This window comes from Monomorium pharaonis, chromosome 5 (genome assembly GCF_013373865.1).
Source record: "Monomorium pharaonis isolate MP-MQ-018 chromosome 5, ASM1337386v2, whole genome shotgun sequence".
NCBI classification, from domain to species: domain Eukaryota; kingdom Metazoa; phylum Arthropoda; class Insecta; order Hymenoptera; family Formicidae; genus Monomorium; species Monomorium pharaonis.
The window spans coordinates 20,205,767-20,349,945 of NC_050471.1; the positions used below are offsets into that span (position 1 = coordinate 20,205,767).

The 144,179-nt window shown below is 36.0% G+C and overlaps 3 protein-coding genes across 4 annotated transcripts; 1 reads left to right on the plus strand and 2 right to left on the minus strand.

The window, feature by feature from the left end:
- Nucleotides 1-6,787: 6,787 nt before the first annotated feature.
- LOC105834158 lies at nucleotides 6,788-70,748 on the minus strand. Its single transcript, XM_012676428.3, has 4 exons — nucleotides 70,471-70,748; nucleotides 32,689-32,804; nucleotides 19,296-19,541; nucleotides 6,788-7,040 (listed from the first exon to the last, which is right to left on the minus strand). The coding sequence occupies exons 1-4, from the start codon at nucleotides 70,639-70,641 to the stop codon at nucleotides 6,929-6,931; spliced, it is 645 nt and encodes a 214-aa protein (XP_012531882.1). The 5' UTR covers nucleotides 70,642-70,748; the 3' UTR covers nucleotides 6,788-6,928.
- A 15,749-nt stretch (nucleotides 70,749-86,497) lies between these two features.
- On the plus strand, nucleotides 86,498-91,640 carry LOC118645824. Of its 2 annotated transcripts, XM_036287562.1 has the most exons (5): nucleotides 86,498-89,438; nucleotides 89,810-89,943; nucleotides 90,113-90,356; nucleotides 90,472-90,644; nucleotides 91,492-91,640. In XM_036287562.1, the coding sequence occupies exons 1-4, from the start codon at nucleotides 89,369-89,371 to the stop codon at nucleotides 90,477-90,479; spliced, it is 456 nt and encodes a 151-aa protein (XP_036143455.1). In that variant the 5' UTR covers nucleotides 86,498-89,368; the 3' UTR covers nucleotides 90,480-90,644; nucleotides 91,492-91,640. The 2 variants fall into 2 exon arrangements, with proteins under 2 accessions (XP_036143455.1, XP_036143454.1); XM_036287561.1 differs by lacking the exons at nucleotides 90,472-90,644; nucleotides 91,492-91,640 and having other exon boundaries at nucleotides 90,113-90,409.
- Nucleotides 91,641-126,610: 34,970 nt separating this feature from the next.
- LOC118645795 (piggyBac transposable element-derived protein 3-like) lies at nucleotides 126,611-132,115 on the minus strand. The gene is given in 5 exon segments (XM_036287504.1): nucleotides 126,611-127,973; nucleotides 128,111-128,310; nucleotides 130,970-131,099; nucleotides 131,101-131,518; nucleotides 131,917-132,115. Coding segments are annotated over 5 exon segments (1,386 nt in total). The 3' UTR covers nucleotides 126,611-127,534.
- Between the last annotated feature and the right edge of the window lie 12,064 nt (nucleotides 132,116-144,179).

A 144,179-nucleotide genomic window follows, 5' to 3' on the forward strand; every position in this document is an offset into this window, starting at 1 on the left:
GTTTATGATCCGAGCGCGACGTGAAAAATGAGTCGAGTGAATGTGCATTAACGCAACTTGAAACTGTCGTCAACCGGGGTAATAATTCCATATATATTTAGTGTGCGTAAAGACTACCGAATTACATGCAAGTGCTCAATTGAAGATTGTGCGGTGTTGTTTTAAAAAAGTGCTAAAAAGACATAAAAAATTAAGAATAATTTCAAACATAAAGAACGTAAGCTCTGTCAGAGCAGAGAGGCATTCAGTCGCGCACAGTACAATTGGACAGGTTGCAATTGCCCATCGTGCTATTAGACACGAAGAGTGAGACCTGGTTGCGCACATAAGCGATTGGACACAGTAGTATTTCCCGATTGGACACAGACCTGATTGGACACGGACCCGATTGACACGGACTCAATTGGACACAGACCCGATTGGACACAGACCCGATTGCACACGGACCTGATTGCTCACCGACCCGATTGCACACGGACCCGACTGCGCACCGACCCGTTTGTACACGGAAGCGATTGCGCACCGACCGGATTGCACACGACCCGTTTGCACACGGACCCGATTGCACACGGACCCGATTGCGCACCGACCTGTTTGCACACGGACCCGATTGGACACGGGCTCGATTGGACACAGACCCAATTGGATAAAGATTCGATTGGACACAGACCCGATTGCACACCGACCCGATTGCATACGGACCCGATTGCGCATCGATCCGTTTGCACACGGACCCAATTGCGCACCGACTCGTTTGCACACAGACACGATTGCACACGATACGATTCCGCATCGCAGAATAATGCAAAAACAAACTGGATAGTACAGAAAATTTAGAATAAATTTTTATAAATATTTTACGAATTTATTTTTAAAAAACATTTTTTAAGTTATATAAATTCTTATTAACATCACGGCATAAATATATTCTGAGTTTCTGGGAGAAACACTGTCAAATTTATTAAAAGATGTTTCATTAAATATTCATCAAAATATCATTTTCCAACAAGGCAGTCATCAAACCCATACTTCTGCCCTGGCTCGTGCAGTTCTAAATCGAATTTTTGTATAGGATAATATACGGTATATAACACATTACCTACGAGTCGCAACAATTTAATAGAAAAAATACGGAAAGCATGTCACGATATAACACCCGATATGTTACGTAAAACGCGACAAAATTTTTTCTAAAAAATGGAATTATATTTAGAGAACAATGGTGGTTTTATAGAACATATTTTATGAAATTTTATGCAATAAATAATTATTTACATATAAATTTAAAACAATTTTTTAAATTAAATACTTTTCTACGCGCTCACATTTCTATCAATTTTTTCTTACAAAAGAGAAAGGCGCGCGATTTACTCGAAAAGTCGGTAATGTCAGTATGCTGTAATATCGCCGATCACGTGTGCGCCTGGACAGTCTGCCGCGCAACCCGTCGTACTGCTCTGTATCATCTTGCAACACCCTGTATATGAATTTCACCATGAATACATGTTACCTCTGTATCGTGACAAATAAAGAGTGGTTCACTTGGACACAGTACCATTGGACACAGTGCAAATGGACAAGGTGCAAATGGACACAAAATGATGTACACGTTTCAAATGGACACGGTTTATTTTGACACAAAAATTTTGGACACAGTAATTTTGTACACAGAAAAAATAAATTCTGGACAAATTACAATTTGGACACAATAAAAATGTACACCGTGCAATTGGATACGTAAAATTTGTACACCGCAAAATTGTACACCGCAAAGTTGTACACCGCAAACTTGTACACCGTAAAGTTGTACACCGCAAACTTGTACACCGCAAAGTTGTAGACCGCAAACTTGTACACCGCAAACTTGTTTACCACAAACTTGTACACCGCAAACTTGTACACCGCAAAGTTATACACCGCAAAGTTGTACATCGCATATTTGTACACCCTGTATATTGTATTGGAAATCTGATAATACATATATACTTTACTTTGTTTGCAATGTATGACATGGGTTAGCGACTTCGACGGGGTGGATGCGGGATGGGGCCAAAGGCCCCCCTTGCACGCCCTGCGCGCGCGCGCGCGTGTGTGTGTGTGTGTGTGCAAACCATTCTCTGCATATGCAACACCACATGGGTTTGCGACTTTCCACGCAAAACTTTGTGGTGTACAACTTTGTGGTATACAACTTTGCGGTGTACAACTTTGCGGTGTACAAGTTTGCGGTGTATAAGTTTGCGGTGTACAACTTTGCGGTGTACAAATTTTACGTGTCCAATTGCACGGTGTAGATTTTTATCGTGTCCCCAATTTAATTTGTCCAGAATTTATTTTTCCTGTGTATAAAATTACTGTGTCAAAATGAACCATGTCCATTTGAAACGAGTACATTATTTTGTGTCTATTTGCACCATGTCCATTTGCACTGTGTCCAATTGTACTGTGTCCAAGTGAAGGCCACTCGTCTCGTATGCCTCGTCGAGTGTAAGGATATTTACGAGACGATGAAACGTCATATGGTTAGATTTGACACGAGCGATTATCCGGTCGACAACGCGTATGGTATGCTTCTCGAGAATAAAATAGTTCCGGGCCTGAAAGATAAGAACAATGGCGTGATAATGACCGAGTTCGTTGAACTTACAAGGGCACTATGCGCTGCTCTTCACCAAATTGGATAAAACTTGCAGCAATAATAAAAAATACTATACAATGAATATATTTAAAATCATTTTCCCGAATGAACCTTAGAAGATGAATTATAAGCGGATAAACTTAATTTAGAACCTTAGAAGATGAATTAATAGCGGATAAACTGAAATTTTGAACATTTGACGTCGTTTTTTTCAAAAACCATTATCTTTATGGCAAAAATTAATATAAAATATATATTTTTATGAGATCTACAACTCTTATCTAAAATATTTTTTGAAATTCCCATTATTTATGCTATAAATTTTATGGAATTAAAAGGGCATAAATGAAAAAAAATTTCCATTTATTTCTGTAAATAATGAGAATTTCAAAAAATACATTGAATAAAAGTTATAGATCCTGTGAGGTAGGTAACGTATTGTGTGTGTGTATGTTACTCCCTACTTAAGAGATATTCCACCGTCTGGAGTTCTTTGTTCGCCCTGAAAAAGGCGGTTTGTCAGGCGTCCTTAAAAGGACGGTTGCTCCCTCGTTGACCGGTTGGCGTTCACAGCGAGGCAACGAACTCCTCGTAGAGGTCCTGCGGTTTAACTTGGACCCTGATGCGGTTGCTTTGGGACTTCTGGTCCAGTAGATCTTCCCCAGGTTGAGTCGTGGTGTCCTCGTGTTGGTCCGAGTCCGTGAGCGCTCTGCTGACCGTGGTTGTCTTTCTTCGTCAAGGCAGGATGTTGCCGTCGAACACACTCCGAGGTGGAGGCCCTGGTACAAGTGCACTCCGAGAAGGAGGTCCTGGTGCGAGCACACTCCAAGAAGGAGGCCTTGGTGCAAGCGCACTCCGAGAAGGAGGCCCTGGTGCGAACACACTCCAAGAAGGAGGCCCTGGTGCGAGCACACTCCGAGAAGGAGGCCCTGGTGCGAGCACACTCCGGTAAGAAGTGTAAAACGCCCCTGACAGTACGCCACCACCAATACGTTATTAGAGAAACAGGACCACGCGCTCCTTGACAGTAAGCTTCCACAAAGGCACAGTAAGAAATTCGAGATCTTACTTTCTAAAAACGCGTTACGCGCGTTCACCACTAGAGGCCCTCCTTACTCAGGAGTAAAGTGACAGTTACTAACCTTTATAAGGAGCAGCGGTGAACCGGAAAGTCACTCTTTGCGCTCTGAAGCAGACAGTCATTTTACGAGCGGAAAGCACTACGCTTTACCGCCAGTACAGATACCACGGCGACTACTCAGGAAGAAGCCAAGACGCTGCAGTGGAGACTCCGGGCGCTCACGTTGTCACCAGTCCGGAACACGCGGCCACCTCGTGTATTGCTGGCCGAAGGAGATCTGAGGATCTGGAGGTACACCTCCCCACGGTACCAGCTGCCGGACCTACTGGAGAACCTCGCCAGGGACAGCTGCAGTATCGCCACGCAGACGGATACCACAGACTGCTGCCGGAGAGATCGGGCGACACAGACAGCCCTCGGAGCCACCACCACGAGTGGAACGCAGACCAACCGCAGTAGTCGGGCCGGCAGACCGAAGCGGAAGAAGGCCAAACAACGGAGACCATCGAAGGAAAGATCATCCAGGGCAAAAAGGCATCGTGTCGAGGAGACTGCTTCTACGCCGTCCAAGAACGAGACCGACTGCAACAACAGCGAGGAACCAGCGTACCGGGTTACAATAACCAAACCGCCAATACGGTGGAGGCCTAAGGCCTAAAGCCTTTTTCACAAACGGCCCTTGTCAGGGCCACTTGAATATACGAAAACATAATATTGTATATATGTACATAGTGTATAGCAAAGATAAAATATAAATTCTGTTTCCAACTACGGCCTAGTTCACTGGCGAAAGACCTATCCCAAGCGACAAGAAAACGAACACGCCGGAACGAACGAAATTCCGCCACAACAAGTATTAATAATAAAAATGTATTAAGGATGATGGAAGGATGATAAATCTCGCATAATATAAAATTAATAACGTATTTTATGTTTATATACACAATTGCACACTGATTGCACTATTCCGCATCGCAGAATAATGCAAAAACAACCTAGATGGCACAGAAAATTTAGCACAAATTTTTATAAATATTTTATAAATTTATTTTTAAAAAATATTTTTTAAAAGTTATATAATCATTTTTCATAAACTATTTAAAAATAATACAAAACTTATTATTAACAATATATAAAATATGTTCTTAAAATGTACTGAAAAGTATTTATGGTACATAAACTCGAAATATTTTTTATATTTTCGGATTATAATGGAATAAATATTTATTTTTAATATTTTCATAAACATTTATCATAATTTTTTTATTCCTGGCAAACTCAGACATAAAAATACGTACAAAATATTTATTTAAGTATTTTTCTTTCTTAAACATATTTTATACACGCAAACCCATGTGGCGCAGAAAATGTTTTGTGCACACACACACACACACACACACACACACACACACACACACACACACACGGGGGGGGGGGTGCAAGGAAGGCTTCGCACCCCTCCCGCACCTATCCCGTCCAAGTCGCTAACCTATGTACCATCTGCAATGCGGAATCGTATCATGTGCAATCTGGTCCGTATGCAAACGGGTCGGTGCGTAATTGGATCCGTGTGCAATCGGGTCCGTGTCCAATCGGGTCTGTTGTTAATCAGATCTGTGTCTAATCGGGACTGTGTCTAATCGGAACGGTGTGCAATCGAGACTGTCCAATCGAGTCCGTGTCCAATCGGATCCGTGTGCAAACGAGTCGTGTGCAATCGGGTCGGTGTGCAGTCAGGTCCGTGTGCAAACGGGTCGTATGTTATCGGGTAGGTGCGCAATCGGGTCCCATTAATAACACAGGCATACAAAAAATTTTTACGTATTTTGACCCGGTAAATTTGAACCCATAGTCAGTATTGCAAAGTTAGTTTATATTTCCTAATCTAAAAAAAAAATTTTTTTACATGTTGGTCTGGCGGACCAGACTAGTCTCCTTATCTCCACCACTCCTCCATTCCTTTTCTTATTTCCCTCAACTTCTTAATTAACTCCTGCATCCTCCGTACTTCCATTCTCATTAGTTATTCTCCCCGCTCTCACTTTCACTCTCCTCCAATATACCACACTTTCTTTGGCGCGTTTAGAAACGTAAGCGTTCTCAAACCCGCTACTATCGTTCCTATTCCGTCTTGCCATTCAATTATCCATGTCGCTCAATCTCTTACACTTCTGCGTTCCATTCCGTCAATCTTCTCTATGCACCGTGCCCACCGCCAATCACGGCCTCTCACCTCATAAATCAAAGAATCGATGTATCAATTATCATACCATCTCGTGTCTCCTGCCACGCCATCTGCCGGCCCTTCCGCTCACTTTCTCCATCTCTCACACCGTCTGTCTGCTCAATTTCCGCTTCCGTCCGCTCACGCGCACCGTAACCTCCAGCAACTGCCACCTCATCTACCGATCACCTACTCCGATCTTCTAACATTTCTCCTGTCCCTCCTTTCTCTTCCCTGCATTTCCCTCCAATATCCGATCCTCTATTTCACCTCCTCATCCTCTTTCAATCACTCTCACCCCCTCATTTACACCTTTCTTACTTTAATCATTCAAAATTATCGAGAGCACTCCTTCCGCCCGTTCATCACCGTCCACCATCATCGGAACCTCTTCTAAATTATTAATATAAAGCAAACGTTTAATAAATATTTAATAAACATGTTTGTACAATAAATCCTGTAGTGTAAACTATAAATAATGTAAAAATAATTAAAAAGAAATATTTAAAAAACGTTTAAAAAATATTGCTTGCTAATTGGGTAATAAAAAGGTATTTGTGAAACATTTTTGATATATTACAGAAATATCCTATAAAATTTCTCGTGAAATACTTTGTTTACCTTTTTGGAAATATTTCATGACACATATCTGAAATATTAGTAAATATTTCATAGGAGATTTTATACCGGTATATTAAAAATATTTTTGGCAATTTTTATCTAATATTTCTACAATACTTTTATAAAATATTTCAATGCGATATTTCAAAGCATTTTACAAATGTTTGCGGTATATTCCTGAAATATTTTACTAAAATATTTTAAAAAATGATACACATAAATATTTCATGCTGTATGGGTTATTTATTTAGTAAGTCTTATTAGATTAGAAAGTCCTTCATTAATAAAAAAATCAGTTTTATATAAAAAAATTTTGGGGTGACACTTTCTAATGTCACAAGGTTAATAGCTTTGAAGTGATAAGTTAATCGATAGAGACATCTGCACAGCTTCTAAATGTTTCCTGAGGGCCACAACCCATACCTTTTGTTCCGTCCTCACAAGTGCCCCATGTATTTCCGGTTCGGTAATGCCACCTAAAACAAAAATTAATCTTTGAATTTTTTAATATTATTTACAGGATTGGGTAAGTTAATATATTTTTTTAACTAAATTAAATTAAAGATAATGGATTATAAAATTAGTTCATTCAATAAATTTAGTTAAAAGTTACATAAATAAAAACCTAACTCAGTTAAAATTACGTTAAGATTAATTTAACTCAAATTAAAGTAAAAGTTAATTTTAAGGAGCATAATTATATTAAATTAAGAACCCATATAATTTATTTAAGTCAGATTATCAATCTAATTGCAGTATTAATCATCAAATATATTTAATATTTTATTTTTAATGTAAGTTATAATATTAATTATATGAAATAAAAAAATATTGTTTTTATGGCAAAACGTATTTTTATTTTATAATTTTTTTCTTTCGCCCAGATAAAATTTTTTATTTGGGAAAAAGTTAATAAGTTAAAGTTTATGTGTTTGAAAAATAACTAGTTAAAAATTAAATTATTTAAAAATAATTAAATTAAATTAAAAGTTATTAACTTTTTAACTTTACTATTAACTTTCAACTTTTTAACTATTTACCCAACTGATTATTTAAGTATAAGAGAGAAGGCAGTTATGAAATAAATGTGAGATTATGGAATTTATAATATCTCTTACGATATCTTCCCAAATAATAAAATATCTCCAAAATTCTTACAAAACTGATAAACGATGTTGAAAATATTGGTAAACTATTAATCTATGTGATAAATTGATCTTATTTGCAAAATGAAGCAATTTTAAATCAATCGCAGCCGAATACAGAATTGTCAATTATTTCTTAATTCCACATCAATCAAGTTGTATATTTTTAAATGGGGGGTCCCGTTTGCCTACAATCCCGATTTCTTACGTTTCGTTTGCACACAAATTTTGCAGAGCTGCTCGATTGCCTACATTCCGACTGTCTACAGCTTTATTTGCACACACGAAAATAATTAAGATACAAGAATAGGATTGCACACATGACATTATTGCGCACATACACATTGCACACACGATAATATTGCGTGCAGACGCATTGCACACATGATTGCGCATCTGGGATTCACTTCTTTCCTCTTGCTTACAGAGTATATGAGCGCAATGATATTATGTGTGCAATGTGCGTGTGTGCAATAATATCATGTGTGCAATGTACACGTGTGTAATAATGTCATGTGTGCATTTGTGCAATGTATATGAGCGTATTAATATCATGTGTGCAATATGTATGAGTGTAATAATATCATGTGTGCAATGTGCATGTGCGTAATAATGTCATGTGTGCAATCTAAATGTGTGCAATGTACATATGTCCAGTAATGTCATGTGTGCAATGTGTTAATATTATTTCTTTATTTTATGTATGCAATAACGGCACATATACAATGTGTATGTGCGCAATAATGTCAAGTGTACAATCTTACTCTTGTACCTTAATTATTTTTGTGTGTGCAAATGAAGCTGTAGGCAATCGGGATTGGGAGCGTCCAAAATGGCCACGTTCGGAATGGCCACAGGAAATATTGTACGTGGTTCAATTTGCCCACGTTCGAAATGGGCAAGTCCGAAATGGCCACGTTCGAAACGGCCACGTTCGGAATGGCCACGTTCGAAACGGCCACGTTCGAAATGGCCACGAGAAATATTGCACGGAGTTCAATTTGCCCACATTCGAAATGGCCACGTTCGGAATGGTCATGTTCGAAACGGCCACGTTCGAAACGGCCACGTTCGGAACGCCCGGGTGGCACTCACTTGGACACCGTTCATTTCGACACGGTGCTTTTGGACACCGTTTTTTTGGCACACCGCTTAGTTGCGCACCGTTCAATTGCATACCGTTCAATTGCACATCATTTAAGTCGCAAACCCATGTGGTGCAGTGAATGCTTTACACACACACACACACACACACACACACACACACACACACACACACGGGGGGGGGGGCAAGAAGGGCCTTCGGCCCTTCCTCCCGCACCCGCCCCGTCTAACAATAAGTCGCTAACCCGTGTACATACACATTGCAAATGCAGCCATAATGTATAAATATTTAATTTGCGTTTGATTGAACGGTGTGCAAATGATTGGTGCACATCTTTCAGTGTGCAAATGATCAGTGCGCATCTTTCCGTGTGCAAATAATCAGTGTACATCTTTCCGTGTGCAAATGATCAGTGCAAATCTTTCCACGTGCAAATGATCAGTGTGCATCTTTCCACGTGTAAATAATCAGTGCACATTTCTTAGTGTGCAAATAAGTGGTGGGCAAGTGAACGATGTGCAAGTGAATGGTGCACAAGTGAGCGGTGTGCAAATGAATGGTGTGCAACTTTTACATGTCCAAGTGAACGGTAGGTTTGTGATGCGCAAATATCTGGTGGCTAAATTTTCCAGTGTGCAACGGAACGGTGTGCATGTAACTAGTGTAAATTTTTAATAAAATTTATTTTGTATCCAAATGCACAGTGTGCAAATGCACCGTGTGCAAATACACCGTGTGCAAATGCACCGTGGTCATTTGAACCGTGCGCAAGATATCGTGTCCAAAAGCACCGTGTCCATTTGAACCGTGTGCGAATGCACCGCTTCCGGAACGGCCACGTCTGAAACGGCCACGTCCGAAATGGCCACGTTCAAATCGGTCATTTTCGAAACGGCCACGTTCGGAATGGCCACGTTCGAAACGGCCACGTTCGAAACGGCTACGTTCGAAATGGCCACGTATGTTTTACATAATTTCCAGTACAATAGGTTAGTGACTTGGACGGGGTAGGTGCGAGAAGAGGGCCAAAGGCCCCCTTGCACCCCCCCCCGTGTGTGTGTGTGTGTGTGTGTGTGTGTGTGTGTGTGTGTGTGCAAAGTATTCTCTGCACCACATGGGTTTGCAACTTTCTACGCAAAACAAGAAAAAAATTCTTCCAAACGTGGCCGTTTCGAACGTAGCCATTCCGAACGTGTGTGTGTGTGTGTGTGTGTGTGTGTGTGTGTGTGTGTGTGTGTGTTGTTCTGTTTTACGTGGATAATTATCAAGCATCTTTTGTTAATGACTTTTTAACGGACAATGACCACCGATTAAGTCATAAGAAAAAGTTACTTAGGGTCATGTCCTTGACAACATATGTCAAGGTCAAGATCATCGGCGCCATAAACTAAATAACTTCCCAATATTCATTTTTTCCGTCCTGCCAGATTCTATTTAAAGAATACGGCACAAATTGTAATTTTAAAAAGCATATAAATATAACCGAATAAATATAACCGAAAATATAATCGATTCTGTAATAAATCAATTTGATATGCGTTTCAATGTCTTCGAAACGCTAAGAAATGATTTAATTCTTTTTAAGAATCCTCTCACTGTGCAAATCGAGAAAGAAAGCCTAGAATTTCAGGCATTACTTTGCCGGTTACGGTTAATTTCAGCAATATGAATGGTTGAAATCTTGTAGTTAAGATTACGGCAATGTACGTGCAATGGCCTTAACCGAAAAGCAGGATCAAATTATTACGTCATAATGACGTCATGGAGTGATGGCGAGAAATAGGACCAAAATATTGTCGCTTCCGAATAAAAGGACGTTAATTCTTTCTTTAATGCAATAGTTTGCATTTATTTGAATGCCTCTTCCCAATGACCACATAATTATTTTCAAATGTTTTTTAAATATTTATTTTTAATTATTTTTGCGTTATTAGCGTTTATTGTACAAATAATATTTATTTAATATTTATTAAACATTTGTTTTATATTAATTATTTATTTCAAATAATGAATTAGAAAAAATATTTATAAAACGCTTATTAGTTTATTTAACGTTTATTTAATATATATAAATTATTAGTTTTTCATTAAAAATTTTTATTAAAAATAATAATTCAAGAAAATTATTTAAGTAATATTTATTTAATATTTTTGTAACATTTATTTTACGTTTAAAAAATCTTTTAAAACAATATTTAAAAAAATATTGATTTAATATTGATTTAATATTTATATTACAATTATTAATCATTTAAAATAATGATTTAGGACAAATATTTATATTTAATTAATGTGTTTTATAATATTAATTTAACATTTTAATAAATTGTTTAAAATAATATTTACGTAACATTTATTTAATATTTATGTAATAATTATTTCACATTTAAAAAATTTAAAATATTATTTAAAAAAATATTTGACTCCTGTGTAGGAAGCTTCACTAATTATGCAGCGTAAATCAAATGTAAAGGAACAATAAATTTATATAACGAGAGTGTTAAAATCATATAAATGAAATCTCTAAGAGACCCAAATTGAAATATCGGAACATGAAGAAAGTGGAGATTAAGACAATATATATTGCACTTATCGAAACAATATGGCACATTAACAATACTCAAAAATTATAATGACATCTATGCTTTATTTTTTCACGAACAGAGCAAAAATAGATCTTTTCATAAGTTATTCCACATGGAGCCATTTCGTATATGTAAAAATCAGTAAAAGACTGTACAACTTTATATTTAATTATAAAAATATAAGTTAACTATACATGTTTCATTTTTCTGACATATCTATTGAAATGATCTATAACAAATATATATGCATAAACATGAAGTATTCATGGATTATCATGAAGTGATAGGTTGCGTACGTTCTTCGAAGTCAAGCAACGTCGACGGTGGCTAACAGTTGGATGGATGACCGATGTTTTGGGCGTATAAATTAAAAATGTTCTAACAAGTACGACTGTGGCTTGGGTGAAACATGCTTCTCCCGTAAATTATCGTAGAAATTAAGCGATGCTAGATTAGTGAGTTTGCGTTGAATTTATCAAAATTATTGAATAATGCAACCAATTTTTTGCTCTTAAAACATTAAGCAAATGTTTAGTAAATATTAAAAAAAGAATTTGTTTAAACGTTAAATAAATGTTTATTAAATAATAAAAGAATATTTTTTTATGTAAAATAAATACTTTTTCATAAGAAAAAGGAGATTTATCCCATTAATTAAATGTTTTTTAAAATGTTTTTAAAAATATTTCTCAAACATTTTAAAAAATATCTTCAAACATCGTTAAAGAATGTTTAAAGACAAGTGAATTCTTTTGAATGCAAATGTTAATATTATATTTAAAATAAATTAAATCCTCAAAAAACAGAATTCAAAAGATATTTAATGGAATCTGATCTAATATCTTCTGAATTCTGCTTTTTGCAAAATGTCAATAATTTTTAATTCTTTTCAATTCGACGTTTTATGCACGGAAAATAATTTTGGTGCTTAATTTAAAACATTTTGAAACGAAAAATTAATATGCACATATAGATAGAGCACCAAAATTATTTCGGAAGTGCTGCCAACTTAAAATAAAACGAAAAATTTAAGCGCGCGTATTAACGCCATTTTCAATCGACTTCCAAGTTAACGCCTTTTTCAGTCGGTTTCCGATTTAACGCCCTTTAATTCGAAATGGATGATATTAACGTCAACGATGTCATTGAATAACGGCAGTGTACCGTTATTTAAAATCAATGGTCGCTTTTCGGTCATATGACGTCATTCGTGACCAAAATTTAACGTCAAAATGATTTGTGTTTGCTACCTGGTGTAGAACAATATAAAATAAGTTTTTTTCATTTTCGATATAAAGTGCCATTCACAGACTGATATTAATATGTGTATTTTAATTTAAAAAAAAAAAAAAGTAAAAAAAGTATAATATATCCGAAATCTTGTTATTAATGATGTGCACAAATGGCTCTACATTATCGATTCAATTAAGTTTGAGGAGCATTCTAACACTTCTGTAAGGGGATGCTAAAATGCCCGTCAAACTTGAGCGGTGTCGATAATGTAAAGTCATTAGTGCAAATTATTAACAAGATTTCGTATGCATTTCTTTTATAGATTTGAAAATTCTTTCCAGAATTAAAGTACACGTATTAATATTATTATATCAACTGAACTTTATACTGAGAATAAAAAAAATTGTTATACTGCTCCTTTCCTAATCTATATCCGGATTTGTAATTATAAAAAGTTAAAGAAGCTAATCTTTTTTTAATAGACTTTTAATCTTAGTTTGAATTGCATGATATTGTTCGTATATATTATCCCTAGAGGAATACAGTTTCATTTTGTACATACTACTGTGATAAAAAGATAAGGTTTTTATTTAAAGGAATTTTTCATTTAAACTTCGCGGGTACTATAAAATCATGAAATTATTTTTTTTGTGGGTTGGTAGTACTGTCTTTGACAACTATGCAACAGAGTTTCATGTCAATATATTCAATTGCTGCAGAGCTATACGTGTTTTTGTAAACATACAAAAGTGAGTTTTTCAATTTTTACTATGTCTGATTTTGTTGAGCAAAGAATTTGCATTAAAATTTTGTTTGGGGAATGAATATTCTGCCGCAAAAAACGTTGAGGATGTTGCAGAAGGCCTTTGGTGATAAGGCTATATCGCAAAAAAATGTTTACAAGTGATACAAAGACTTGAAAAAGGCCGAGAACGAGTTCAAGACGAGCAGCGCCTTAGATAATCATCAACATCTACCGATCAAAGCCACATCAAGGAAATCAAAGATTTGGTGCTCGAAAATTGTTAATTGACAATTAGAGATAATTGCTGATGCTGCGGGCATTTCATTTGGATCAACCCAAACCATTTTGAAAGATGTTTTGTGCCTCAAACGCGTCAAATCTCGATTGGTTCCAAAAACACTCAATTTTTTGGAAAAAAAAAACATCGCATTGATACCTGTGCAATAATGATTTCTGATTACCAGGACGTCATAAAACGCATCATTACGGGAGATAAGACTTGAAAATATGCATACGACTCGGAAACAACCGACCAATCGAGCAAATATATTGTGCAAAGGGTGAACCAAGACCAAAAAAACCGGGTCAAAATCGCTCAAAAATCAAGGTCATGTTGACAGTTTTGTTCGATTATTGCGGTGTTGTGCATTATGAATTTCTTCCGCCAGGCCAAATTGTTAACAAGGAATATTATTTGAGTGTTATGCGTTGTTTGCGTGAAGCTATTCGCCTCAAGAGGCTAGAATTATAGGCAGACAATTCTTGGTTTTTGCATCACGATAATGCACCGTCCCGCACTGCATTGGTTCTTCGAAAATATTTCGCCAAAAACTCGACCCATATCGTTCCACAATCACCGTATTTTCCTGATTTAGCACCGTGCGACTTCTGGCTGTTCAACAAACTCGAAAGTCCGCTTTGGAGACACCGTTTCGATTGAGGAGATAAAAGCCGAATCGAAGAAAGTATTGAAGGCCATCCCGGAAAGAGATTTCTCTGACTGTTTCGAGGATTGGAAAAAAGTTGGCATAAGTGCAATGTCGGACGGGAAGTACTTTGAAGGCGATGAAATTGATTTGGAAGAATAAATAAAGATTTTTCATTTTATAAACAGATTTACTTTATTTTTTGATCACAGTAGTATAATATATATCATAGATTCTGTGTACTAAGCAATTATTGTCATTATGTTACAATATGTACTATCGATTGTGACGTGACGTTTTTCGTCAGTCACAAAAGCCGGATAGCCCGGCCGGGAAAAGGTCATTTGGGGCCGCTCATTACCCCGAACGGGGGAGGAGCGGCCTCTCCTTTTCTCAATAAGATTTTGTTAGTTCTTAAGGCACGTAGGTATCCGCCAAGCGGAAGTCGCGATCTGCGGGAGAGGTGGTGCGCCAAGATGACCTTTTGTGATTAACGGAGCAGCCGTCGAGGGAAGATGAATGAGAAGCATAGACGACCGAGCGGCGGGGAGCGGACAGCCGGAGGACAGCGAGCAAGGGCAAGTAATTGCGTACAGTACTGAGGTACGTTGTAAAAGTCAGGGGACAGACACTGCCGTTATACTGTATTGTAGAGAAAGGAGCAGCAGTCCGGTGCAGACGGCCGGAGGCGACGCCGGGGAGGAAGCATGCGCCCCTACATCCGACAACCAGGGTGGAGGAAGTCCCAGCCGGCGCGGTAGCCACGGCCCCGAGGAGTAGGCCGGACGGGGCCTGATCAACCCCGAGTCGGCTCAGCGGCAGCCGAGACAGCAAAGGACATTGTGGCGTGCAATCCGCGGCCTTCAAATTATGCGGCGTCATGACCAGAGGCGCCCTCGGACGCTGAGATCCTGCAGGACGGGCGTAGGACCCCCATCGACTAGCGATCGGTGTGCGCAAATCGAAGCGCGATCGATGCGCGGGCCGCTGACGGCGTCCGCAGCGCCCCCGACCGCTCACGGTTCGTCACTGTTCGGCGAGATAGCAACGAGAGCGGTTCCACGGCCATCGACGACGCTACCCTGCTTGTAAGGCCACCACTTCGACCACGCGGTAAGAGCGAAGACGGCCGGCCCGGCCTTTAGTGAGAATTAATTACCCTACCGAGCGTTCGGTAGGCGGATCTATTATTCTCGGGATACCGAGAGTCGAGTCACCGCGTAGCAGGGCCGTGTCGATCTTCGCCTCGTACAGAGTAGTTATTGCGCCTATTGTCTCCTCCCTCGGGGAATATGTCGAGCCGACAGTCGATCTTTGTATTTGCGTAAGAAGTAAAGTCGCGCGACGGGATAGCGCGTAAAGTAATATCCGCCGGGATTCATCTGCCGCATACCGAGAGTGTGAGCCGGTTGCGCATTACCGAGGCGGGCTTCCGCAGATGAGGATTTCTGTACGGAATGCGCAAGTTACGTAGCGGCCTATCCCGTTCATCGCTTATTAAGTATTGTTAACGTCGTGTGTCGTCATATTGAAGTAGATTGTATTCTGTGTAGAGTAAGCTTTGAGCTATTATGAATGTTGAGTTAAGTACGCTATAGCCGTACCGGTCAGTGCGTTATAACGATTAGATTGTAATCGATGGCAACGCAGTTGCCATTCTAACTTCAATACATGCTTATTATATTTATTCAGTTGATCTAGTTATTCACGCGAGACCTCTCCTCTCCTATTCCGCGTACCGAGAAAGAACCTCGCCCCTCTGCCATTTCGTGTGGAGGCGGGCTAGTCGGCATTCGGCCGTTGTGCGAAGTACCGAGAGTATTGCGAGTTTTGTGCGGCGCGAATTACGCGACTGGCGCCCAACCTTTTGTTGAGAAGCACGGCGAAGTTGCAGACGCGAAGAAAATTAACGTCGCACGATGTACCAAAAATAATTTTTTTTTTGTTTTTGATACTAACTTGATCATATTCTTATATTTGCGTACTTTAATTCTGTAAAAGAGTTTTGAGATTCTATAAAGATTAAATATTAAAAGATCAAAAGATTAGTTTAAAAAATATCGGTAAAACAGACAACTTTAGAATTCTCTTAATCCTTGTGACGTGATGTTTTTCGTCCGTCACAAGGGCCCGAATGGCCCGGCCGGGAAAGGTCAGTTAGGGCCGCACCTCGAGGGGGGCGGCGGCCTCTTCCTTTACCGGCTAATTTAATTTAGAATTTAGTTCTTAACAGCGAGCGGGTGGAGTGGTATGCCAAGATGACCATTTTGTAATTTACGGAGCAACCGTCGAGGGATTGTCGATGGGAAGCCTAGACGACTGAGTGGCGGGGCCCCGGACAGCCGAAGAACCGTAAATCAGGTCAGGTATCCAGGTTAATACCGAGATACGTAAAGAAAGTCGTGGGGCGGGCACTGCCGCTATGTCTTATTGTAGAAAAGGAGAGAAAGGAGCAGCAACCAGATACAGCCAGAGACGACGCCGGAGAAATATAATATGCGCCCTTACGCCCGTCGGCCAGGGCGGAGGAAACCCCTGCAGTAGCGGTCGTCACGGCCTCGAGGAATAAGCCGGACGGGGCTTGATCACCCCGAGCCGGTCCAGCAGCAGCCAAAACGGCGAGAAAGGCCATCGAGGCGTGCAATCCGCAGCCTTCAAATTGCGCGGCGTCAAGACCAGAGGCGCCCTCGGACGCTGAGATCTTGCAGAACGAGCAGGCGTCCCTATCGACTAGTGATCCGTGTGCGCGGATTGAAGCGCGATCACTGAAATATAATATATCTGGAACGACTGCAAGCGCTAGTGTCGCGATCCGACAAAGAGGGTCTAAGAGGCATTCTTGTCCTTTTTTAACTAACGCGTTTATGTGACTGTACAGTCCCATAAAAAGTTTATGAAAAAGTAGTTAAAAAGGGACAAAAATACCTCTTAGAACGCTTTCTCTCAAATCACCTTTAACAAAGGGATTCTACCGCCGCATTCGTTCCGGTTATATTATATTTTAGTGAGCGCGATCGATGCTCAAACCGCTACCAGCATCCGCGGTGTCCGTTTTGCGCGTGAAATAAGGTGTTTTGGATCTCGCATAAATTCCGAACATGATTTAGATTGAGAATTGTTTTGATTTCGACTCAAGGCTTGATTGTTATGTTTGCGTGCAGTGCCTGACGAGCCCATATGATCTTTGCGCCCACAATCTCTGAAAGGGTCTGGGGAAATATGTTAGAGTATTGAGAAGTCAAAAATTGTTTTTTTTTTGCTATTAATTATGAGTAGCGCATTCCTGCTTGGTGGCATCTCCGATTGTCGTTCGAGTGGCGAGTCGTTTGAATAGTGACGCGCGCTCGAGTCGCGGGATACCGAGTGCGTGGGTTCGATTGAGATCCGCTGTTTGAGGCCTCATATCGCGTAATACTGAGAGTAAGCTTTTCTTGGGCTTTGCTTTCTGGTCTCGCTTGGTGATGGCGCAGATATCGCAGGCTTTTAGTTGGATAGACGCACTTAGCACCGAGGGATTGAGGCGGGAATTAGAAAAGCGGGGGAGATCCACGAAGGGAATCCATCCCACGCTTCTGAAGCAATTAATGCAGTATGAGGAGGCCGTGCTCGCCGGTCGGAGCCCCCTGAAGTATCGGCGGGAGAGTCGGGCGGGGAGGAGAATGATTTCGAGAACGCGACGCCAGGAATTTCGCGGCCACAGCCGACTCATGAACAACCGAGACCGGTCCCGCCACTCCCTCGCGTAGAGTTGACAGCTCCGTTCTCTTGCGAATCCCCGCGTACGCACAACCCTGCTACCGATGTCTATAATATAATGAGAAAGTGGAATTTGAATTTCACTGGGGTCCGTGGTGGTGACGCGGAGGCATTCTTGATATGAATAGAGGAGGGACGCGTGCTGATTTCTGTGAAGGACGAGGACATTTTTAAATGTCTACCCTTCTTTTTGAGCGGAATCGCATTGTATTGGTACCGAGCGAATCGTGCACATTGACGCACGTGGGAAGAATTCGAGTGTGCGTGGCGTACCCGGTTCGGAGACCCCGATTTTCAGTTTGCGTTACGCGACGAGATTATGCGGCGAACTCAAGGGCCGGCCGAGCCGGTGGCCGACTACTTCACGTGTATCCAAGCGTTATTCGACCGATTTAGCCCCCCCTCAATGGTCAAATTTGCAAGAATGGCATTTGCAAGAACAGCTTAATTACGCGCACCGAAATATGCTGCCACAGTTACAGGTAGCGGTACCGCGAGATAAAATATAAAATTTTCGATCGTTGGAGAGATTAGCCATCCGAGTAGAAAATAGCTATAATGTTGCGGAAAATTACCGAGCTTCGCCGAATCCCGAGCGCTCCATCTTCCCGGAGCTTGCATATCGAACCCTCCGGAGAAGTGCAAAAACGGCCCCGACCGTAACCGCCGCGGGGTTGGAAGTACCGAAAAAGAAGAAGGGGAAGGGCGAGTCAAAAGGGGATGACGCGGGACGGGGACGAAGCGGAAAGCGAAAGCCGGCCGCGGTGGGAAATACCACTACGGCAAGTGCGAACGCCGTCACCTCCGTCGCGTTGGGTAATCCGAGTACGTCGCGAAAGTCGGAGATCAGATGTTGGAACTGCGGGAAGCAAGGACACCTTTCGAGAGAGTACGAGGAACCGCGTAAAGTTCATTGTTACTGGTGCGGTAAACAAAATTTTACACCCTCTATTGTTCTCGTTCGACCAATGAATATTTTCAAAGTTTTAAAATAAAATTACATAAAATCAAGAAAGTAATTATACAAATATACTATAGAAATTATCAATAAGAAATTAGAAAGTTTTAGAGTTAATTTTTATCTTATTATATATGTTTAAAATATTATTTAAAAAATTAAATGTGAACTGTTTAGCTCATGCAAGAGTAATGGAGGGTTAAAGATGATTATGAACAAGAATTAATAACATTAAAATAAAATAAGATATTGTATGAGATTTTGTTTTCAATTCTAACCTGATTACGCATTGTTTACATGTGACACCCTTTGGTAAAACCAGCTTGATAATGTAATCCTTTGCCTCGTAGGGAACGGGATATTTATACCCGCTACCGTCAGCTAATGGCAGGGGATATTTATTGAAACATTCATCGGTTTCAAATTCCTTTTCTGTCTTTAATGGACAGAGACTGAATTCAAAATGACCTTTATGGGCGGCACTGAGACGAACAGTTACATCGATGATAGAACCTGCTTTATATCTGTGTAAAGGAAAAAAAATTAATAATATGATATATTCGTTATAATTATAATTTAGCTTATACAAATATGTGTTGCGACTTGAACACTCAGAATGTTTGTAGAATAATTAAATAAAGAATATGCAGAAAAAGATTGCTAATACTGGTACAAGCATCTTAAATTAATCTTAATCTTCCGTCTGTACACTTAAGCTAAGGACAGACTTTACATATTAAATACATGCAAAAAATTTGAAAAAATTTCAATTTACTCTTGAGTGACTACATTTTAAATTTTAGTAGTTATTTCGGTCACTAAAGGGAAGCCAAGCTCCGCTTATCACCAGTCTTGTAGCTACACATGAAAGTGTAGCACAAATGAAAAATTTCGCTTGTTTCCTTTTGGGGTCAGTGTACAGACGGAGAGTTAATTTTATGTAATAATTAAAAAAATTAATACGTTACTATTTTTATATTCATTAAACACATTTTTTAAATGTTTTTTTATAGTCATCTGTCTTTTTTCTTCTCTTTCTGTAAGCGTGTTTGTTTTTTATACATTTCAGAATTAGTGCAATAAGTTAAAATAAGAAAAAGTGTATTTGTTTTATTCCAATGAAATATTAAAAAACTTGCTACACAACTTAATAGAAGGCAGTTTCTAATTTTTTCAAAGTTTTAATTTTTATTTTTGTTGAAATACTATCCAAAAACAAAATTGTATGCCAGTATTGGTGACCTTTCTTTATTATTTTATAAATGTTTTTTGTCACATTTATAAGAGAAGTGCACTAACAAGGGAACGGACAGAACTGTCCCTCACCGATTTTAATGAGCTTTGGATATGTTGTAGAACATAAAAAAATATTACACCCATATTTTTTTTTATCTGCGTATCTCGACGTTTAGGGGTTGAAACCACCTCTCGAAAATGACGCATTTTTTCGTTTTTTGCGAATATCTTTGAAAATACAAGGTTTATGAAAAAATGTTCTATACGAAAGTTTTATGGTATTTTATATTCTTTACAATAGTATATTTATATTTTTTAAAATTTTAAAATTTTTTAATTTATTCCACCCCCACCCCTTTTTTTCAACATTTAAAAAATTTTGTAAGGACAAAAATTAAAGAGCATTAAAAGCTGAATCCACCCATATATAATAACATATGGGTTCCATCATTCTCAATTATTAGCAAAACGAGATAGTAATCTCGCGCTATAGATGCCGCGCTAGAAGTAGTGTTGCGTTATTTCTTTAGTCGCGTCACACTCAATAATTGCCTCTTCTGCGTATATTTTTATATTAAAACATAAAAATGGATTAATCTTAATTATATAATACGCAACGTATTACACGATATAAAGCATAAGTGCATATATATAACAAAAGTAGCATATATACGTATGTGCCTACGTACATTTTCATTGTTACAAATGCGAATATAAATTAATATGAAGCAAAATATTTTTTAACGTTTAAAACTGCAAATACAATATAATGAAATATATAATATCAAGAGAAAAATATAAAACATAAACTGCAATAACTATTTGCATAATTATATTATTTACACTATATGCACGTAGCACGCTCTGATAATAAAGATAATATAAGTATATAAGTATATAATTTAATTTAATTTGAAGTTTGAAAATACATTTATACGGATGTATATATACATTTTGCATACGACACGGACAAATAACTTTAATATCAGTGTTGATAAAGGCACCGGTTGTTTTCGCGCAAGCGCATCACGTGAGGCTTCAGTAAAATATCCATTAGTAATAGGAAGGAGATATTTGATCCCCATACAATTTTTTGCAAATTTATAAAAACGTGAACACATTTCACATATTAAACACGCATGTATATTTTCTCGTATTAAATAGAATAATTTATAAATATTGTATTTTATTTGATAAATACTGGTAAGATTTTTTGCAAAATTGTATGGGGACCAAACATTTCCTTCCTATTACTAATAGATACTTTATTGAAGCCTCACGCCTGCGCAAGAATAACCAATCCGTCTATCACTGTTGCTAAATTTATACGCCGGTGTCGTGTGCAAGATGTATGATCAAATATCTCCTTCCTATTACTAATGGATATTTTACTGAAGCCTCACGTGATACGCTTGCGCGAAAACAACCGGTCCCTTTATCAACACTGATATTAAAGTTATTTGTCCGTGTCGTATGCAAAATGTATATATACATCCGTATAAATGTATTTTCAAACTTCAAATTAAATTAAATTATATACTTATATACTTATATTATCTTTATTATCAGAGCGTGCTACGTGCATATAGTGTAAATAATATAATTATGCAAATAGTTATTGCAGTTTATGTTTTATATTTTTCTCTTGATATTATATATTTCGTTATATTGTATTTGCAGTTTTAAATGTTAAAAAATATTTTGCTTTATATTAATTTATATTCGCATTTGTAACAATGAAAATGTACGTAGGCACATACGTATATATGCTACTTTTGTTATATATATGCATTTATGCTTTATATCGTGTAATACGTTGCGTATTATATAATTAAGATTAATTTTTTTGTTCTAATATAAAAATATACGCAGAAGAGGCAGTTATTGAGTGTGACGCGACTAAAGAAATAACGCAACACTACTTCTAGCGCGGCATCTATAGCGCGAGATTACTATCTCGTTTTGCTAATAATTGAGAATGATGGAACCCATATGTTATTATATATGGGTAGATTCAGCTTTTAATGCTCTTTAATTTTTGTCCTTACAAAATTTTTTAAATGTTGAAAAAAAGGGGTGGGGGTGGAATAAAATTAAAAATTTTAAAATTTAAAAAAATATAAATATACTATTGTAAAGAATATAAAATGCCATAAAACTTTCGTATAGAACATTTTTTCATAAACCTTGTATTTTCAAAGATATTCGCAAAAAACGAAAAAATGCGTCATTTTCGAGGGGTGGTTTCAACCCCTAAACGTCGAGATACGCAGATAAAAAAAAATATGGGTCGAATATTTTTTTATGTTCTACAACATATCCAAAGCTCATTAAAATCGGTGAGGGACAGTTCTGTCCGTTCCCTTGTAAGTGTTAATTGCAAATAAATATGTGTTATAATATTGTTTGAAAAGACTTGTCAAATAGAATTCATGAATGCAATATTTCGCTTGAATGGCGCTTTAGAGAGCGCAATGTAAATTACATAAATATTTGGATTTTTATAAAAACTGATTAGAGTTTTTGCTTCAAAAACCAGGAAAAAATTTTTTTATAAAAACATAAATACAAAATATGTCCATATATGTTTAGACTAGTTTCTATTTTTTGTATAATTTCTGTTTATTATAAAATAAATAGTCATACTAAAAAAAAACTAATTAAAAAGATAATTATGCTTCTTTCGTCTGGATGGATAACTATGTAGTTGCATTCCTTGCATCATCTACAACAGGCCAATTCAAAGCAAAAGAAATCGCGCTGTCTGTGCTGTGCTATAACCACGCCGCGCGTGCGTTTTTGGGTCCTCATTGTTTTCCGAGTAAGGCCCGATTGCACACATAAACAATCGAACACAGTAGTATTACAAAATCGGACGCAGTTCTGATTGGACACGGATCCAATTAAACACAATCCCTATTGCGTACCGCCTCGATCGGACACAATCCCTATCGGACACAGACCCTATTGGACACAACAGTGATTGGACACATAGCATTTGAATCGGACACAGAACTAATTGCACACGGACTTGATTGGGCATCGGCCCGTTTGCACACCGATCTGATTGCACACGGACTCGATTGTACAGAGACTCGATTGCGCACCAATCCGTTTGCATACGGATCCGATTGCACACGGACCCGTTTGTGCACAGACCCGTTTGCACACCGACCCGTTTGCACACGGAACCGTTTGCACAAGATACAATTCCGCATCGCAGAATAATGCAAAAACAATGCTGAGCCAATATTGAGATGTTCTGAGTTAAAATTACAATTTTCAGCTTATCCAAACGGGAGCGCCCCGATTGACCACGTTGCAATTGACCACAACCATTTACAGCAATGAATGCTTAGAGTTTTTCTGTTGGACCGCCAATTAGAAAAGTTGGAGTAAGTCCCAGATGCGTACAGTAATAAACGGATACAGCAGGTTGAGTGAAACGGGCACAGTAACAAACGGACACAGACCAAATGCGCACAGACCAAATGCACATAGAACAAATGCGCACAGACCAAACAGACACAGTAACGAACGGGCACAATGCGAAACGGACAGAGACCAAATGCGCACAGTGCGAAACGGATACAGTCGCAAACCCATGTGGTGCAGAGAATGCTTTGCACACACACACACACACACACACACACACACACACACACACACACACACACACACACACACACACACACACACACACACACACACACACACACACACACCACACCACACCACACACACACACACACACACACACACACACACGGCGGGGTGCAGGGGAGCTTCGCCCCTCCTCCCGCACCCACCCGTCGGTAGGGGTGCCCTGAGAAGTCGCAACCCATGTAGTAAGTTCGTGCGCATTTGGTCCGTGCGCATTTGGTCTGTGCGCATTTGGTTTGTGTCCGTTTGTTACTGTGTCCGTTTGTTACTGTGTCCGTTTGTTACTGTGTTCGTTTATTACTGTGTCCGTTTGCTCTGTGCGCATTTGGTCTGTGCGTATTTGGTCTGTGTCCATTTGTTACTGTGTCTGTTTGTTACTGTGTCCGTTTATTACTGTGTCCGTTTGTTACTGTGTCCATTTGGTCTGTGCGCATTTGGTCTGTGTGCATTTGGTCTGTGCGTATTTGGTCTGTGTCCGTTTCGCACTGTGTCCGTTTCTTATTGTGTCCGTTTGGTCTGTGTCCGTTTGTTACTGTGTCCGTTTCACTCAGCCTGCTGTGTCCGTTTATTATTGTGCGCATCTGGGACGCTCCCACGAAGGCGATGCAGCTATTAGCGAGTGTGTAAGGTTAGGAAGTTATATTCTCCTCCCTCCGTTTCACCGGTGCATGCGGCCTGCTTCTCTAGTATAGCTATTTAACCAGCAGTTACAGATTTAGCCGCTATCGATTGATACTGTCAGGAAGGCCGACCTTGAGCGGGCAAATCTTGACACGGGCTTTCCGACAACGCTGGCAAGACATGAATCCCCGAGAGTTTTGCAGTAACGGCTTGTGCGATGTCCCCGAGGGGAACGACACGGCTTGCGAGCCGGCGGCAGACTAACACCTCCGAGCGAATCTGCGTCGCCGACCGGTCTGTGAACCGGCGGCAGATTAACACCTCCAAGCGAATCTGCGTCGCTGACCATCTTACGAAACCGGCCGCAGACAAACATCTTCTGAGTGAAGTCTTCGGCCGTTCGTTCCTTTCAACCTTCCGCGACGCTTTCTGGGCGTTCTCGGGACCGACTACAACGTCGACGACGGTGATGATGAATGCGTGACTCGCAGGGCAATCCAACGCACGCACATGTTAAGATAAGTACTCGGTATAACAAACTACACTGGCGCAAAAAAACGAAACAAAATTTTTGACCGATTTTTAGGCAATCTTCAAAGCGATGCAACTTCGTGAAAAATCATTCAAATTACATGTACTTTTTTTTTTAAAGGGCAAAGACTCTACTTTAAAAATCCCTACGCGAAAGTTTGATTTGTTAAGTGCGAACCTTTTGTATCGCATGAAAACCAAACATGTGTTTTTTAATTGAAAAAAGTAAAAGTTTATCATTTTGCACAAGTTTCTTGTTAAAATTTTGCTAATATTAATTCAGATTCTTAAATTTTATTTTTTTCTAAGCAATTTAAAAAAAAACATGTCGATACGATGTTTTTTGTTGATTGCACGCGAGTTTGAAATTTGCACTGCATTTTAAGGTATTTTAGCGAATAAATACGGTATTTTTTTAATATCATGAATTTTGAGTATCAATATGATATTGCACATTAATTTTATTCGTGTTTAACTCAATCATATCGCCGTCATCAGAGTGACCCGATTTGCACTACGTGGAAAATGACGATCGGATTTTGTACATCATGTGGCTCTGAAAAGGCTGATTTTTTGAAATAAAATTTGAATTTTTATGTTTTATCTATGAGTATGTGTATATGTATGTTTACGTGTATGTGTGGGTTTTTGAGTATAGATGAATGTGATCTTTTGTTGACTTCAGTGAAATTGGTGCGTCAGCTATCGGTTATATTTAGATCAGTAAGTACGAATTTCCACCGATGAATTTCAGAGCCACATGATGTACAAAATCCGATCGTCATTCTCCACGTGGTGCAGATCGGGTCATTTTGATGACAGCGGTATGATTGAGTTCAACAGGAATAAAATCAATGTGCAATATCATATTGATACTCAAAATTCATGATATTAAAAAAATACCGTATTTATTCGCTAAAATACCTTAAAATGCAGTGCAAATTTCAAACTCATATACAATCAACAAAAAACATCGTATCGACATGTTTTTTTTTAAATTGCTTAGAAAAGAATGAAATTTAAGAATCTGAATTAATATTAGCAAGATTTTAACGAGAAACTTGTCCAAAATGATAACAAACTTTTACTTTTTTTAATTAAAAAACACATGTTTGGTTTTCATGCGATACAAAAGGTTCGCACTTAACAAATCAAACTTTCGCGTAGGGATTCTCAAAATAGAGTCTTTGCCCTTTAATTTAAAAAAAAGTACATGTAATTTGGATGATTTTTCGCAAAGTTGCATCACTTTGAAGATTGCCTAAAAATCGGTCAAAAATTTTGTTTCGTTTTTTTGTGCTAGTGTATATTAAAATTTCTATTTTGGTTATAACAGCTATATCATAAGTTGCATAAACCAGTATTATGATTATGACTCATAACCATACTCATAACTTATGAGTACTATAATATAATTTAAAGCAACTGTAATTTTATTGGAAATTTTTAACACCAGTGCAAATCTTGGCATTTATTATTCTTTCCAGCGAATCAACAAAAAATCTTCAGCTAAGGATGATGAGAGTTTTTTGGAAGTTATCGTCAGCAAAGAGGACTTCAGTCTTCTCATCTTTATCTGGGAGGGACTGGCTATTCCTAGTGAAGGAAAAACCAAGAGTTCTATACATCTCAGGTGTTCGCGACAACATCCCAAATCTGTGAAAGACAGCGGAGTCGGCGCAATTTTTTCCGATACTCGAAATAACCTCCTCGTCCTTCGCAGGCGGCATCTACTCGGGAAAGAGGACCTCCTTTATCTTCTCCGCCAAATCATTTTAGACGGATCCCGCTGCATTCAGTCTCACGAAACTGGGCGATACTTCGGCGGATACTCTTTAGTTCTGAATCAGAGGGCTCTCTTTTAGTGCCTTGGATCACTTGCTATTCGGTTGAATATAAACGTCGAGCTCAGCACTTCGATTTCAGTCAAAGGATACCTAGACGCCTTATAAGATCTAGATTAAGAAGCAAAGAGTCTAAACGGTAATCTGTCGGTCACTTACCGGACTCAAAAATAACAAAAAAAGAAAGACAAGGTATGTACCTGCCCGTCAATATTGCTGCCACCTCAACCGGGGGCTTTGGCAAGAAGGCGTCCGTAGACGCATCCTTTGTAAATAGCGTCTCTTTATTCGAGGAAAGATAAGAATATCAAAACAAGTAGTTTTGCCGATCATTGTTCCTTTCTACAATAAATTCCGCTGGAGGAGGCGATAAATAAAAAGGAAATAAAATCTGCTCTCATCCTCCGTTCTTTTTTGGGGGGTTTAAAAAATGCTTCCTTTACTTTTCTAACTCTAAGGAGCAAATCTTTTTTCACGGCACCACCGAATATGTATTAAGAGAGTGTTTGAATCCGTCTCAGATTCTTGAGATTACTTTCTGTTTTTATATCTTCTTGTTAAGAGATTTTTAGGAGATTAAGGTTTTAACACAACTTAAGATGCGATTAACGCTCTCTGTTCTATAATGAACGACTGGAAGACCATTATCCAACCTTTTCGCTGAGAGATTTCCGGCGTGAGCTGACATAGAGAACACTTTATCTATACGCCCATTTTTCAAAAGGACGATATTTTCGGAGTTCTCGTTTTCGAGGAGTTTTGGAGTAACGCTTTTGAACGAGATTTGTCATTTCGTATAAGGAAGCGTGCAAACTTTGTCTGTTGACATGCTTTTTTAGCTTCCTTGTTTCGGCCTACCCAGCCGTTTAATACACAATTCTTTACACAATGAATTTCCTGAGGCATACGTGAGCCTTGAACCAGTTTAACTTTTATGTCTTTTCGGACGCATCGCTTTCTTACTGGGATGCTCTGTGCATCGATACCTAATTTTTCGGTTATCGGACTAAACCTGAAACTACAATATGCATACTTTGCTTCCTGTTCAAAAAGAAGTCGTATCTCCCTAATAAAGGATATCTCCACTACACTATATTACGTTAGCATCAACTAAGTTTCTCTATTTAACAAAGTCAACTGTATAATTTAAAAATCGTCAGTGATGATTTGCAATAAATGAAACTAATTTTTTCTTCAAGTTGACACAACTGGCAAATTTTATTTAGACAATTACAGTTACCAAGTAACTGTAATTGTCTGAATAAAATTTGCCAATTGTGTAAACTTGAAGAAAAAATTAGTCTCATTTATTTCTCTATTTAGTTAAGCAGATTATAGAAAATATTGATCTTAGATCAAGACTTTTTCAGTTGTGCATCGTCTGTTTCTTCCGCCGAAAGCATTGATCCGAATGCTGACTTTTGAACATATCTATGAAAGTCATGTGATATTAGTCTTACTTTTTTTACGCAAGGTGCATTCTTCTTAGTTTCTGATTCCCAGATTTTTTTGTACATGCAACAGACACGTCAACTCTGATTAAAGTTAATTTTATTTTCTGACTCTTAAGCTTTCTATAATTACAGATATAACAAGGGAAGTGATCGTAGCTTTTGGTGATCAATTATATTCTCTGATCTGTTTCATTTCCGACGATGTCTCGATACTTTAGTCCTTGGTGGTTGTTTATAAAGTATTTTGATCAGATCTTACTTTTCTTTAAACGTGCATGTTAATATTTTTTTCCGTCCTTTCGATAGAGTGAATCTTATTGAAGAAGCTTTAAAGTCATTTGGAAGTATCGCGGCCTTGAAGCTTTAGCTTCCATATACTACAATTGAAGCGATACAAAGCAGATTAGTTTGGCTTCTACACAAAAAGAGTGGCACCCATTTAAGGAAATTTTTTTTAATATTTCAAATATAAATTAATTATTTTAATTACGAAAACATATTCTTCAATGTACAAATTATGTGTAGAAATTTTTATTTCCCCATAAAACGCATACTTTTTGGTGCCACAAGCGTTCAAAATTGTTGGCCAAAAATAATCCCATGTGATTAGAATTGAATTTTTTGGAGCTGTGATTACAAAGAGTTAATATATATAATAATATAATATATATAATATATATATAATAACATAAATTTCATTTTCTATTTTATTTTAAAGTATTAAAAATCTGAAAAAGTAAGAAGGCCATTAGTAATAAGATACTTTATTGAATACAACATAAATTTCACTTTTTATTTTATAGTATAGACTCTATACTATAAAGCATCAATAAAGCATTGGTATTGTGGCGACACAAGAATAACTCCACACAAAACGTCAGACACCGGAGCGCACAGAAACCGAGCGCCTGAAGTGTAAGATTTTCGGCAACATAGTTAGAAAAATGGAGATTCGCGGTCCCGCCGCGATAGGACCCTGGCTCTCTCAAGTAAGAATACTATTGCAAATGTATAAAAGGATCACATAGAGACGAGTTCGGCGCGCCATGCGCTACTCGCATTGGTGTCGTTTTTATACGTGATGAACACAGTCTCCTACATCATCTGGGCGCCGTAGATCACACCTGCTGCCGACACGGAATCTGAGGTGCAGGAGTACGTCGCCATAAGAGGAATCCGCACGCAGACTAGTCCGATACTCGCGATAGGAGTATAAACGCAGACTAGTCCAGCCGCTCTCCAGAATGTCGTTTACCCGACAAGGCAACACTCCGGGTACGACATACAAAGAGAATCCGGAAATGGCCGAGGATCTTTGTCCACAGAGGCACATCGAACGAGTTTCAAGCCCGACGATATGAATCATGGACAAGAACGAGAATATCACCTGTGGCGAGTCAGGGCTAACCGCCCTTGACAGTACGCCATCACAATACGTTGTTAGCAAAACAGGACCACGCGCCCCTTGACAGTAGGCTACCACAAAGGCACAGTAAGAAATTCGAGATCCTACTTTCCAAAAACGCGTTACGCGCGTTTATCACTAGAGGCCCTCCTTACTTAGGAGTAAAGTGACAGTTACCAGCCTTTATAAGGAGCAGCGGTGAACCGAAGAGTCACTCTTTGCGCTTTGAAGCAGATAGTCGTTTTTAAGAGCGAAAAGCACTACGTTTTACGGCCAGTTTAGATACCACGGCGACCACTCTGGAGGAAGCCAAGACGCTGCAGTGGAGACTCCGGGCGCTTACATTGTCACCGGTCCGGAACACGCGGTCACCTCGTGTATTGCTGGCCGAAGGAGATTGGAAGATCTGGAGGTACACCTCCCCACGGTACCAGCTGCCGAACCTGCTGGAGAACCTCGCCAGGGACAGCTGCAGTATCGCCACGCAGATGGACACCACAGACTGCTGCCGGAGAGATCGGGCGACACAAATGGCCCTTGGAGCCACCACCACGTACGGAACGCAGACCAACCGCAGTAGTCGGGTCGACAAACCGGAACGGAAGAAGGTCAAACAACGGAGACTCTCCAAAGAGAGACTATCCCGGGCAAAAAGACATCGTGTCGAGATTGGAGAGGAGACTGCAGCTACGCCGTCCAAGAACGATACCGACTGCAACAACAACGAGGAGCCAGCGTACCGGATTACGATAACCAAACCACCAATACGGTGAAGGCCTAAGGCCTAAAGCTTTTTTCACAAACGGCCCTTGTCAGGGCCACCTGAATATACGAAAACGTAATATACTGTATATATGTACATAGTGTATATTAAAAAATAAAATATAAATTTTGTTTCCAACTACGGCTTAGTTCACTGGCGAAAGACTTATACCAGCGACAAGAGAACGAACACACCGGAACGAGTGAAGTCCACATCATCTACCAAGTGACGGAAGCATAAGAGTGCCCTTCACTTGGACACGGTACAATTGGACACAATGCAAATGGACACAAGGTAATGTACACCGTACATTTCTACACTGTAAAGTTGTACACCGCAAAGTTGTACACCGTAAAGTTGTACACCGTACATTTCTACCGTAACCGTGGCCACACACACACACGCACGCACGCACGCACGCACGCACACAGAGGCCTTCGGTCCCCCTCCCGCACCCCCCCCGTCGGTACGGGTGCCCTAAACGGAAGAGTATAGAAATGTACGGTGTACAACTTTGCGGTGTACAACTTTGCAGTATACAACTTTATGGTGTTCAAAATTCCTATGTCCAAATAAACTGTATCCATTTGAAACATGTCCATCTGCACTATGTCCAAATGAGCCACTCCCAAACATAACCACCCTTGCAGTGGAAACCGCGATGGTAGATAATAAACAAACGGTTCTTATCAAGGCTACTAAAAAAATCCAAAATTAATACATTACTTGTACATAGTGTAAATAGCAAAAAAGTGACGATAAAGAGCTTTTACATAACACTCATCTCGTTTAATTCTATCTGCCTTATCAGCGATCCTCTGCGTCAGCGAGCCTGCAAATACACCTTAAGCGGCAAAAGAACACGCGACCAATCACATCTCGATTACAAATATACCTGCCATAGATATGTTTATTGTGGCCGCTACTTGATACTTCGGAATGGGAGAGCCCAGCTTTATAACTTACATTACGCCTAACGCTCTCTAAAGACGCTATTCAAGTGAAATATTGTACACATAAATTTTGTTTGACAAGACCTTTTAAATGATATACAATACATATTCATGATTAAGTATACTTTGTGCACTTCCCTTGTTAGAAATTGAGACAATCTTACAAAATTGAATTAGAATTACACTTGATTCTGAGTAAATATCATTAAAATTATTAAATTACTCAAAGAAAATTTTATGTAAAAACAGTATTTGAATTATGAATCAATTTATTAAAATAACTCAGATAGCACTGTTTATTCTAAAAGATTTCATAAAGTATTCTACCTTTCTGGACTGTAATTCTTTACGAATTCGTAGAAGAATAATTTGAAAATGACGTAGGAAGTTACATGCACTATGATTGGAATTTCTTAAAACTTCCCAAAGTATTCATACAGAATTACTTGTTGGAATTCCTGAGAACTTCTCAAAATATTTATGCAGAATTACTTGCTATATCAACAATGTATACCCACAGAAAAGAGCTTTGGATCTAATGCTATTACTCTTTGATATATCATAAAATAGAATCAATATAGCGCTGATCTCATATTTATTATACAAAAAAAATATTTCGTTCCTAAATGGAAAGTTCTTAAATCTAGAATAAACGATTTTTGATGCTATCTTCTTCATTTTCTTAAAATAATTGAGTAAATTTGTGTCAATCTTATGATATTTATGATTTAAGAATAGACCAATCTGTAGATTTTAGTCTGAAAATCTCGTCTTTTCTGAAATATTTCTGAAAGAGTTTAATTCATTACATCAATACTGGTACTAACGCACTAACACACTAACATATAATCTTTCTCATTTTTCTCGATTCTTTTTACAGACTGACATATTTTAGTTTTTTATGTGTCTTATATCGATGGCGACATCTTACTTCCTTCCGCGCTCTTGGCGAATTCCTTTCATTCATAAGATAGTGCATTTTGTTCCCAAGAAAACCCCATATGAAAACGCTACGTAACGGTGGATAATGAAAATTACAACAAACTTTTAAGAAATACTTCAAGGTGAATTAATTGTGGCTAATTCCTCAAAAATTCATGTATTTATTTTCTATTTCTGCACATTCTTTAAAACGACTTCTCTATGAATTTCTGTTTATTTCTGTGCTATCTAGGAAGTTTATTATAGTTTTATTACTTACTTTTGAACGATAACTCCTGTTCCATAGATGCCGCCATTTTCGTTTGGACGTGGTCGAGATAATGAATAATCATCACCGCATTCTCCACACTTGCCACCATTTTTTTCGTGTTGGATCTGATTAAAAAATATATTATTTTTAATTGTAACTAATTAATTTAACTGATAATGTTTCTTGTAATTTAATAAATTAGAGATCCACACTTTAAAAAAAAAAATAGCACAATTTCAATAACTTACTAATATAAAATAATAAGTTTTATTATAAAATAATGTAATAAAAAAATAAATTCAGTTATTATAAAATATCTTAAAACGAAATATCTTAACCAAAAAGACATATTTCAGCTTTCAATTGCACATCTATCTTTTGATTGCAAAGGACACCGCACAATTTATATGAAAAAAAAAAGCTCGGTTAATTTCCTTGAATTTTTTATATATTGTAGTAGCCCTAATGAAAAATTACAATTTGTGCGTCCTTTCTATGTCTAGTTTCGGAGATAAAAATTTTTGAAAATTGCTATTTTAATGTTACTGCGTATGTATATATACACATATATCTGCATGTATAAATGTCGTGACACTCTGTGTGTGTGTGTGTGCGCGCGCGCGTGTAAATCCTGCTCTTGGCGTTACTTAGATCCCGAAATCTGATCCCGTGTGTGTGTGCGCACGCGTGCGCGTGCGTGCGTGCGTGCGTGCGTGCGTGCGTGCGTGCGTGCCTATGTCAGCAGAGATAAGGACCCTACGGTTCGTCACTCCCGTAGTATTTTATGACTTCAAACTCTCTTTGCTGTGTGTGTATGTAAGAGTGCACGCGCTATTTCTAAAGATGTTATTCCATTAAAATAATAAGTGCAACGATTAATTATTATTATAATAAATGTATTATTGTTATTTATTATGGTTGACTTATAATCATATATTTATATAATCATCATTCTACAATTGCATCTTTCTCTGAATTTTCTTGTTGTTGTTTATTTCCAGCATCGGCAATATTGTTTACTAGAGCAATGCTGGGATATTTAATTATTGGCTGATGTCGTGCATAGCCTAAAAACCAAAGAAGACTTGCTACATGAGCGCATGATCCTAACGTTCTAGCACCATTCGGACAAGTGCAATAATATCCTAAAATTAGATCGTTGTGTTCAATACTGTTATCTTCAAATTGATAGGCAAGATTTGATATTTAGTTGCTGCACGAAAGCGAGAATATGTTCTTATTCATAAAAAGCCTGGTTCGTCTATATGTTCATTAAACTGAAATATTTCAACAATATATAAAAAATTCAAGGAAATTGACCGAGCTTTTTTTTCATATAAATTGTCCTTTGCATTATGCAGTTTTAACAGTTCATAACTTTGCTTGTATTAAAGTTAATTTAATTTTTTTATCGATAGTAAAGAAAGCTTACCATAATACACAATTTTATGAATCAATGAGTAAAAAATTTTATGAATTAAATGTTGTGTAAAAAAAAACACTTTTTAAATGACCGTTTAATTTAATTATTGAAATTAAAAAATTCTAAATTTCAAGAGTTTTTAAGAGAAAAGAATTCTTCAAAGTGTATATCATTTTTAACAAACTTCAAAACAGTCTATTTTCCGTCTTACGTCCAAGTTGGATACTTTTGAGAGGAGGAAAAATAAAAATAATTTGTCAAATTTTTGTTAAAAATTTTGATAACGTTAAATAGAAATCATAGTTTTTGTCTATAAATAATACTCTCACAGCACATTAACGTCCTAAATGTTATGACAATCTTTAATTGTAAGATTAGTAGCTTTCCACGCAGATTAAATAGCCTGTTATTAACCTGCCTGCAACATACAAATGTTCGTCTAAACTTCTCCCATTAACGTTACAGCAATCTTATCAGTAATGTGATATTAATATTAATACAAAATTACGAGGACTTTTTAAGAATGTTTGTTATTCGTACTAAGATTAGTATATTAAGAAGACCTAAAATACGAAGTTTGAAAAAAATTTGCAAGTATTCCTCAGTGCGATCATAGTCACTGGAATTATATTCACATTAATTACAGCATTGCTTAAAATTTCTGCAATCAGAAAAACGGTCATCAGTTCATCTGTCAGCCACCGTCAACGTTGTTTGACTTCGAAGATCGTATACGTGGGCTATTTGAAAAGTTTTCGGCCTTTTTAAGAAAAACACATATTTCGAAGCAAAACAAAATTTATTTCTTGATGTAGTCTCCTTGTAACTCAATACATTTGGTCCAACGTTTCCCCTATCCTTTTAGACCGTCAGAAAAAAATTGATTGTCTAAACCTGAAAAATACTGGTTTACAGCGTCTTCCACCTCAGCATTTGACCCATATTTTTTTCCCCCGAGAAATTTTTTCAAATTAGGAAATAGAAAAAAGTCGCTGGGAGCTAGATCTATCAAATAAGGTGGGTGCGGAAGCAATTCAAACTTCAATTCATTCAATTTTGACACTAGCGCGACATGTCCGCCCGTTCGCGCTTTTGGTCGATCGTCAACAAGCGCGGCACCCAGCGCGAGGATAATTTTCTCATATCCAAATCTTGATGTAAAATCTTGTGCACCCGTTCAGATGATATCCCACAAGCCTCAGTAATATCCTTAACAGTCAGTCGACGATCTTCCATCACAGTTTGATGCATTAAATCGATCATTTCGTCAGTTGTAGCAGTTTTCGGGCGCCCGGAACGTTCCTCGTCTAAAATACTCGTACGATCACGTTTGTACTCGGCCACCCAATGTTTAACCGTTGTAAATGAAGGGGAGGCTTCACCGTATACAGAGTCTAACTCATTTTTTATTTCCTGATTCTTTTTCCCTTTTAAATAAAGGAATTTTATCACTGAGCGATACTCAGTTTTCTCCATTGTTGACAGACAATGTCAGCTGACAACTTTGGAAGAGTGCCATAGACAAAGTAGTAATCAGAATGACTTGAAATTTTTACGGTTTACATATGTCAAGGCTATCTATCGGACGGCGAAAGAAACTTTTTTCTACAATTACTTTATGTCGATGAGGCCGGAAACTTTTCAAATGGCCTACGTAAAAACTAAACTTTGTGATGATTCATGAACACTTCATGTCTATGGATATATGTACATTTTTTATAGATTAACTTAATTAGATATTATAAAAAAAAAGAGAAATATATATAGTAAAATTATATTTTTAATAAATAAATATAAATTGATATTCTTTAATTAATTTTTATGTAACATATGCGAAATAACATGTGGAAATAACTTACGAATAGATTCTGTTTCTACTGTGTTTAGAAAAAAGGGAAAAAATAGACAAATATTTACAAAACATTGGTAAATATCATTTATCTATGTGGCGGCACGCCATAGCGCAACGCGCGCGCGCGCGGCCGCCACTAGGCGAAAGCGCGGCGCCTCAAACTCGAAAGGAGAAACACAACATCTGGTTTACATAAGAAGACCACCCACGACGAGGAATTAAGCCAAGCTTTCGTCAGTACAGCGAGCTCGTAAGGACCTATACTGAGCTAGTTCTTGTTTTTGGAAAAAGTACCTACGGGCCCCGGCGTTCCTGATTTTCGGCACGGGCGAACTCTCTGGTACCATGAGAAACTCCTCCGGGAGACGCAACCGCCAACCTGCCCCGCTGCCGCCAACTCGGCCACCGCGGTCCACGGACCAATCGGTGCGGCCGGATACCAAGAGCCCAGCGAAGCCTCTGGGATTCAAGGAGTCGCCGACGAAGACCAACGTTCCGTGGCGGTTAATACGAATCGCATTCTCCCCGGAGAAGCCGAGGGACCACCGTCTCCAGCCCAGAGGTCCTCCTCGCCATCCTCCGGTCACCAGGACTACGCAAACTGCTGGACGTGGAACGGTCACCCAAGCGGCGCAGATCGCGACGTCTGCTCCCGCGGTTACTATTAGCCGTATTACCATTGGTCATACAACGCATACCAGGACCGGACCGCGAGTGGTATCAGACCTAACTACAAGGGGAACGCAGGCCACTCCCGAGGACATCCCCGCCGCTCCGCCGACGTCGCTTGAGGCTCCCGAGACTCCACGTGCGCTCCCACAGACACCCGGGAAGCACATTCCTCGCGCTCTTCTGGAGAAGAAGCGAGCAGTCTTCCGGGAGCTGTTCGGCAGCGACAGCGACTAAGGGAAGTCCCAACCTTCTTCGGGTGCCGCCTAATCCTTCCATTCACCGGTGCTACCCTTCTTCCGAGGCCGAGGCTGACGAGGAAGTCCTAACCACCTACAAACATCTTCGAGCGGTGCCCAGTCCTTCTACAATCAGAACGAACCAACTTCCGGCTACCTCAAGATCCTATCGCTTACACACTGACGCAATTCCAATTGTACCCAAAGAGATCAAATATATCCGACACGTATAGTTATTGTTAAAGGGGGCTTTCTGATTGACCAAACCTAACCACCACACTCCCCCATAATCTAAATAACAAATATATATTGCGACGAGTTTTACTTCGGGAACCGCTAGGTCCGAAGGGGACTCGCCCAATTAATCGGTATCAACTATCGATCTTAACTGGTAACGCTTTCTCCAAAAATATCGGTAACCCACGAAAACAATACTTACAAAATATTATGTATATAAGTATATGTATATAGGGCGCCAAGCGGATTTCCGCGCCACACAATAATTCGGTAACAAAATGCGTTACGAATGCCGGTAGTTCTCTCGAGGCGGTAGAGGGGCGTGGTTTTTAAACAAGTCGTATGTGGATATCTCGGAGCGGGGCAGGTCGCGGAAACAAATTAATGCACAACCACGGGAAAGATAATCGTGTAAACAATGTATTTGAAATAATCAAAGTATTGATTAACAGACGGAAGCAATCATATTTTTACCGGTATCCGGGAGGCGATGAATTCGTATAAAACTCGGGAAAAAAAGTTTATATCTAATTATGTAGAATTATATCATATTATATATAATTACATATAATAAGATCAATTCATATATTAATTTATATATAATTATATCAAAATATTTATAACTTTATATCAAATTATGCAACATTATATTTTTGAATGGACAATTATACAGGGTGTTCCAAATTAATCGGAGGAACCGGCATGTACGTATTCCTCATGAAAAACTGAGTCGAAAATGTCAGTAGCAAAATCTTGAGGGATCAATAGTTTTCAAATGGTAAGCCTTTGAAACCTTCCAACCACAGGCCATGAAGCTCGCGCTGTCAGGCGCGGCGCAACTAAGCGGCCGGCCGGTCGCTTTGACGAGTATCGCTAAACGGTATGGTATCGAACGAGTACAAATCTGTGAAATCTCTATTAATATTTGTTGCTGTATTCTTAAATCGAGTCCAATTTAATTGACAAAAAGTAATATCAGTTGTAAATTTGATAAAACGTCATTTATATCAATAAAAAATATGTGTTTCTGAAATACGTTTTATGTATAAATAAATTAATAAATAAAATCAATACTAATTAAATTATTTAATCAAATAATATTAAAAACATCAGTCGACAACATTTCCAAAACTTTTTTTCAAAAAGTTCTGTCACGAACACAAAACATTTACATTTGAAATTATCATTTGATGTAAATAAATATTTCATATTTAGGAAATGAAATGAACGAAATTCCGAATTATGATATAAGAGGAAAAGAAAGTAATACTGTGAAGGAATCGATGTGAGTAAATAATAAGTATTATTATTACAAATTACATTTTAAATAATATTTTAGAAACTTTTAGAGTGATCGAATTGAGGCGCTTGCAACCATTACGCCTGAAAGGGTACAATGATCGAGAGAAAATTTGATTAGACGTGCTCAGCTTTGTATTGAAATAGGTGGTGGCCATTTCGAACACCTACTCTAAAAGTTTCTAAAATATTATTCAAAATGTAATTTGTAATAATAATACTTATTATTTACTTACGTCGATTCCTTCACAGTATTACTTCCTTTTCCTCTTATATCATAATTCGGAATTTCGTTCATTTTATTTCCTAAATATGAAATATTTATTTACATCAAATGCGAATTTCAAATGTAAATGTTTTCTGTTTGTGACAGAACTTTTTGAAAAAAAGTTTTGGAAATGTTGTCGACTGATGTTTTTAATATTATTTGATTAAATAATTTAATTAATATTGATTTTATTTATTAATTTATTTATACATAAAACGTATTTCAGAAACACATATTTTTTATTGATATAAATGACGTTTTATTGAATTTACAACTGATATTACTTTTTGTCAATTAAATTGGACTCGATTTAAGAATACAGCAACAAATATTAAGAGATTTCACAGATTTATACTCGTTCGGTACCACACCGTTTAGCGATACTCGTCAAAGCGACCGGCCGGCCGCTTAGTTGCCCCGCGCCTGACAGCGCGAGCTTCACGGCCTGTGGTTGGAAAGTTTCAAAGGCTTACCATTTGAAAACTATTGATCCCTCAAGATTTTGCTACTGACATTTTCGACTCAGTTTTTCATGAGGAATACGTACATGCCGGCTCCTCCGGTTAATCTGGAACACCCTGTATATACAATTATATATAATTGTATAAAAAAAAAAAAAAAATATATATATATATATATATATATATGTATATAACTCCATATTGAATTATACAACATTTTATTAAAATTACTTTTCGAATAAATATATATAATTATATCAAGATATTCATAAACCCATATTGAATTATACAGAATTATATTAGAATTCTTTTTTGATTAAATAATTATATATAATTATATCAAAATATTAATTTATAACTCCATATCATATTGTTCAAAGTTATATTGGAATTTTTTCAATTTAAATTATATACATATTTATATATAATTGTATGAAATTAGATATAATTATATATATACTTTTATGTTTGATTAAAATATATATAATAATGTGTTTGCATTAAATTTGCATAAAAATACCATTTTTATATTATAGAATAAGTAATTTTATTTTCATATATGTATGCGCGCGTACACAGAGTTTATCGTTCACATAATTGAAGCACAGAGATAGCACAGAGATTCAAAAAGAACTCAATAATATCTTTATCATCAATTATGAATTCTTTTTGAGATGCAAAAAGAATTATTTTTATAAAAAAAGATCTCAAAAAGAATTCATAATTAGTGACATAATTGGTGACAATTGAATCCTTTTTGAACTCTGTGTGCTATCTGGGAAGATTAATTTCTATTGCATATTATAAATTTTATAATTTATAATAGTTCATAATTTCACACAAATTCTAATTAAAAATTTTTTTTTATTAATAATATTGATTTATTTTATTGCAAAATTTTACTGCAATATTTTTTTATACATGTATAAAATATTTTATATAAGAATGTTTATGTAAATGAATACAAGTATAAATAAATAATCTTCTATTCATAAAAATATATTTTAATTTACCATATTTACCACAAAAATGTGATCCATTAAATGGGATCCATAAAAAATTTGATCTAATTGTATTTAAAAACATATAATTATATCTAATTATGTGTGCATATACACTAAGAGAAAAGTGTCTAGTATTTTCAATTATATTTGCATAGTAAAATAATTATAGTTGCAAATATCATTTTTATAGTTATTATTGCTATAATTTTAATGTAAATAAGTTATGCCATAGTTGTGCCAAACAGGGTAAAAATTTTACTATAAATTATAACAGAAATAATGTTAAACACTAATATTGTTAAATTACAATAATTTAAAATAATAATATAATAGAATATCAAATAAAAATAGTCAATCGAATTAACCATTTTTATATAATAAATACAATCACAATTATGGTAAATGTAATTAAATTCCTAACATTCTATATTATATAAATTTAAAAAGTATGTAGTTTGCGGATTGCCGCTAGGCGACGTACGCGGCATCTTTCTCCTAATGCAATTTACACTCCAAAGGCTACATAAGACCACCCACGGTGACAGAATCCGGATCAGCCTATGCTATCGTAGTTAGCTTTCGGGACATATGTATTTTTTATTACGTCTTAAAGACACATCTTAGCTGTCTATGGCATGGCTAAATTTCGGCTTCGGTAACGAATCCTTTTTAAGAAAATTTGTTAAATCCGAAAAAACTTTTCTCTCTGCCCGGGAAAAAATGAATATATCTAATTATATATAATTTTGTATAACTTTGTAAATCTAATTAGATCTAATTAGATCTACAAAGTTATACAAAATTATATATAATTAGATGTATCCATTTTTCCCGGGTATGACAAAAAAAAATGAAAGAAAGAAGTGTGATTGGCTACAATGTTGTAAATGCTCTACATGATTCCATGAAACATGTGATGGAGGAAATATTGTAGATACTGGGCTCTGTTCAAACTGCGATTTAACAAATTCCGATTAAATGTTTATTTTTTAATGTTTTTTTATTAAATGTTTATTTTTTAAACGGTTACGTTTCAAATATTTTAATGTTAATGTTCTGTAAGATTAAAATTACCTCACTTTTGCAAAATATTACTGTTTTGTACACTTTTCTTATAGTTGGCCATATTACCCACCCTACGTTTAATATGTCTAAAACGCATGCTTTCAGATTCTTTTTTTTCTTCGAATATGGATAAATTTTAATTGATCAAGACTTTTTGTCATCAAAGCTTATTAAATACACTAAAATTTCAGAGTTACGAAATAAAAAAACTAACGGTTTGAAAATTATAACCTCAAATAAAAACTATGGCCATAATGCCCTTCTTTACCTTAAGTTTCAGTGATGCTCAAGGCAAATTCTTTCATCCTCATCTTCTTGTCGTTTTCGTTTGTAGCATTTCGAATGATGAGGGCATTGCTAAGAGATGATGCGATCAATCTTGTGAAAATCGACCATGTCCACTTCTTACTTTTCATTTTCGGGGTTGCTTTACTACAATATTGATCGTGAATATCAATTCCGCCCATACACTTATTAAATATCAAAAAAGCTGATGGCATTCCAATTTCAACTTTCTTTTTTTTTCCTTTAAATAGCGTTTTGCAATTTTCAATAGCTGCACTCTTCCTGCTGTTGAAATAATAGATATTTCTTTAGAGTCCATCAAAGTTATGAAATTCAAGCCACTTGTTTTCTCATACTGGACCGCGTGACTTCCTCGAACCGTTTTCTTATCCAATTGATTTTGCACTTGTATTCTATCCCTCCTGACAACTCCTGTTGCTTTCAAACTTGTTAGATTTAAATGTACAAACAGGTCAAGAGAAGTGAAGAAATTATCGCAATATAGATGAAAATCGGCTAATTTTTTCCTACTTGTTTTCACTAAAAGATCTGCCAAGATATTCATAACAATTCTACTTCCTAGAACACATTTAGAGAGTTTTCCATCATTTATAGCTCCCTTACCACAATAAATATCGCAGTCATAAAGATATCCATCGATTCCACACAAGGCCCAAATTTTGACGCCAAACCTAATAGGCTTGTTATAAATTGTTTGATCAACAAAATCTTCCATAAAACTTTACTATAATTTTATCCACCGAGATAGCGGTTTGAAAATAATCAAAAACTTTCATGTTTGTAACGTACGCGGGAACATTTAAACTAAAATTGTAATAATTACTTTAAAAACTGAATTTAAATAATAGAATACATGAGCATTGATTTCTTATTCGGTTGCTGTATTGATTTCTTATTCGATTGCTGGTATTATCAAGTTCAGGTCGATATCAGAATCAAAATTGAGCATAGGGTTACACCTGAGACTAAACCTTCCTCCTCCACAAGAAAATAAGTTTGCGTAGGGGAAAAAATGCGGCTTAAGTAGAGGGAAATTAAGTATAAATAAATGAGCCAAATGCTCAGCGTCAGTCTGTAAGTCTGTAAGTCTGTTAATCAGCCTTGTATAAGTCTAAGTCTATTGTCAATTGCGATACTACTCGAGTTAGTCCGACAGTTATTCAGTTAGTCTGGGATTGTCGTGATCTTTAACTTGAGCGATTTTAAATCGAAGTTCTTAGCGGACCAATCCTAGAATTCAGGCTCAGTTTGTTTCGAAGTAGATTTTGGAATTAAAGGTAATTAAGTTAATTACTCTTCAAGATCATTTAGTTTTCCTTTCAACCTCTGTCGCTGCCTTTTGAGTGACAACAGATCAAAACTAAACTCTGTCGCTGCCGAGAGCATCGAGGCAGATCTTTCGGGCCCTGTCGCTGACATTTGTGTGGCAACAGACCTGAATCCTGACTCTTCCTCAGGTGTGGCAACTGAGTGTAATTAATTTAAATCTAACTCTAATATTAAATGCCCAAAAAGGGTGATAGGCGCGTAAGAATTAAAAAACTGAGATATCAAATTAATCAAGCAATAATCTTTAATCGCGATCCTCTGAAATTTATTTATGAATTAGATAAACTCTTGATTCAACCTTCCCAAAAGCCTAAAGAACAAAACAAATATAAACTTATCAGGATTGATTTTAAAATTAACTTTCCTCATTTTAAAAATATAAAGAAAAAAGATCTTCGATATCAAACTTATAAAATTCGTTATCTTTTCGGTGAAGATTACTATTTCTCACAAACTTGTCCATCCCCGGGTAAATTACTTAAATGTATTGACCCAAAACGGACATAAAATCAGAACGTGACAATGTTCTTTTTGAACATTTCAAACACAATGCGAACTCGCCAAGCTGGATTTTTCGGATTCTCTTCCGACCGTTTTGAATATTTTAGGTTATTTTTTATTCGAAGAAACATATTCCTGGTCATTGCTGATCTTACAACTGGACACTCCAATAAAGGATTAGTTGACCAATAATCTTTTATAGCTGGCCGTTAATTGAAAGTTGTTAAAATCAAGATACTTATAAATGTATTCAGATCAGCTATGAAAAGACTCTGGCCATTCTCCAAAGATGCTTCTATTATACGATTCTTTATTTCCGAAGAAAAAAAGATTTCAAATATTTCTGTTGATAAGCTATTTCTAATCTTTTTCCGATCAGAGGTTTTCAATCGATATTTATTTGAAGGAACATCATCGTACTTTTTTTTACCAGCAATTCAATTATATTTATGGTCCTTTGCCAAATATTTTTAATATAAAGAATATTGTTCATATACTTGTTTATATGATAATATGTTCTTAACTTGCTCAGATTCCTCGTTGTCATCACCGCTATCTATATCATCCAAATGCCTATCCTCATTATCTTGTTCAAATTTTATGAATCTGAAAAGTCTAAAATCTGAGCGTCTGGCAAAAAAGCAACATCAATGAGATTATCATTCTCAAATAACTTGCACAAATTTCTCTGTAGTACTTTACAAATATTTCTTCGTGATATATCATTATTGCCACTTGATCGTGTCTTTCGTGGCATATTTTATATGTCTTAAAATAATATTTTAAATAAAGATGATGAATGCAATTTCGTCATATACAGTAGAATCTCGTTATATTGCCACAGACGAATTCTCCTTCGTGCGTGCTCCTCACATCATGCGCCGTGAGCGTCGCCTAGTCAGCACGTGTGTTTACACTTTATGTCAAAACAAATCATGTATACGCGCAACAATGCACGTTCGAGGAAGTCACGCGGTCCAGCATGAGAAAACAAATGGCTTGAATTTCATAACTTTGATGGACTCTAAAGAAGTATCTATCATTTCAACAGCAAGAGGAGCCATTAAAAATTGCAAAACACTATTCAAAGGAAAAGAAAAAAAAAGTTAAAATTAGGAAAGAAAATATTGTAGCACGGGAGAATGTAACACGCAAACATATTTCCTTTTTGCAAAATTGCAATTAACATTACTGTAAAAAATATTTTACAAAATTCCATGATTTAAAATTAAACATTTTTTTCAAATATAATACAAATAAAAAGATAAAAAAATTAAAATTATAAGAAATACAAAAAAATTAAAAATAAAAACTAAAAAACCCCAAAAAACTCCGTTTTACGTTTACCTCTTCGTGAAAGCTGGGTAATGGCAAAATAATTAAAACATTGACGGCTGAAGAACGTATAAGAGAATATATGTGAAGAAATAATAGTTTCTAAATGACACCCCCTAGGGATCATTGAAACCCATACGTCATTTACATGGTTGAACGTAGAATTTTCCGCAGTTTTTACTTCTGCAGTAAAAAATATAAATTTTCATTTAGAAAAATCAACTTGATCTTGAAATAACCTTAAAGATGAAGTTTAAGGTCAAACTCAAGGTCATTATTGAATTTTTTTTTCATTTCCTACAACTTTTGTATTTGAAGTTTTTCAAAAAAACATCATCCAAAGAAGTTATTCAAATGTGTCAAACTATAAGGCGCCATCTTGAAGCCGCCGTATTAAATTTAAAAAAACTGCGGTTTATTAGAGTAGATATCCATGCTACTTTTAAGCGTAGTCGTGATGCTCTAGCAAAACGTTTCCATTCGAAAAAGCGGATTTTCAAAAAAAAAAAAAAATTGTGTAAAATTTTACTTAAAAAAAAACCCGCCATAACTTCTCAACTTCGCATCGTAGGTCAATTTTGATGGTGCCATTCGAAAGAGCAGACTTTTTTCTTTCGGAAATAATATTTGCATTTTTTCTTTTAGGCCAAATACATTTAAAGTGCTGAAAGTAAAGTACAAAAAATGGCTTTCCCGTCCTTAAAAAGTTAAAAGTATTTAGCAAGGGGGCCTTGGACTAGAAGAAAAAAGTTAGAATTATGCTCTACTTATTACTTTTTAGGTATTGTTAGTTTCGAAAACATCAGAAGTAAGAACTTCGAAAGTGTATGTGTGGGTTAGAGTTACCCAGTGTGTAGAGAACGTAACAAAAAGTGAAAGAGTTCCAAATTTGAAGTGTAAGTAAAAGTTATTTTTTTGTTCATTAAGTATTATTTACGTATACAGTACTTATATATATTACAATTTATATATATAAATATAAACCAACTATACAGAAGAGCACGTAGGCGACGTGACGCTTCACTGATGCTTTATCATCACCGCAGCATTACAAATTAACTCATTAAGGCCCATGCCTAACACAGTCGTGATAATACTAAACTAACTATGGGATTCATAACATGGATCGAAAAAGTTACCCGTGTTTTTTTTTTCAAAATTTAATTGTTTAAACAAATTGTTTAAAAAATGTCATTTAAAAAAAATTGAAAGTTCTATTCTATTCCACGTCAAAAAATAAGAAATTTTTATACTTGTAATTTTTTGATCTGAGGCTTTGTTTACGCGTAAAATTGTTATAAACAATTAGCACATACAAAGTTGGCTTGTACCCATGCTCTAAATAATGCTAAAATATAAAAACTGACTACGGGTTTCATAGAATACATGAAAAAAAGGTTACACGTGTTTTTCCTTTTTGCAAAATTGAATTGTTTAAACAATTATTTAAACAAATTGTTAAAAAAAATTATATCGTTAAATGTTATGTTATTCTAATAAATATTACTATTTTCCTTTAGTATTACATGTGTTTGGACTACATTCATTTTTTACAAAATTCTTCACAAAATAAATATATTTTTTTAACAGAATCAAAAAACTGACCATAGATTATCAAAGTACAACTCTTCACGTTTTTATTGACCATTATTTTAATTACTTTATCTTTTTTTTCTAATAAATACGGGTGTTTGAAAAAGAGGCAAATTTTTACAAAAATTTTTCCTTTCTCATTCTTTAAAAAAAAAAATATTTTTTTAACATCTGACTTTTTAACCAAGACCATCATAATTATGAATTTTTTACTTTTGATTAAAAAAAAAGTTAAAATTGATTAAATACTTTTGGAGATATGAATCAATCAAATTTGTGGGTTAGTGTAACCGATGTGTGTAAGAATCGGGAGAAAAATATAGTGTGTAGGCAGAGGGTTAGTATACAAACTAATATGGTCCAGAGATGGGCGAATTTGTAATTGACTATTACCAAATTACAAATGCTCAAAACAATGAATAATTAAATGTGATTTAATTACACATTACTTTGAACATTTGTAATTAAACACCATTGAATTACTAATTTGTTTGAACATTTGTAATGGATGTTCAAAGTAATTAAATTACACTATTGTAATGTAATTACATTTGTGTAATTTATTTATACATTTGTGTAATTTAATTACATTTGTGTAATTTAATTACATTTGTATAATTTAATTACATTTGTGTAATTTAATTACGTCTGTATGTGTAATTTAATTACATTTTAATTTTTATTCGAATTGAGTTAACATAAGTTCATAACTTATGAAAAATATCTTATGCATGGGAGAAAGCTTTTCTTTCAGACTCGTATGATTGCCGCCCAAGCAGAAGGCAAATTTCACGATCGTCTAAAAAATGTCGCTTTCTCCGCTAGATACACAATATATTATTTTTGCAGTATGTACAGTATGTACACTCTCACGTTCTCTTTGTCGTTAACTCAATTCGAATAAAAATTAAAATGTAATTAAATTACACAGATGTAATTAAATTACACAAATGTAATTAAATTACACAAATATAATTAAATTACACAAATGTAATTAAATCACGCAAATGTAATTAAATCACACAAATGTAATTACATTACAATAGTGTAATTTAATTACTTTGGACATCCATTACAAATGCTCAAAATAATGAGTAATTAAATGGAACTTAATTACAAATGCTGAAAATAATGGATAATTAAATGGATTTCAATTACAAATTATAAAAGTAATATGTAATTGAATGTGTAATTTGAAGACAAAAGTATTTGCTGCTACCCATCTCTGATATGGTCAAACGTTTTTAAGTGATTTATGTGCATTAGTAAATCGAATTACGATTGTTCGAATAGAAAAAATCGTAAAAAATGGGGATTTCTAAAATTTCTGACATTTAGGCGGCAATACTAGATTCGCCAGATTAAAAAAAAAATTTGCGCTGCATAGTCTTCAACTACAATTAAAAAGTGCACGCTTTGTGCAATTCTGATTTTAATCTAAACACGTTACGATAAAAAAATTCACTTAAAAAAAAGTTTTACAAAAAATAATCGTGTTTTTTTTTCACAAAAAGCTCAAAAACTTGATGGTCTGGACTTTTTTTTCAATTTTTCTCGGCGGCATTTGAAAGAGCACATTTGAAAGCTCCTAGAAAAATGTTACGCTTGCACTCCGAACTCTTTCATTACTTTCACACGCGAGCACGGAGGAATAAAGAACACACTTAGGAGAACAGAGAGAACTTTATTAAACTCGCGTATACAAAAGCAAGGCCTCAGGGAAACGTCCGTTAGAGTTGACGTCCCGAGATCTTCTGACATTTCTTCTTTAAAACACTGTTGACACTGAAATTCGCTGATGGACATAAAGTTCGCGCGCACATCGCGCGCGAAACTCGTTCGCAATACTACCCCCCTTTTTTAAAATTATTGTCCCGACAATATAGGGACGTCTTCCTTGGAGAAAGTTTCCTGAGTTTTCCGACGTCTCCTGCTCTATTCTGAGCCGAGGCTACAGGTTACCGAACGACATCGTCACCTCTTCGCTTTCTTGTCCATCCCTCTTTCGGAAGTGGCCAGCTCCCAGAGCAATGAACAAATTCCCAGTCTTCAAAATGAAGATTTTCGTCCAACTTCCTCTTCTCCACTCCTTCAACGCTTCACTCCTCACGAGTCTTGCGTCCTTCTTTCTTGTATTTTCAGACAAGGGAGGAGGGGAATTGTCTACGTGGATCTCTTTCAGTTCTAAAAGGAGTCCTGAGTCTCCGTCTCAGCATTTGCTCTGTTGTGCCCCTTATTCAGAGACATGTATTTGGGATCGCTGTCGTTACTCCTCGGGTCAGGTCTCGTAAGAGATGAGCCAGTAGTGATTTTGAATACAGTATATATATTCTTTTACTAAGTTACACTGAATCTACTGAGTTACACTGATTTGTATTAAAATACTCGTACAAGTATCGTGTCGAGCGACATACGTCGCTGTATAATGTGTAGCAAGCCCGCTCGTTGTCTGTACCTCGGTGTTTATATACACCGATTTTTTGTGTATAACCGAGGAGGGTACTATCGGTCATTGGCCTTTGGTCAATGCTCTTGCTTAGCCAGCAATTGCGGATTCCACTCCAAAATCATGAGATTTTGGGTGTTGTCTCTTAGCAACCGGGTGCATTGCCCGGTGTGACGCCCGGTATGTAGGCCGGGCGATGTCCGCGCGCGAGGTGTCATTTGACACCTTATATCGCTTGCGACATTTCTTGTGTGAGTGCATCACACTCACAACAGCCCAAAGTTTCACGGAAAAACCACGCTCAAAAACCATGAGCATGTCTTCCTAGTAGAATTTTTCTTTTCCTTTTTTTTCTCGTCTCTCCCGTCAGTAATTCCAGTTCAAGTGTCACCAATTTTCAGTGCTATGAAAATTTCTGGAACAAAACAGAACAGGCTGCATTAAACTTAACAACAAAAACTTTTTCTATTCCCACGGATTCCGCCTTACTTAAACGTCTCTTCGTAAAAGGAGTTAATCTATCGGTATGGACGATTTTCTTTTTAGGCCTATAAGTCTTTAGTATACAAAAGACCACTTCATTAAGCTTCTTTAAAATCGTAAATGGGCCTTCCAATTACTCTGCAACTTGGGAGCTCTTTTGAGTTTCCTACGAGGATTAAATAATCATACTTTATCATCTACCTCAAAAAGATTAGATCTGGTTTTCAGTCATATCTAGATTTCACTCGAGAAGACTTTATTTCCATACGCTCTCTTGCTCAAATCTGAATTTCCTCCAATTTCTTTTTCAAATCTCTAACATAACTTTCTCTTGTTTGGGACAACGGGGAAAAGGGAGGGAACTGCGGCCCCATGCGGGGCTGGACTTCTCGGGCAAAACCCGAGTATAACCTCGAACGGGGACGAATAAAGGAGAGAAGGACCAAAATCACCGAATCTTTTCTTTCACCTTCAACCATCACCCTAGTGCGCCGACCTCTGATAACCATCGCGAGGCCTTCGAATGGCCGGAGAGGCAGGCGTGAACGGCCGGGGTGAGTGACCACCTGAGATTTCGGTGTACGTGGGAGTCCTGAGCGGAACGCCTCCTCTGAAGCTTCTCGGCCCCGAAAAATTGTCTTCTGTTCCGTTGGTTTGAAGTCTCCCTTTTTTTTCTCTTATGGAAGAGGTCTCGATTGTCCAGCTTTGTGGTTCGCTGGCCGGTGACTGCACTGGCTACCACCAAGCCAATACGGATTCTTTTGGCGTGGGGGAGTTATGACGTGGCAGTTCCGCTGTCATGACAAGCAGCGTCTCTCTCCTGTCACAGGCTGCGAGTTCGCGCCGGACGGGGGAAAACGAGAGCCGAGCGAAAAATCTCCCATTTCTTCTCGGGGGGGAATCGCGGCGACGATATAATTATTAATCTGAATATTTTGCGTTCTTTTCGGTAACTCGGCGAGCGCCTCACCGCACCAACAAGGAGTTCGGAGGAGAAACAGCGGCAGTTGCGGAAGAAGAGGCGCGCCAGAAGGATTTCGCCGATTTGTTGACAACGGCCAAAAGTGAAGGACCGCCGGAGGGGTGAGGCGAGCGGGCGAAGCGCGAGCGGACGCACCGAACGCCGGGAAAGCTGGGGCCGTCGTAGGGAAACTTAGCGCCCCGGCTGATAACCGGATGGCAGGCACACCGGAGGCGGCGGCTGAGAGGCCGAGGCCGCGGGATACGGGACCCTATCGCTGGAAGCGGAAGGCGGCAGAGGCCATCGGGAAACGCCGGAGGTTGTCGGCGGAAAATTCTGTCTTCGCGGGAGATCCTTAAGACCCCCGGAAGAATTAAAACGCTCACGGTTCTGCGAGCGTAGGACTGCTCACTCTATAGTGATTTGGGCCACGCAATGCGCGAGGACTAACGCGCAGCCTTTAGTGGGAGTTCACGGCATCAATCGCGGATTGACCGCGTGCTTTTTGCGTGCGTATGGTCGAGCGAGACACTGGCGGCGTTACCCGGTGGAAACGCATTATCGGTTTTCGGCGATCGAGCCCGCTTAAGAGTGCGAAGAGAGAGAGAGAGAGAGAGAGAGTTCGGTGCCTGGAGGACAACCGCTAGTGACGGAGGAATGACGGCAGCCAGGACTGTTAGGTGGCCCGTTTATTAACGAACGTTTTGTAAAGCCACTGGCCGGCGAGCCACCCCATTCTCGTTCTGCGTCCAACATAATTTCGTGTTAGCGTTGCGTTAGCCGCGGGGCGGCTTCGCGATTTTAGTGCATTGTTGGACTCCAGCGAGAGGGGTTGTGGCCCGTCGGGTATCGTGGCCGGGAGCGTCCGAAAAGGCCACGTTCGAAATGGCTACGCGTAAATTTGCTCACGTTCGAAACGACCACGTGCGGAACGGCCACGTTCGAAATGACCACGTATGTTTTACATAATTTCCGGTACAATGCACATGGGTTAGCGACTTAAACGGGATAAGTGCGAGAGAGGGGGCCGAAGCCCCCTCGTCTGTGTGTGTGTGTGTGTGTGTGTGTGTGTGTGTGTGTGTGTGTGTGCGCGCGTGCGTGCGTGACAAAACAAGAAAAAAATCATTCCAAACATGGCCGTTTCAAACGTGGCCATTCCGAACGTGGTAATTTTAAACGTGGCCGTTCCAAACGTGGCCATTCCGAACGTGGCCATTTCGGACGTGGCGGTTTTGGACTTGGGCAAATTGAACTTTGTGCAATATTTCCCGTGGCCATTCCGAACGTGGCCATTTCGAACATAGTCAAATTTACGCGTGGCCATTTCGAACGTAGACAAATTACATCCACTCTCGTGGCCGAGGAGGAGAGCGGATTCCGTTCGCGGTTCCCCTGGGAAGTAGCGACCGCGTGCGCCGCAAAGCCCTCGCCCGTGCGAGCCGCGTAGTACCGCGTGGGATAAATAGTCCCTGCGGGCGTCATTCGCGAGTGTAGTGTCGCGCGAGTAATTTTGTGTGGCGAAATCGGTTTCGGAAGAGGCTAGCGTTGCGGGCCGGGTATCGCGTTCGTGGTCTATGGTTGCCGGGATTGTCGGCACATCTTGCTCGCTCGAAGTATTGTGTATTGCGCGTGAGGAATGTCGTGCCCGCGCGCTCGAGGATCAAGCGAAGTGATCAAGCCAACGTTCACGTGTGTGCGTACTGATTGGCGCGTGTAAATATTGTTCACGTTTGACACGTTAACTTTTTATTTTCCGTTCTTTTATTTATCTTCTCTTTTCGACAATAAACGTTATTTTTCTTGTCATTATTCGTTTTTTCCGCATTTGATTTTTCCTTGTTACGTTCCGCGCTCTCGTGTAACATATGCCCCTTTCCTGCCCCTCTGTTTTTAGGTGAGATGACCGTCTCCTCCTTGGCCACGATATTCGACGCAACAGAGCACCTCTCGCTGGGATATAAATTCAGAAGGTTTTTCTATAAATAAATCAAACAGGAGTCTAAGGTCTCTAGCAAAATATATTCGACAGGAGTAATCTCTGTAATCTCAGGCTTGGAAGATCTGTAGGCTAAAAGAAACATAGGAATCCAATCCTTTTGATTCTCGGAAATATATTTAGCGAGATAATTCAAAATCATTTAATTTTGACGTTTAACTTGACCATCAGATTAAGGATGCAAGGCTGTAATACGGGTTTTTTTTAATTCCAAGAAGCATCTTCAATTCTTTAAACAACTTGGACTCAAAATTCCTCCCTTGATCGGTGTGAATTTCCAAAGAAACTTTATGTCGGGAAATGATTTCAAAAACGAAGATCTTTGCTATAGTTTTAGCTCGAGGATTTTTAATAGGAAAAGCCTCAACCCTTTTGTAAAACAATCCACTATAACAAGAAGATATCGATTTCCTAGAGGAGGTCTTAGGAAGTGGTCCGAGTATATCCATTTAAAGCCTTTTAAAAGGTGCACCCACATTATAATTTGTAGCGGAGATTTTCCCTTTCAAGAAAGACCTTTTCTTGAATCACATTTCTCACAGAATTTATACCAATTTTTCACATTCTGCTTACATGTTTCCCAATAAAAACGTTTGCAGATCTTTTCTAGAGTTTTATTGACCCTCAAAATGTCCGCCCAAGAATCTTGGGCATCTTTTAATATTTTCTCCACACGACTTCGAGGTACTACCAATTGATAAACTCTTTGCTTCAAACTCAGTGCTTCTCAGATTTTAAAGAGTATCCCACCTTTAAGAATTAAACTATCTTAATAGGACCAATAAAGACGAGCAGAAACATTATCCGAAGCAAATTCCGATCGCGACGGACGTCTTCCTGCCTCCTTACTTAGCAAAATTTTGGAAATTATGGGATCAGCCTCCTGATCCGCTTACCATTCTTTTAAAGCTTGCCCATAAAAAATAATACGAGTCACCGATTTTACAGACTCTTCGAAAAATCTTCCTTCTACTTTTTCACAATAAAGACACTTTTCGACTTCGCATTCACGTCTAGATAAACCATCCGCATTTTTATAAATTTGATCTTTCTGGAAAAAAATTTCAAAATCATATTGTTGAAATCTCTCTAACCAGCGAGCCAATTGTCCTTCTAAATCCTTAAAAGACATTAATCATCTTAAAGAATTATAATCTGTACGGATCAAAAATCTTCGCCCCATTAAATAATGGCGAAAAGATTTTAAAACCTCGACAATGTTTAAAAGCTCTCGTCGAGTAGCACAATAATTTCTTTCAGTTTTACTAATTGTAAGACGTGAAGTTAATAAACACGATACAACGTGGAATTAACAATAATAGTACGACGTGACATTGACGGAACGGGACCAACGGAGATAACAATATCGCAAAATAGTGGAGGAGCCTCCCGCACACTCGCATGTGTCGCGGCGCGAATACTCGACGCATACACCGTGATCCAACGAGTACACACCTCGTGCGTGCTACGGGATGACGGTCGCGCTACCGGCCTTCTCCCGCGAACGGATGCTCTTTTCGCTACCACCGGGGGTCACGATCCTCGGCAAGTGCGTTCCACATATGCAACTCTTCGATGCGTGAATCCTAGCCTTCACGCGCTCTCGGCGGCCCGCTGCGCATAGGAGTCGATCGCTCGTTCCAACATTAATTATAGTACGTCCTTGCGTACTGCATTACACCAAGGAGCTCGATCCCAGAACGCTAGCGCGATTCGCCACTCGCGAGTGGCTTTACAATTTCACAAACACGTCACGGGCAACCTCACCGGCTTCTTTATCCCTCCGAGTCCTTGCCAAGGCCCTCGCTCCACACGGGACGCTCGTCAGCCTCGTCCTTCTCTCGCCACGACAAAATCCGAGGACGGCCGGGTTACTGAAACGATAATTACGACGGGTGGTGCGGAAGAGAGCGATTGAGACGCGAAATGTTCGATCGCAAGTCGATGTACTCCCCACGTAGGGGGTGCGCTACTTGGCTGCGCATGGCGTCAGCCAATAAAGGGTACGCGTTACGCGTTTCGCGACGGCTTGCTTTTAACGACGTATGCGACCCAATTTTGAGAGGCGTCCTGCGGGACCCTCGATTCTCCTCCATTGCTGGCAGCCTTCCGGTTCTTCTAGTTTTCCCGGGGCCGATACGGAAGAATTGTTATAGCTGAAGAATCCTCCGCCACTGCTGGCCTTGTCGGCTTTTCCGCTGTGACGCCTCGTCGAGTTTTCTGCCGTGCCGCTTTTTCCGCGGCCTTCGCTTGGGTTTCAAATCCCCGCGATACTTTTCTCGTACTTCAGCCCTATCCTCAATTTTCCTTTGCTCCGCTAAGGCTGAATTCCTGTGCGATGTTCTTCGGTGTTTTCGACGAGTGAGGCGCCCGATACGCAAAATACAAAAACAAATTTAATTAGAAATCGCAATTAATATCGCTAATGTGGCCCGCCGAGGATTGCGATACGCTCCCCGCACTTTCCGGCCGTTTTTGCTAGCGCGAGCTCGGGCCTTGTGATGGCAGAGGGATGCTGCGACGCCGCAGCGAAACTACAATGTCAAAGCATATGTAAAAATCAGTAAAAAAACTATATTTATTAAAATATTATTTAACTATACATGTTTTATCATTCTAACATCTATTAACCTGATCTGTAACAAATATGTATTTATAAACATCAAGTGTTCAATGATCATTACGAAACGTTAGGTTGCGTACAATCTTCGAAGTCAAGCAACGTCAACAGCGACTCACTTGGATGGGTGATTGTTTTTCCGATTAGAAGTTAAGCAATGCGACAAATAGGGTATAACTATGGTTTGGATGGTCGCGATATGTCTAGTGCACCATTACGGTGAAATATTTTTGTAAAGTGAATACAAATGCTGGATAAATCATGTACCCGAAATACATATTTTTAATTGTAAAAATATTATTGAAATATTGGACAAATGGCAGTAATATTATCGTAATATTTCCACGATATATTAGTAATATTGTTGCAATATTGTAGTAACATTTCAACAATAAATTTTCGCGTACATTTTATGGATGTACTTCGAATAGGTCGGACCCCCGATTTATTTGAAACTTCGTATTCTTATGTATTTTGACTCGCTGATTACGAATATAATAGTGAAAATTGGCGCAAATTTGATTTTCATGGCGGAAACCATGAAAAAACCATAAAAATCATGGTTTTTTCCATTTATTTCTGTAAATAATGAGAATTTTGAAAAATACTTGAAATAAAAGTTGTATATCTCATCGAAATACACATTTTATGTTCTATTAATTTTTGCCATAAAGACAATAGTTTTTGAGAAAAACGACGTTAAATGTTTAAAATCTTATATAACTCATCTAACACAATTCGAGTTTTATTAGTTAATTTTATTTGTTAATACTGGAAGAGTTAATACTGGACGTCCATTCTTGTATTGTACCACATGGGTTTGTGACTTTCCACGCGTAGCGAGGTCCATCCACACTCCCCCCTGCTTACAGAGCGGAACAACGTCCACGCTTAGCGAGGTCCACCCACACCCCTCCCTGCTTACAGAGCGAAACAACGTCCACGCTTAGCGAGGTCCACCCACCCCCCCCTGCTTACAGAGCGAAACAACGTCCACGCTTGTACTGTACCACATGGGTTTGCGATTTTTGGGAGGATTTGTAACCATCCCTACTCCGATTAATCCCCACTTTCAGTCATCTGAGGCCCCTACCCGGAGCGGGGGCGAAGCCCCCGCGGAGGGGGGGGGCGACTACTTCCACCTAGTAACATTCCGCCACCTGTGGGTGAGAGTATAAAAATAAACTAGGAGTAGTCGGCCTCTTTCTCTTTTCAAGGCCATCTTTAGCTTAGTGAGTTTTTTTTAGCTCTAAAAAAAGCATAGAAATCAAATTATCCCATAAAAGCAAAAAAACAAAAAGACCAAACACTGTATGCGGACCTCCCCTCCTCCCCACTAACAAGACCATTTTGGTGCTAGCGTCTAAAAACTTACATCACAGGTAAAAAGGTATGGGTAGATCATGCTTCGCATGAAAAGTCAAAATTCCAATGGTACAGAAAACACATGAGCGAGGCTCACCCCGTTCCAGTATTAACAAATAAAATTAACTAATAAAACTCGAATTGTGTTAGATGAGTAATATGAGGTTTTGAACATTTAACGTCGTTTTTCTCAAAAACTATTGTTTTTACGGCAAAAATTAATAGGACATAAAATGTGTATTTCGATGAGATCTACAACTTTTATTTCAATTATTTTTCAAAATTCTCATTATTTACGGAAATAAATGGAAAAAAACCATGATTTTTATGGTTTTTTCATGGTTTCCGCCATGAAAATCAAATTTGCGCCAATTTTCACTATCATATTCGTAATCAGCGAGTCAAAATACATAAGAATACAAAGTTTCAAATAAATCGGGAGTCCGACCTATTCGGAAGTTTATCCCATTTTATATTTCAGCAATATTTCTGTAATATTATTGATATATTATCACGTAGTATTACTGCAATATTCTAATTTTCTTGTAATATCGCTGAAATATTACATTGCTGTGTGGGTATAAATGTTTACTTTTAGATATTGAACTTTATCTTACATAAATAGTTAATTTTGTTTTTTATGAAGCGAGGATAGGTATAGGGTGTTGGAAGATGATACAGAGCAGTACGATGGTTTGCGCGGCAGACTGTGCAGGCGCACGCGTGATCGGCGATATTACAGCATACTGACATTACCGACTTTTCGAGTAAATCGCGCGCCTTTCTCTCTTGTAAGAAAAGATTGATAGAAATATGAGTGCGTAGGAAGGTATTTAATTTAAAAAATTGTTTTAAATTTATATATAAATAATTATTTATTGCATAAAATTTCAAAAAATATGTTCTATAAAACCACCATTGTTCTCTAAACATAATGCGTTTTTTAAAATAAAATTTTGTCGCGTTTTACGTAACATATTGGGTGTTATATCGTGACATGCTTCCCGTATTTTTTCTATTAAATTGTTGCGACTCGTAGGTAATGTGTTATATACCGTATATTACTCTATACAAAAATCCGATTTAGAACTGCACGAGCAAGGGCAGAAATATGGGTTTGATGACTGCCTTGTTGGAAAATGATATTTTGATGAATATTTAATGAAACATCTTTTAATAAATTTGACAGTGTTTCTCCCAGAAACTCAGAATATGTTTATGCCGTGATGTTAATATTTTTTGAAAATTTATATGATTCGATAATTAAATCAGCGTAGAATATTACGATTTGTTTTCTATTTTTATGACATTTGCCCGTAGAGCAACATATTTACCAACTCTTCGTTAGTGTAATAAGAACGCTCCATCTGTTTTCGCGTTTTTTTATCTAACTGTTATCTGTATCGTTTTACTTAAAGAAAAAAACATTGACCATAGAAATTGACAAAAGATAACCAGATAGAAACAAAGATAAAACAAAAGACAATCGGTATACCGATAGTTCCTTAAGTGAAACGATACAGACAACAGATCGAAAACGTGGTAAATGATGGCACATTATTACACGAACGAAGAATTAGCAAATATGTTGCTCATCTATGGCGAATGCCATAAAAATGAAAGACAGGCAGTAATATTGTACGCTGAGCGTTTTCCTGAAAAGCGGCACCCAGCATACGCATTTTTCCATACATTATTTACTCGCCTTGTCCAGCATGGAACATTACACGCGTCAAAACGCCCACGAAATGTGCATCATCGTGCTGCAGAAACAATTAATCAAGTGAGAGAAGCTGTTTCAGCAAATCCGCACGATAGCAGTAGGAGTATTGCGTATGTTCTTGCTGTGGACCATACTAAAGTCCATAGAATAATAAAACATAATTTAAAATTACATCCTTTTAAAAGTCGAGAAAGATTTTGTGATTGGGCCATAGATCAGGTAAATTGTATACTTTGTATAATGTATGTTTTTATCGTTTTGCTTTCAAAAGCTTGAAATGTACATACAAAGTCGTGGCAAATAATTCTTGTTTGTCGAATGATTTTTGTTGACGCGTTTTTATATTGTGTTAGTCCTATATCACCGTGTCTTTTAAATAAAGTCTGCTTCTAAAACCTAAATAAAATACAAAATTAATAATTTTGAGTAAATTGCAAAAACAAGAAAGGCATAAAAAAATTCATACATTAACGTAATCTTACAGGCTGATGATATTGATTTCTTCGTGCGGAATATATTAATGACAGACGAGTGCACTTTTCACAGTGACGGCCGCATTAATCGCCAAAACGAGCATCACTACGCAGAAGAAAATCCCCATTGCAGAAAAGAAACGCACGTGCAAGGCAGATTTCATGTTAACGTCTGGATGGGGATTGTGGATGATATGATTATCGGACCGTACATATTTCCAGAAAATATTAATATTACGGCGGAAATATACTCTGAATTTTTGGAAGAAACACTACCAATTTTATTGGAAGATGTTCCGTTAAATATTAGAAAAAATATAATCTTCCAACAAGACGGTCATCCAGCCCATACTTCTGCCCTGGCTCGTGCAGTTCTAAATCGGAAATTTCCAAATAAATGGATAGGAATTCATAGTAATCTGCAAGAGTGACCACCGCGATCACCTGATCTAACACCGTTAGATTTTTTTGCATGGGGTTATATACGAGATAAGGTATATAATACATTACCTACTAGTCGCAACAATTTAATAGAAAAAATACGAGAAGCATGTCACGATATAACACCTGATACGTTACGTAAAACGCGACAAAATTTTATAAAAAGAATCGCATTATGTCTAGAGAACAATGGTGGTTTTATAGAACATGTTTTATGAAATAAATAATTATTTATATATAAATTTAAAACAATTTTTTAAATTAAATACCTTCCTACGCACTCATATTTCTATCAATCTTTTCTTACAAGAAAGAAAGGCGCGCGATTTACTCGAAAAGTTGGTAATGTCAGTATGCTATAATATCGCCGATCTTGCGTGCGCCTGCACTGTCTGCCGCGCAACCCGTCGTACTGCTCTGTATCATCTTGTAACACCCTGTACAGTACCTCTCTCTCCGTTAGTTACGACCAGCGATGAGGTCAATAATTGTTTTTTTTACATTTTCAATCTTTTCTTAACCAAAGTTTCTGCTTTAAAAAGATTTTATTTACAGAGACCTTTTGAAGGTTACTATTATTTCAAAATCTGTAATTACCAAAAGAGCAAATATATATTAAAAAATATTTTTGGTTGAAAACATACATTGTTCTTATAACTTTTGGGGGTTAACTTTTTAACAAAACACGAACGAAGGCTAAAACCTTTTGAAGGTTACTCAGGAGGATAATCTTGAATACATGTCAAGGTTGGAGGTGACTTTCAACAGTATGCATTTACCTTATTTATTTTAAAAGGAAAATGTAAAAAAACGCCAAATATGTGTTCTCAAAGAACTATCTTTAAAAAAAAAACTCTTGTACAACTATTTTAATTTCACATTATTATGTGAAATTACATTACAATAAAATTGTTTTTCAAACAGAAGAAAAATAAAAAAATATTTTTTTTACAAAAGTAATAATTTTTTCAAAAACCTTATAAAGATAAAAAAGATACGCCAAGTACATAAACGTATTCAAAAATCAGTACGCGATCAATAGAATTAGTCAAGTATAGTTTTAAAAAGATTTTTAAAAATTCTATAAAAATTTATTCAAAAATTATTTGAAAAATGAGAGAATATGTTATCAATGATAATAGATAGTGAAGCAAAAGTTTGGCATGCTTAAGTCGAATACATTAATTATATTCTTGTATATTTATTAATATGAATAACATATAGTCTTGAAAATACAGAAAGAAGCCGGGTACGCCAAGTTTTTACTTCAATATCTGTTATTGGTCCACAATTTTATGGTTGTGTTCCGTGTTATGTTTACAATTTTTCGGTTGCGTTCCGTGTTATGTACTGTGACGTGGCGTTTCTCATCCGTCACAAGGGTCGGAACGGCTCAGTCGGGAAGAGTCATTTAGGGCCGCACCGTACCTTGAGGGGAGGCGGTGGCCTTTCTCTTTTTGGCTAATTTAGTTTATAAGTTAATAGCAAGCGGGTGGAGTGGTGTGCCAAGACGACCAATTGTAAATTGAGAAGCAGCTGTCGAGGGACTGTCAATGGAGAACCGAGACGACCGAGCGGCGGGGCCCCGGGCAGCCGAAGGACCACGAATCAGGTCAAGTAACCAAGAGTTATACCGAGATACATAAGGGAAATCGTGAAGCGGTCACTGCCGTTATATCCTGTTTAGAAAAGCGGAGCAACCGGGAGCCGCCAGAGATGCTGGAGAAGTAGTGTGCACCCTTATACCCGTCAGCCAGGGTGGAGGAAACTTCAGAAGGAGCAGCCATCACGGCCTCGAAGAGTCGTCCGAACGGGGCCTGATTACCCCCGAGCCGGTCAGGCAGGAGCCAGAACTGCAAGGGTGGCCATCGAGGCGTGCGAGCTGCAGCCTTCAAATTGCGCGGTATCAGGACCAGAGGCGTCCTGGGATCCTGCAGGACGGACAGACGCCCCCAACGACTAGCAATCCGTGTGCGCGGATCGAAGCGCGATCGATGCGCAAGCCGCTACCGGCGTCCGCGGCGCCCACGACCGCTCACGGTTCGTCACTGTTCGGCAAGGCGACGAAGGGTGTGAACCAGCGGCCACCAGCGACGTCTACGACTACTGTAAGGCCACCACTTCGACCACGCGGTAAGGACGGAGACGGTCATCCGCGATTCGCGAGATAGTAAAGAAGTTGGTAGACGCCGTAAGAGAATATCGCGGCGAGAGTACACAAAGCGACAGTTATATGAGAGTGAGTGAGAAGCACAGTGAAAGCGAGATGACAACAAGACAGCTTGGAAAGCGAGTGAGACAGTAGTAGGAGCGATATGAAAATAAGAATACAAAGAGGGGAAAAAAAGGCTCGAGCTGGCTCGAAATCGGGTTGCTCGAACTTCGAGCCTTCTTTTCATGCTGTTGTTCTCATCTCGCTCGTTCTTATTACTGTTTCGCTCGCTTTTCGCTGGCTCTTGTAATCACCTCGATCACTCGCTCTTATTACTTTTTCGCTCGTTCTCATATAAAAATAATCGCGTTACCATTTCTTCGCTCTTATACCTTTTTGTTCGCTCATACAACTGTATTTGAAGACTAACGATTAGAAACTTATATAATTTTTAAAATTAAATATTACACTTCATTATATAAATTATATATTATATATGTATAACTATATATAATTTTAATATCTTTATTTGCCAATTCCTTTGCGAGGTCAGTGTTGTTCCTGAGGCCGCTTTTTCTCGCGCATGCGCAGTAACGGCTAGTTCAGGAACGTACATGCTCTGACGCTCATGGCGGGTAACGATATTTGGCGGAATCTCATCAGTGACAGAGGCAGAGGCAGAGGCAGAGGCAGAAGTTAGGTAAGTAGGTAAGTAGATATGTTGAAATGAGTAAAATGATATATTATTTAAAACAATTAGGAGACTATTCATTACAGATAAATTTAAGATTTAAATTTTTAATGTATGGAATATTCGTTAGCTTTGTTTTTTGGTATTTCTTTGATCAGTGTTTACTTGTACTTTTGAAAATGTAATTCTTTTGCTCTTCTTTTAAAGAAATAAATTGTTCTCCTAATTGTTTTCAATAGTGTGTTAATTTACTTATGTTTTTGAGATATTTTATTAAATAATTTTTTTATATATTATTTATTATTATTATAAAATTTAAATTTCTTATTAAATTTCATATTAATTATTAAAATATATAAACATTTTTTAAATTAATATCAATCAATTAAAATATTTCTTTTATAATGGATTTAAAGAATTCAAAAGGAGCCACTAGAAAAATTAGAAATTTTAAAGATTCTTGGCTAGATGAAGATTGTTTCAAAGGATGGTTGGCTCCTCATCTTACAGAGGATAAAGCTTTTTGTACATTATGTAACACTGCCATCAGATGTTGTAAAACAGATTTAGTGCGACACTAACAAAGGTCCAAACATATATCACGATCAACATGTCAAAATCAAAGCCTCGATAATAACAAAAGTTCTCTTTTGCATACGGATCAAATTAAACGCGCGGAAATAAAGTTAGCTGCATTTTATGCAGAACACAATGTCGCATTTAATACTGCAGATCATTTGATTCCTCTATTAAAAAAAATTTTTATTGATTCAAAAATTGCGCAGGCTCTTTCAATGGCTCGACGTAGTGCACTAGTATAGTTAAAAACGTAATTGCTGAATGTGAAACGGGAAAAATTGTTAATATTTTACAAAAACAAAAATTTTCAATTTTAATTGATGAGAGTACAGATATATGTGATAAAAAAGTTTTGTGTGTTCTTGTACAATTTGTTTCGCCCTTAAATAAGAAAGTTCAAACAAAATTATTAGCATTAGTGTCTTTAGATGCCACAGACTGTTCAGCAAATAAAATTTTCGAATCTTTTACAAAACTTTTAGAAAATAAACAAATTCCAATAACAAATATTGTTGCAATGGCAAGCGACAATGCATCAGTAATGACTGGATGCAATAATTCTTTTTTTTCTCGCTTACAATTACAAGTATCGAACGTAGTTTTGTTAAATTGCATTTGCCATTCATCCGCGATAATTGCAAGTAAATCTTGCGAAAAATTACCACAGTCCTGTGAACATTTAATTCGAGGAGTTGCTACTTACGTTTCAATAGTCGATATGAGGCAGTACCAGAGTGTTCACGAGTTTAATTCGAAGCTCAGTTGAAAGAGAGTTCCTGTTGAACTTTAACTTATTCAAGGCAAAATGAACATTTCTAGAGACTCGTCTGACATGTTTACTCTAGAGATACTATAACAGAGATTCGCCAATGTGCCGTCTTGGGGTAAAACCGGATATCGGATATGACGTTTTCGATGGCGGTTTACTCTGTTTTCTTTTGACAGGTGACAGGTGACAGGTTAGATCGGCTAGGCTTTCTCTGTCAGTTATAACTATCTTTCTCTCTCATACTTCCGGTTATACCCCAAGCGACGGGAGCCAATCAGAAATCGTTAACGCATTGGCGAATCTCTGTTATAGTATCTCTAGTTTACTCCATGACATGTTGGAAGAAAAAATTACACCCAGATTCTTCACTTCACTAACAAAACTCAAAGGTGTAGAGTCGACAGTGATTGGAGGAAGAAGGGAAGTGTCAATATAATTGGAGTAAGCATGGCTAGCAAAGATGATCGACTTGGACTTAGTAAGATTTAATTTAAGGCCATTTACTACAGCATATTCAGATATAGCCTCAGCATCCCTTGATATTAATTCAAGGCCACACAGAATATCTTTAGGAGAGCAGGAAAGATAAGAAATCTGCAAGTCGTCAGCGAAAAGCATATGGCTTGAGAAGGACAAAGCATTGCTAATGTCGTTGATAAAAAGGGAGAATAATAAGGGACCCAGCACAGAACCCTGAGGAACTCCTAAGGAAGTAGGAAGCCATTCTGAGCAGACTCCAACATCACCGATTACCGCTTGGGAACGGCCAGTGAGGTATGAATAAAACAACATAATCACCGCATCAGAAAAACCGTATTTTTTAAGCTTGGTAAGAAGAAGAAGATGCGGAACAGTATCGAACGCTTTACTAAAATCAAAAAGTACCATGATGGTAACAAATCCGGCGTCTATTTCCTCCTTGATGTCATTGCAAACACGCAATAAAGCAGACTGTGTATTATGGCTAGAGCGGTATGCAGATTGCCTTGGATCAAACAGATTATGTTCGTTTACATAATCCACCATTTGATCAGCCACAATTCTTTCAAGGAGTTTAGACATCGCTGGCAGATTGGCTATCGGTCGAGTGTCAGAAGGGGACATCGGTTTACTGATTTTAGAAAGCGGACGAATAAGAGCACGTTTCCAAGCAGTAGAAAAAGAAGAGAATTTCAACGATTTGTTGAAAAGCTCAGTAAGCCAGGACGAGATGCACGGCCAAGCAATGCGTAGGACAAAAAGAGGAATGCCGTCGACTCCAGAAGCGTAAGAGTGAAGGGGGCTGGCAACAATAAGCTTATAAATCATACTAGCAGTGATAGGAGAAAACGAAAACTCTGGGCGTATGGGTAGTCAGGTCAAGGATGAAATGGCTGAACTGGGGTCAGAATGACTCAATGGCGAATCGAAGGAGACAGAGACATAATACGAATTTAATTGGGATAAGGTAAAGAAATGAAGAGGGGAAACCAAAGTGGACTTTACAAGACCAAGACGGGCAAGCTCTCTCCATAACTTAGCCGGATCATCAATATTGTCCAGAGAGTCAACAAGGAATTCACTTTTTGCACGTTTAATGTCGGAGTTTAGCTGATTCCTAAAATGTCTATATCTCAAATAACCAAGCAGACTGCATGAACGCTTAGCCTGCTTGTACATACCGTTACAAGCACGAAGACGGCTTTTCAAATCATCAGTCAGCCATCGTGCCGGCGGCCTCCTGATCACGAAAGCGCGGGCGGGTGCACAAACATCAAGCGCATTACAAAGTACGTTAGAAAGCGTTGCGCATGATTCGTTAACAATGGCATTGTCGGACAAAATATTACGTGTGGCAGAAACATTCTCAACATTAGCATTGAGGAGCTCGAGGAACTCAGAATTATCAATGCGTTTATAACAGCGCCGCAGAATGGAGCGCTCGGTGCTGATAAAAGTCTTGATAGAGAACGAAAGAGAAAGGAGGTCATGGCCCGCAATAAAAGAACATGATGATTTAGAAAAAGATAATATTTTATCTCGGTCATTAACAATCAAGACATCAAGCCACGAGTCGGAAGTAGTCGTGTGAAAAGTGGCATCAGAATGAACAATATGAAGAGACAGGCTATACATAAGATCGCGTAGATAAGATGCTTCTACTTGGTTGGTCAACAGATTACAATTAAGGTCGCCTCCAATAATTATATTTTTATACAAATGAGAGAAGCTGGTAAGCGATGTAACAAAGTCGTGAAGGAAGCAGCCTTTGGGTCTCCTGTAAATGGATGCGAACAAGACGAAATCATTATGCGGTAAACGAATGTCGATAATTAGATACTCCGGATCGTTTACATGACCGCTGTCAGACATGGCAACAATGGAAGCTCCAAGCGATTTATGGACGTAGCAAGCAACACCACCACCCATTCGGCCAATACGATCATTGCGAATAAGGAAGTAACCATCAATGGCAACAAGATCGTCGGAAATGCTCGCGTTGAGCCAAGTTTCAGAGACTGAGATAAGATGATATAAGTCACTACTGAAATGCAATCGAATAAAATCGATATGGCCTCGAAGGGAGTTTGCATTAAATTGAGCAATACGTAACTGATGCTTGGGATCCATATCGCCACACGAGACAGGTGCCAAAGAGCGAACAGGATGTGCACGTCAAATAAGCCTATCCAAATCCGTTTCAGAGTCAATATGAACAATCGGCTCACCGTCGGAGCGCCTAACGCGAATATGGCCGTCCCTAACCCAAACATACTTATAAGATTTTTCCTTGGCAATGCTTTTAGTAATCTTAAGTAACTCATATGTATTTTTAGGGAGAAGCTCATTAACGTAAACACCACGATCGGAGTCATTACCACAAATGTCCCTCTGAAGAAGCACACGTCGCACACGCTTTTTAGTTATGACAGTATCACGAGCCGCACGCGAGGTCAAAGTAACAATGATCGAGCCAGTTTCAGAAACAGACAACGGTCGACCGCTAGCTATCACAGATTGAGTCTTGCGAATAATTCTTGCATCCAAAATGTGGCACGACAGTTCAGGGATTTCAAGAACCGTGAACATGTTGCGAGCACAAGCCATTGGAGTGATGGGCATTGTAGCTGGGACGCCGGAAAGAATGAGCGAATTATTAGATTGATCGGATACAGGCCTATGTTCAGATTTCAGGCTACGCACCTCGTTTGCAAGAGCAGTACATTGATGTTCCAACGCAGCAATCCGCTGACTGTTGCGCTCTACATTACTCGCTATGCTGTTAAGCTGATTTAATTTATCGTTTAGTTCGCAATTAGTGTGTCGCTGCTCATCCGCAAAAATAGTGAACCTGGCCTCAGACTCCTTTAGCTGATCACTCAATTTAAGAGGTTACACCAACCTAGCGGAAAAAAAAATTCGATTTTTTTTTTATTACATTTTCTTGAAGCTTCAAGTTTCGAGAATATATCCTGAAAGTTTTATGTTGATATCTGAAAAAATGCCGGAATTACAGAGAGTTGAGTAAAACGGGATCGAGCGTTCGAGTGCTCGAATTGGAGCAATATCAACATAAATCGCCACTGGACAATGATGTGATTAAAGCCATTCGTCCAATATTTGAAAACAACTTTCTAGTGATAATTTACTGGAGAAATGGGTCGGTGGATTTACGCAAAATGTTAACGAAAGTTTGAACAATCTGATTTGGCGCATAGCGCCAAAAGTGCAGCACAGCGGTGCACACGTTGTGCAAATTGCTGCCAATATTGCTGCATACACATTTAATGAAGATGCTGCCGCATATTTATTAATGATAATAAAAGAATTGTGCTGCATATTGCGAAAATCAAGACCGAGCGCGCATCAATGTGGCCGAAGTACGAGCGCAGAAGGCGACGCGCGAAGAAAAGATTGCTCGCTGTCAACAAAAGTCTTCACAAAGCACTGCTGTTATTGATGTGGAAGGAATCTCATATGGCCCCAGAATTGTCGACTAGAGGTAAAGTGCAAAATTCGGCTATTAACAATAGTAGAACTAAACTTGAAACTTTAAACGCGTTTTTCTCAAAACATGGTTTTCAAAGTCGGTGACCACCAGATCTCAAAAACTAATGGATGGATCGTTTTCAAATTTTTACACAATACTCTCAGAAACATTCTTTTGTCGGTGACGATCTATTTTTTTTTTAATCGGTCTTCATTAAAAAATAAAAAAATGAAAAGGACAACAATTTTCCGTTTTTTTTTTAATTTTAACTTCAACTCATCGCCATTTTGTAACAAACGATAAAATCGACAATCGGCGATCGTCACCGACAAACCACTACTGTTAACTTAAAAACACCATTTTGTTTTTTTGTTTCAGATGGATCGTTTAGACGGGACAGTGGTCACCGCAAAATGCGTTTTTCCAAACCTCAATGTGTGTCGGCGGCCATATTTCTGCTTTCCGTCGCCATTGTTTAATAAAAAAATTTTTTTTATATTGTCGAAACATAAGTCAATAATCACCCAAAATTTCATTTAATTCCCACTACCCGTTTAGGAGGAATAAAATATCAAAGTTAGGCCTGTTTTTTGACCGTCTAGGTTGGTGTAACCCCTTAAGCAATAGCTCTCCGATGGAAGCATGAGACATGGGGGTTTCCGCCACCGCTTGCGACCGCGGCAGCGATCGAGTGTCATCACTCACGGACGCAGACATACCGGCAGTATTGAAAATGAAAGATGTGTTGTTGTCAGCCACAGGAGTAAGAGGAAGGCTCAGAGATGAAGAGAGCGACTTGCAACAAGAGAGAGAGAGAGAGAGAGAGAGAGAGAGAGAGAGAGAGAGAGAGATCGCATTCATACTATTCATCCTTATTCATTCTTTTCATTTACTCACTATGCCTGGACCTTCGCTTGCGCCGCGCGCCGCTCTGTCTTATTCACTCGTTTATCTCTTTCTTCACTATCTCCTTTCATTCACCCCCTTTCTCCTCCCTCCTCTTTTCCTCCCTCAAGTTGTTCAGTCTTTTCAACCATCGCTTCTTCTCTCCCCTCTCTCCCACGTATAACTTTTTATTCATATTTATTTATTTAACTTGTCCGAAAAGTATCTCGCGTATCTTTCTATATTAGATAAAAGACACTGTCGCATCTTTTAATTACGATATAATTAAAAAAAACAATACATATTTATCTCCTTTCTTTAAATAAAAATAGCATTATAAATTGAAAAATTAAAAAGTGACTATTTAATAATTTTAATAATTTTAATGTTAAGCTGAAAAATGTTTACACACACCTTACTTATTGTTAGTATAATATTACACACAGAGACACACAGTCACACGTAAACGCGCGCACGCACATACTAATAACTTATTATATTTGTACGGGTTTTAATCTAACCAAGAATAAATTATTCGTTAATATATTTGTTTAAAAAATCGGAATGGTCAAAACTTATTTAGCACTTTGAAAAATTTACTTTAGACTATGTTCACGATCGCGCATTCCTGTTGAATCGCTTCGGTTTGTAAATTGAATGCTCATGAGACAGTTGTATGTATGGAATATCACGGAGCGTGTCGATACTCCTCCGAAGCCAAGACAACGCGTGTGATTCGCACAGGAGTCTGCCGTGCTTCGCGCTTTCTCTTTTTTTTCACATGATCGGCTGATGATCTCCTTCGGCCGCGCTCGAAATCGAAGACGAGTCTTGTCTCAGCGCGTAGAGCAAGTCGCATATTCTTGTATAGGCAAAACCCCTGTAAAATTGTGAGCTGTATGGAGAGATGTGTTGGAATTATAAGCATTACAGACGAATACACTTTGTGATTCACTGTGTCTAATTTTCCTGCCCTTGCCTGAAAGTCCCTCGCCGGAACGGACGCACTCCCGTACGCCGAAAGCGTGTGCAAATCGCGAACAGACTATGTATTTATTACTTTTTTTACATATGTGTTGGTAACCTAAAAGCGGTTTAAGTAAAAAATCTAAAAAAAATTAATTTATCCAAAATTGATGTATATCTCAAATATGGGATAAATACCTATTTTATTAGATTTTTAACTAACAAAAAAGCCTCGCGTAGTCAAAAATTCTGATTTTAATGAAACTTTCCGGGAAAAAAATGTTTTATATACAAAAACATATATAAATGTATATAAAATATGTCCATATATGTTTAATTTTTGGAATGTATATGATTATATATGAACAATCTTTATACTTAGCTTTTTTAAAAAAAGCAATGCGAAAATTATTTCTTCATTAGTTTTTGTTTTTTCAGTATGACTATAATATTTTTATATCAAACAAAAATTTTACAAAAGAAAGGAAACTAATATAACATTTAATGCACATTGATTTTATTCGTGTTTAACTCAATCATACTGCCGTCATCGGAGTGACCCAATGTGCACCACGTGGAAGTTGACGATCGAATTTTACACATCGAAAAGGGCCGATTTTTTAAATGAAATTTGAATTTTTATTTTTTATGTATGAGTATGTGTGTATTTATGTGTGATATTAGCAGACTGCTAAAATGACGAACCTTCTATTGACCTCAGTAAAATTGGCGCGTCAGCTATCCGTTATATTCAGATCAGTAAGTGCAAATTTTCACCGATGAATTTCAGAGCCACATGATGTGCAAAATCCGACCGTGCAATATCATATTGATACTCAAAATTCATGATATTCAAAAAATACCGTATTTATTCGCTAAAATACCTTAAAATGCAGTGCAAATCTCAAAAACGTGTGCAATCAACAAAAAACATCGTATCGACATGTTTTTTTTAATTGCTTTGAAAAGAATGAACTTTAAAAATCTGAATTAATATTAGCAAGATTTTAATGAAAAACTTGTGAAAAATGATAACAAACTTTTACTTTTTTCAATAAAAAGAAAACATGTTTAATTGTCATGCGATAAAAAGGTTCACACTTAACAAATCAAACTTTTGCCTAGGGATTCTTAAAGTAGAGTCTTTGCCCTTTAATTTAAAAAAAGTACATGTAATTTGGATGATTTTTCGCAAAGTTGCATCACTTTAAATATTGCCTAAAAATTCGGTCAAAATTTTTGTCCCGTTTTTTTTTTGCACTAGTGTAATAGAAAAGTAGATATTTGTGCAAACATCTATTTTTATGGTTGATACATTTTCTTCATATCATTACTTTTATTGAGAAAAGATTTGATACTCTAATTTTGTAGTGTCAAATCTAAATCGTTTTATACAAAAATAGATTCTTCAGGGTGTTTTTTGCGCGCGTATAGTTGGCGCTTTTTTGTACTTTTTTTATACAAAGGTAATTTTGTCGTGATTTTAATATTACGCGTAAAAGAATAATAAAACATTAAGAAAACAATACTTATTTTTTGTCTGATATGACATAAAGTTGCTTATATTGACATTTTTTTTGACATAACTTAAAATAGCGAATAATTAATATCTGAGTAAGAAAATATCGAAATTAAGATTAATGAATTTTTACAAAATTTAATAATCAATTTCGTAATCTTATATACATACACCGTATCCGCCGCAGAAGTGTTCATTGTCGGTGTAGTTAGGTGGTACGGGAAAGCCTTTTCTCCATGCACTGCTTCTATTTACAGGATCCATCATCATCCCATGCCCATAAATCTCTTGCAGATTAATGACAGTTACTAGTGTCAAAATAAATAATTTTGTAAACGCCATGTTTCGTACTTTCAATGATGCACAAGAAACAAAATTATGACGCAAATTATAATACGAATTTGCTTTGATATGCTTTATATATTTGTGCAGATTCTCTGATAACACTCACACGTGATAAGGAGTTAATGATTATTTATAGATTATCTTATCAGTTGCAATGGATTATATGAAATAAAGGAATTAAAGACTTTTTATTAAATATTAAGCAGAGTCTAAATATTGAATAAAAATGTACACAGAATAAAAACGCTAAATGTTATGAATAATTTTTATTATAATTTTGTAGCACTTGCAATTTTTTGAATATCTATATTTAAATATTATTTCTGGATTAAATTTATTTAAAAATAAAGTTAAAGTATTAAAAAATTCTATGATATTTAAATTTATTATATTCAGAGGATTCCCACACAGCACTTTATCCTAAGGATGTTCCTAGGATGCCATTTTGGAATGTCGCAATATCCCTTGGATATCCGTAGACAATCTCATTGTCAGATATCCGAGGGATGTAGAAATGTCCATCAATGCGACATCCTATAAATATCTCAAATGATATTTATAGGTTGTCCAAGAGATTTCCTGAAATATCGTAATTACCCTGGTGGAAAAATTTGTCAGAATTTTTATAATTTTTCAGGATTTTTGATAAATGTTCCAATTTTTTGTCAAAATTGGAGCATTTTTCAAAGAAACTTAAAAAATGAAAAATTCTGATTGATTAAAAAAATTTTTGAATATTTCTAAGTATTTTTAAGAGTTTCTAAGAATTGAAAAAAACTTGAACAAAAAATTTAAAAATTCTAATTATTTCTATGGTAATTTTGTAAGAAGAAGAAGACTATACACGTTTCAACCAAGCCAGAGTCATACCTGTTAAAGTATGTTTAATCTATATCTGAAAAAACAGTCACCCATCCAAGTGTCAACCATCGCCGACGTTGCTTGACTTCGAAGATCGTACGCATCCTAACGCTTCGTGATGATTCATGAACACTTCTTGTTTACGCATACATATTTGTTATAGATCATTACAATAGATGTTGTCAGAAGGATGAAACATGTATAGTTAACTTATATTTTTATAAATAAATATGAAGTTTTAGTTTTCTTACTCATTTTTACATATGCGCGCAAAATAGCATGTGGAATAACTTATTAAAAAGTCTGTTTTTGCTCTGTTTGTATAAAATCAAAAAAATTTTTTAATGTCATTTTCTATAATTTTTTAGTATTATTAATATGCCACATTGTTTCGATAAGTGTACTTTCGATAAGTGTACTTTCTTTATGTTCTGTTTTAATCTACATTTCTTAGAGATTTAATTTACGCTTTTATCACTCTTTTATTACATTATAATGCACTTTCCCTTTACACTTGATTTACGCTCCATTAATTGTAGAGATAAAAGATATGATGGGATATTATTTGGATTTAATAGGATATCGTAAGATATTAATAGAATATCTTATATCTTATAATATTTTAAGATATTTTTGGGGGATATCGAAATATATTAAAAGAATATCATATGATATCTTAAGATATTTTACGATATTTTAAGATATTTTTGTAGGATATCCCGGGTGCTACTTATTGGGATATCCGTGGGATCGCCTTCGTCTGTCTGGGATAATTTGGGATATCCTGAGGATAAAGTGTGCTGCGTGGGATTAAAATTATGTTTTTCGGAAATCCGGTGTTTGCTAATTACAGAAAGTGAATTTGAATGTTTTTTTGAATGTCGTTCGAATGTTCTTTAATACGTGTTTCTAAGTCGCTTTGTTTGACCAATGTAAGAGGCGTTACCCTTATAAAAATTTTTCACCGTTTCTAGATCGCGAGGACGGCCAGTTTGAGTAATAAAAACGTACATTTTGTTCAATGAGTACGACTCGTTTTTTGGGCGCAAAGCGGCTCTTTTGCTTAAAAACGAGTGCTTAAAGCGGATTGTACGAATATATCTGAGTAGTAACAACGTATTCTTACGAGTATTTTTGAGTGGTAAATATGTGCTGTGTGTAAAGAGGTGTAAAAATGTACATTCAGCTACGAGTACAAAATACTCGTTTAGCACTCATAAATACTCACATAGCAAATTTTGAAATATCATTACTCATTATTATTTATTGCACAATAGTTAATGAAGATTAATTATTACATAATAATTATATTTGGTACATTATATATGAATGTGTGTGTGTGTGTGTGTGTGTGTGTGTGTGTGTGTGTGTGTGTGTGTGTGTGTGTGTGTGTGTGTGTGTGTGTGTGTACCAGATTTATATACATATATATACATATAATATATCGTTATTACCTAATAATTAATCTTTATTATTCTGTAATAAATAATAAGTAATCTTCACTGAATTATGCATGCTATTTCAAAATGTGCTATGTGAGTATTTATAATTCATATACGTACATCTATATTTTTAATATATATATATATGATCGTGTGTGCAGAGACGACTCATATAGACAACATTAATATTTAAAGCGCGCGCGCTTTACATATTAATGTCGTCTATATGACTCGTCTACACACACGACTACATGTATATATTATTTACAAATATTCTTTAAACATCATTAATAATCGATCTCCAAAAATAATCAATCGATTCCGTGAACTTTTCCATTTCCACAAAAAAAAGAAATCCTCTTAAAATAAGATATTTAACTTTCCATACTTTCAATGCAGTTTTATTACATTTTTTGTTATAAATTAAACAAACGCTCTAAATTATTTAAATTCTTTTTTAACTTATATAAAATATCTGTTAACCAAAACAAATTATATCACTAAAATTAAATTTTTGATGTGAATATATAGTTGGTTCTTTTTTTTAAAATATAATAAATATATAATACAGAAAACGCTACAAGAGCCGAAGCTGGTTGGTTTTGCTTACAATATCTTATTAATAATTAATATTACAATTTATATCACAGACGTTTCGACCATTGGTTTTGGCCATCTTCAGTGTGATATTATGTGATGTGTAGTTACTAATTGTAAGTCGTTTAATTCGGTGAATATAAAAGCCCGGTAAAGTTATGCTTGTTCATTCTCCTTTTTAGACTAAATTTCATGTTTATGAGATTTACCTTGGTAACAGTTATTGTGACTCGTTAACTGGGATATAACAAGTTATATAATGGAGTTGTAACTTGTAATATACTCATTCCTTGTAATTTCCCATTCAAGGAAGCAACAATGTTATATAACAGTTATATATTTAATTGTAACAGTTACGCATATATAATATTATTGACACATTAAAAACATAACTGTAATGAAATAAATATATAACATGTTGCATTGTGAAAATATCGAAATAACATCCCAGCAAACACAAAGTTACATGTAACGTTCCTGTTAGTTGTAATTTCCCACTCAACAATGTAATTGTAATATAACACACGTGTTATATTACAATGACATTGTTGAGTGGGAAATTACAACTAACAAGCACGTTACATGTAACTTTGTGTTTGCTGGGATAATTATAATGTAAAAAAAAAATAAATTTACGTTGTTTCTCAACAAGCATCGTTACCATCTCACCATAGTCACACATCTGGGACTGCCTACTTTCGCGGTCACCTATTCAACTGTGAACCGCCGTCGACGTTGCTTGACTTCGAAGATCGTGCGCAACCTAGTATTTTGTGATGATCCATGAACACTTGATGCTCATGAATACATATTTGTTATAGATGTCAGTTCAATAGATGTCAGAAATATAAAACTTGTAGTTAACTAATATTTTTATAAATAAATATTTTACAATTATTTTCTGATTTTTACATATGCGAAATAACTTATAAAAATATGTTTTTACTTCGTTCTTTTGATAAAGCTAAATTATACCCCAAACAGCACGCAATATTTATAAAATATTTATAATATTTATTTAAATATTTTATAAATATTTATCCAAATATTTTATAAATATTTTTATGGTCTTAGATTTGACAAATCATAAAGATTTATCATAAATATTATAAAAATATTTATGAAATATTTATAAATACTAGACACCACAGACGCGCGCTTCGCGCGCGCTATTTGACTTTTTGTTTTTTACTTTTTAAAAATAAATTGCAACGATGATTATATAGATAGATAACCATCTATAGAAATTTGACAACTATCAAAATTCAATGTGTTTAATATTAATTGTAACAAATTAAATGTAATTTATTTAACGTTGTTTTTAACGTTTTTAATTTATGTAACATTGTTTTTAATAAACATAAAAAAATTTACAGAGTCAAAAGTAAAAACATGATAAAATTATACATTCGACGGGGTCGAAAATTTTAATGTAAAATTATATATTCAACGGTGTTGAAAATTTTATAAAGACACGAAAAACTTTGCAGACAGTTAAAAGTAAAAATATGTTATAATTAAATATATATATATATAGAGAGAGAGAGAGAGAGAGAGAGAGAGAGAGAGAGCGCTTTTATGTAATTATTTATAAATTTACATAATTTTACACACACACACACACACACACACTCTCTCTCTCTCTCTCTCTCTCTCTCTCTCTCTCTTCCTCCGCTCCTTCTTTCTATAAAAGTCGCTGTTTCTCCTTCTGTTTCCTTTTCTGCTTTTTCTTTTTACAAAAGTCGAATCTCTCTCTTTCTTCTATCAATCTATTTGCTTTCCTTCTTCTTTTTTTCTAAAAGATTATAAAATTTTAAAGATATTATTGTTATTCCCTATTATATTATTACTTAATATATCTCTTTATTACTTACCTTATTACTTATACACTTTTGATATAACCAATTTTGACTTGAAAACACAACTGTCAAACACAACTGTCAAACACTACGAAGCATGCGGCTCAATGATCAGCGAAAAAACCAATCAGCATCGCGGATTAAAGGCAACAATTCTTCGAGACTTTTGAGATGACTTCGATACATTCGATAAATAAATAACATGGCTTTTTTAGAAAAGGATTACAAAATATTACTTATACAAATTTTTATTTTTTATTTACCATAAATGTTATATAAAATATTTAGTCTATATTTTAATAATATGTTGAATAAAGATTTTTTTTCTTCATGTACTATATATAAAATATGTATAAATATTTATGTAATATTTTTAAAAAACAAATATTAAAAAATATTTATAAATATTTATAAATATTTATCATAAATATTGTATGCTGTCTGGGATAATTCTAAATATAGAGATTGATGGTGATTAATATATATAGTCTTTGGAATGAATAGTTTTTTTTGTTTGTTTGTATGTTTATATGTTGGATTATGTTCATACAAATTAATAAAAAATAAACTTATAAAGCATAAAAATAAAGCATAAAATTCAAATTACTATATTTGCTAACCGAGAAGCAGGATCGAATTAATACGTCATTATAACGTCACGGAATGACGAGAATGGTGAGAAATAGGACCAAAATATTACATCATAAAAACGTCATCATTAAATAACGTCAATATGCCGTCATTTAAATGTCATGGTCGCATTTTGGTCATAAAAAGTTATTCGTCCAATATGACCAAAATTTGACGTCAAAATGACTTATCTTTGCTACCTGGGTAGTTAACTTCTCTATACAAGACCGTGGGACAGAGGAATACGTAAAACACACTGCGTTTAAAAGTCATCACCCGAGGTGTCCTTGTGCGCATGGCCCTAAAGATGATTGGTTCTTATCTTTAAATTCAACCAATCATCTTTAATGTACTGACATCGTTGTTCAAAGAGCAGGGCAGCGATCATGAAACTTTTCCCCTAGCATGAATTGTGAAAAGTGAAAAATTTTATATGAACTTGTGAAAAATGAAAATATTACGTGAAATGTGAAGTCGAAATGGCTGCTACATGGTTTGTTATTAATATAGACAAAAATTTAATTGAAAGAAATGAAAATAAAGTACGTGTTATGCGAAAAATGTTGCGTGACACACAAAATCCTTTTAATATTCCAGAAAAAAGATTTCAGGAATTATATAGGTATAAATCTATCTGAAAATGTCCTATGTCATTTTACAAACTTCGAAATAATTAATGAGAGAAATTAACATCTCATTAATTATTTCAAAATTTGCAAAATGATGCAGAACTTTTTTCGTAAGCTTAACTTACTTTATCAGTCCATGGAAGGTGATACGGTTTTTACAGGGTATATTTAATTAAGCAAATGTATCTAGATTGTCTAAGGAAGCGGTAATGCAATTATGCATAAATTTAATGCCATATATACCTCAAGGAAGAAAATCGACAGCAATCCCGTCAGAGTTAAAGGTAAATTATCTGTAATAAAATTTTAATAAATATATAAACAAAAATAGAAAAAAATTATTGTAGTTATACAAAATTTACATCTAAAAAATTGAAAATAAAAAATTAATTAACATAAATACTTTTTTGAGAATATTTATATTTAAATCTAATTAAAATTATGCAAGATAATAAATAATTTTTATTATACAAAGATTTTAGCAATTTCGAGTTTTTTTGCTTCTGGTTCATACCAACGTCGTATTAGTCAAGATTTTTTATCCTGTATGTGTCAATCATCACTCTCCGGAGCAATCTACACTGTTGTGGAAGCGCTTAATCAAATGAGGCAACATTGGATTACATTCCCAACGGAACATCATGATGTTGAATTTATTAAACAACAGTACAGTATTTTATACAAAGTATTTTTTATAAGTTAATATCTTATGTATATTAATTTTTATTATTACATTATTATTATTGTTGTTATTGTTGTTGTTGCTGTTATTATTATTATTACAGGTTTTGGATTCATTGTAGATTTCCGGGTGTTATAGGTGCCGTCGATGGTACTCATGTAGCAATTTGGCCTCCAAATAAAGAGCGGGAGCATTTGTATTATATATAAATCGGAAAGGAGCGTCCCAGATGCGCACAGTAATAAACGGACACAGCAGGCTGAGTGAAACGGACACAGTAACAAACGGACACAGACCAAACGGACACAGTAACAAACGGACAGAGACCAAATGCGCACGAACTTACCACATGGGTTGCAACTTCTCAGGGCACCCCTACCGACGGGGTGGATGCGGGAGGGGGGCCAAGCCCCCCCTTGCACCCCCTCGTGTGTGTGTGTGCAAAGCATTTTCTTCACCACATGGGTTTGCGACTGTGTCCGTTTATTACTGTGTCCATTTGTTACTGTGTCCGTTTGTTACTGTGTCCGTTTGTTACTGTGTCCGTTTATTACTGTGTCCGTTTGGTCTGTGCGCATTTGGTCTGTGTCCGTTTGTTACTGTGTCCGTTTGTTACTGTGCGCATTTGGTCTGTGCGCATTTGGTCTGTGTCCGTTTGTTACTGTGTCCGTTTGATCTGTGCGCATTTGGTCTGTGTCCGTTTCGTACTGTGTCCGTTTGGTCTGTGTCCGTTTGTTACTGTGTCCGTTTCACTCAGCCTGCTGTGTCTGTTTATTACTGTGCGCATCTGGGACTCACTTAATCGAAAACTGTATCACTCATTAAATGTTTTGATAAAAAGTATTATATAAGATGAAAAGTATCATGTAAAAAATAATTATTATTACAAGAGAGTTATTTTTGAATATTTTCTTAGGTCAGTGATTTTTATGGAAAAATACTATTTGTAAATATAGTCATGGAGGAAGAACCTACAATGCATGTGTTTGGAATGCGTCAATTCTTTCAAGGTTTTTAGAACAGGAATTTCAAAATGGACGCACAAATACTTGGTTATTAGATTATTACATTATTATTTTAATTATTATTGAAAATATTATACGACATATGGAAGTGTCGTTGATATATGCACAGTATGACTTTGATATTGTAGGTGATTCTGGTTATCCCTTGTTACCGTACTTATTAACGCCAAAAGTAAGACAACCAGAAGGATCACCTTTGGTTCGTTAACGATGCTCATATGAAAGCTCGATCATGTGTAGAACGAGCAATTGGAATGGACGATAAAGGGACGATGGAGATGCCTAAGAAATGAGAGAGCATTACATTATTGACCAGAATTTTCAAGTAAGATTTATATACCAATTTTTGTGAATACTAATACTAGTATTAAATTTATAATGTTATAAACAATTTCAGCTCTCATTGTTAATGCTTGCTGCGTCGTTCAAAATATTGCAACTTTTTATAACATACCACAGCCTGAAATATATTTCGACGAATTAGATGTACAGGAAAGAGATAACAGAATAAATGGTATAAGAAATGATGTAAATGGTAATGAGATACGAGAACATATCATTCAGCTGTATTATAATTAAAAAAACGTTAAAAATTTAGAATTAAGAAATGTAAATTATATAGGCTGTTTTCTAGCTACGTACACAGACGACACAGTGTAACACAGTGTCCACTAGTGTGAGTGAGACACGCTGACATGTTCTTTCTAACACTAATGGATACTGTGTTGTCTGTGTACGTAGCTGGAAAACAGCTATAATAATCACATACGTGTCGTGAATAAAATATTTAATAGGTAATAATTTTAAGTTATTTATTAATTTAGTAAAAAATACGAAATGACATTAAAATTGTTACGTAGTTTTACATACATATATATAGATTAAATAGGTTAATAGATTATATTTAATAAAGCGTGAAAATAATTTTATTAAATATAAAATTAAACACTTATAACATAAAATATAAAACTCGGCAAATAATTTGTACTCTGGACAACTTATTGAATACATACGTGTTCTTAGATCACAACAATTTGTCAGTCATAGTCATACTAATTATGGAAAAAATAAACATTGTACATTCACTAATTATTTATGCAACTAAGAAATGTCACAACTATGAAATGTAAAACAAAAATAAAATCATATTACACATAATCAGAAATGGGAAGTAATGGCTTTGACAGACCAGCGCGATTTCTATCGCGCGCGATGCTCGATGTCGAATGAGCTACCGCCTTTCCGCTCATCTCTGTTCTAACGTCGTTGTCGTTATCGTTATTTTTTTCTAATAACGATTTGGTAATGACGCTTCAATTTTTTATAACAGTAATGGTAAAGCCACGGTTGGAAGAGTCACTTTTGACAATCAACTTGTTACCATTATGCGTTACTTACTAAAAAATAACTTAATTGTTATTTTATTCGTTACGTAACGAGTCGACTAACGAGTTACTTTTGTAATAAATAACACGTAATGATAACGAGTTACTTGTTAAAAGTGACTATTCCAATCTTGGCAATACTATTACCATAATAAAAATTGTAACGTTATTATAAAAAAAATTAATGTAACGATGACTCGTTACTTGTTACGTGTTACGAATTATTTCCCATCCCTGCATATAATAAATAAAAACAAGAACAATAACATAAAATTATACCGTAGAAACTTTTCTAATCTTTTAAACATATTATAAAAGTATAGAAGTTTTTATCACTCTTTTTTTATAACTACTTTAATGCTTCTATTGCACTTCTTATTTGTCGCAATTCTGTTAATACAGATCGTTGCACTTCCAAATATTGTTTTTGAATATATAATTCTTCTTTTTTTATTTGTAGTCTTTCTTTTTGAATATCAACCATTTTATATGACATTGATTGAACTTCTGATTCTAAAATGTAAAATAAATTAAGTTGTATTAATACTTGTATCTATATACAATTTTATTTATTCAAAATAATTATTTTCTGTTACAAATTTCTTTCTTTACAATTATTTACAATTGCTTTGCTTGTACACGGCCTTTTACACGGTGACAAATAATAAGATTGTGGATCTTGTATCTGCGTATTATCAGTATTATCAGTATTATCTGCATTATAAGGAAGTTCTTCCTGACTACAATTTGCGCTTTCATATAACCTCCTTGTGGAATATTCTCAAGACCTGCTGCTTCTGGTGTCATAAAATCCAATAAATCTTCTTCTAGCGATGATATATCTATTTTAATTGGGGATCCTCCACCTGTTCCCGATTGATAATTCTTTCTTTTTGTTTCCTTGTTTAATACGTATTACATTTTCCAATCTTTCCATGTCTATAAATATAAGATAAATATAAGAAATGTCGACAAATATTAAACTTTTTTGATAATTTATTCATGTTTCACAGAGATTTCTTATGAACGTATAATAAAAAATTCTTGCTTTATCTATAATGCTATAATTTATAACATAACATATATATTTCCAAAATAAAAATATTTCGTTATTCCATTTAGATTGCAATTTAAAAATATATTTTAGAATATATGTATAATAATTTCTTTTAAGAAACACATTTTACTAAAAAAAGTTCATCCATATGTCTATAATACAAACAAAAAATTTAATTATTTCGTAAATCCTTTTTAAATTAAATATTAATATTAATCGTTGTAATATACTACAATATATTATTTAAAGTAAAAAACTTGAATTATTAAATATTTGTATTGTAGTTGTACATTTACTATACCTTAAACCATTCGAAACTGGATTTTACAGGACCTTTGTTGACTATGTTTATAGTATTGCCCATATCCTCTAATAATTGTTTCTAAAATTTTAAAGCTACATTTAATATAATTATACCTATGTAACATTATAAGTAATATATATACCCAGTAATCAAAATATGGGTTTACTAACAGACTTTAGCAGAATATTGCAGTAGATTGATATCAATTGATATTTGCATGCTGTGTATTCTATCAGTACAGTTTGTTAACATAATCTGATAGCAAATTTTTAGCACAAATTAAGCAAAATTTGTCATTTTTTTAACAATATTAATAATGATAAAATAGCAAATTCTGCTCATTTTCTGCAGTCAATGTATATCTATAATCGTATTCAACCGTTATATTTTTGTTGATGAACTACCTAATGATAGAACTAGTGGCAAATATTTGATAAAATCTGTTTTTATTAAATGTACTTTTTTGGATCATTACCCGTCAAACACAGAACATTGCAGTAACATTGCGGCAATATTTTGTAGAATATATTGTAGCAATGTTGCAATTGTTCTATGTTTGCTGGATTAATTATATATTATTAAATATCATAGCAAATTATACCATTTTGCTTTTATTTTCTCCTTTCTGTCGTATTCTACTTTTGGCCACCTCCGGATGCAATTTCATCCAATCAAGCAATATTTTTTTTTGTTCATTTGTTACATTCATTCTAAAAGATTGATATAACTTAATGAATAAATGAATATACAAAAATAAACATAAATATAAAAATTGCCCTAGTAGCACAACATTGGCAAATTCATTGGCGCAATATTAGACCAATATTGCGCCAATAAATTTGTCAATGTTGTGCTACTAGAGTGTAAAATTTTTAATAAAAGATTTAAAGCATTTTAAACATATAAAACAAATTTATTGGATTTAATTAACGTAAAACGTTTGTAGTATTAATCAATTAAGTCAACATTTCAGAGACAAATTAATGTTTGCATGTTATTAACCAAGTTAGCCCAGATAGCCACAAATATATGTATGAGCACAAATTGTTCTCATGTTGCTAATAAAGATATTTATAGCATCTTGCTACTCATTTACGTCATTTCTTGTGCTGTTATTTGCTAGCATTCGAGACTTGCCCAGGAGTGACAATTTTTTCTGCCAGATTCCTTCGTTTGGGCAAAAACGCATCAGATAAATACAATTTTATTAATAATTTGTGCAAAGGTCGTTATACTGAATAATTACTTTAATAATTTATAAAGAATAAACATTTTATAAAAATAATTTTAAACTTTATGAAAATAATTTTATCACTGCAAATTATTTGTCACATTTGCGTTTTGCAGGCTAATTTTATTAGCCACACATAAAACGTCGGATTGAAAAGAATTAAAAAATATTGACATTTTGTCAAAAAGCAGAATTCAAAAGAATTCAGAAGATATTCAAAATATATTTAATTGAATATCTTCTGAATTCTTCGCATTCAATTGCAATAAGAAGCATTTAAATAAATGTAAACCTTCGCATTACAAAAGATTCACTTCTTCTGCTAATTGTTATCGGATTCAGAGGCATACAAGATTTCATGGTTTTATTCTCAATATGGTACTGAAAAGTACTGGCCACGATCCAATCCGAGATTTTTGCAAAGCAAAATTCACGATAAAATTTCGTGAATGCAAAACACTATTTTTGAATAAGACGTACATTTTATGCAGGGTACTATTATATTAAATTTTTACTTCTCTTTGAGAAAAAATATAATGAATAACGCATCTGAATTCAACACTGGATCAAAAATGAGCTCCAATGCTATAAGAAAACGTCGATTAAAATACCGGAAAGTTATTATTGAGGGCTTAACTTCATCATCGACTGATTCATCTTCCAGTCAAGATGCTTCTTTCACAAAATTTCAGCGATATAATGAACACAATTCCATGATTTCAGGTAATACATTCAGTTTGTGACAGATAATACATTTCTGTAGTATGTAATCTGTGATTTTGATTTATAAAGGTATAAATTTGAATATGAAATTATAATCTGTATATAAATAAAGATTCTGAAGAAGATGACAATGACATCCTTTTGAATTGTACACCAAAAAACCTCTTTCCAATGATGAAAAGGATACAACAGATATCAACAAAGATGCGTCTAATTGTAAGATTGAGATGGAAGAGGAAATAATTGAAGACTTTGATAACGTGAGAAACACTGACAATAATCTTAGTGATAATGAACACGAGTCTGAGACTGAGTCTGAAGAAGAAATAGTGGATTTGATGACTTCAACAATGTAAGAAGCACTGATAATAGTATTAGTGATGACAAAGATGATAGAGATGAACTTGTTAGAGATGATCTTTTGTATCCTGGTGCACCAATAACTGTGGCAGAGTCTTCTTGCTATATTGACTGTAGCTTTTACGCATTCCCTTACTGGAGAATGTCTGAGTTCCACACTACAGTTAATTGCATTACATTGTATTGGTAACATCAAGATTAATACTCTTGTCAAAGCGAAAGTGGCAACAGTTTTTTTATTGAATTGCCTCTTCTGAATCAATTACAGACCATGTTTTTGCGACCTAATTTTGTAAAAAAATTACCATTTAGATTTCACAGAGTAAAAAAGGTATCAAATAATATAGAAGACGTATATAATGGTCGAGTATATAAACGTTTTTTTGGCAATGGAGGTTTCTTGGATGGAAAAAGCAATATTTCATTTATGTGGTATAATGACGGAATTTCCATTTTCCATTCATCACATTTTTTAATTTGGTCCATGTACTTGGTTATTAACGAACTTCCATACAGAGAAAGAATCAAGAAAGAAAATACTATTCTACCTGGTTTGTTTTTTGGAAATTCTAAGCCAAATCCCAATCTTTTTCTTGCATCTATTCACTCACACCTTCAAGAATTCTTTGCTGATGGATATTTGCTTAATACACATAATGGAGATCAAGTACGAGTTCATGGAAAGGTATTATGTGGGACTTGTAATCTACAAGCTAAAGGATTATTTATGCGATTCAAGCTTTATAATGGATACTATGGATGCAGTCGTTGCAAAATTAGAGGTATCAGACATAGAATGGGAAAATCGATTGTATATCCTTATGAACGCATACATCTTCGCACTCAAGAGAAAGTACGAAACTATGCAAAAGTTTCTATTGAATTAGGCAAACCTGCAAAAGATGTTAAAGGACCATCTCTTCTTTCCAACATAATGCCAGACATGATCTCAGGAATGGTCTGACAAAACTGTTGTTGAGATTATAGTTTGATCCTTCATTGATTAGTGAACCTTATTCATTATTTGGTATGCTACTTGTTATTGATGCTCGTCTCAGAAACATGCGATCACCAAATTTTGTACAGCAAATGCCACGTGCAATTAAAACCTACTTATCTTTATGGAAAGCTCAAGAATATAAATTGTAGCTTATCTATTATTCCGCACCTATTTTCCTTAGTATCATAAATGAAAAATATTTTAATTACCACCTTCAGTTATTATCTGCTATATCTCTTAAACCAGGACAGTATCTCTTTTCATCAAGTTGAAGTAGCAAAAGATCATTTGCACTTATATGTTTCCAAATTTTCTGAATTATATGGTGTAAGGAATATAAGTATGAACGTTCATTAACTTTTACATCTTCCTGATGTTGTTTTAGATCTAGTGCCTCTGTGGGTATATTCTTGTTTCTTTTTAGAAGATTTAAATGGCAAACTGAGTAAATTAATTCATGGAACCCGTCATGCAGGACTACAAGTTCGTTCAGGTGCATCAATTTATATGAATTTGTCTGTCCTGATTGGCAATCTACCTGTTGATTCTAGAGTAAAAAAATTCTGTAAACAACTTAGATATAATAAAATGAAAAACAGAATTGTTGAAATTATTGATCCAAAGACTTACGTACTTGGAAATTTGGAATATTTAACTAAAGTACCATATATTATTTGTGCTATTCTTATAGATAATTTAGGCATTAATAATGGCAATATTCAAATTTTTTATCGGCTTGAAAAAAAAGGCATTCTCTTCTCTAGCGCAAATTACAGTCGTTCTAATAAAAAAGTATCTCATTATGTATTATATACTTATGATAATGAGTCATATATCTCTATGATCAATTAATTTATAAGATGGTCTAACTGTAATTGTAATCGACAATGTAGATGTTTGCCTGTAAGATTTATTTGCATTGGAATTAGTTATGAAAAAGATATGTGGTATGTTCACGATGTTCCTGGAATTTGCTTATCATATTTGTCTCAGGTTTATTCTACTAACCAGCATTTGATGTTTGTTTTCTTGATTGTCTATGTTTTCATATGTTAGTTGATGGCAAAGAATTTATTGCTCAACCAATTAATTCGTTAGAGAAAAAATAAATTTATATTTGTATATGTACTATTAGAAAAAGCATTGTATTAAATAATTTGAATACTGAGTATTATTATTCACTCTCCACACAATTATATGTACTATTAGACAATATTTTTTATATTTATAAATATATATAATATATTGATAAATAATTGTGTGTTTTAATTATTTCCATCAATTGGTTCAGCTTTGATTCTGTGCATAGTATTAAGATACAATTGTCAAAAATAATTTAGAGATTTTTTTACTTTATGCCAAAATATAAAATGTTAGGATAAAATATAAAAAATCTCTTGAACTATTATTGATTTTTCAACAAATCTACTTTAATATATATACACACACACACACACACACACACAAAACATATTGCACTTATAGAAACGTTCAATGCAAATTTCTCGCGAATATATGAAAATTACATCGTACCACTTATCTAGTATTAGTGAAGGTAATAAATAATGTAAGTACTAAAACATTTAAGGGGATGCCGGACTGCCTCTCAAACTTGATCGGGGTCGAACCTCGCAAACTCGAAAATTCAGATTTTAATAAAACATGGTATAAATGTAGAGAGGGTGAATACATGAATTTAGAAATTTTTAGTTGGTGCCCAAAAATGGTTTGAAAGGGTGAAACCACCCTTCAAAGTTGAGAAGATTTTTGCGGTTTCTCGAAAATTAAACAAAATATAAAAAAATGTTTCATACGAAAGTTTTACAAAATAAATACCTTTATTTAACTATGCTATTTATTTAAAAAAAAATTTTTTTTATAAAAGATTTTTTTAGAGAAAAATTTTTTTCAAGAAATAAATAGCGTAGTTAAATAGAAATATTTATGCTGTAAAACTTTTGTATGAAACATTTTTTAATATTTTGTTTAGTTTACGAGATATATCGAAAAACCGCAAAAATGTCTCAACTTTGAAGGGTGGTTTCACCCCTTCAAACCGTTTTTGGGCACCAACTAAAAATTTCTAAATTTATGTATTTACCCCCTCTACATTTATGCCAGGTTTCATTAAAATCAATTTATGGGTTCGCGAGGTTTCCTTATTAACGACTTTTACGCGCATATAACCTAAATCTTCGTTTCGCATTTTTGTCTTTTAGGCACTAAAATCTAATTTTCGAAATTCGACACTGTTTGTTCTCGTCGTCTTCTAATCTGTGAATACGAATTTTGTAAGTATACAAACTGTAGATCTTTTATATTAAGCAAACATTGTTATGATGTGACAGCAAATTAACAATTTTTTTCCGTTTTTGGTAGAAACTCCACTCGACAGACTGGTAGCAATGCGTATTCTTTTATTCTGGAGAAGAATTTCCAAATCTATAAAAAAATAAAAAGATATTGCGAAACAAAAATTATTATCTTTTTGTCGGTAAAACAAACAACTCCAACATCCCCTTAACCCTTACGGTACACATTGAAAAAGTTTTTAAGTTTAATTGTAGAATAAATGTACCTCAATTTAGAGATAAGGAGATAAGGAGTGTCTTTCAAAATTTATGAGAAATTTCGATGGACAGAAATCGAGTTAACTCGAAATTCCCCTGTATGTATCATAAGGGTTAAAATCGGGCGAAATCCGCGGATATTTTCTTGTGAAGTAAAAAAGGAATGTACTAACGTATTGTTACTCATCTACTGAAAAATGAGTGTTGAAAACGAACAACCTACTTCGTCCCTCATTCTTGTGAGTAAAAAAAGGAACGTATTAACGTGCTGTCACTCATCGATTGAAAAATGAGTATTAAAAACGTACAATCTACTCAAAAATACTCATACGCATACTCGCGTATACTCATCATGTTTTATCGCAGTAGACTGTGCGCCCTTGAGAGTACAAAGAAACGGATATGAAACTGATAAAACGGGCTAAAAACGGTCTCAAAATGATCTATATGAGGTGTAAAAGCGGTGAAATATTTCTGTAAGGGTACAATCATGCACTTTATGTGGTACACCACTCCAGTTATTTTCTTATAATCAAAGGGCTCTTTCTTTTTCTTTATCATGCAATCAAGTTTTTTGGGGACTTTAAATACAGAATCCAGCCCATATTTATTTCGCGACCGATATCTTCGCTAACATCCTCAAAATATAATATAATTAAACAGGTCCTTGGACCTTAGAATTGAATGCGGTGGTATGTGGCGGAATCACTAGAGTTGATCTATTTTTCGAGCTGGTTAAGTCTAATATTAATGTGTTTATTAATCAATTTTGACGGAAAACAATTTTTCTTTCATTTATCGATTCAGTAAACATAGCATCTTGCAAGGAATATTACCAGAAATTCATAAATCACTTACAAAATTAATAATTGTGGACTATCAATATGTCCAGAATTTCAACTTCTGACATGTCTACGATTCTATGCAACTGTAAGTTTACAGGTTAAATAAAGTTGAATTTTATTTTACATTCTGTAATAGATATAATCAACAATTCTGAATTTTATTTCAATATTCGAAATTTTACGTAAACAATTTAATTATTTGTTAATGTTTTTGAAATAGAAAAATAGTATTACATGTAAGTGCTGTATGTTTAGTCATTAACTGCATTGTACTTAATTTTAATTTAATTACTTTCTGTCATTTTACAGATTACAGAAAATATTAAAAAATATTTTTTATTAGAAGTATTAAAATAATGAATTATTATAGCTTTAATCAATTTAATCAATTAATCAATTTATTCTTAAATCTAAAGAAATTATAGAAAAATGTTTTATTTTAATAGCTCGTTCCAGAAGATTTATTAGCTCTTTCTTAGCCCATGCCAAAAGTGGACAATTATTGAAAATCTTTTGTTATGTTTTTTTTCTTATCTTTTTTGTATTTTTTTCATATTTTATTATTTTTTTAAATAATTTTTTATATTCTTGTTTTCTAGTTGTTTGAATTTTTTTCTTCGTAATTCAATCTAATAATTATTTTCAAAACATGTCTCACAAAAATATGAATTGCAATGTTTATAAAATTTTCTTACTGTACATGCTTTGTTGAACAATATTTCTGTGAACTAATTGACTCGTTTCGTGTTCTTTCATATTTTTAAAGCAAAGTGAGAACAAGAACATTATAGTATGCAGTATATATATAGTAAATATTGCAATTCATATTTTTGTAAGACGTTCGAAAATACTCAGATTTAACTTTAAAAAAAAAAAAAAAAAAAGTAAAAATGTGAAAATTATTTTAGAAATAAAATATGAAAAAATACAAAAAATAAAAAAACACGAACAAAAAAAATCTTAATAATCGTCTACTTCCACGCAATGAGAATAGGTAACACTGACATGAAGTCATTAGCAAAAGATTTAGAAGTTAGTTATGCCATCAGTTATCACTTATAATTATTTCCTGAATTGAATGTACGTACACAAACACTCGCACACAGTGTACATACCCAGTAAACAAAAAACATTGATCAACGTTTTTGAAACGTTAATTTTAGAGAAATTTCTTAACATTTTAAGTTAATGTTTCATAAACATTAAAAAAATGTTACTTAATAATATTGCTGTCTTAATATTATTAAAATATTTTAAAAACACTGAGAGAAATAGTTTGGTGAATAAAACTAGATTTGTTTTTATTACAAGTAGTGTAGTAAATTTATATACGATACATGGTTTACACATCCAATAGTTTGGTCATGGTGTCTAGACGCATCTAATGATCGTACCGAGACATTTAGTCAGTAAGCAGTTTGATAATTTTCTCCAGACGTGTGATATCAGTAACGCGACAGTCAATTATCTGTCTCTGAGACGCTTTGTTTTTTCATGTACGCGTATTAATCGAAGCTGTAGAAAATGGATAGTGAAACCAAAAATATTTACAAGAATGGAATTTTGTTCAATATATCGATGTATTTCGAGGTAGGTATGTACAGATTATATAAAGTAAGTATATGTACAAAGATCACGAGATCGTAGTACGTGTTTCCGTCATTTTTTCAAAAGATTGTGGTAAATAACCTTTATTTTTAATAGAATGTACCTTACTTTTTTAAAAATATTAGTTCTACACATTGACTACCACGCAAAATATGATAGCTCATAATGAATAGTATAAATTAATCCAGTGTGAAATGAATAATAAGAATTAAACTGTATCCTTTCGATGCAATCGATATCGAATGTTAGAAGTTCATTCAATATCTATTGAATCATTTTTCACTGGGAAGTCTAGTAAGGCTATTAAGAGTAATACAATTTTATTATTGTAATTCATATCATTATGGCTTTTTTTAGAACGCGAGATTGATTTTGAGGCGTTTCTTTGTATAAATGACACGTTATTTCAATCGATTATACCCACTGTTGGACAACGTGCAAAATTTTTAAAAAAGTTAGACATCTTAAGAAAAAAGTTAAACGGACTCCAGGTTTGTATTTGTTTGATTATATGAAATCAATATTGAAATAATGTTTGTCCAGTAGTAGATGTATTATTTATTATCTTTAATAATTTTTCCCATTTTATATCTTAATATTATTAAGCACACAAATATCAAGTATATACTTTTACTATAAGTGTATAATCTTTCTATTCAGGAGTTATCATCGAGCACTGAACATATAAAAGAATTAGTTCTAGAAGAAAATAATTCTTGTTCGATTTTGAAGCTCAATGTTTCAGAAATTCCGCAATTAGAGGAAAACGAAGTCATAAATATAGAAGCTATTCATATTGAAAACATATCTTATGATTTGGATAACAATAATATAACATTAGACACAGTGGTCAATAAGGAAACATCCAAGGAGCATAATTTGTGTGACAAAATTGTTTGTTCCAGTGAGCCTCGTTCTAAGAAAAACAAAAAACAAAATGTTAAAAAAATTTGCTAGATGGTTTTGCTTTTTTTAATAAAAAAAATTATTTTTTTATATTTTGTGTTTCAAATAAACAGGCAATTGAAACTGTATTGAATATACTTGGACGAGGAATCTTCGCTTTACAAATCAAAGAAGATTATAAAGCAAATACTGCTGAAAAAAAACTTATAGGACTTTCTCGAAATTTTTGCAATAAATTGTGCTTTTTTTTTATTAATGATGAGCTGAATGGCAATGCTTTTAGCACGTAAGTACATTAATGTTAAAAATAAGTTCTTCATTTAGACATTTTTATACTAATACATTTTGTATTTTCCTCATAAAATTTTTTATGCATGAACGTTGTAAATTAGACATTTTTACTAAAATAAATAAGTGAAGGTTAATTTATTCTTCAATTTGATTTGAAATTCTTTATTTCTAATAATAGATATTTGCTATAAATCTTTCACCTCCCAAACTAGGTTTAAAAATTAATGTTACTATTGATATTATTAATTATCTAAAGTTTTTTCTCTATTAGGATTTTAACTATTAATTTTTAAATACTGTTTGAAATACAATTGTATATATATATATATATATATATATATATATATATATATATATATATGGCTTGTATTTAAGACAGTATTTAAAAATTAAGATCTTAAGCTAAAATTGAAACTTCTAATCGTTAAAAATGTAACTACCATCTAATGCAGAAATAGAATTACTGCTAGTTTTGTAGCTTTCTCGTAGCCCTCCTTTCAACAATTCTTTCATTAAATTTGTGTATTAATTATAAAGTTTTCCTTTTAGGGCAATTTTTTAAATATTCTTCTTACTAATTTTAATTGCCTTTAATGGAATATAATATACTTTCTAAAATCCACACACAAAATATAATTTCTACATATTGTATAAATTTGGATGTGTAAAAAAATAATGAACCTTTGTTTCGGCAAGAAAATAATCAACAATGTCTTTTGCTAATTGTAGAAAACAGAAAATTGAAATCTTAATAGAGAAAAAACTTTAAATAATTAATAATATCAATAGTAACATTATATATATATATATTCTATTTTATGTTTATTGTTGTTATATTTTAGAAGTTTTCTTATATGATGCGAATCAAGCCTCTCTAAAGTGGCTCTCAAAAAAAATAGAGTTATATAACAAAGTTCCTCTTGAGTGGAAAGCCACACATCAATTGCGCGTGCATAGTTTGCAAAACAGTTCAAATAAAGAGAAATATCAAAAAATTAAAGGCAATAAAGAAAATTCTTTGAAAAACAGCATTGTTTCTTATTTTATGGAATTTTCTTTTCTTAAACAACCAGTAGGTCTTGCTTTGGTAAATATTAATTATAATGTTTCCTTTTTTATTACTTTCTGTTTGTATAATAATTTACCACTCTGTTGCAGCTTGAGCTAGATTTTAATACTCTCTACCCGAGCAAAACAAAATCACTTTTTACTGAGTGGAAATTTTTCTCTCATCGTTTAAGATCTATCGCTAGAATAGAAAAGAACAAGTGTAATTTAATAATTTTTTATCTTTTTTGGAATGAATGGTTTTTCTATAATAGATGATGCAATCTTTTGAATGAGTAAAATCAGTTATTTTTTAATGATAACATTCTGTTTATTTTATCTCTTAGTGATGCTGAGATATTTATATTCTTGAGCTCTATATGATGCCATTGGTTATAACAGTGTTCGTGTAACTAAAAAATGGAGGGCAAACAGACAAGAAATGTTGCATAGTTTTATCTGTCATGTAAAGGTCAGCAAATCAAATTAATTTTCTTTAGTAATTTTTTAAAATTTTACAATCTACTTTTAGAAAAATTTAGTAATTTTATAAAGAACTCCCGGGAAAAAAAGTTTATATCTAATTATGTATAATTATATCATATTATATATAATTACATATAATAAGATCAATTTATATATTAATTTATATATAATTATATCAAAATATTTTTAACTTTATATCAAATTATGCAACATTATATTTTTGAGTGGACAATTATATATAATTGTATCAAAATATTTATAACCCCATATTGAATTATACAACATTTTATTAAAATTACTTTTTAAATAAATAAATATATATAATTATATCAAGATATTTTTATAAACCCATATTGAATTATACAGCATTATATTAAAATTCTTTTTTGGTTAAATAATTATATATAATTATATCAAAATATTTTTTTAAATTTATAATTCCATATCATATTTCCATTTTTACATATATAATCCATTTTTATATAAAAAAAATTTTATATAATTAACCTTTTTTATATAATAAATGCTATCACAATTATGGTAAATGTAATTAAATTCCTAACATTCTATATTATATAAATTTATAAAGTATGTAGTTCGCGGATTGTCGCTAGGCGACGTACGCGGCACCTTTCTCCTAATACAATTTACACTCTAAAGGCTACATAAGTAGATTACCCACGGTGACAGAAACCGGATCAGCCTATGCTATCGTAGTGAGCTTTTGGGACATATGTACTTTTTATTACGTCTTAAAGACACATCTTAGCTGTCATGGCTAAATTTTTGGTAACGAATCTTTTTTAAGAAAATTTATTAAATCCAAAAAAACTTTTCTTTCTGTCCGGAAAAAAATGTATATATCTAATTATATATAATTTTGTATAACTTTGTAGATCTAATTAGATCTAATTAGAACTAATTAGATCAGGTCATAATCCATACATAATTTGATCTACAAAGTTATACAAAATTATATATAATTAGATATATACCTTTTTTCCCGGGCTGTTATTCGATCTATTAATTTTTTAAATGCAATAATTTGTTTATTGTGCATGGCATAAAAAAACAAAAATACAATTAAAAGAACTTAATTTTTTTCTACATATGAAAAAGTTTCTTATGTTCTAAGGAAATTTTGTATCTTATTTTTTTATAACTATTAACAACTGTGCTTTTAGCAGTAACTAAATAAAATGAAATAAAAAGATATTATAATTTGCTTAATTATTGTATTTATGTATTAATAATGTATTAATGTTTCGAAAATTCATTTTTTTTTTTTATTATTTGTTCAGACCACTGATGCTATAGAAGGTAAAGTAAATGCTATCGAAGCTAAGGCTGCGACAAAAAAAATAACTGTGCATTTGTGATTCATGTTGGAGACGATCTGCATCACATTACAGACTCGTATGTACATATTGCTGGAAGATATTAGAAGGCATTGGAAAGAATTTAGGAGGCATTTAGTGAAAAAACATAATTTTAGTTGTGCTATCAATTATATCAAAAGGGAGAAAAGCCACTCAATATCCAACAAATTCTAACTTGAATATAGTAAATAATATAGTAAATGATTGTCAATATAATACTGTGGAAGATAACACGAATAATCTATGTACCTCGGTAGAAAATACCGAAGAACAATTTTTATTTTATGCTTTTTCCATTGTTAGTCAGTTTTATGCAGATCCTACTTTAGCTAGATCACATGTACAATATTTGATCCTTATTCTTAAAAACTATACTGAACGTATTGTTAACGCAATAAAACCAGTTTTAGTGCAACTTTGCAATGACAAAGAGGTTCAGACAAATAAAGATCTACATGTTAATAAAATACTCTTCATGTTGCAAGTAATAAACCTTGGAATTCAACTTTGTCCACTGAATTCAAACGATTAAAAATTTTGCAAGCTTCAGGAAACTTTATTAAAGCAGATAATTATATCGTTGGAGATAGACCCCTGCTCCTGTACCCCCTTCACATTTTTTTCCTAACCTAACCCAACAAATTTTAGTCGCTATTTAGCCACAATTTCAAATCTAAAGTCGCAAACCCATGAGGTACAAGCGTGGACGTCGATTTGCTCTGTAAGCGGAGGAGTGTGAGAGTTATCAGTCAACTAATAAGAAATGTAAACAAAGACATTTCTTCGCTGTGGTCACACACAACACACACACACACACACACATTTAAATTTTTGCCTACAAATTATAAATATAAATTTCCTACTTATCGACATCAAAAAAATTTTCGAGTCGCCAAAAATTCTTTTCGCATATGTTTTTTTCGCTAAAAGATACTCATTTTTTAAATTGGAACTAAATCGGAAATTGGACGTTTTCGGAACTACAGCCTTAAAATTTTAGTTGATGAACTAAATTTCCTCCAAGAGAAAGAAATAACAATTGAATTTAATAAACAAAAAAAAAATTTATTTTACTATTAAACTTTTTTTAGGAGACAATTTAGGTCTCAACAGTGCCCTTGGTTCCTTTGAGAGTTTTAGAGCTTATTATTTCTGCAAATTTTGCACAATAAAGCATACAGATACCTATCATGCGTGTTCAATTAATGCAAACGTGCTCAGAACTTTGAATGATTATGAATAAATATGTTTGTAAAGGAGCTAAGTTGACAGGTGTAAAGGAAGAATCAGTTTGGAATGAACTAAAATATTTTCATGTTCTTCTTAATTTTGCAGTAGACATGATGCACAATTTATTGGAGGGTGTTTGTAAATATGATATGATAAACATTCTATATCATTTTGTGTTCAAAGTTAAAGTTTTTTTAGTAATCTCAATAGTAAAACAAAATCTTTTAATTACCATATTAAGGGCTTTTCGAACAAGCTTCCTCTTTTTATTGAAGATCTTCGCAAAAAAAAGATACTAATGTCAAGTGAAATGCTAACATTAATAATAATCTTTTCCATGCGGATCCGTGATTTTTTTATTCCATCATCTAATGATAAAGTGTGAATATTATTCATAACTCTATGAGAAATTGTAATGTTTGTTTCTACGAAAACGTTTCAAATTGAATGTATCCAAACTTTGGATACTATAATAAAGAAACATAATTCTTTGTATGTTAAATTATTTGGTGAACTAAAATCAAAGTTTCACTTACTTCTTCATTACAAATTAGTAACTGACAAGGGAACCTCGCGAATCCGAAAATTCTGATTTTAATGAAACTTGACATAAATGTAGAGGGGGTAAATACATAAATTTAGAAATTTTTAGTTGGTGTTTATAAATAATTTGAAGGGGTGAAACCATCCTTCAAAGACGAGACATTTTGGCGTTTTCTCGATATATCTCGCAAACTAAACAAAATATTAAAAAACGTTTCATACAAAAGTTTTACAGTATAAATATTTCTATTTAACTAAGCTATTAATTTTTTCAAAAAATTTTTTTTTCAAAATAAAACTTTTCTTCAAAAAATAAATTTTTTTCTGGAAAAATAAATAGCATAGTTAAATAGAGGTATTTATGCTGTGAAACTTTTGTATGAAATATTTTTTTATATTTTGTTTAGTTTGTGAGATATATCGAGAAAATGTCTCAACTTTGAAGGGTGGTTCCACCCCTTCAAGCCGTTTTTGAACCAAAATAGAGAATTTCTAAATTAACGTATTTACCTCCTCTACATTTATGCCAAGTTTCATTAAAATCAGAAAATTTTTCGTTTGGTCTTATAAACGGATTAAAGGAATGAACCCTTCCAAGGTTGAGACATTTTTACCTTTTTTCGATATATATCGTAAACCAAACAAAATATAAAAAAATGTTTCATACAAAAGTTTTACAGCATAAATACCTCTATTTAACCACGCTGTTTATTTTTCAAAAAAAAAAAAAAAAAAAATTGTTTTTTTAATTAAAATAAATTTTTAATAAAATTGACTTTTATGTATATAGCATTTATAAAGTAATTATACTGTCTTATACTACGTTTTATTTATATTATCTATGTGTATATTATATATGTTATATATTATCTATGTTATAATACTATACATTTATATTATCTGCATCCTTGTATTAGTTTTTATCTAACAGTTGCGCAATATTAGAGTAGTCACGTTGCTTTCACACAGTGTTCATTCTGTCTACGTTACATATTTCACATTCAAGTTTTATATTTGCCATGTCACAATATGTATCATATATGAAATGGAAATCACGTATTAATAAAAGTTTGGTATCTTTATTAATGATGTTACGCGTCATTTTCACGTCAGTATCACATCTAACGTGTGCTTGATTTTTCTGTTAGATTGTTTTTAATTAAGCGAAGCATAATATTACACATAAATGTTGCGAATGTTCTTAATATGTTAATTATTTTATTTAAAATTATACATTTTCCACCAATAAATGAAAACCTATAAATGAAAGATGAGGATGCAGATAATATAAATGTATAGTATTATAACGTAGATAATATACACATAGATAACATACGTAATATACACATAGATAATATAAATAAAACGTAGTATATAAGATAGTATAATTAATTTATAAATGTTATATACATAAAAGTCAATTTTATTGAAAATTTATTTTAATTTAAAAAAAAACTTTTTTTTTTTTCGAAAAATAAACAGCGTAGTTAAACAGAGGTATTTTTGTAAAACTTTTGTATGAAACATTTTTTTATATTTTGTTTAGTTTACGAAATATATCGAGAAAAGATAAAAATGTCAACCTTGGAAGGGTGGTTTCACTCCTTCAAACCGTTTATAAGACCAAACGGAAAATTTTCTGATTATAATGAAACTTGGCATAAATGTAAAGGAGGTAAATACATTAATTTAGAAATTCTCTATTTTGGTTAAAAAACGGCTTGAAGAGGTGAAATCACCCTTCAAAGTTGAAAGATTTTCTCGATATATCTTGCAAACTAAACAAAATATTAAAAAATGTTTCATACAAAAGTTTACAGTATAAATGTATATCTCTATTTAACTATGCTATTTGTTTTCAGAAAAAAATTTATTTTAAAAGTTTTTTTTTAAATTTTTGAAAATAATAAATTTTTTAAAAATAAGTATATAAACACGCTAAATGTTTTATTTCGCAATTTATGTTTACCAATATTCTGTCAGCACTGCATTTAGATCAAAATAAGTAATTGGTTTTATTTTATTCTAATCTTCTGGGTGAAAAAGTGATAAATTTTGATTTCATTAAAGTTGATTGGAATATGGATTAATTTATACATCGATTTTAATGGAATGATGTAATTTCAGCATATTATTATATCCTGTTTATTTTGATCTGCATCTCTATTTATTACATTTAATTTTAATAAAAAGTATTTATATGATGTTTGTGTGTATATATATATTCCAGATAGCACAGGACGTCCTCAGGATCATCCTGAATATGCCCCGGGATGTCCTGGAATCTTGTCCGAATATAATATTAGGTGCGCAACTAAGTTCTCGCTGTTTTTTAAAAGATGACTCCAGCAGTAAACGCTGGTCGATTGTGACATATCCAAAACGTCATGAACCAAGCTTAGACATATGGTAAACAAACCGCTTTGACACATTAGTGATTTTGGTTTTGCGTCATATACTTTTGGTTGTGTGAAAATGTCTGATTTTGTGCCAAATAATCGTCATTTGCGGGAAGTGTTGCTTTTCTTCTTTCATTCGAAGAAAACAGCGGCTGAAGCGCATCGAGAACTCCAAAAAGTTTACGGAGATGCTACTCCAAGTGAAACAGCGTGCCGTGATTGGTTCCGTCGCTTCAAAGACGGTGACTTCGATGTTGACAACCGTTCGCGTCTTTGATGGGAACAGGGCGGTGTTATTTATTATGAGTTGTTAAAACCGAATGAAACCATCACTGGGGAACGGTATCGAACTCAATTGATGCGATTGAGCCGAGCACTGCGCGAAAAGCGGCCACAATACGAGCAGAGGCACGAAAAAGTGATTCTACAGCATGACAACGCTCGGCTTCACGTTGCCAAACCCGTTAAAACCACGGGAATGGTGCACTTGCACACGGTTCAAATGGACATGGTGCATTTGGACACGGTGCTTTTGGACACGATATCTTGCGCACGGTTCAAATGACCACGGTGCATTTGCATACTGTGCATTTGGACACAAAAGAAATTTTATTAAAAATGTACGCCAGTTTTATGCACACGTAAAATTTGGCCACTGGATATTTGCACACGAAAAAATGCCTTGTTCACTTGGACACGTAAAAGTTGCACACCATTCATTTTCACGCCGCTCACTTGCACACTATTCACTTGCATACTGTTTACTTGCCCACCACTCATTTGCACACCAAGAAATGCGCACCGATCATTTGCACACAGAAAGATGCACACCGATCATTTGCACACGGAAAGATGCGCACCGATCATTTGCACACGGAAAGATGCACACCGATCATTTACACATCGTTCATTTGCACACCATTTAAGTCGTAAACCTATGTGATGCAGTGAATGCTTTACACACACACACACACACACACACACACACACACACACACGGGGGGGGGGTGCAAGGGGGCCTTCGGCCCCCCTCCCGCACTCACCCCATCCAAGTTGCTAACCCATGTACACATTGCAAACGCAGCCATAATGTATAAATATTTAGTATGCGTTTGTAGAATATGTAGAAATAACATTCAATTTATTCTAATTTTAGGCATAAGTATCTTTTTCAAAGATACAGTACAATTATTTTGTTTATTTCTTACAAGGGGACCTTACGGGTCATGGAACACCGATTTTTTTTATACTTATAGGATTTGAAGATCAGTACCCGGACTTCAATTTCCTAAAGCAGTACGACGCGCTTCTCAAAAATACTCGAGAAAATCGATTTTGAAGATTTCCGATATCTGTAAGTACAGAAAATTTTAACCTATTGTCAGAGCCGCTCGTAGCCGAGCGCACAGAGCTCTAGTTTCGTAAGCGCGGAGTCGCTGGTTCGATTCTCGCTCTGGCCTCAATTTTTTTTTCATAAGTTAATAAAGTTTTTTTTTTAATCCTATATCTTAACATTTATCAAATTGAAATGCTAATTAATTATTAAATATTTATTCGTTATTTTTTAAATAAAAATTAAATTGGCTCATGTAATACTGACGAGTAATGTCAAATGTATTTATTATTAATATATTTTATAACATACATGAATTAATAACTCATAAAAATTAAACAACCATTTTTATAAATATTATTTTTGTTTTTTATATTATTTTTGTATTTACTCGTAATCTCTTAAAAAGTATTTCATTTTCTTTAATGTTTTCCATTTTTTGTACCAAATTTTAATTTATTATAAATATTCGCATTTTCAATCAAGTAGTAATTAAAAATAAAAAAATGTTAATTTTTATTTAAAAAATAACAAATAAATATTTAATAATTAATTAGCATTTCAATTTGATAAATGTTAAGATATAGGATTAAAAAAAAAACTTTGTTAACTTATGAAAAAAAAATTGAGGCCAGAGCGAGAATCGAACCAGCGACTCCGCGCTTACGAAACTAGAGCTCTGTGCGCTCGGCTACGAGCGGCTCTGACAATAGGTTAAAATTTTCTGTACTTACAGATATCGGAAATCTTCAAAATCGATTTTCTCGAGTATTTTTGAGAAGCGCGTCGTACTGCTTTAGGAAATTGAAGTCCGGGTACTGATCTTCAAATCCTATAAGTATAAAAAAAATCGGTGTTCCATGACTCGTAAGGTCCCCTTGTTAGATTACTTGTTATTATTTTTTATACATATTCTCAATATAAATGTTATGTCCTTAAGGGGTTAGTGGCAGTCAGTAATTTTGAAAAAATCGATTTTTCAATTTTGTTATTTTCTAAAAGTAGGACATTTCAAGAATATTTCCTGAAAGTTTCAAGCTAATCTGATGAAAAGGGACGGAGTTATAGAGCTGTAACGATTGCTCTGTTCGGAGCAGGTAGCCCAGCGCACCGGCGGCAGCTGCTCTCTGCTTTTGTTAGGAATACTGGTATGTGTGTATATCTGCGGAGGGTCATATACTATACAAGTAATATATAAGTTTATACTTGTGTTAGAATATGTTTTGAATCAGCTGTGATGCGAAATTCTAGTCAAAATTTACAAAGACCTTCAGTATAGCGTCTCACTTCGAGCAGAGCAGATCAGTTATTTTTTACAAGTACACGATGCCACGTAATACCATAGGAATTAGTTGTGGCCCTAACGCGCATAATTATGCGGAAAAGAAGAGAGAGATCGCATGCAGTTCAGCAACAAGCGCGCGCGTGAGAACACTCGAGAGGGAAGAATGCTTCGTCGCCAACAACAAATTGATATTTTAGAAGCGACTCTATCAGAAGAAGGTGCTCTGTATGGCCCTGGAATAGACGACTCAGTGTAAGTTAAGAAAAAAAATTTTTAACTCAATCAAATTAGAACTTGAAACTTTAAATGCGTTTTTCTCGAAACAGCATTTTTCAAATCGGTGAGCAAGATTGCTGAAAAACGGCCCAACATATAGCTCTGAAATTTTAAAGACTTCTTTTGTACATAATTACGGGGTTCCTGATCGAAGAATTTTTTATTTCTTTATATACTTTTTTTATTGTCAAAACAAATGCTTCTTTTTTAGGTAAAAATTTGGTTTTTACTTCCAATGTCCGCCATTTTGTTTCCAATTAATTTTTTCCAAAATCCTTCGATCAGGGACCCGCCAAACTAGTATAATTTCTAATTTCATTTGTATTTTTGTTTACAGATCATCCAGTCTTGAGAAATCTTGCTCACCGCAAACTACCTTTTTTAAAAGGCCGTCCACGCCATCGGCTGTTATGCCCAAACAAATAAACATTTTTGTGAAAATTTTTGTACATTCTTTAAAACTTACTCTATAATATATTAAAATTGTTTTCATTAAAGATATAACTCTAAAAAAAAAATCGCAAAAAAGTGCATTTTTTGGCCTGCTGACTGCCACTAACCCCTTAATTACGCTTGAACATTATATTTTTATTAATTGCTAAAACTTGGAACTTACTTTATATTAATGTTACGTCCAGCCTTATGGGATTTTAACTCTTTTATTCGGTAGGAAGGATATTTCAGGGAGAACAGGTAAGGCAGGGAAGAACGTAACAAAACGTGTAGAATTCCCGTAGGCACACAGATTAAGAGAGGGTAGGTGCCTCGGGTCGAACGCACTTTTTATGACTCAAAAATATAGGTCAACGTGCCGATAGGCCCGCTATAACCCATTTCAAGTCGTACGTATTTCATACGTCCGTCGGTCCAAGTTTCGAGTCAACGAATTGAATCGCTTTAATCAAGATGACCCTTCGGATCGGACCAGGTGCAGTCTTTGTTCGGGATGAGGGGAAGTCGTTATTGATTAAAATAAATGATGAAATTTATGTAACAAAAAAAATAAAGTATTTATTTTAAATTTTCCAAAATGTTATAAGAATATAAATAGGCGCTAAAGTCGTGATTTAACATAATTTGTTGGCTATGAATTTATAAAGATTAAATTACAAGAATGGTCTAAATAAATTTCGTAAGAAATTTACAAAGTTTAAAAATACGCAAAGAGTTATAAAAATAGATTTTCGGTTGAGTTTACAAAAGTTTTAAAGTTTAAAAAAAGATTATTAATAAAATTTTAAAAATACACAAAGGTTATTAATATAAATTTCGGAAATGTAAAACTAATGGACAACTCTTTGCTTGTGAGTGACATTATATTTTAAGTAATTCGGGGTGGGAAGGTGAGGAAAGTGCAGACTCTTGAAAATTACCGTGAATTGTTGTCTGAACTCTTGAACACTAAGGGCGAAATCCGCGCACCGGAACGGCCGGTCGGACTCTCGAACGGCAGCCTCGAAATCCGCGCACCGAAACGGCCGGTCGGACTCTCGAGCGGCAGGGCTCGCATCCGAAAACCGAGGAAAGAAGGGGGACGAAAAATTCTAAAAGAGAATAATTTATAAATAATAGGAGCTTGTCTTAAAGAATTAAAACAGAAGGGAGTAGATATGTAACGTAAAAACAAAAGAAAGAAATTGTGGGACTTACTCATTACTGGTTCTCGAACAAATCTGCCGGAATTGAATAGATTTCTTGATCGGATGGAACGGCACTAACGTTTATTCGCGCACTGTGTGATTCTACATTTTTTTTTTTTTTACTACTTTTTCTCGTTACCGATTACTGACTACTCTGGTGAAAAACTGCTTTTACTCATTACTGATTACTGAATACTGACTAACAACTGACTATTAACTAACTCTTTAACTAACTTTTCTCATTATCAATTACTAACTGGGGTGAAAAACTAACGTTAACTAACTCTCTTATTAACTGAACTAACTAACTGACTAACCAACAACTAACTCGTTCTCTTCAAGATTTGGTATTATATATAGAGTCTTACAGGGGGAGGATCCAGATGTGGGTGGTTCAAATATTCTAACTGGTAGGACTTTTTCAGGATTGTGTGGTGGGTGAATTCTGAAATTTCTTATTGGAGAATTGTTTTTCCTTTTTGCCCAATCATACGTTGAGTAATTTATCGAAAGTTTCTCTGTTTTCTCCCACATTCCTTTAATTTTATCGAAGAGATCCGACCTATCGCGTAGGTTATCTTCGCTTTGGGTTTAAGAGATAAATAATTTTTTTATTGTGCTAGACGTGCTACGGTATGGTTTGCAGATGGAGGAAACTGTTATTTATTTTTTGTTTATGTTTAGATACTTTATTGCTCATTTTTTGTGAGGAAACGTGAAACTTGGCTTAGATTCCATGTTTGTTTTTCAATTTCTATCTTTATTTGTTAAAGAATTTATTATTTGTTGAATCAGTATTCAAAAGGAATCGGAATTATCAACTTGGTTGTTTCGTCCATCCATGTTTGTCATCACGTTTCTAACAGACTAATCCTAGACGCATAAAAAATTATCGAAGACCATTGAAACGGAATTTCTTTTGTAAATTATTTGTTTCTCTGACGAAGGGAAATCGTGGAGTTTGTCGGACGTAACACTAATGAATGTTAATAAATATATAATGCTCAAATTTAGCTATTCTTGAGATATTATTAAGTCTCTACTGTGTGTGTGCGCGCGTGTGTGCGTGTGTGCGCGTGCGTGCGTGCGTGCGTGCGTGCGTGTGTGTGTGTGTGTGTGTGTGTTTGTAACTTTATTATAATGACATAAAATAATACTTAAACGCAACATCTGGAATGTGACCTTACAAAATTTAAAAAGATTAGTCAAATGTTTGGAATATTTATTTGCATCTTTGTGCGACATTAAATGATTTATTGTTAAATGAATTATGAAAAATAAATGTTAACACAGTTGCCTATAATTACGTTATACGTGTTTTTCAACCTTATCGTCATTGAAGTTCAAATTTATCTCGTATTAGCAACGTGTAAGTCATATTGCTGTAAGATAACATAAAATTGACAAAAAACATGATATAATCTTTTAGACATGAGATTAATTTTTCTTCGCCGTAATTAAAAAAATATAAATTTTCAGATTTTTTAAAACCTTAATATTTAATACGTTTTAATAATTTTGTACCCAAATTCAAATTCTATTAAAATTTACAGTATGTTCAATTATTAATGTAATATAAGTATTATTTATTATTTAAATAAAATTTTTTTGTTTGCCAAACTTCATTATAGAGATATATTTTTCTCCCAGCATCGTAGCAAGTACATTACTACAACGTACGCACATTATATTGCAGTGTCTCAACTGGTATTTGAAACGTGATCGACACATTGTTGTCAACCAACAGTCAATTCTTAATAAACATGATAGTATATTTTATGACTTTATATGACCCAAAAAAGGTCGATTATTTTGAGAAGTTAAAATCAAAAATTACCGTAATGTACACACAACGAAACAGACCGGACATCTTTTACGTGAGACGTCATTTTGAAAGAACCTTATTGTTAGATTATTAGATTTAAATAATGGCTAAATCGATCAAATTCTAAGATTTAATCGATAACTTCATTGTTTATTTGATTTGTATAAAAATAATATGTGCAACAAGTGCGAAAAGTCAGCTATTGCCTATAAGTGCAAAGAAAGGACGTACGAGTCAAAGGTGAAAAAGACATACAACCAAAAAATTGTAAAAGAATAGAAGTAAAATTTAAAAAATGTACAGTTTGTTTCCTTGACACTAGCGCCGCTTGTAACGTTTAATAAATAAAGCGTTAGCGTTAGTGTTTAATAAATAAGGATGAAATGACATTTACAGCATTGTCATTACGAATACCGCTTAAGGCTTCTGGATCTTCGTTGTAGTCATATTAATTCGTTACATTGGCGTTAATTCGTGAGACGTCAGAAGCTAGAAATGACACGTACGATAATTCAATTTTTTTCATAATTATTTATTATATTCTGATGCTGTAACTTATAATGTGTTTATAAAACTCCTTAAAATATAGCAAATATAGTAATTATTATGTAGAGGAGAGAAGGGGGTTATAAACCATCATTTCGTTTTATTTAAATAACTCAGTAAAAATTTGTGACACAATTCTTGTTGGTACAAGTTTGTTACTCATAGAGTTCTGCCAATAATGTTATAAGCAGAAGTTCTTCGGACATACACAGCGAACATAATTAAAAATTTACTGAAAAGGAAAAAAATGCGGTTATGGAACCTATTAGAGTATATGAAACATTACCAACGAATATTCTTAAAGTTATTTTTATTTTATTTTATATTAAAAAATAAAAAATTAATTCGCACTTTGACGGATCTTACATATTAGTATCACAAAAATATCTAATATCTAATATCTAATATCTTGTACATAGTATCACACAAAAGAATTAAAAATATAAATATAAAAATCTTTGGCTCTTGCAAAGAATTTTTTTCTGACACTGGATGATAAATTTTACTTATACCAAGTATGTAAATATGAAACTGGAATTTTTATATAGAAAATACACGTTAATTGTACGAAAATGATAAAAAATATTTTATTTAAAGTATTGCCCATAGCTAGCTATACATTTTTCTCATCTCTCTGACAATTTGTGGATGCCACGCCAAAAAAAACTGTTCCTCTTTTAAAGCAAACCAGTCATCGAGCCATTTCCGTACATTTTCGTAAGATATAAAGCGCTGCTCAGCAAGTGCATGTCCCATCGATGCAAATAAGTAATAATCGGATGGAGCCAAGTCTGGTGAATAAGCCGCATGCGAAAGTATTTCCCAACCAAATGCTTCAATGGTTTTCTTGACCGGCTTTGCTGTGTGTGATGGTGCATTATCATAAAGCAAAATCACTTTGTGTTGCCTTTTTTTGATATTCTGGTTGTTTTTCACGCAAAGCTTGATTCAAATCGATCATTTGTTGTCGGTAGTGTTCAGTATTAACGGTTTTGCCAGGTTTTAGCAGCGAGTGAGTCCCAGATGCGCACAGTAATAAACGGACACAGCAGGCTGAGTGAAACTGACACAGTAACAAACGGACACAGTAACAAAGATGCGCACAGACCAAATGCGCACGGACCAAATGCGCACCCATGTGGTGCAGAGAATGCTTTGCGCGCGCGCGCGCACACACACACACACACACACACACACACACACACACACACACACACACACACACACACACACACACACACACACACACACACACACACACACACACACACTCACACACTCACACACACACACACACATACACGGGGGAATACAAGGGGGGCCTTCGCGCCCTCCCATACCCACCTCGTCGGTAGGGATGCCCTAAGAAGTCGCAACGCATGTGGTAAGTCTGTTGGTTACCGTGTCCGTTTGGTGTGTGCGCATTTGATCCGTGCGCATTTGGTCCGTGTGTATTTGGTCCGTGCGCATTTGTTACTGTGTCCGTTTGTTACCGTGTCTGTTTCACTCAGCCTGCTGTGTTCGTTTATTACTGTGCGCATCTGGGACGCTCCCTTAGCAGCTCATAACAGATCACATCTAATTCCACCAAACACAAAGCATTGTCTTCGAGTGAGTCCCAGATGCGCACAGTAATAAACGGACACAGCAGTCTGAGTGAAACGGACACAGTAACAAACAAACACAGTAACAAACAGATCAAACGGACACAGTGTGGCGACAAGCCATGCGCATCTATGTATCGCATGACCCGCGCCTACGTGGCGCTGTGGGTCCTTCTTCTTCCGGCGGGAAGACAGTCCGCCATTGGTCTCGCGCTCCGCTACACGCCTTACCGGCGTGCTCCGTAATATCTTTACCCCGTTCTAATAAACGTTGTTACCGTTGACTCCAGCGTCCTGTTATTTACCCCGGTAACACACGGAAGTCGTAGGGACTTCCGTGCGACGATCCCTCACACGATCCTAATTTAATCACGCCACGTGCGTGATAACACTTATACCTATCCCTACAATTGGTGACCCCGACGTGATCTGCGCGGGAAAATCGTCGCGAGTGAAAGCTACGGAGTGCGTGAAGGCGGACTCATTCCTCTTGAGCCTTACGCATCCGGAGGGCTCGACGAAGTCGTCTCAGCGTCCTTCTAAGGACGCTCGATCTAGAACATACCGGCGCCGGCCTTGCGCCAGGCGAGCGCGCACGCGGCGACATTCTCGTGTCGTGTGAGTGCATTCTCTTCACCTTTGTGCACCGTTGCCTGCGGTTTGGGACCCGCAGCAACGTTCGGCGCGCTACGCCGCGTCAAGAAATCCGTCCTCCGACGGACGTGCGCGAAGCACGTATTCGAGAAATCCGTCTTCCGACGGTCGTGCGCGAAGCACGTCTTCGCCGGGAAGGATCTGGAGTTTTGGAACGCGCGCGCAGCACGAACTTCCACCACGTGGAGAGCGCCCCACGGACCGCCATTTTTGGAGGTGACTCCCGCCATCGTCATCGTCTCCGATGCGGCGCAGGGACAGTCTGGGCCACTGCCTCTGCGGTCATCTTCCCGGTACCCTTATTTCTGTTCGATACTGCGTGGAATATCGTGAGAAATTCTTTTGGTCTCCGATATTCCTCGCAATGGCGTCATCGCGCTAGATAGTTTTACTTTGTAATTTCGGCGTTTCTCAGCGTTAGTGCGCTGTAATTTTTGTAGCGGGTTGGCGCGTTCCTTGTTGCTACGCGCGTTAGTTACCCCCTTGTTCTCTCGCTCGTGGCCGCGTACGCCTCGCTCGTGCGGCATCTGTTTCTGTGAGACATTTCTTTTGTCACCACGCGCGTTGCCGTGCGGCCTCGCGCGTGGTCCTAGGGTTCGAGGAGGCGTTTCGTTTCTGTGTGTTTTTTTTTTTTATCGTTCGCGCGTCGCGCCCGCGTTTTGTGCGAAATGCCTAACAAGGGAGACCGCATGCTACAGGCGGAGCTCGCTGCGCTACGCGACGAGAACGCCCGTCTCCGGAGCGCTCAAGAGGCCCAGCAAGCCGCCGACGTCGCGGCGCCTGGGAATGTCGCGGCGTTGTATCGGCAGCCTAAGATAGCGAACTTCTGTCGCGACAACCCCGCGATTTGGTTCGTTCAGGCTGAGATAACCCTTAGAAACGCCGGAATCAGGAATTCGGTGACGAAAGCGGACTTCATCGCCGAAAAACTAGACTTAGAAGCGCTCCAGACTGTCCAGGATTTGTTGACGGCGGAGCCGCGTCCCGCGGATATTTACGAGCAGATCAAGGCTCGACTGATCGCAACGTACGGTAGCTCGTCTGAATCGCGTCTGCGACAACTGATTAAGGGCCAGGTTTCGACCTGCGGCAAGCCGTCGCTCATATTAACGCGCCTTCGCGCATTAGACTCGGGTTGCTCGGAGGACGTATTACGGACCGTTTTTTTAGATCAGTTACCGGCTCCGTGCCGGGCTATTCTTATGGTTTCTGACACTTCTGACCTTAACCGATTAGCCGTTATGGCCGATAAGTACGTCGAAGCCTCCGACCTCGAAGTGCGTAACGTTTCCGCAGTCGCCGCGGTTGCGCCCGCTAAGGGCCGTAAACGAGACAAATCCACTGCTCCTCCGAGCTTGGACGAGAGGCTGGATAAAATCATTAAACAGTTACAGACTCTCACCAACCATTTGGTCAAATCTAGTCGAGCGCGTTCGCCGTCGCGCAAGCGAAATTCGAATAAAAAGGGTGACGCGGCAGCGAGTTCGGACAAGCAGTCCGGCTACTGCTACGTTCATCGAAAATACGGCTTGAAGGCAACGTCTTGCCGAAAACCGTGTACGTGGAAGGACGAAGGCGACTCGGAAAACTAGAGCGCCCGTCCCGCACGGAGACGGTTTGGGACGAGGGGGCGACACAAAGCCGTCTGCACGTTTATGATCGGTTTTCCGCTCAACGTTTTCTGGTTGACACGGGCGCGGAGATTTCAATACTCCCCGCCTCGTTACGCGATCGTTCAGCTCCTTCCGAGCTCCAACTCTTTGCCGCGAATAACACCAAGATAAATACTTACGGTGAACGCCGTCTTACCCTTGACTTAGGCTTGCGCCGCCCAATCACGTGGTGTTTCCGAATCGCTGACGTACCGTATGCCATCCTCGGCGCGGATGTGCTTACGCATTATAAACTAATCGTTAACTTACACGGGCGTCGGCTTGTCGACAGCGTCACGTCTCTTGCGACCATCGGCCGGGTATTGAACGTCCCCGAAACCAAAATATCGATGGTTGACAATAGTTCTACCTTCGCGGACATCCTGGCGAAATTTCCGCAGGTTATTGGTTCCGCGAAATCGGCTTCCCCCGTCGCAGGTGCTGTCGAACATCACATTTTGACTACCGGTCCTCCATGCACGGAGCGGCCTCGTCGGCTTCCTCCCGACAAATTAAAAGCGGCTAAGGCCGAAATAAAACGTCTTATGGAGTTGGGCATTTGCAGGCCTTCCTGTAGCCCGTGGGCTAGTCCGGCGCACTTGGTGCGCAAGAAAAGCGGCGAATGGCGTTTTTGCGGTGACTACCGTCGCCTTAATGCCGTGACTATCCCGGACAAATACCCGATTCCATATTTACACGATTTTTCCGCCAACCTGTTGGGGAAAAACATTTTCTCGTCCCTTGACTTATTCAAAGCCATCAGATCCCGGTGGCCGAGGCTGACATTCCGAAAACGGCGGTGATAACCCCGTTCGGTTTATTCGAGTTCGTTTGCATGACTTTCGGTTTGCGGAATGCCGCTCAAACTTTCCAGCGGTATATCCATCACGCGCTGAGAGACTTGGACTTCGCTTTTGTATACATAGATGATATCCTTATCGCCTCCTCCTCCGAAGAGGAGCATAGGGAGCATCTACGCATTGTCTTGCAAAAACTCAAAGAATTCAGGTTAGTAATCAACCCGTCGAAATGCATTCTTGGCGTGCCGGAAATTACGTTTCTCGGACATCTCATCAATAAAGATGGCATCAAGCCTTCCTCGGAAAAAGTTGCTGCCATCAGCAACCAGAGCTGCCAGATTTTGCCGGGTTGCCCGGCACGGTAGGCCGACGCATGCGCTTACGAGTTGAAATACAGTAACGTATCACAAATCTGTAGACTCTTGTGACTACACACTCAGGTGTGCGTGGATAAGTAGAGAGTAGAATGTTCACATAATGATAAAAAATACACATTTTTCTGTAATTAAGAAAAATATTTTATTTGGCAAAAATACTACTGAGATATCCTCTGTACTGAGAGTACTGGGCCCGCCAAAATTAAGCGCCCATAATACACATAACTGTATTTGCCATCCATTACACATGCGCGGCTTGATCCATGGCGGGGGGTCTGGCAGCACTGTCAGCAACTTTCCGAAACCGCATACCGTTGCGGACTTACGCCGTTTTCTCGGTGCAGTAAATTTTTACAGACGTAGTCACATGCTGCCCGTGTGCAGGCACCTTTACATGTCTATCTTACCGATTCGTGTAAGAACGACAAGCGTGAAATTTCTTGGACTCCCGAGGCTGAAACCGCGTTTGCTACAACAAAATCTGACCTGGCTAACGCCGCGTTGTTGGCTCACCCTTCCGCTTTGGCAGAAACTCGTCTTGTTTCGGATGCTTCGGATTTTTCGATGGGGGCCGTCCTCGAGCAAAAATTTCCTGAGGGTTGGAAGCCTCTGGCTTTCTTTTCACGTAAATTTACGCCCGCCCAAAGGAATTACAGCGCGTATGATCGCGAACTTACTGCTATCTATGAGTCCATTAAGTTTTTCCGGCACTTCCTCAAAGGTCGCATTTTCAAAGTCCTTACGGACCATAAACCTCTTGTTTATGCCTTTAATCAGCGTGCTGATAAGGCTTCTCCGAGGCAAGCTCGACAGCTGTCATTTATAGCTCAGTTCACTACAGCGTTTGAATATCTTGCAGGTTCGGACAACGTCGTTGCCGACAGCCTTTCTCGAATCGAGGCTCTCCGCCTCCCAGTTGAGATCGAGTTGGTCGACCTTGCCGCTCAGCAAAGAGAGGACGAGGAGCTTAAGCATTTGCTGGCCTCCAACTCTTCTTCTTTGAAGTTTAAAAAATTAATTTGGGGAACTTCTAACACGGAGCTCTACTGCGAATTGTCAGGGAACTCGATACGGCCCTACATTCCGGTATCTCTAAGAAGACAGGTCTTCGACCTGTTCCATAACCCCGCGCATCCTAGCGCGAAAGTTACTGATCGTGTCATCCGACAACGTTACATTTGGCCTAACCTTTCTCATGACGTTACAGATTGGGCAAGCAAGTGCATTGATTGCCAACAAAGCAAGGTTTCTCGACATGTCAAGCTCGAGCCCGCGCAGTTTACCGCGCCAGACGGGCGCTTTGATCATATTCATTTAGATATCGTCGGACCTTTGCAGCCCGGTAACGGTTTCACGTATTGCCTGACCATGATCGACCGTTTCTCTCGCTGGCCAGAAGCGATTCCTATCGCAGATATTACTGCTCAAACGGTGGCTAAAGCGTTTTATGAGAATTGGATCGCTCGATTCGGTGCATCTCGTATACTTACGACTGATCAAGGCACTCAGTTCGAGTCGCAACTCTTTTCGGCCCTGCTCAAATTCATAGGTTGCAGACGGATTCGCACTACGGCATATCACCCTGCGTCTAACGGCATGGTCGAACGTTGGCATCGTTCATTGAAGGCGGCCATTATGTGCCATGACTCTCCCGATTGGACTAAGGTTCTCCCGACCGTTCTACTTGGTTTACGTACGCACGTACGTCTCGACACCAAAGTCTCGCCTGCCGAGTTTCTCTACGGCACCGTCTTAAGAATCCCTGGTGAATTCTTTCTCCAGGAGGATTTCTCTCCGGATCCTCAGATCTTTGTCGAGGATTTCCGGCAGCACATGCGTCGGGTGAAGCCAGTTCCGGTCGCGCATCATTATAAAAAACGCGCATTTGTTTTTAAGGATCTATTTTCCTGTTCTCACGTTTTCTTACGCAAGGACAACGTTAAGAAGCCCTTGGAGCGACCGTACTCCGGCCCCTACAAGGTGCTCGAACGTACCACCGACAAAGTTTTTTCTATCGAGGTCAACGGCAGACCTGTGTCAATTTCCGTTGAGCGTCTTAAACCCGCGCATGTTTTGCCGGGCGATTCAGACGATCCTCCGTTAGTTAAAGTTCCGTCATCGTCCGAGCAAGCGGATAAGACTCCGACCTCTGTAAATCCTCCTCAAGGATCTCTTAAAACGTACTCCGGTCCAAAGAAAAAAGTGCAATTCAAGTTGTAACATTAAAGACTGTGAGAATTCCGTCACTAATTATATAGTCTTGCGCGCGTTAGTCCTAAGTCCACATTTTTGTATTAGTCTTAAGCGTTCTGTTCTTTCATCAATTAGTATTCTTTATTGTTTCGTCTAGTCTGCGTCTACTTATTAGTTCTAAGCAGCGTTACGTTCAAAGAATTTCTATTTTCTAGTACCTTTCGTACTCAAGTTGCGTCTACTCTCTAGTTCTAAGCAGCGTTACGTTTAAGAAATTTTATACCTCTTCGTTTTGCAATCGCATTCAACCTGCGTATACTACATAGTTGTAAGCAGCGTTAACTTGTAAAAGATTGTTCCTACTGCAACTCTTGTGATATTGTAATACTGTCTATAGTCACTTAAGTGCATAATGTAAACATTCCCTCCTATCGTTAACACTCGGGGGGAGTGTGTGGCGACTAGCCATGCGCATCTATGTATCGCATGACCCGCGCCTGACCCCATGACGTGGCGCTGTGGGTCCTTCTTCTTCCGGCGGGAAGACAGTCCGCCATTGGTCTCGCGCTCCGCTACACGCCTTACCGGCGTGCTCCGTAATATCTTTACCCCGTTCTAATAAACGTTGTTACCGTTGACTCCAGCGTCCTGTTATTTACCCCGGTAACACACGGAAGTCGTAGGGACTTCCGTGCGACGATCCCTCACACGATCCTAATTTAATCACGCCACGTGCGTGATAACATTCATACCTATCCCTACAACAGTAACAAACGGACACAGTAACAAACGGACACAATGCGAAACGGACATAGACCAAATGCGCACAGACCAAACAGACACAATAACAAACGGACACAGTAATAAACGGACACAGTAATAAACGGACACAGTAATAAAAGGACACAAAAATAAATGGACACAGTAATAAACGGACACACGGTAAATATCGATGAAACTGTGCTCATTCGACGCATTTTTTAACGAAACGAAAGAATCTGGCATAAAAAAGCTCTACTTCACAAAAAGAGATATTAATCGTTATAGTTGTTTAATCGACAGGTTAGGATATCTGTCATGTTTGTATTTTTGGTTGAGAATATATTCTTTCTCAATCAAAAGCACAAATAATTCAATGCAATGTATTATCTCGTAAGTATTACCTCGTTGATGCCATTAAATACGTACACATATACGTTGCTGCATTTCGTCGTTATAACAGATTTTATAACCTGTCAAGTCGTCAACTTTAACGATTAATATTTCGCTTCGCGGAGCAGAGCGGCTTGTTTTTCTGTCACATTAGTTCGTTTTGTGCAAAAAAGTCGTATGACCATAATTTCACCAATATTTGCACTGGCATGACTAAACAGAATAATTGCCACATATAAATGTATATGGAATTATACGTGTGTGCGCGCGTGTGTGTGTATATATGTGTGTGTGTGTGTGTGTGTGTGTATGTTCAATTTAATTACAATACTTTCGTATAATTATATTGTGCATATTAATTTGTGAAGGAAAATTGCTATCTCGTATTGTATTAGAATTTCATTTACTTTTACTGTGTGTTTCAGGTATCAACGAAACATGTCTCTGAATTATCCGCAGTTTATAAAAGAATCATTCAGATCGACAAACATCAATCTATTTGCAAAACATGGGATTCTTTTGAGCGAGGATTTATTATTACTGTCTTCGCGATGAGAATCTTGTGTAATGTTATGGAGTTTCTTCAAAACAGTGTTGAGTTTTTTCAGTCTTATATTAGAATGTCATACTTACTGTGTTTCAGATGTCGAGGAAACAATATGTCTCCGGATCAACCGCCATTTATAGAAGAATCATTCAGATTGATAAAGATCAATAAATCCATTTACAAAGCATGAGATTCTTTTAAGCGAGGATTTATTATTAATGTCTTCGCTATGAGAATCTTGTGTAATATTATGGAGTTTCTTCAAAACTTGAGTTTTTTAAGTCTTATACTAGAATGTGTGCTTTCCAGCAAAACACAGTGTCCACTAGTGTGAGCGAGACACACTGATATGTTTTTTTTCACACTAATGGACACTGTGTTACACTTTGTCTTGCTGCAAAGCACACAATGTCATACTTACTGTGTTTCAGGTGCCGAGGACCAATATGTTTCCGGATCAACCGCCGTATATAGAAGAATCATTCAGATTGATGATAAAGATCAATAAATCCATTTGCAAAGCATGAGATTCTTTTAAGCGAGGGTTTATTATTACTGTCTTTGCTATGAGAACCTTGTGTAATGTTATGGAGTTTATTCAGAAATTGTAGCATAAATATATTTTATTGTTACTCTTGTATTGTTTATACCTACTAGGTATAAGAACGACAAATGTTATTAAAAATTAAATAACTCAAATGAAATGATGATGAGTTAACGACTAGGATAAAATAAAGTTCACACAATTATGCAAATATCAAAGTGAACGCAATTTTTGCTGTCTCAATATGAAATAACGGTCATATCATTAACACTCATAAAGATGTAGAATGTGTTTAGTAGAAAAAAATCTCTCTGCAGCTACTGTTGTAAAATTCGTTTATGCATTTAAACATAATTGGAAATAAGAGCAAGAACCAATTGTACTGAAAAATCTTGCAACAGTTGTTAAACTACTTCTCTACTTAATTCCGCTACAACAAAAATTTAGTTTACGGTATTAAGAAATATTTTAAATTTCTGTCCTTCTATTTTAAAACTAAAAATACATTTTTCTCTTACTCGGTTTTTATATTCGTCTTACCATTACTATCCGTAATCGCCTTTTAGATCTCAAATCTGATTTGTGTTGAAATGATTTTGCACACAAAAAGAACCATTAGTTTTTAGTTAAATAATATACTTGACGTCAATACTTTTTTTTTCGAAAGTATTATAAACATTAGCATGCCTGTATCAAACTACTATAATATGTGAGTGAGTCCTAGATGCGCACAGTAATAAACGGACACAATGCGAAACGGACCAAATGCGCACCGATCAAATGGACAGAGTAACAAATGCGCACGGACCAAATGCGGACAGATCAAATGCGCACGGACCAAATGCGCACAGATCAAATGCGCACGAACTTACCACATGGGTTGCAACTCTTCAGGGTACCCCGACGGCGTGGGGGGGGGCTAAGCCCCCCCCCCGTGTGTGTGTGTGTGTGTATGTGTGTGTGTGCACAGCATTCTCTGCACCACATGGGTTTGCGACTGTGTCCGTTTCGCACTGTGCGCATTTGGTCCGTGCACATTTGATCTGTGCGCATTTGGTCCGTGCGCATTTAGTCTGTGTCCGTTTGTTATTGTGTCTGTTTCGCACTGTGTCCGTTTAATCTGTGCGCATTTGATCTGTGTCCGTTTGTTACTGTGTCCGTTTATTACTGTGTCCGTTTATTACTGTGTCCGTTTGTTACTGTGTCCGTTTATTACTGTGCCCGTTTGTTACTGTGTCCGTTTGGTCTGCGCATTTGGTCTGTGTGCATTTGGTCTGTGCGCACTTGGTCTGTGTCCGTTTGGTCTGTGTCCGTTTCACTCAACCTGCTGTGTCCGTTTATTACTCTGCGCATCTGGGACGCTCCCTTGTCTTCCGTCCAAAGCGATTTGGCCTTGCAGTCGATGTCGATGGTTTGCCTGGAGTTACTTATCATCTTTTACGTTTAGGATTCTCAAAATATATCCACTTTTCATTGTCAGTCACAATTCGATCGAGAAATAACTTTTTTTTTTACCTGGCGAGCAGCATTTCGCAAGTGGCTTTTCGGTTTTTTTGCTGTCTTTCATTCAGTTCATGTGAAACCCATTTTCCCATCTTCTGAATCTTTTCTATGGTTTTCAAACGTATGGAGACGGCTTCTCGTGTCACATTTAATTGATTCGCGAGTTGTTGTTACGTTTGAGCGTCATCCTTATCCAACAATGCTTGCAATTCGCTGTCTTCAAACTTTTTCGGTAGTCTTCCACGTTCTTCGTTTCTCACGTCAAAATCACCACTTTTGAATTTTTTAAACAACTCAAACACTGTGATTTACCAAGAGCATGCTCACCGTCATCTTCGACAAGCATTCAATGCGATTCTGCAGCAGTTTTCTTCAAATAGTAACAGAAAATCAATGCTGTCCGCAAATCGTAGTTTCTAGGCACAAAATTTGACATGTTCATCGGTTTAAAAACTATGCTGTTGTATAAAATTTGTATTATTGTGAGTTGAAAATCTTTATCAGATGTCAAAACAAGAAAATGGCGCCAATAACGCGGTTTGACGGTTACTACATTGACAGCTAGCGCCATCTATGGGCAAACTCCGGTTTCATATTTACAGACTTGGTATATAGATGGGTATAACCTTTGAAAGCGAAATTGATAATGCTCTTGTAGAAGAGGATAAATATGCGAAAAATTTCGATGGACTAGTTTCTGAATCAGAAAAAGACAATGTATTTGAGGAAACTAATTGTTTTGAATTGGAAAGCAGCTCAGGTACAGATGAAGAAATGGCGGAGGAAGGGGACACAATGAATTGGAACGAGATACGCAAATCGAACTTTAGAATTATTCTAAAAATGTATCGTATCATGATTACGTAATATTATTTGATTTTTAACTTACTTTTATTTATAAACGTTATGAAACATGTATTTGTACTTATAATTATATATTTTCTACGTTTTTAAGTTGTTGTGTATTGTCAGGAACAGATTATGTTTATACACACTCTAAATTTCTTCAAGAGCCATACAAACGCCAACTTTGGTTGAGAGCTTTAGAACTAGATAAATGGAATCCTTCAAAAACAGCTACCATTTGTTGTTGTCATTTTACAAAAAATGATTATTAGTGTTTGAGGGAGTTGTCAAATGAGGTTTGAAGGTACGATCGAGGATAGTGTGGTGGATTGCTGAATGAGAAGCTTGTCAGATAGCTGTCCGAAGGAGTGTGCGAATAGAAATGATGCTGAACTAGAGTGAGAGTACTTTGAGGCTTGAGATTTCTTTATTCACAAAGTTTCTAAATGCCGATGGCTCGAGACGAGTGAATAATTCAGTAAAGTTGATTGATCCTGCGCGATAAGCACTGTTCCGGATTCATGTTCAAATTCGGTTCCGGCGAAGGAAAGCGACCGGGGTCACCCGATGTATTGGCTGAGCGATCACCCGCGGGCTTCGACAGGATCCAAGCGCGGCAGCACGAGCTGGAGCGTTGAAGCCGGTGGCAGGTAATCGCCGCGTAAAAAACCGGCGTCGGAGCTTGCTGAGCAATGCGCGGCCACTACCGTTGGCTTTCCGCTCCGTGATTCTGCAGGATCCAATAAAAGTTCGCCACCGGCATCCGACGTCACCGCTTTGATTCCTTCCGCGGCCGGGAAGATTTGCGATTCTGCTCAGACCGTTTTTCGCAGTTACGAGATCGACTCCGCGAAGCATCGTCAGTACTCACGCGAGTCAATAAAACGAGAGCGAATACCTCACCGCCTGCGTGAGAGTCGTCATCGATACGTTCGACCACAATCCGTCAAGAGCATGGGACCCGGAACGTGTCGAAAGGTCCGTCATCGTCGTGTTTTCGTCACGATACGATTCGCGCACAACCATCGCAGTATTCTCGCGGCTAGTACCTCGTTATATGCGCGAGACTCGCCCTGCAACCACGTGCGACCGAAATCCATGCGGAACAAAACTAAATAAAAAGTTAAAGACTGCTCCGATTAAAAATTCTTTGTGCCTTCCGATCACGACATCCAGACTCCATTCGGAGTCTAACTGTACACGCGCCGTCCGAGTGGCAGATAAGCACTATTCACAGGATTCGAATTAATCTCGTGCCTATTTACAAAGTTCGATTGCGTGAGATGACAGAAATCGCTCAAAATATTTGTTTCTCACGGCAGCGCTCGCACAACTGACTTCCTTCACTAAGATTGTCGTTGGAATCGGCATCACGGAGAATGGAATCATGTTCGCGATGCATGATGTTCATGACTTAGTCTGTGTAGTCAATCACATTCCGATAGCTCCGTTCCAACGACAATAACATTATTCATACGCTTAAGCTACACATCATGTGAAACAAAAAGGAAAAATAAAATTTGATTGATTGAAATTCTTAACATAAATTTTAGGTCTATCACAAAATAACTTATTACTTAAACTCTAAACAATTAGAACTGTTACATGAGTAAGTTTTCTAATTAAGCTTTGTACAATATAAATACTATTAGTAGTGACTATAAATTTATTTAAAACACTTAAATTGAATGATTAAATGTAAACAATTTATATTTATTTCTAAGTAGTCTGTGGCTGTTATATTGAAATATTTACTAAATCTGCAAGCTAATAATTACTGTGCTTGTAATTAGAAAGTAATATTAGTGTTTAATTAAATTTTTTAGTTATATAACAAAGAATACAACGGCTGCCAGTACAAACTGTACAATTGTACAAAGTAAAGTAATTGTACCAACAAATGTACCTGATACCAATGAAGACGTCTATCGAGCTGGAAGAAGAAGGTCGTCGAAAATGAAAAACAATAACATGAGAATTAGGTGTTTTTTAGGTGCTATTTAGGTGTTCCATTCAAAAATTAGGTGCTCTTCCCGTTTTTCGGGAAATTAAAATTATGCGTTGTACTGCTAGCTTGACGTAAGCTAGCAGCGTACTCAACTAATATCACTAAAGGAAGAGCCCTAAAAGAACCGAAAGGGTTCCATAATTAAGTGCTTTTGAATGGTCATGCTCGCGGAGTCATATCTCTACCCCTTCGCCCAAAAACGCCCTTTTAACAATATCGGTATCAAGAGAAAAATGCTATAAATGATTGGAATAAAAAATCAATTTATAAACAGAAAATAGATTGTAATTAAGTGCCTTATTAATGTACCACCGCTAATTAAGTGATTCACCCCTTAGCAGCACACCCAACTAATGTCACTGAAGGAAGATTCCTAAATAAACCGAAAAGGTTCAATTGGGTGTGCTTTTTAGGTGCTTTTGAATGATCAAACTCGCGAAGTCGTATCTCTACCTCTTCGTCCAAAAACACCCTTAACATTGGTATCAAGAAAAAAGTGTTATAAATAATTTAAATAAAAAATTAATTTATATACAGAAAATAGGTTTTAATTAAGTGCCTTATTAATGTACCACCAGCGAATTAAGTGATCCACCCCTTAGTCCAAAAATCCACCTCGTACAGTATGTCACTCTTAATACTAGCTTACAAAATATAATTAAACTATTTTCATCTATCAAATCTCAAAGTACTTTATAGAAATATACATACAGAGGTTTAATGACAAGAAATTACAAGCTTTCAAATATTCTGTACCTCATTTTTGACAAACATTATTAACCCTTAAACTACACTGGGGGTCAATTTGACCCCAACAAAAGTTTGCGTCTAAATATCTCCTATATGAAATGTGAAACTGGGACTTATCGCGCCATCTGTTGTTAGTTAAAGTCTTCTTCTTTACTACTATGCATTAACTGTGGGCCTCAAGGCGTCAGTTGGCTAGTAGCAGCCGTTAGAAGTAGACGCTTCAAAACGCTGGGGTCAATTTGACCCAGTGTGTAGTATATGAATATTTGGAGGAATTTTTCCAGAATTTTTTTTCATTCAATTTTTCGTATTTCACTTAGAAAAATGTAAGTATTAATTTAAATGCCAAGTGTTTTTTTTTAGTTATAACCTTAATTAGAAAAAGCGTTGCATGATTTGTAAAAGAAATGTCGACAAGAAGACGAAAGAAGTTTGTGCAATCTGCGAGCGACCAATGTGCGACGAGCATCGTGCTTTCATGTGCGTTGACTGCGCAGGACAAGAATAAAAAACATTCAAATAATATATTTTAGCTTTATTTATCATATCCTTTGTAAAAAAAACATTAAAAGCAAAAGAAACATAATATTATTAATTTTTATTGCAAAAATCAGTAAAAAATGTACCTTTATTTTTTGCGAAAAATCACACTTTCAATTGTCCAAATAAATACCTTTTTCGGAATGCGCACTATTGCACTTATTTTTACCTTAAAGAATATTGTTTTAAGTGTATCAAATTAAATTTTTAGGTTAAAATATTAAAAATTAAAAAAGTTATTGAATTTTAAGCCAAAAACGACATTTTTCGAGTTTCTTTCTATATTTGAATTTTTTTAAATTATTGCACTTATTATTTATTGATTGGACCAAGTTTATCCTACTTTTTAATGTTAATATAACATATCTAATTTTTTTTTAATGTCAGAAAATGAATAGTATTTTTGTAGTAATCGTTCAAAGTAGCGGGGGTAAAATTGACCCTATGTGTAATGTATGTTTCATACAGGTAGTGTGTAGTTTAAGGGTTAAATGTGGAGATATTTTTTTTTGTTATTTAGTTCTTTAGGTGATTTGGCCATATCGTTATATTCTACCCAGGTTCTTTGCCTGCAACATATGGCAGTGTAATGTCCTATGATTTCTTCATTACTTCTGCGGATGGTAATTGCTGGAAATTTCATTGCCACTATAGCGTTATTAAAGTAATGCTACTAAATTAAATGATAACGTTTCCTCCATCTGCAAACCATACCGTAGCACGTCTAGCACGATAGAAAAAATTATTTATCTCTTAAACCTAAAGGGAAGATAACCTACGCGATAGGTCGGATCCCTTCGATAAAATTAAAGGAATGTGGAGAAAACAGAGAAACTTTCAACGAATTACTCAACGTATGATTGGGCAAAAAGGAAAAACTATTCTCCAATAAGAAACCTTAGAATTCACCCACCACACAATCCTGAAAAAGAGTCCTGCCAGTTAGAATATTTGAACCACCTACATCTGGATCCTCTCTCTGTAAGACTCTGTATATATATAATACCAAATCTTGAAGAGGTGCGCAGTACAGTTCAGAGTTCGCAGTTCGATTCGCAGTAACGAGTAAGAGAGTTAATCAGTTAGTTAGTAATCATGTAGAATCAGTGCACAAGTAAACTTTAGTGCCGTTCCATCCGGTCAAGAAAACCTTTCGATTCCGACGAATTTGTTCGAGAACCACTAATGAGTAAGTCCCACTATCACAATTTCTTTCTTCGTTTTTACGTTACTTATCTACTCTCTTCCGTTTTAATTCTTTAAGACACCCTCCTATTATTTATAAATAATTCCCTCACATTCATACAAACTTGAGGCTTCCGTGTGCGAATCTCAAGTTTCCAACACCATCTCACAACCCTAAGGAACCCTTGTGTGATCCTTAGATATCCCGTCACCATCTCACAACCTTGAGGAACCTTCGTGCGATCCTCAAGATATCCCTACGCCATGCCACAATCTCGAGGAACCTCCGTATGATCCTCGAAACGTCCCCGCTCTCTCTCTGCTTCTCTTACTTATTCCTAGATCAGTTCTCTAAAACCCGAAGATGTTCCACCCTCACTCTCTCTCACGTTATTCTTTATCTTCTTACAATTTCAAGCATCTTTGTTTTTCCCATGTAACCATTTAATAAACCCTTCGTCTATTTCTTTGCTCCACGTTCACCGTTAATACTATAAAATTAAAAAACAAAAATCTCTTTGTTTCCTTTTCTCCGCCCACCACATACTTATATAATATTTGTACAACTATATACATACTCACTATGCGTTTTAAATTCGATTATACCGTTATTACAAATTTGCCACGACTTCAGTGCTTATTTGTATTTTCTTTTCATTTTCATTTATTTGTTATTAGAATAAATACTTTTGTTAATTTTACATAAACTTCATCATTCATTTAAATTTCAACGACCTTGCCCCTCCCGAACAAAGACTGCACCTGGTCCGATCCCGAGTTAAAGCGATTCAATTCGTTGACTCGAAACTTGGACCGACGGACGTACGACTCGAAACGAGTTATAGCGGTCCTATCGGCACGTTGACCTATATTTTTGAGTCATAAAAAGTGCGTTCGACCCGAGGCACCAACCCTCTCTTAAACTGTGTGCCCACGGGAATTCTACACGTTTTGTTACGTTTTTCCCTGCCTTACCTGTTCTCCCTGAAATATCCTTCCTATCAAATAAAGAGTAAAATCCCATAAGGCTGGACGTAACAGTTATACAAAAATGTTTTTGAAAGATGAATGTATTTGAAAAAACTTTTGGGGTTTTAAGTTAACCATTTTTCTTGTGATGAACCAAATTTAAATGTTTAAAGTGTATTTAAAAGGAAAATAATACTACTTTGAAAAAAATACAAAAATTATAAAAATTTAAATTTATTTCCGTTAAATGATTTATTACCTTGTAAGCTTAATTCTTTTTGGACGAATCTAGCACATCCTGCAGTTTCACATTTTTTTTGAGAATGTAAGCAAATATTTTCTATGATTTCCTCATTAAAAGATTTGTGCATTAATGATGCCAATCGTACAGAAAGTATCGCGAACGTGTTTTGTTTATTGGTGCATATGCAATGTTGATTGCATATAGTTCGCTTTATAAATGTAGGGCTGTGGCTCTTTAAAATTTGGCGACTTATGTGCCCAATTGTTGTATAGCACAACAGTGACGAACAGGCTAATTTTGGTTCAGTCTTTTCAAATATAAAATATCACATCTTTGCTTATACGCTGATCTGTTAATTCTTTTTCACGTACATCACCATAAAAAAAAAATTGTTATTGCATCGGTAATTGGCAAGTTCATCAGCAAGTTCCCGATAATCAAATGATGCACACAAAAACAGTTGAAAAAAGCTATCAAAACTGCACGTGTTTTGCAGTGTTATCACCACTCGCTTATTTTTTACGCCTTTCAGCTCCACATCTCCGCCATTCTTCAGAATGGGTACGTCTATAAGTTTCGAATGCAACAGGAGCGCATTCTGTGCATAACTATTTTGCAAATATATGCCTTTCGACTTATTTGGTTTTTGTGCAGCTGAAATTTGACCTCCCCAATCATCGAAATCTTGTGAGGCGATAATGTCATTCACATTTTCTTGGATATGGTATTGCAAGCACAAACGCCATAGCCCTCATCTTCATCATCAATAGTCAATGAACAGAAATCTAACGCATGAACAGGCTTTCCACATATCTATAGTAAAATATAAAACATTTTTTGAACATTTTTTAGTTTAATATATTTAGTTTAATATTGTAAATATATGAGACGTTTTCCAAAAAGTACAAATTTTCATAATGAATTGAATTATTGTATGAAAGATTAGCATAAAGTAAAAAATAATTTAAAGATTAAACTATACACTTTACTAACTATTACATACTAATACTAATTATTACATTTAATTTTTTCATTTATGATATTTGGCTTCTTCAATACTTATATGTTGGTATAAGGTTTTTGCAAGATGATATTATTTTAATCAGTATTACATGTGTAGTTTTAATACATACTGTGCACGTATGGGCTCCTCCGGGTTCGTCTCCTTTTGAGCAAAGAGGGTATGCTAGTAGCTTTCTTTTCTCTCTTTTAGGTAGGACTCTTTTCAAAATTTGGCGAATCCGCACGTTCATTTTCAGATTGCAAATCATCGTTGTTTTCCAATATTTATGGCACTTCTTTATTTTGTCCTGCTGCTTGGTTAACTTCATTACGCCATTTAAGTGATTCACGTGTATTTTTAAAAATTTATCGATTCTCATTGGGAGTTATTTATAATAAAAGGGTTATTAAGTTCTTAAACTCGCATTCGACCGGAGCACTCAACGCCGGTTTTCCACCGTAGCCGAATTTGTCTGTGCATATGCACGACCATAAAACAACATTTTGATGTCTGCGAGCAGTTTTGCAGCAAACTGCGGAAGGTAATAAGCGTTAGCTTCCTGCTCCCCGACTGATTTTTTTTTGGATGCTTTTATTAATTTCAGCAGCCCAGTTTCCCCACATACTAGTCTCTGTATCTTGTGATACTATTGAGATTTGTTTAAATCGTTTTCATTTTCGGCAGCATTAAATAACGCAGTTGCCTGAGAAGTAATGACTTGGAACAGATATCTTTTCTGCGTTCCGCAAAAAGACGACTCATTTGTGACTTCGCTCTGTGAAAGTGTTAGTAGCGCCGTAATAATTTTTTCTGTTCTTGCCATGTTGTCGCACAGCACTAGTTGACCAATAGAAGCGAGATAAAACCTGCGAACTGCCGCAACCGATTTTTTTAGCAAGTTTGCGTATGTTTTAATAAAATGTGCAACATTAATTCTGATGTAACAAGATGGTATAATGCTAACGTTGCACGCATCGACATATTCGTAGATCGTTGTATTTTTTGTAAAGGCTCTAATGACAGCTGTCAGCAGTGCCTTAGCTCCATCACAGATAATCTCTTTTGGGGATGGGAGACCATGTTTTTCTGTATGATCCTTTAGTCAAAAAGATAAAGGATTAGTTCTATTTATATTTCAATGTCGTCGTACCTTCAATTAATCCGACGGCACCGAAATTTATTTATTATTTTGCCGGTCGGAGAATGAAGGCAAATGAATATAGGCAGTTGTTAAAATAAGCTTACTTTATTCTTCTACTACAAAGAGTGTCGTCCGCTCCGATCTATTGACTATACTATACTTCTTTTCACCACGAATATATAATAATTACGAATATATGATAACTAGATCTCACTTTCTACGGCTAAGTTAATTTCGACTAGACGCGTGGTCTCACGTCGATGGTTATTCAGACAAAGCTGCTGACTATCGTTCGGTACACTCGCAGTACTCAAACGTAAGACGCGAGAACACCAAACGACCAATCAGCAACCGCCATCCAGGTATTTGCTCGGATTCCGAACTTTAGATATTTACGTTTTCGTCCAAAAAATGGCACGCAAGGTCGAAACTCTCGCTTCGCACGCACAACAATGGAGAAACGAGAAGGCTTGATTATCCGCAGCCAACTCGGCCAGAACAATGTTAAATGTATAATATAATATCTCGTACTTTCCCGAACATCTATGCTCTTCGCTAAGCATCTGAAAAATTGATACCTGGCCTTCCACTGGTGACGAGATAGCAACTAAATATAAGAATATCGCCCCTGATTTTAGTTTATTTTCATGGACAATAGGCTTTACGATGGATAATGGGCTTACGATCCTATCGCATCGATTAGCCATGTGGATACCTCACGATTAGGCACGCGTAATTTCGTGCTGATGATTCGTCGAATAGTGAACACGAAAAAACACAATCCTATCCTATGGATAACATTTTTCAACGAAGTATCTTTCATGAATTTTAACGCTTAGACAGGATTTTTGTGCAGATAATTCGAGCTTTCATCCTCGTATCGTGCGGTTCGCAACACATTTGCGTTAGGAATAATTGCTGGTACCGGATCTCCTACCGGATAAGCAAATACTGACTTGTGTTTCAATTCTTTAACTACAGTCTTCCTAATCGGAGCCCACAGATAAATTTTAGCGCATGTCCCATTTCCTTTTGTGACTTTCATTTCCTTTTGTGAAATTTATTTGCAAAACTCCCTTTCCTACAGATTCGATAATACACTTTAAATTGAAGCCACATTTGCAATAAGCAGTTATATGTTCTAAAAGTTTATTTTGGTTGATGTAATTATTTTTTGCGTTGAATCCGCATTTAGAGTGGGTTATCTCCCAAATTTTTGCATTTAAAAAATATTGTCATGAACCTATAAATTCAAACGAAAATAAAAACATGATTATTTAAGTGCAATTAGAAAAAATAAATAGATATATAATCCGTATCCCAAAACATACTGATATATTTTGAATGTAAATACCATGTATACTGCAAATAATTAGGCATATTAACCCTTTAACGCTTAAATGCACAAGATTTTTTCGTAAACTTTGGCGACGTAGACTCTATATAAAACGGACAAACTTTTTATCAAAGATTACTTTTCTAGAGGGTTTCGAGTGGGCTTTTTCGAATGCCGTCACGAAAAATTGAAAAAAATGTCAAAAACATCGAGTTTCTAAGCTTTTTTTCAAAAAAGGCACGAATTTTTTCGAGTAAAATTTTTTTATAAGTGGATTTTCTTTACCGTAATAGGTTTGGATTAGGATCGGAACTGTATAAAGCGTGCACTTTTTAGTTGTACTTGAAGACTGTGCAGCGCAAACATTTTTTTTAACATGGCAGATCGAATATGGCCGCTTAAATGTCAGAAATTTGGGAAATGTTCAATTTTTACGATTTTTTCTATTCAAACAATCGTAATTCGATTTACTAATGCTCAATAATCATTTAGAAACGTTGGACCATATTAGTTTGTATCTTAAAAAGTGAAATCCAATATGACGCTTCCAATATGGCGACTAAGATTGGCGGAAGCACCGAAAAAAATAGTATAATTCGTAGTTTTTTGTTAATTTCCGTGTACTAATGTAACTGGAGTATACAAAAGCAACTGTGTGCGAATGTGTGTATACATACATCCAATTCAGGAAATAATTATAAGTGAAAATTAATGATATTACTTCTAAATCGTCCTTTGCTAATGACTTCCATGTCAGAGTTACCGATTCTCACCGCATAGGGGTGCACGATTATTGAGAATCTTGGTTTTCTTTGTTTTTTTTAAATATTTTATTTATTTTTTAATAATTTTCCATATTTTTACTTTTTAATTAAAATTTTTTTTTTTTTGTAATTAAATCTAATGATTACTTTCAAACAGAGATGGGTAGCAGCAAATACTTTTGTCTTCAAATTACACATTCAATTACATATTACTTTTATAATTTGTAATTGAAATCCATTTAATTATCCATTATTTTCAGCATTTGTAATTAAGTTCCATTTAATTACTCATTATTTTGAGCATTTGTAATGGATGTCCAAAGTAATTAAATTACACTATTGTAATGTAATTACATTTGTGTGATTTAATTACATTTGCGTGATTTAATTACATTTGTGTAATTTAATTATATTTGTGTAATTTAATTACATTTGTGTAATTTAATTACATCTGTGTAATTTAATTACATTTTAATTTTTATTCGAATTGAGTTAACGACAAAGAGAACGTGAGAGTGTACATACTGTACATACTGCAAAAATAATATATTGTGTATCTAGCGGAGAAAGCGACATTTTTTAGACGATCGTGAAATTTGCCTTCTGCTTGGGCGGCAATCATACGAGTCTGAAAGAAAAGCTTTCTCCCATGCATAAGATATTTTTCATAAGTTATGAACTTATGTTAACTCAATTCGAATAAAAATTAAAATGTAATTAAATTACACATACAGACGTAATTAAATTACACAAATGTAATTAAATTATACAAATGTAATTAAATTACACAAATGTAATTAAATTACACAAATGTATAAATAAATTACACAAATGTAATTACATTACAATAGTGTAATTTAATTACTTTGAACATCCATTACAAATGTTCAAACAAATTAGTAATTCAATGGTGTTTAATTACAAATGTTCAAAGTAATGTGTAATTAAATCACATTTAATTATTCATTGTTTTGAGCATTTGTAATTTGGTAATAGTCAATTACAAATTCGCCCATCTCTGCTTTCAAAACATGTCTTACAAAAATATAGATTACAATGTTTACAAAATTTTCTTGTTCTTACTTTACATGTTTGTTTTTGTTGAACAATATTTCTGTAAGCTAACTGACTCGGTTTCGTGTTTTTTCATATTCGTTTTTTTCATGTAATCTTTGCTCAGTTCTAGTGCAACATCTTTAGTACTATGTTTTTTATCCTGTGGATCTGTTATATCTTTTAGAATTGTAACGTTAGTGATAGAAGCCTGAATTATTCTTATTAGAATAACCCATGTCCACTTTTTTGAGCGTACAATAGGCATGACCCTGTTACAACGCTTATCATGTATGTCTACGCCGCCCATAAATTTATTATAGGCCGAAAAAGCATTAGGGAAAGAAATATCAGTTTTTTTTTTATATTGTGACGTGGCGCGTTCGTCACAAGGGCGTAAGTCCGACCGAGGAAGTGGTCGGGAGCTACTCCTCGTCGAGCCGAGGGGGAGGCGACCTGGCTGTTCTTTCCTTTTATTTTCGCGTTACCGTCTTTTCATATTATTTTGTTAAGTTTTACTAGAAGTAGGGCGCCGAGTGAGGGCTACATCTGAGTGTTGCAACGACGGAAGAGGAACAGCCGTCGTGGGAGTTTCGGCGCGATCTACCGATAGTGAACGGGACACCTCGCCAAGAGTTTCCCGCCGAGCCGTGCGTCGGGCCCCGCTGCGTGTTGCCGTCCCTGAGCTGCGAGGTTACCGACTCCGTCAGGATACAGCGTTAATGCAAGACGATCCTCTGGAGGAATCACGCCGAGGGCACGCCACCGCATAGTGGTCCAAACGAACAATATACTGTTTAAAATAGGCTACAGGTCGTATTTTTTAACCGATTTGCATGATCCTTGGACAGAAATACTCGGAAATAAATTCTAAAGAAAACTGTGAGAGCCGATTTTTTAATTTCTTTGTTTATGCAAAAATATTTAAATAAATAAAGTGATAAATTAACATTTTTCAACTCAATTATTCTTTATCTGGCTACAAACAAGATTTTGTGTTTTGTATTTGGTTTGTGCGTGTGCGTGTGTGTGTGCGTGTGTGTGTGTGTGTGTGTGTGTGTGTGTGTGTGTGTGTGTGTGTGTGTGTGTGTGTGTGTGTGTGTGTGTAATGGAGATTAGGACTCTGAGGTTCGTCAATTCCCCAGTATTTTTTGACTCCAAACCCTCTCCGTTACATATGTGTGTGTGCGTGCGTGCGTGCGTGCGTGCGTGCGTGCGTGCGTGCGTGCGTGCGTGCGTGCGTGTGTGTGTGTGTGTGTGTGTGTTGTAAACAATTTTCTAACTTATTTCTACAAAAGAAATGTTTTTTGAAATATTTCTATCTTATTGTATTCAACAATATCAAATGAAGGCTGACTCGTATCAGTCAGTTTTTATTTGATATTGTTGAATACAATAAGATAGAAATATTTCAAAAAACATTTCTTTTGTAGAAATAAGTTAGAAAATTGTTTACAACACACACACACACACACACACACACACACACACACACACACACACACACACATATGTAACGGAGAGGGTTTGAAGTCAAAAAATACTGGGGAATTGACGAACCTCAGAGTCCTGATCTCCATTACACACACACACACACGCGCGCGCGCGCACGCACGCACACGCACAAACCAAATACAAAACACAAAATCTCGTTTGTAGCCAGATAAAGAATAATTGAGTTGAAAAATGTTAATTTATCACTTTATTTATTTAAATATGTTTGCATAAACAAAGAAATTAAAAAATCGGCTCTCACAGTTTTCTTTAGAATTTATTTCCGAGTATTTCTGTCCAAGGATCATGCAAATCGGTTAAAAAATACGACCTGTAGCCTATTTTGAACAGTATATTGTTCGTTTGGACCACTGTGCACCGGGCTGCAGACCGTATCAATGCCAACTGCCCGCCACCAAAATTGGTTCGGTCGCGACCTGGTCAGCCGGACCAGCCGAAGGCAGGGCACGAGAGATCTCGCAGTTGAAAATCGACACGCGCTGATTCCGGAAAATTCTGAGGGATGAAGCGGCGCTGCGGTGGATCGAGGATCCTGTGAGGCGTGCGGATCTACCTACCGAAAATCCAAGCGCGCACGCGCCTGCACGGCGGCTCGAACCGGCCGGCGTGGGACCGAGGTTCCTCACTGTTCGGTGAGTTGCGTACCGGGGCGTATCGGCGAGGACCAGCCTTTTGATTACCGACTCTGGTGGACCAGGATTTCTTGTGTTGTAAGGCCATCATTCAGCAGCCCTTCAGGAATTGCGTAAGATTCGGTTAAGGCGGTCGGCTCTCGTGCGGGTCCGGATAAAGAATACCGTTTCTTTTCGTGCTACCGGTAATTCAGAATCCGCTACCGTTGTTGTTGCATTTGCGTTTGAGAAACTCGAAATAAAGAGCAGAGTCTCGTTGCCGCACGAGAGATTGGACCGACCGGCCCCGAATATTGATTGATTCAGTACGTCCCTCTCGGACAAAGCCGGCACCGACAGTCTTTAGTTAAAAGTAGAGTTTATTGTTATCGCGAATACTGTTTCCGTAAATTATTGTTGTTCAAGCGGAGAGCCTCGTTGGCCTCTCGCCTCGTATAGTAAATTTTCTAAAGTTTCCGCATTTTCTCTGTTCGTAAATTCTTGTTTTTGTCTCCATCGCGTAGATCTGTGGATTTATCGTGTTCCAATAATTTGAGTAATGTCAATTATTTCCGTTTGTTACCGTATTCTTTAATCACTCAAGAAATATATTTTGATCCTTGTTATTTATTTGAAAATTGTGTACCGATTCTATTCTGCGACCTGCCTCGATCCGAAATCTCCACACCTCCCATTTATTTAAGAACCACGCCCCTCTACCGCTTGGAGTAAAAGAGCTACCGGCATTCGTAACGCTTTCTCTGTGCCTACCCAATTATCGTTACTTATTGTGTGGCGCGGAAATTCGCGCCTGGCGCCCAAAATATATAGTATTGTGATGATACCGTTTACGCAAGTTACCGATATCGTGGAGAGACCATTTTTGAGCGATATTTTGGAGATACCGTTTACGCAAGTTACCGATATCGTTGAGAGAGCATTCTCGAGCGATATATTGGAGATATCGTTTTTGCGAGTTACCGATATCGTCGGGGGAACTTTTCAAGTTCCATTTTGGAGATACCGTTTTCGCGAGTTACCGATATCGTTGGGGGAACTTCTCAAGCTCTATTTGGGAGGTACCGTTTTCGTAAGCTACCGATTTCGTTGAGAAAGCGTTACTCGTTAACATTAATAGAGGTTATCGTTTAATTGGGCGTAGCCCTTTCGGACCTGGCGGTTTCCGAGGGAAAGCTACGTCGCAATATCCTTATCAAAACGTTTGACTGCAAAAAGGGGAGTAACGCCTGCTGCAGTAGATAAAATAGATACAGGCTTGGAATCTATAACAGTTATAAAATTGATACCACATTCTTTTTCATGCTTGACAGCGAAAGTACCTCTTTTAGCTTTATTATCAATATTGTTTTTTCACTGATGCAATTCTCTCGTACTGTGCCAGTTGCTCGTAGTCCAAATCTGCATAAGTGCACCAATAAATCAGGACAACAAAAGAAATTGTCAAAATAGAAATTGACTCAACTTTCTGGTCGGTACACTTTGTAGCAACTTTTGAAGTATTTGCATGACTACACGACTTCCCAACGCACACTTTGGTAAGAAGTCATTGTCGGAATTTTTGCCGAAATAAATGTCACAGTCAAACATAAATCCATTCGCATTACACAATCCCCACATTTTTATGCCAAATTTAATGGGCTTTAATTTTATAAATTGCTTCAACGACGTTCTTCCATAAAATTTAAGCATCATTTTGTCTACTGAAAGGGCCGTCGAAAAAATTCCAAATTTATTGATATTTTTCCTAAACATTTCTAGAATATTTCGCACACGCCAAACTTTGTCGTTAGGATTTTCATCTTCAGGTTTTGATAATTTTAGTTTGGATTTTATTTTCTCAAATTCATGACGACTCATTACATGTATAACTGGATCAGATTTGAGAAAAAGATCTCTAGACCAATAATTTGTTATCTCTCTGAGATAAACGTTTGTTAATAGTTGTAAATATGATTATACCCAAAAATATTCAACTTATCTAAAGTAAGATCATATCCATTTAGTTTTGTTGCTTCAACGATATACTGTTTCATCTCAGATGAAAAGAAAATATCAAATAGTTGTGTAGCAGAACTCGCAGCAATATATTTTTTATCTTTATCTGACAATAATATTTTATTTGCAAGAGGCGTATCATACATTTTTTCGCCGTCAAGCCAAGTATATTCAAAATTTTTTTCTAATTTGTTTTGAGAAAGATTATAATTAGATAGAACTTTACTGTAAAATGGGGAAGGGTAATATTGGATGGCATTTTCTGAATTACCTGAATCACTTATTTCAGAGTCAGATCCATCAACATCGTATTCTCCAGAATCATCTGGATCGGGGATAAAAACAGCTTCATCATAATTTTCTTTTTCATAAAACTCTATTGTATCAGACGATGCATTATTATTTTTTCTCCTTTCTTTAGTAGCTACAGCGTCTGTAGAAAGAGGTGCTGCAACTCTTTTTTTTGGCATTATGAATACACGGAAAAAAAGATTAGTTGTCAGCGATGCTAGTTCAGATGTTCACGCTAGCAGGCTGCGTGAGTGGTAGGAGATCTACTGTCCGAGCGGTGGGAGATCTGCTGCTCTTTCCCTCTCTAGTAACAACTCGAAACAGAAAGAGACAGCAGATCTCCTACCATTCGCGCAGGCGTGAGCATCTGAACTGGCAACGCTGACTTGTTGTAGCTTAATATTGCGTGTGTTTACTAAATGTCGGTTGTAAAATATGGACAGCTAACGTTGTGGTCTTAGTTGTGGTACTTTATTTATTATACAGGGTGTAATGTAATCAGAAGCCATCCCGTAATGGAAAGATAGACGGGATCGAGATGAACATAAAAGTCCAATATTGTCTTGGGTTATGTCTATCAATAATCGAGATATAAATTTTTCAAATTGTACAAATGAGAGCGCGCCGTGTGAAGAGCCGAGACGCTCGAGCTGTAGCGCGGCCCACTGTGTCGAGCATTGGCTGCCGGCGGCGGGGGGAAGAAGGAGAAGCGCTGTCTGTGCTTCGCCGCCCTCGCGTCTCACCGCACCGCGCCAACACTCGTGGCGATGGCAGCTATGCACATTCGCGATTACTTGACAAATTAAGAGTTAGCAAAGATATGACAAATTAAATCCGTAATAAACTGCTGTGATTAAGAAAGTCGAAAAAGCGAAAGCGATAAATACTTATGGAATCTACAAATAATCTAATTTCTATCGTAATTGTGAATAAGTAAATTAATAAAATTTTTTCGTACATTCACGAAAGATTCTTTCTTTTTCTTAAATATCTTATTTACAGTATCATACAATTCTAACTTTGCTTCTTATCGAATTGTGTCGTACTGTTAAATCCTTGATGAAAACATTAATAAAAAATTACCATAAATTCACGATTGATTTTTAAAGTGATAATTTTCTTTTATAAGTGTATTATAATATTTGCCGCATCAAATTCTCTCATCGTTTCTTATTGTTTTTTTTCCATGGAATGTTAAATTAACGAAGGTTTATCACGATTAATATCTACGATTGATTCTTCATACATTCTTATTTCGTAAATAGATAAATTAGAAAATTATAAAATGCGCGATATATTCATATAATATGTTACACTTATTGTTCATAACACGATAGAAAAATATCTCTTGATGTAACGATTTCACAATAGATTATGTTTTCTACGATAATTATGCTTAGAGATGTTCAATATCAAATATTATTAATATAACGAAGAGTTTTTCTTTCATAACAATAGGGAACTCGGAATTTCTTTTATCTTTAATTACATTATTAATTACGACAGATTTTTACTGATTGATTCAGAATAGATATCAAGAAAAATACAAAAATCTAATTGATTTCTTTTTCGTAATCCATTACTTGTCTGAATAAAAAAAAAAGAATTTCAAGAAGTGATATCATTGTCTATCGTTCTCTCGTTTCCTGTTAGGAAAGTATATTTTCTCGTTGGAATATGACAAAATATCTACGGAGACATCATGTTTAATAGTTCTGTTGGAATATGCCGTAAACTTAAGTTCTCTATTGTATAATTACGAAAGAAAACGCTTTGTTGTTAACCATACTGGTGACATTAACATCTCCAAGTATAATTACGATCGTATCGTATAATTTATCACGAAATCGTTAAATCAGGCATGATACAAGATATTTAAAAAAAAGAAAGAATCTTTCGTGAATGTACGAAAAACTTTTATTAATTTACTTATTCACAATTACAATAGAAATTAAATTATTTGTAGATTCCATAAGTATCTATCGCTTTCGCTTTTTCGACTTTCTTAATCACAGCAGTTTATTACGGTTTTAATTTGTCATATCTTTGCTAACTCCTAATTTGTCAAGTAATCGCGAATGTGCATAGCTGCCATCGCCACGAGTGTTGGCGCGGTGCGGTGAGACGCGAGGGCGGCGAAGCACAGGCAGCGGCACCGCTTCTCCTTCTTCCCCCCGCCGCCGGCAGCCAATGCTCGACACAGTGGGCCGCGCTACAGCTCGAGCGTCTAGGCTCTTCACACGGCGCGCTCTCATTCGTACAATTTGAAAAATTTATATCTCGATTATTGATAGACCTAACCCAAGACAATATTGGACTTTTATGTTCATTTCAATGCCGTCTATCTTTCCATTATGGGATGGCTTCCGATTACATTACACCCTGTATACCACGTGATTATAGTCATAACAAAAACGAATATGAAAAAACACGAAACCGAATTAGTTAGCTCACAAGAATACTGTTCAACAAAAGAAAGTAAAAACAAATAAATTTTGTAAACATTGCAATTTATATTTTTGTAAGACATGTTTCAAGAATAGTCATTAGATTCAATTACAAAAAAAAATTTTGTAATTAAAAAATAAAAATATGAAAAATTATAAACAAATTAATAAAATATTAAAAATATTAAAAAATAAAAAAAAGAAAATTCTCAATAATCGTCCACCTCCACGCGATGAGAATCAGTAACTCTGACATGGAAGTGATTGACAAAGGACGATTTAGAAGTAATATCATTAGTTTTCACTTATAATTATTTCCTGAATTGGATGTATGTATACACACATTTGCACAGAGTTGCTTTTGTATTCCCCAGTTACATTAGTACACGGAAATATACAAAAAACTACGAATTATACTATTTTTTTCGTTGTTTCTGCCAATCCTAGCCACCATATTGGAAGCGTCATATTGGATTTCACTTTTTAAGGTACAAACTAATATGGTCAAACGTTTCTAAGTGATTAATGAGCATTAATCGAATTACGATTGTTTGAATAGAAAGAATCGTAAAAATTGAAAATTTTTAAAATTTCTGACATTTAAGCGGCCATATTCGATTCGCCATGTTAAAAAAAATTTTTGCGCGACAGTCTTCAAGTACAATTAAAAAGTGCACGCTTTATGCAATTTAGACCCTAATCCAAACCTGTTACCCGGTAAAGAAAATCCACTTAAAAAAAAATTTTATTCGAAAAAAATAGTGCCTTTTTTGAAAAAGCTCAGAAACTCGATGTTCTTGACATTTTTTTCAATTTTTCGCGACGGAATTCGAAAGAGCACAATCGAAACCCTCTAGAAAAGTAATCTTTGATAAAAAGTTTGTCCGTTTTATATACCGTCTACGTCGCCAAAGTTGATAAAAAAATCTTGTGCATTTGAGCGTTAAAGGGTTAAATGCATGTTCAGAACACTATTATAAAGTCTATCATGTTTAAAATTTTTTTGCGATGTACTTAAAGATACTTGCGCTAATGTTCTAAAATTAAGAATACCTTAAAAATTTAATAAATTGTTTTCATTTATTATCTAAACACATATGTAGAATTTGAAGTCGATTCTCTAATTTAAAGGAGAGTTAAAGGAGAGTTTGTGGTAGAATATATTAGCGAATTGATCAATCAGACAGAGGCAAAGCTAACGGCACACAATAAGATTCTTTGCTGCTCTCGTAACTTATGATTTCTGAAAATTTTTAGGATTCTTACCTGACTGTGTAAAACATGCCGATAACCAACGAAAACCTAACCACTACTAGGGCCATATTGCTTTTTAGTTCACTTGTGCATGCAGATGGTGTTGGCGGAGCGAGTACAAATAAGGATAGCATATGGACATACAAAGTGGTTCATTTTAGGATATTCCTTCAGTGTCCACAAATGTATATCCTATGGATATCTTCATAAGGTCCATGGGCATCAGGACAAGAAATGGACATAAAACGGATATCCATAGGATATCCTGTGCTGTCTGGGCAGTGATAAACAAATTCTGACCTATTGTAAAATTAAGTGTTAATTAGGTGCTAATTTAGTGCTAAGATCCAGAATTAAGAGCTCGTGCCATTTTGCATGAAATCGGAATTGAAGTAGGAGGGGGGAGGCTGACTTAACGTTAAGCTAGATTCTATATAAAAATACATATATAGGGTGAATTTTAATGGCTATCCCAACTTTTTATCATCAGAGATGGAATTACCGACTGCAATCTTAGTACACACATGTACGACAAATGTATGTGCAAATGCCGTAATGCATGTGTGTACTAAGATTGTAGTCAGTAATCCCATCTCTCATGGTAAAAAGTTGGGACAGCCATTAAAATTCACCATGTATATATATATATATATATATATATATATATATATATATATATAAATTATATGTGTTTTTTAAATGCTTTTAAATGCTTTCTAAATAATTTTAAATTATTTACAAAACATACGCATATGATTTATATAATACACATATATATTTTACGATCATTAGATGTATCGAGACACCGTAACCAAACTTGGATATGTAAACCACATATCTCTCACAATCAGTGTACACTAAATAGTTTAGTCACCGAAAAAGGATATAGTAATAGATACTAGGATTTAGCAACAATTACTTAATTCTTGGGTTAAATAGTGCCAAGTAAATGTTTAATAACAATTACAAAACAATTTAGTTGAGAGACCATAATATTTATTTTAGAAAACCAAAATTTAATTTATTCAACTACAAATTTAATTTCTTCATCTAAAGATTAATAATTATAACCAAATTTTGATAACAAAAAATGAGATATTTGATAAGTATTATCAAATATTTGGTAACTATAACCAAATCGTGATAATGAGAAATTAAGGAATATGGAAAGTATTATCGAATATTTGGTAACTATAATCAAATCGTGGTAACGAAAAATAAAAAAATATGGTAATTGTTACTAAATATTTAATTAAGTTAAATAAATCATTTGGTAATTATTACACTGAGAGAAAAAAAGTTGTTGCTTCAATTAAAGTAGTATCACTCGGTGTCAAAAATATAAGTAGTTTATTTAATTGTATTATTATTAGACCCAATATCTGATTAGTAAACCATTAATTCAGTCATTTATTTTTTAATAATCCAGATATTGGATTAATAATAATGTACAATGAAATAAACTATATTGTTACGTCCGGCGGGGCCAAGGATCGCGTTGTTTATAATTTTTATTATTTTCTCTACTCCGCCGAGCTGAAACGGAGAGAGGTACTTGAGGAACAGCGGGAAAGAAAGAGATAAATAAAAATTCCTGGCAGATTCTTTTTGAGATTGATTTATTCTAATTCTACTAGTGAAATGGTGGCCTTGATGACGGTGTCTGGGGCGACCATTCTGTCGTCTATTATTGTGGGCTTCCTATAGCCGCGTGGTGAGAGCTCAGCGGTCGGACTCCCCTTGATGTGGTTGGGGCCTGGAACGGGTCCCGGACGGAAAAGGTCGCGGGGCGAAGGCAATGGTCGAGGCGGGGGAGTTGTAAGGGCCACCGGCAGTGGCTGGTCAAAAACATGGGGGTCGAACTCCCCGTGTTTCACCAACTCGGCGTACAGCCGCCTCAGCTGTACTTTCCTGCCGCCTCGCCGCAATGTTCCCATCTACGCACGGGGAATGCCATTTCTTAGTTCTCACTATTTTATTTTATATCGTTATAATTGAAGATTAATTTCGCGGAGTTTTAATTTATAATTTAGATTTTATTCTCGTAAAAGTACGTTAGCGGGTGGCGCGACCGATTGGTGCTTCGCGCGATGAAATCTAGCACGCTGGATTACCCGGAGGCGTAGGTAGAAAGAGGATCGAGTGACATATACCTCACACCATGAGTTCGGGTGGAGGCGCCTGGTAAGGTAGCGGCACCGTATTCGGCGTCCGCTCCGGTGCTGTCAGTTTTGTCGGAACGCAAACGCGCGCCGACTATCCCGCGCCCACGCTAGAGTCCTTCGACTTTCGCAGGGCCGGTTGACGGGGAAGGGTGTTCCCCGTCACTTTCCAGCGCGCACCTTCCCGCACCGTTGGCTGTTTGTCCTCGAATGGATAGGAGGGCGACAGAGAGAGATAGTTGAACTAGGCAGACGATCCTCCCGCGTGTCGTGAGAGAACGCGAACGCGCTCACTCTGCGAGTGACGGGGGCCACTGAGTTCCTTACGGAACTACAGCTCAGCGCCACGTTCACGACTCTCACTGTCTGTGAGAGGAAGTTATATTTCACAAAAAATCAAAGCACCACCGTTGTCGCACGACACAACTCGGGAACGGAACGCACAAAAAGGGAAGAACTCGCTTGTTATAACTATAGTGATTTTAATAAGAAGAAGAAGAGAGAACTCGCACCTTTACAATTCGTTGATTTCACTATCACAGTCGCACTCACACGCACGCACGATCACGGAGATCGGAAATTGCTAACTGTAAAATAATAGAACGGATTAGTAGTGTGAGGGAGAAATTGTCTTCTCTAATGTTACCGGTTACCGTAAATGCTATAACTCGGTAAAATATTCTAAGTTCACATTTGCGATACGCGAAAATATTCTAAGTCTTTATTCGACAAACCGAAAATATTCTAAGTCTTTATTCAGCAATGCGAAAATATTCTAAGTCTTTATTCGATAGACCGAAAATATTCTAAGTCTTTACGCGATAATGTGAAGTATGTCAAACGACCTTTCGGCGCGAGACGAGGAGGCAAAATCTCTCTTTCCGCACGAAATTCGTGGCTTTTATACACCCAACCGAGGGAGTTCGGGGGTGAAGAGCGTGGGGCAGTAAATCATCTAGTGCCTGTCACGTAATTCGGTAATTAATGAATTAGCGTGTCCGGCTCTATGGTCACCAGATGAAGTTCCGCTTCCCCATTTATAATTTTGGGTCGCGGGGCGCGTGACTATCGCACGCTCCTTGCAATCGCTTGCATTCCTTATTCGGGTTTTTATGAGTGAAGTTTAGAATAGCGAAATTCTGGAACACGGAGACGCAGCGTGCTCCTCCGCGTGTTCAATTTCATTTAGCTCGTTATCGATTAATTAAGGGCGTTGGGCCCCTAATATCCTACTCCGAACGGTCCCGCGCGAGCGTGGCTACGTCGGTGCTAGCGGGAACGTTCGCCCCGTTTCTTTCTCGGGGGGTAATTAATTCGTCCCGTTAATTAGGCGATTTACGCGATTGCTATTATATGCCCAGTTTTGAGGCGTCTCAGGGGGAAGCTGGCTAGGGGGAGGATTACTCCCCCTAGCCAGCTTCCCCCTGAGACGCCTCAAAACTGGGCATATAATAGCAATCGCGTAAATCGCCTAATTAACGGGACGAATTAATTACCCCCCGAGAAAGAAACGGGGCGAACGTTCCCCTTTTTGTGTCTTCGCGATATCTAGTGTGATTCGCCAAGAATTACCGCTTTTAATTAGCGCGTGCGTGCCGGTAGAGTGGCCCGCACGCTCGCAGCGCGTGATCGCTCGGGCCCGGCATCGTAAGCGCGTGAATTCACCGGCGTACGCGTTGTCCTGGCAACGCGTCGTTGCAAGGCGCGATCCTCACCTGGATCGTGACGGCCGGCTCGAAATCTCGGCCGGACGTAACAATATGTTATATACAAGTCTAACTTACAATCAATAATGTACATTACTTAAAATTAGAAAACTTTTTATACATCAAACATTGAAATAAAACATCGACCTTCGTCTAAATAATGGAAGGTACATGTTCTCATATAACTTTCTTTGGAAACATCTACTGTGTAAATGTCATACGAATTATTATTTTCGTGCGGTAGTTCAATTTCGTGAGCTTTAAAATGAATATCTAAACCTAAATTAGTACACCTTTGATATATCACATAAAAAAATTATGTTCTTTAAAATAATACGTTTTATTATCCCAAATGACAAATTATTTTCATCGGCATTAGAAATTATCACATATTTAGGTTTAAATATAACGCTATTATATCGAATCCATGCAACTTCTACTAAAATGTTATCTATTTGGGATGCAGTCGTAAAAATTGATTTGGGATGAGTCATCGTGGAAAAAGTTTTGTTACGAATGAATGCTATTAAGTGCATATCCGAATCACTTGAAACTAATCTTATTTCTGGACCTGTTATAATTATATCGTAAAGTCCTCTTTTACTGAAAAATCTATAACAAGAATGCAATTGTACCTTGAGCGCTAATGTTAATGTTATATTTTTCCTTGACGTTATAATAGACGCGTAAGTCTTCGAAATTTTATGAAATCCTTTATATCGAATGGAAAATCAATTTTTGAGAAGTCTCATTCTTCGAATAATTTCTGGATAATGTATCCTAAAATGAAATTTGAGTTTTAAGTAACTATCGAATAATTGTATATACATTTCATGGGAAATTATTAACCGTTTAAGGAAGTTTACTTGAACATTTGATATTACTCCATCAGTTACGACAAATTTCGCAAAGTGTGAAGTAGAAATCCCAAATTTCATCGTCATAAGGAACTAAATTTCCTATAAAAAGATAAGTAACAAATCATTGCAGACATTTTAGCTGCTGTCATTATTCTACATCTTTTTTTCAGAGATTCAGTTTTTATCAGCGGCATTTTGTTTCCTCTATCAAAATTTGATTGATGATTAAAGTATGTAATTCTTTCATTTAAATGTTCTATTGTAAAAAAATTCTCCGTTACAAAATAATTAATTATTTTCACAAGATCATATCTATCACCACCTTTAAAAAGATCATGCATTATATCGCAAGTAATATTAATCGAATAAGCAAAATGAGGGATTTTATTGAATATACACTGCTCTTTTATGCCGTGCGTCGATTTTGAAACATCTTCGCAATAATTTTAAGGGGTACGAAATAAACTTTCGTCTTGGGAAATTGCAGAACGCGTATTTGATTTTACAGCACAACAAATTCTACAAAAATAATTACTAAAAAAGCTCTCATTAAAACCTAGAAAGCTATTAAGTCTCAAATTATCATCTAAAAGTGCTATTAAGACGAAATAAACAATATGTTCAGAACCGTTTGCATTACGAATAACAATTCCTTCATTACTTAAATATTTTCAGTTTTTTTTCATTATTTGATTATTATTCAATTTTATTCTCGAAATTCTTCTATAATGTTCTAAACTATCGATCGGGAAATTGGTTTCTGATATAATTGAGCGATAAATTTTAGCACACAATTTTCAATATCGTCAGATGCAGTACTTTCTTCAATTACAAAATTTTTAGTATTATTACATGAATTATTTTCTGGTACGTTTTTCACTTTAAATATTACAGACGTCTATAATGACGAATCATTTTGCGATTCGCTATCAATTGTGTTTTGTAATTGATGTACATTGAATGAACATTTACCTAAGTGCTTTTGTAATAAAAAAAAAAGAAGGAAATATCCGATAACATTTAGGATAAATACATTTATATGTCATCTCAAATGGATGATATGATTTCAAATGTTTTATATATGCTGCAATATCTCCGGAAATCTTTTTTAAACAAATTTGACAAATCATTTTGTTAAAGCAATCTTTAATGTAATGCTAGTATTTGAAGAAAAAAAAACGACATTAAGGATTACGCAGGAAAACTAATTGTTAGTGTTCAAGGTACAATTTGATAGGTTGCAAAAATATAATAATAAACTAATAATATTAAATAATAACCAAATAATTAAAAAAAAGTTTGGCGGCAGATGCTATTTATAATACAAATAAACCAATTATACTAAATAAAATGTAATATATTTTAAAAATCAAAAGATTCAGAAGAACACACATTAACCTCTTTTTATTTTATTTGTTGCACTGCACAGAAAAGGAATTCTCTCGTCTCAAATCGTGTGAATGTCATAAATTCCCCACTGAATTAAATACCACACATTTTCACATTATTTCGGATAAGACGCATTACATGTTACAAATATCTTAAAGAGTACATTCAACGCTTTTAATACTGGCCGCATAGAATACAATGTTTTATCGAGTCGGACGTATATATTTTCGATTGCAGTTATTTCTGGTCCAACGATTATAAAAGGTTGCATCGTGAGATTCATTTGAAGCATTTTTCCATTGTTTTCCCTGACATACTTTTTCAATATCCCCAGGTATCTAAAATAAGTTACTATTATAGTAGAAAACATTTTGTATTAATATTAATCCTTAATCCTAACCGTGTTTTTCCAGTGTCTCTAGATAAAATATCAATTCCGATTTTTTATTTCGGCTGTTTGCAGCATATTTAAAAATAAATAGAATAAAAAACTACTTTGTAGTGTATTAGAATTTCTTCCTGACTTTCCGAGATTGTAGGTTTCCACAGTCTTTTCTTGTTTCCAATCTTAAGAGTAATTTTACATGATTTAGGAGCTACAACACTTGTTAAGAACCATATTTGAAGAGCTGTTTTCGAATCTACAAAGAAATTAATAGATAGAGGGAAACGCGCCGGGAGAAGGGCCGGAGACTTGATTCTGGCAATGACTCGCGAACGGGTCACGGAGTGCGCGCGTGAGTCCGCCATCCTGTAAAAGTGAAGATTGGCCAGTAGGCATCAAAAAATAAAGTCGGAGTGAATCCAAGTAAAGTATGGTTATTTAGCGATCGTGTTCCACACCGCCCGTTCCCTCGAGGTTCCTGACGAGAATCCTTACCCAATCAGGTATATTCCTTACAGCTAAAGCATTCAGAATGCGCGCGTGAGTCCGCCATCCTGTAAAAGTGAAGATTGGCCAGTAGGCATCAAAAAATAAAGTCGGAGTGAATCCAAGTAAAGTATGGTTATTTAGCGATCGTGTTCCACACCGCCCGTTCCCTCGAGGTTCCTGACGAGAATCCCTACCCAATCAGGTATATTCCTTACAGCTAAAGCATTCAGAATGCGCGCGTGAGTCCGCCATCCTGTAAAAATGAAGATTGGCCAGTAGGCATCAAAAAATAAAGTCGGAGTGAATCCAAGTATGGTTATTTAGCGATTGTGTTCCACACCGCCCGTTCCCTCGAGCATTCTGAATGCTTTAGCTGTAAGGAATATACCTGATTGGGTAGGGATTCTCGTCAGGAACCTCGAGGGAACGGGCGGTGTGGAACACGATCGCTAAATAACCATACTTTACTTGGATTCACTCCGACTTTATTTTTTGATGCCTACTGGTCAATCTTCACTTTTACAGGATGGCGGACTCACGCGCACGCGCTTCCTACTCCGCTCTTTACCCTACAAAGAAAGTAATATATTAATACAATATTGTTTAATATTCGTATTATTAGCACATAAGAAATTAAGATAAATTCTGTAATGCAGGTATATTCACCCAATTTAAAAGACTGCATTTAGTATAGATTCATAAATTTTATTTCCTGTAGATGTTCTTTTTTTTAAATAATTGTAAAATTTCTCGAAATTTGCATCCCAAAATCTCATCAAGCGTTCTTTATATTCAGGGAATTTTCTATCAAAATCTCTTTCAATCTATAAGAACAAATAGAAATATCCATACCTATGTGAACTAGGCACCCTACATTTAATAAATTTGGTTTTTAAAATAGGAAATTATAGTATTTTATTTAAATTTGTAAACAATGTATATAAAATGATTAAGTTATATACCAATACATAAGAAGAATCCAATTTTAATATGGGCAACTTAATAAATATATCGTTAACGTTTTTGTATAGTTTATTAACACAATCTTCAACGCGCAATGTGACGCATCCCTTTTTTTTCAACTTCTTCCTGTGGTTTCTGATTATGGATTAACCAAATTCTATTTTCTTCTGCAGCTTGTTCATCGTCATCTGAAGAGCATTAAAAAAGTAAGCATTTGTTAGACCAGTTCTATATTTTTCAAAATTTCCGTCATTTATCTTGTAGCGAGCCATTCCTCCACGGCCGTCAAGGCAATAGATTCCGGGCCGTTACCCTCCTACCTCGTGTAGTCCCCACTCTGCTTATCGCCTTTCCCCTCTCGCTTCCCGCCTCTCTTGTCACCGAGCGGGGCCTATAAAAGCCCTCCATCAGTGATAAGAAGACAGATCTCTACGGTCTAGCGAGATGAGCTGGCCGATCCTCTCGAGCGAGTTGAGCTGGGCTTCCTAGAGCACACGTTGAGTGTCGCCCTAACCTTAAACCTGCTTCCTACACCGGCGCAGGCTGAGCGTTTTCTTACGCCGCAAGTTGAACGGCACTACACCGCCC

Coding starts and splice junctions, on each gene's coding strand:
- LOC105834158 (XM_012676428.3), bottom strand. CDS start 70,641: ATGGCGTTTACAAAATTATTTATTTTGACACTAGTAACTGTCATTAAT. Junction 32,805..70,470: donor ACTTCTGCGGCGGATACGGT/GTATGTATATAA, acceptor TTTTTTAATCAG/ATCCAACACGAAAAAAATGG. Junction 7,041..19,295: donor TGTAAACAATGCGTAATCAG/GTTAGAATTGAA, acceptor TTTTTGTTTTAG/GTGGCATTACCGAACCGGAA.
- LOC118645824 (XM_036287561.1), top strand. CDS start 89,369: ATGGATAGTGAAACCAAAAATATTTACAAGAATGGAATTTTGTTCAAT. Junction 89,439..89,809: donor ATCGATGTATTTCGAGGTAG/GTATGTACAGAT, acceptor GGCTTTTTTTAG/AACGCGAGATTGATTTTGAG. Junction 89,944..90,112: donor AAAAGTTAAACGGACTCCAG/GTTTGTATTTGT, acceptor CTTTCTATTCAG/GAGTTATCATCGAGCACTGA.